Source organism: Patagioenas fasciata, chromosome Z (genome assembly GCF_037038585.1).
Source record: "Patagioenas fasciata isolate bPatFas1 chromosome Z, bPatFas1.hap1, whole genome shotgun sequence".
Taxonomy (NCBI): Eukaryota; Metazoa; Chordata; class Aves; order Columbiformes; family Columbidae; genus Patagioenas; species Patagioenas fasciata.
This window is the reverse complement of record NC_092560.1, coordinates 72,911,288-73,055,466: the sequence shown is the minus strand read 5'-3', so window position 1 is coordinate 73,055,466 and position 144,179 is coordinate 72,911,288. Positions and strand designations below refer to the sequence as shown.

At 36.5% G+C, this 144,179-nt stretch overlaps 1 protein-coding gene across 4 annotated transcripts; it reads left to right on the top strand.

Moving 5' to 3' along the window:
• The first annotated feature begins 23,638 nt into the window (after window positions 1-23,638).
• Window positions 23,639-141,715, top strand: RFX3 (regulatory factor X3). 4 transcript variants are annotated; one of them, XM_065860857.2, is made up of 17 exons: window positions 23,639-24,008; window positions 79,350-79,474; window positions 87,566-87,663; window positions 99,217-99,475; window positions 108,597-108,671; window positions 113,473-113,654; window positions 114,177-114,296; window positions 120,437-120,558; window positions 121,775-121,887; window positions 122,683-122,798; window positions 123,291-123,445; window positions 128,644-128,741; window positions 129,042-129,191; window positions 130,694-130,902; window positions 131,869-132,022; window positions 134,021-134,063; window positions 134,849-141,715. In XM_065860857.2, the coding sequence occupies exons 2-17, from the start codon at window positions 79,358-79,360 to the stop codon at window positions 135,085-135,087; spliced, it is 2,250 nt and encodes a 749-aa protein (XP_065716929.1). In that variant the 5' UTR covers window positions 23,639-24,008; window positions 79,350-79,357; the 3' UTR covers window positions 135,088-141,715. The 4 variants fall into 4 exon arrangements, with proteins under 4 accessions (XP_065716929.1, XP_071658760.1, XP_071658759.1 ...); XM_071802658.1 differs by lacking the exon at window positions 23,639-24,008 and adding an exon at window positions 24,281-24,407; XM_071802660.1 differs by lacking the exon at window positions 23,639-24,008 and adding an exon at window positions 24,318-24,403.
• The last annotated feature ends 2,464 nt before the right edge of the window (window positions 141,716-144,179 follow it).

The following is a 144,179-nucleotide window of genomic DNA, read 5'->3' as shown; positions in this document are numbered from 1 at the left end:
TAAGAGTAGCCCTCTCCCCCCAGAAAAAGCAGAATAAAGGTTGTATAAGTGCATTTTCTATCCACTTGCTCAGTAGAAATCAGGTCAGCCCTATTTACAGCTACATTAGCATTCAGATCAAGTTCATTTAACTCTCATTCCCACCCAAACATCTTATTAGAGCGGTCCATCTAGGATCTTCACAGCACAACAGATTTTCTCATCCTTTCCACATTTGGCCACTCAAGAGGTGTGTCAGCTCCTCTGACTTGCACTATAGCAGCCAGAAGCAGCGCTCGCAAGGTTGTGGACCAAGTTGTGTGAGTCATCTGCATCCAAATCCTGAATCCACCCAAGGAGAGAGTTATCCTCCTCAATGGCATCAAGTATGCATATAGGTATCAGGCCCCCAAAACCCTGATGGACCAAGTGCAGTAATGTTGCATTGGAAATAACTGTGAGAAATTTTGCAGCTTCTGGAAAAAATCCTTTGGAAGACACAGCATGCACTAGGTTCCAAAAATTAATGTTTAAGCACCTGCAACACCAAAAAGTGAACAGATAGACATGTTATTTCAGGACAGAGCATGGTGAAAATCAAATCAGTAGCTCATTTTAAATGCACTAAGGTACTGAGTTTGGTAGATCTCCTACTATTAGACAGTTGTGTTTTAAGAAATTGTGAACCTACAGAATGGCTTAGTCCACCTAAGACAGAAAATGTGGACCTCTAGCTTTAAAGCTTAGGAATGCCTTCTCAGTGTTTTTGGGAACAGTATTTCCATCGGGAAATGACTAGATGCCACCTCTGAGTAATTCCTCCACCCTTTAAAGAGCAGACAGAGAGAAATGTCAGTAGGTGGAGCTGCCTTTCCCGCAGCCGACAGAGAAGTTTCTCTGCAGAAAGAAGTGGCATTTGCAGATGCTCAGTCAGCTCTTCAGAGTTCCTGGCAGATGGTCCTCAAACAAAACATGAACATGCAAGAATGTGGCTTTTACATCATGGTACCGAAGTGCACAAGGCAGGAGAAGACAGAACACAGAACTGACAGTGTTTGTCAGCACAAGCTGTTTGTTTCTTCTTTTTTTTTTCTCTCTTTTTTTTCCCTAGTCGTGAGGAATGGTCTTATTTTAAAGCATTATGCTTAGCTCCAGAGCATTGTGTATGCAACAGTAAAGCACACTATTATTGGTGCATGGACTGGAGGTAGTGCTAATGTAAATATGTCTATTTTCATCATCTTCAGTGCTGAGATGCATGAAGTACATCTTCGCAGATGACAATCAGGCTGACAGTTTTTTCTTTCGTTATTGTTCTGGTGAAATAAATGTGCAGATCGTTTATTTATTACTAAAGAGTACTTCAGCTTAGTCTCTCAACTTGAAGTTGTACAGCATATATAAGAAGGCTGTGATAAATCTATTGTCTTTATTTTAAAAGGGAGATTTATGAATCTGAATAACTGAAAGAATGCATCTGGTATGAAAAATGCTGAGAATCCTTCACATAATGTGAAGAATAACCATGGCAGGAATTTATGTCACATGTCTGAATAGCAGTTTATTTCATAAGAAGAATGTCATGTCTGCTTTATTTCTGAGGTCCTGAATAATTATTGTAAACAAGCTTCTCTGACTACCATGTTCAAGTTTGGCTGAGTGACTACAGTTCAGTTTTTTCACAAGTCAGGCCACATGCCAAAACTTTAATATTAAAATGAGTAATTTTAGCTATGACTAAAGAGGTGATCTGGCTCTGGGAGTCATGAATATCACTGTAAAATCAGCTCCTCTGAGTGTTTACAAGGCACATAGAATATACGTCATCTTCTGATTTTATACATCTCCATATGGCCTTCTTCAGCATCCTAATTTCTGATTGTTTCTCCAATATGCCCGTAAAATTCAGAGCGGTTGATGACCACATATGTGTCCATCTGATATGCTGTAAAAAGTTAGCCAGTCAAAATATTTGAAGATTTTTTATTGCTCCATGCAAAGTGTTTAATTGATGGCTATGGCAAGAAAAAATACACAAAGCATGCTACTTGATTTCGCCATGATGGTTTTGTGTGCAGTTCCTTTGGGCTCAAGTCCTCTGATGCCTTTCTCAATCCACCATTTCCAAAATAACCAAGAAAGACACTTTTAATGAGAACCTGGCATACACACCCATGTGACAGGAGGTGGTGCTTGGAAGCAGCTCTTAGCAGTAAGGCTTTGCGGTGTTCAATAGACTGTGGACACACAGGGTCCTCGGGGTGTCATTCAGCAGTTCATCTGCTTGGTCTTGGGAAATGTGGTAAGCCACCTTCCACGTGTTCGCTGCAAGGAACACTAATGTGCAGCACTCCACAGAGGATGGGAAATAGGAGGTGCCTGTAGTAGGCACTGCAGGGCAGAATTGAACAGCACAACAGCCAGCCAAGGTTCAGCGGTGGAGTGCATGACTGCAAGGCCATCAGATAATACACCGCCCATCCCCAAACTCTGGCCTTGTTAAGATCAGAAGGTGGGGACAACATTGAAAACTCTGCAGCTTTGTTATTTTTTCCTATAGGTAGCCTTGGTGAAAGGAAAACCTGTGCTCCTGATCTACAGTTGCCTTTGCTGTCTCTTTTGATCATACCAGGTTTTGGTTTCTCTTATGAATGCTTCAGAGCTGGGGCACCTGCTTCTTTCAGCCAAGAGTCTCTAACTAGCACTGACTTCACTAAACATCAAGACCAGCAGTTACATAGCTGATCATTTCTTCCAGCCCAGGAGATAAAACTTTTATTTTTGTTTTGGTGGATACACCCAGAGTTGCACACTTCTGAGAAGTAACTTCAGTTCCACATTTAACCTCAATCCAACTAGTAGTTACTAGAAAAGTTTTGAGAGGACAAGGTTACTGGTCAAGGCTACTCTTTGAGGCTTCTGGCTTAACACCTTCAGTTTGTTTGGATGGTTATTTAATTTACATGTATAGCCTGCAGCTAATACTTATTTTCAGTTCCAGATGTTACTTGGCTATTGGTTAAACATATCCCTGTGAACTGGATATCCTGCGATAATGTCCTTGCAGCTATTAATCCAAACACTGGCAGCAATTTAAGAGAAAAACACAGAAGATATTTGTCTTCATCTCTCTCTTCTGCAAGGAAAAGGCTGAACCTGGCCTCACAGCTCACCAGCTGACATTAGGATCTCTGGGGGACGTTGCTCAGTCATCTTTGTTATGCTGTGATAATACAAAGCCAGGGGCTTTATTTAAGTTTCTGCCAAATAGCACCTTATTATTCACAACCAATCTCAAGAAAATAAAATTTGCGGGATGGGATCAGCACTGAGGAAGATTTCAGATAAAGAAATTTTAACAACTCCAAAAACATTTGTTGCAAGGACCAGCATCATACAAAATAACATTTTCATTCCCACTTAGATTTGATATTTTTATTTTAACAATTGGAAAAGCAGATGGGGAAATATGTGGAGCTCTTTATTCATTATTGTTCAATACCCAAGTCTCCTTTGCAGACCTGCTGCTTTGCCAAATGTGTAAATTAAATGTTTCAGTTTTGTAATGATAAATTTCTGAGAAAGAAAAAAAAAAGAGTGAAATTTCTTAATACCATTATTGATTTGCCTTCCTTTTGTGAGAGTTTTAGGTATGATATGAAGATAGGATCAAAATCAGTATACCATCGTACTGGATTGGATATCTTCAGAGTAATTTTATGTTGATATGGCATATTTTTGAGCAGTAAAGATAGACAGAAGGCAATAGTCCCATGAGGTTTCCATTTTGGTTGGCTAGGTTAACTTCATTAACATAGAAGCCTAATTTCTGAACTTATTGTTATCTGTTTATGTTCCATGTTATAACAAAAGCTCTACTACTTCTTAACGTAAAGAGAACAAATCATGACAGAAAATGAAAAAAAAAGAAAAAAGAAAAAAGAAAAGAAAAAGAGAGAGAGCGATAAGGCAGATAGAAAAAATAATGTTTATTCTTAATGAAAAAATGTTTAGCTTGAAGACCTAGAAAGCACAGTTTATTCCAACCTTAGCCATACTTTCCTTCTTTCCTTCTATTTTATTTATTTTTTTTTTTTACTCCCAATTCATTCATTAATATGTGTCAGGAATTTGCTTTGTTCTAATGTGTTTTTACCTTCATTTTCTGAATCTTAATGTCCAACTCAAAAGGCAGATAAAAATATGAATTTCAGCCACTCAGTGTGAATATGATCTGTGAAAGGTTTGAATTATTTCAGTTGCTATGTGTGATACAGTAATTTTCATGAAGGCCTAGGCAGATTTCACCTAACCTGTAGCTGAGGAATAATTTGCACTAATGACAAGCTACTAGTTAATTTCTAAAAACAGTTTTGGCCTGTAGTTTGTTATACATACATCCTCCCAAGCACTAAGGAATTTCCTTAAATTCCTATAATCTATGAATATGTTCTAAGATGCCTTCTTTATTTACTGCATAGAATCTTTGGTAACTTAGGAAAGTGTGAAAAATTTCAATATCCTCATCACTGTTCTTCAGAGGTAAGAATAAAACATGATAAACAGAAATGAAAGAATAGAATTCACCTAAACGGCCAGATTCCAAGTGTACTCAGATTTAAATAATCCTTGTTCTGTAGACTATACTTTAGAAATTATACATGTATCAGTATATTTAATGCACAAGAGACTATCACTTTACTTTTAGGTCCTTTGGAACAAAGCTCAGAAGCATTATAATATCTTACATGTGAACCTAACCCACACAAATTTGATTGGGTCTTAAATACCAATTGTCTATAAACCTGCTGAGGATTTTTGCACTTCATTATATTATCTTTTGCAGGCTTGCCTGTGTTCAGTGTGGTTTACTGTAAAAGGTAACTCTTTCCTGTATGTTAGAGAATAGGTTGCCTTAGCTTATTGAATTATTTGGTACATTGCTTCTTGAAGAACTTGTTCAAAAACTGTTCACATAGAATTTGCTTAGTATAAGTAAGTTTGCATAGCACAACTTCTGCAAGTCATGAACTTCTGATCCTTTCTTCTTTGTTAAATAAAAAAGGCCTCAGAGTCTTCAAGACAGAGGGTAAGGAGAGCTGTGTCCCTGGAGATAAATAAAGGAACAGAATGGCATCTAAAAGAAGACAAAATAGAAGAATGTTTTGATTTGTCAAGAGCTTACTTTTCTCAAGTTGCAGGTGAAAAATAGCAACTAGAAGTCAGGACTTCGACAGCCTGCCTGATGAAAATGAAGAGATCCAATGAAGAATGGGGAGACCCCAGACTCTAATTTTGCTAGTGGCCCAGAGTGATGCATGGAGGGGTGGAGGGTATAATTGTCTACATTTTTTCCTGATGAGGATCCCTCTTCAGGAGGCACTAGCTGAAGCTGTTCTATGCTGTATCTTGCAAATAAATTATTTATTTTTGAAGAATTTCTGAAATCCATGCCTGAGTCTCTGCTGCAGGAAACCTAGAGAACAGGAACTTTCCTGACACATGTTTAGTCTTGTTTGGGGATGGCTGCATGATGTAGGAATAACAACTCTAACAGTGTGCTATACTTCCAACACTGTTGATAAATTTGATACTATATATTTAGAGAATTGAAGATTACTATAAATACTTTGAGGAAAATTCTAAAATCAATTACAGGTGTCCAGGAATGAAAAGAGCTGTACTAGCTATACTTAGTGACTGAGACTAAAATACAATGCTGTGTTAGAAACAAACAAGCAATTCCAAGACAAGGTGAAGATGCTATTGAGCCAAACAAGAAGGTTAGTAAAGATGAAAGGACATACAACTTCATTTAAACTGGTGAAGTTCCCACAGGCTGTAAAAGGGGAAATAAAACCCCACTTTTTAAAAAGAGAAAAAATGGAAGACCCAGGGAACTACAGGCCAGGTGGTCTCACCTCTGTGTTTGGCAAGATCGTGGAGCAGATCCTCCTGGAAACTGTGCTAAGGGAGACATGGCTTCACTAAGGGTAAACTGACAAATTTTGTGGCCTTCTATGATGGAGTTACAGCATTGGTGTAGAAGAGTGTTTGATGTCATCTACCTGGATTTGTGCAAAGCATTTGATACAGTCCCACACAACATCCTGGTTTCTAAAATAGACAGACATAAATTTGGTAGGAAGACCACTTAGTGGATAAGGAATTAGCTGGACAGTCACACTCAGAGCTGTGATCAACAACTCAGTGGTGGAGATCAGTCATGAGTGGGGTCCCTCAGCAGTCTGTGCTGGGACCAGTATTATTTAGCATCTTTGGAAGGGACACGGAAAGTGGGATCAAGTGCACCCTCAACAAGTTCACAGATGATACCATGCTGAGTGGTGTAGTTGATACTCTAGATGGAAGGGATGCCATCCAGAGGAACCTTGACAGGCTTAAGAAGTGGGCCCATTCAAACGTCATGAATTCAACATGGTAAGGTCCCGCATGTCAGTTGTGTCAGTCCCAAATATGGATACATGCATTCAGCTCTAAGGCCCCCTGCATAAGAAGGCCATGAACCTGGTGGAGTAGGTCCAGAGGAGGCCACCAAGATGATCAGGGGCGGATGCACCTCTCCTATGAGGACAGTCTGAGGTAGTTGGGGTTGTTCAGCCTGGAGAATTTTCAGGAAGGCTTTGGTGTGACCTTATTGCAGCCTTTCAGTGTTTAGAAAGGACCTACAGGAAAGACAGGGAGGGACCCCTTATCAGGGAGTGTAGTGGGAGGATGAGAAGTAATGGATTTAAACTGAGAGAGGGCAGACTTAGATTAGATATTAGGAAGAAATTCTTTACTGTGAGCATGGTGAGACACTGCCCAGAGAAGCTGTGATTGCCCCATCCTTTGAAGTGTCCAAGGCCAGATTGGATGGGGCTTTGAGCAACCTGGTCTGCTGGAAGGTGTCTCTGCCCAAGGCAGTGAATTTGGAACTACGTGATCTTTAAGGTCCCTTCCAGCACAAACCATTCTGACCTGACAAGTGTGCAAGGAAAATGAATGGATTTTTGGATCCGTCCTAAGTAAACATTTGTATAATTTTCATTTTTTAAAAAGGAATCAATCACACAGCTGAAAAGATTTGCAGGCTTAGTTCTGAAGCTGTGATTTAAAAAAAAATATTTTTTTTTTTTTATTTTTTACTTTAAACACAACAGTCATTCCACTGGATTTAGTTGAACTGTTCTTGTTCTTTAAAATATGCTTGTCCATGTTTTTTCAGGATTGATGACAGTTTTGTGATGGAGTTCTTCTGCCATGTGAGCTCACCAAGTGTGATGCCAGCTAGCTCACAGGTCTCTGTATAAGACTGCAGAGGTCAGGCTCCCTGGTGACAGCTAGTGCTTAGTTCAACTAGTTTCCCACTCTCCATTTTCATATAAAATCATGGCCTTTACTCTCAAATACTGAACTGACATTCATTTTAATACTGTGAAGGAAATGCAATAATGTCTCTGCTAATTAGTTCATTATTAATTTCACATCTGTGGCCAAACAGTTTCCTGGCACAGTAAATCCAATATTAACTGTAATGCAGAAGTAACTGGGAAAGATCAAACTCACCAGGGCTCAAGGCCTCCTCTTTCACAGCCTCCATGGGAAACAGTAGGAGCCGGCTGAAGAAGGGATTTTAGCTGCCCCTTGGAAGCTTCTCAGCTTCTTCTGTGCACTCAGGGCCAGCATGGACAGACCAGGAAGGCTGTAAATTACAGCTTCATCTGCCCCCTCCTCCGTGGTCTCTCAGGCCCCCACCTGAGTCCCTTGCTATGAAAAACTGAAATGCTCGTGAGAAATCTCATCATTTACTGAACTCTGACATGCTGGTTTTGCTGGTTGTGTTAAGATCTCTTCTACCTCTCTCCACCCTTCCTCATTCCTTCAGTTATTTCCTATCATTATCTCCTCTATTGCCACAGACGGAGAAAAATAACCATGCTCAGTTTAAAATTTAAGGGAAATTTATATCTAATTAAATGTGTGTATCGCAAGGGTAATAAAATGACAGTATTACCAATGTTATCTGTTTTTACTTTGTCTGTCTCCCCTCTCTTCTTTCGGTTATGATTTGCCTTGTTTAGATCTTTGTGCCAAAAGGATTCTTCTAAATGCTGTGAAAAAAAACCTGTGGTTGCATCTTACTGCAGTAGCAGTTACAATCATGGTAGTAGGCTTTGTTCCAGTCACTCCAAAAATTCTTATTTGTTTCTTGGGAGCTAATGGCATTTAAACTAGTTAGGAGTGGATCGTGGGCTCCAGAGCAGTCTGCTGAGCCCCAAGTCAGGCTCAGCTGCTGAGACATTCCTTTTACACATCACAGCTGGTGATGGATGACACAGATCAAGTGCAAAGGTAAACCCTTAGTGAGCTCTAGCAGGGCTTCCTCCAGCGTTAATTTATATAATCTTTCACCATGTAGAAAACTCTTTGTAATTTTTTTTATTTTCTGAACTATTTTCACTATTTCAGTGTTGTCCTTAGGCCTACATAAATGCTCTCATTTGTTTTCTCCCTCAGTCAATTTACATAATCCTCTTTGAAAAGATATGGTTAAATGCTTCTTAGTTCCACCTTGGACTGAATTTAAAGTGCTTTTATTATTATTATAGTGCACCAGGTTTGCACCTGGACAGGCTCCAGCTTTTTTCCAGGGCATCCTAGCTCTTTACCTCCATTCGTTCATTTATTCATTTCAACCCTAATGACAAACCTTGCTGCATGCACTTTGGAATTTAACAGGTAATTATCACCAGTCTCCTTTTCCACCCCGCCCCCACAAATGTCCGCACATTTGCATTACTGGCTGAAGTCAACTGAATGGACATGTTTTCTACACATTTCTCCAAAAGTGAAAACATTTGGTTTTTGATTAAGTCATGCAAGCTAATACCCTTCAGCTGAGAATTCAGACTGCAAAAAAGCATGCAGGCTACATATATGAACTGAAAAATATCCCGAGTCCAGTTGCTGCATTATATCAGCAGCTTTTGAACTTTATGGCCTGATATAGATCTTCTAGCTTAAAAGCAAAGCATTGCTTGTCTTGAATCAGATCATTTTCATATGGACACCTACATGCACTAAATCAGTGCAGAGTTGAATTTTCAGTAAACAGCCCTTCTTAGAAGTTGATCCTAAGATGCTCACTACCATTTCTTGGTTTTAATGAAATGAGAACCCTAATTAGTAGCACGGGATGTGAATTTGTGCACAAGGGAGGGCAAGGGATATGAACTGTGAAATGCTGCTAAGAAATAAGAAGTGTGAGGAGCAAAAGAGATGTTGGAAAGTGTACACTGGAAGCCTAAAGTGAGATGAATAGGTGAGTAAATGATACACAGGAGCATGAAGAAGAAACGACTGCAAAATTGTTAGAGGCAACACCAAGTAAAATGTTGTAAGAGACTAATCGTGTTTAGGAGGCTGGAAAGGCAGCTTAAAATTTTGTCTTAAAAAGGCTGAGAATTAAAAGAGTTGTCCTTCAGCAACATTAGGAATTATCTCACATGTATTTAAGGCTGTATTTCAGTCTTTAAAAGTTACTCCATTTTAGGGAGCATGTGGCTCAGGAAGAATATTTGCAAAGGTAAACTGAAGCTGCACAAGCACGGTCCCTAAAAATCCTAAAGATTTGAAACCCAGTATTTTTCAGGGGTGCTGACAAGTTATTTTCACTCACCGAGGTTGGCAATATTGTTTTTTGAAATCAGTGCCCACTAATGCCATTATAGGGACAAGTAGCATGTAAAAGATCTGAAAAAGCATTTTCTTAGAATCTGTTTCTTTCATGTCACTTTTTCTCTGCTGTTACTTCTGTGAAAGTGGAAATATTACTACTAAATTAATGTTCTCCTGTTGCAGGCACCTTCTGGCTGGTTAACTTCTTAAGAAAAACATGATGATACACCATCATGCTGCTAAATATTTCTTCCTACATTAGCTTTCCAAAGGTAAAAAGAGATAAAATTGTTCTAGCAGCATCAGGACTACTGAAGCTTAATTTCTGTACTGGTTTGACTGAAAGTGAGTTAATTTTCTTCATGCAGTTAGAAACTTTTCTTTTTCATAGCTAGCATGGTCGTTGTTTGGATTTAGTTTGAGAATAATAAGATAGCATCCCTGGACATAATTAATATTTTTCTGCAAGAAACTTTCCAGTGGTTTTGAGGTGGAACAAAGCGAACCTGAGAGCTTGCTAGTATCTTAGTTGTTTGGGAGCTGAAGTCAGTCTGAGTGCTCTGTCTCCAGGTGTGAGGCAGTGAGGAAGGCAGGCATAGATGGCACAGACTTTGACTGCCATCCAGACTGATCAATGAGAATATTCCATGCCATTAGCATCATGCTTCGAGCTTAAAGGGTGTTGGGTTTTCTGGCTGGGAAGACCCATTCCACTTCTGTGGAGGTCTGATTGGGAGTTTCTTTAGTTTGGCCTTTTACCCTGTTGCTCTTTCGCGGAGGCCTCTGGGCCTTTCTGCATCTTTCGGCTTTTTCTGTCTCTCCCTAGAATCAGCTGTTCAGGACCAGGGCGCTCTCTTTCTCTCTCTGTCTTCCTGGGACTGCTCAGTGCAGATGGAGTTCCTGAGGAACTGCACTGAGTATCACTTCTTTGATATTCTGCTCCCATTTTATATATGTTAGTGATAGTAGTAGTGGTAGTATGTTAGTATTTTATTATTTTATTAAACTGTTTTTATTTCAATTCAAGACTTTCTTTCAGTTCTCTCCCCTATTTGAGTTGGGGGGAGGTATGGGGAGTGAGTGAGCCGCTATTGTGGTTTTGATTGCTAGCTGGGGTTAAACCATGACAGTTTCCTACATTGTTTTCCTGGAAGTCTTTTAAAATCTCTGCCACTAGTTATGCTCACCTCATGAGGCTGGCATACATTTTTTTTATGCTGGCTCCTATGAATGCTGCCATTAGGGGCAAACAGGTGGCTGGCTGGCTGTACAAACACTGACCGGCCAGGCAGATGGTGCCTCGTGGCTGCTGGCCTTGCCAAATGGGAATGGTCAGGGCTGAGTTTCCCCCAGTTTCTCCCAGTAAAGGGACACAGTGGAATCTGCACATCCATTTTCTGAAGCTGTAAGACCCTTATTGAGCTACCTGTTTTGATTTGTTCCATCCTCTGTCATTTGATGGCGCTGATCCTGGATACTGTAGCAGTATTTTTTTGTCCAGCTGTAAACCAGGTGTTGATTACAGCTCATATATGTCCCCAGTAGTGTTTTTGCATGAAACTGACACCTTGGCAAAATTGCAATTATGATGACTCAAAATGCTTCCTTACACCCTCTCTGCATTTTCAGCACTAGTTGGTGTTCAGCACTACCATTTCCTTAATGCCTGTATAGTACTGATATTTGCTAGTTACTTACATGTAGCTATACATACAGATGATGAAAATAACAGAAGATAAGATGCATTATTTCCTTCTTAGCCCACACAGAGAAATTATGAGTTTTTGGTGAGGGGCAGAGGGGGAAGCTTTTCAATGTTTTGTAAACAGCAGAGGCAGGACTGGTAGAAACCACCTGTGTCCTCAAGGACAGTTTTCCATGATTGAAGCTTCACATGCTATGGAAGCTTGATGCAGAAGGCTTTAAAGTTTTATGCCTAGCTTGCTTTGGACTGATCTAAGAACTCCCATTTTCTCATATTTGAAAATCAGCTCTCAGATCTCAGAACAACTTTGAGAGAGTATTAGAGCCCCCTGGGGAGGCTTAATGAAAGTGCTGAGCTGGCTGTTCTCCCTTTACTATTCGAACAACTACTGATTAGAGAAGGACTTGTGTGCCAGGTTGCAGTCACTGTCTGTAGAGATTTGCTCACATAAATCCACCTTACAGAAGAAAAAAAAAAATCCAGGCCACTTGCAGCATTATGAATTCAAAATTTCACTGCAAGTTTTTTATTCTCCAGTACTACCAGACAGAAACAATAAGGCAATGGAAGGGGCTAAGAGAATGGCGCTTTCCCTAAAATAGCAGTCTGCAGGGGTAGCAGCATGCTACCATCCACAGTCCAGCTGCTCAGCCCTGCAGCACCACAGGTACACTCCTCTTCTGCTTTCAATTATTTGTGATAGCTCTTAAATGCTACCCAGCCTCTGCCTTCCTGCACTGTAGTCACTCACGCTTTAGTTGCCATTGTCAAAAGGTTTCCTAAGAAGGCATAAACACATGCCAGTAGGACAGAAAGCCAAGGAGCACTGGAGAAAGTCAATGCCTGGCACATTCCCTTCTGCAATGCCTAAATGCACCCGGAGCTGGTCCCAAGCCATTTGCTTCCTCTTGAAACATAAAAACAAGCAAACACTGAAAAACCTCAGGCTCCCCCTTTAATCCTGTTCTTTTCTGGGGCAACAATTGCTGGGCTCTTCTTTCAGTAAAAGGAACTCCTACAGTGCTCACATGCACCTGCGAATGCTAGTTTTATCTCCTCTCTTGTTAAGTTCTCGCTCAGTCTCTGTGCTGCTTATGAGCTCCTCAGGGTTCACACCACATGTGTGTCTTGTCTGTACACAGAGACTTCCTCTCATAAAAAAAGGCTCCATATTATGTAGTCACTTTTCAGATTGGGTTGTACTTTAATTATCAGTATAAACTGGAATTTTATTTGGTCTACAGTGAAAATATCATACTTTGAAATTAACTATGGTGCTAAGTAAACTCATAACTTCATAGATTTTCTAGGAATGAAGCCTTGAGACTTAATCAAAAGGACCAACACTGGAGAAATTACTTTTTACATTTTGATTAAATCTATTTGAATCAATGCAAGGAAAATGAAATATATATTGGGGGAAGAATCCAATAGAATAACATTGCTTTTGCATCATATATTAAAATAAAAAATAGAATATGTGAAAAATTTAGTTTCCACTGAAATTGGCTGAAAAGGAATAATCTTGAGATCTCCAAGGAATTCATCCTACCTACAACCCCCCCAAAAAAGAAGTGAGTGAGAAGGGAAAAATGCAAAGTAATTATAAAGGGAGCACTATTGTGTGAGAACTTGTAAAAATAAAACATTCTAGTATTAAAAACATGAAGCTTTATAAGAAAGTCCATGATAGAACTAATGTATATTTTTACAGTATGTATGTAATGTATATTTTTACACTCTAGAATCCCGCTTTAAGTATTTCCCTCAACTACTGGGAAAGTACACAAACATGTAAACTAATTTTTTTCTGAAATCAGCCTCCCGGCTCTTGGGGTTTGCAGACAAACACAGAAATACATAGGTATCATATATGAGCATTTTAAAAACCAAAGAGTGCCTAACTGTCAATGAATATACATGACAACAGAATTACATCTAATGCTTATTCTTTTGACATTCCCTATGTAAGAAATGCAGTTGTGATTCATGCTAAGATGTTTAATGTTTACACATATAACCAAATGAGGCACGGGCTCTGAACCTGGAAAAAGGAAAAGGTGGTTAAGTTCTATGTAAAAAGTTATGAAACTTGTTTATGAAGTTATATTGATAAAGGGAACTAACATTTTAAGGGTTAAGCAACTACATAATAAGGGTCTACTAACAAGCTAACTCTTTAAGACACTTAATGAATATCTAGTTTAGAGCTGTATGTAACCAATTGTGCTAAGAAAAAAGCAGGACTTCATCGAATGCCGAGATCAGAAGTTTTACAGCACCAGCTGCAACCTTGAGGAGACAAGACAGCCAAGATTTACAGCAAAAAGGGGGCGCCAGTCTGTTTTTGGTCGACTTGGCACCTTGATTTCCAACCAATTCATCATAATGAGCCAAAGGTAAAAAGTTCACTGTGATGAAGCTGAAGGAGCTTTCATCCAAAGACCCTCAAAGACCTCTCCTCAAATTCACCAAGTGACACTGCGCAGGCGCAACAGGGGAAGGTCAGGGAGGAGACTATGGAAATGGTTATCTGAGACTCATTTTAATAAGAAGCGGGGAAAAGTTATGAATATGTATAGGCATTCCTGGGGTTATTATGAATATGTAATACCTTACTGTATTTAAGCACACTTCTTATTGTTAGAAGGTGTGCGTGTTAGGCGGAGCGAATCCCCCGCACACCCAGTGCTGTTTTGCTTATGCTCTAATTAACACGTGTTTAAAGAATACAGTTAAGGAATTGGATTAAATGTTGTTTATCCATAGAAAAAGTGCAAGTTATTTATTTCACCTACCAAAAAAAAAAAAAAAAAAAGTTGAAAGAATATTAAAATAATGAAGTCATGCTTAGAATTCCAGAAATGCCAGAATCAAACTTTGATTTTAAACTTAGATCTGTCTCAGTAGCTCATGTGTTATATCAAAATCTTTATACGCAAAAGGTGGTGTTAGGGATACAGCAACAACCCCACATGAGATCATTTATTGTCACCATAATGACTTCGCTGTTCGCATCAACAGCAACACGCAATGTCGGCATCCTGCAACTAAAGATAACACACAGCAGAGTAGTACCATGTACCAAAAGAGGCAAAGAGTAAGGAGCTTCAGTAAGTAAAACACCTGTCATATGTAACAAAATTTGATTTTTTTTTCTTATTTATTGTCCTTGAAGTTACGCATGCTACAAAATTATCTGCCAAGATCCTCACCATTAGAATGCATTAGACCTGCTGATGATGAGGCAATTTGTTGCTTTAGGGCATATTCTCTCCATCCCCCTACAGGCCTCTTCATTCTGACCTTCAGAAACTCGTATCTTCATGTTCATTTTTCTCCCTTCCCAGGATTTTGCTCTTCAGTGCCCAGTGAGCAACATGAGCAGGGGGAATCAGTCAAGTGCCTCACAGCTCTGCTGATCTCTGTTGTCGCCTTGCAGTGACGAAAGACTTCAGTGCACAGCACTGTGGATTGTGCATAGGCTGGGAGCCGCATGAGTTTCAGCCTTCAGGAGGGACAAGGGAATCCCTCCTGTGGCAACTAAATCTTCCCGTAAACTGTATGGGTGCTCCAAATGCAAGCTAACTCTAGATTCTGCATACTCACTTTTGCAACACCTTTATACCTGTGTGGATTTAACTGCAAATGTCTCTCCTTCCACCACGACTCCCTTTCCATTGCCTAGACATGAGCTACCCACAATTTCGGCCAAATTCCTTCCCTTCTGTCCTCAGTGAGACCATGAATGTCTTGTAAAAGTTGAGGGGTTTTGGACTGCACGCTAAAATTCCTTCTTGTCTCACTGCAGCCACTGAACGCAACTCGCAGATTGTACCGTGTGAATGGCCATAGAGGTGATAACAACGCCTGATCCTTGATATCATGAAATGCAAGAGACGAAGTTTGCCATGAAATGTCTGCTTTTCAGTAGTGCCTTATAAACGGGCGCAACAATTATCCAGTTACAGGAGAAATTAAATATTATTACCAAGGTGCAGAATACAAGAATCCAAATTTCTTTATCTTCTCTTGTCTTAGTGCATGATCCTGGAAAAATCTCTGCACTTCCTCATGCTTCTGTTCTCCTGTTTTCAAAAACTGTGTTTGTTCTTCTTTGGATGATAACATTGTATTTGAATAGACACTGAAGTTGGCAGTGAGCAACTTGCACAGTCTAGATCTTACTGTTGCCCCTACATCTTGTCAAAAATAAAAGATAAAACATGCTACAGTTACTTGAAATAACTTCTAATTCATGATACATGCACTTAATCACGGTCATTTTAAAACGCATTTATCTAAAACCTTTGATTAAATTCTGTAGAAAGGATATCTAAATTCAGAAATTATTCTCTTGTTTTTATTAAAAGTCATGGAAAGTAAGACTGCATTCTTATCACATCTATTGCATTTAATATCTTGTGAAATACGGTCCAAGTACTAAAGTGTAATAGGATTCATGTGATTCACAAAGACGAAAAATATACCTCAGCCATCATGAAAGTGACAGTTACTTAATGCTTAAAAGCACCAATAGGCAGTAAATATAAGGCCTGAAACAAGGACTGGTGTTTGGTGAGAATGTTGGGATAGCTCACACAACCAGAGTGCTGCAATGGGCAGACACAGGGCTTGAAAGAAGGACAGACTGGACAGGTCAGACAGGGACATCACCTCTTATGTGAGAGAGCAGTGGGGATGCATGGATCTCTGCCTTGGGCTGGATGATGAGGTGACTGGGAGCTGATGGGTAAGGACTAGTGGGCAGACTCTAATGTTAGGAAATGTGCTTATGAAGGTTTAGGGAGATTGACACTGATGAGGGATGTGGGGAGGAAAAGAAAGCTTTCTATAGGTAAAGGAAAGAAAAGGAATACTGGGGAAAATGTGGGTCCACTGTTGAATGGGTCAGGGATCTAGAACTAAGGGAGATGGGAATGGCCAAAGTAGTCAATGCTTTCCTCACTTCAGTCCTTAGAGGTAAAGCAATCCCAGGTCACTAAGACCAGTGGGACAGACTAGGGCAAAGAATAATTATCCTTGGTGGAGGAGGTCACAGAACATTTAAACAGACTGGATGTCAATACGTGCACAGGACCTGACCAGTTGCATCCACAAGTGCTGAGGGAGATGACCTGTGTCATTGTGATGCTATTCTTAAGTATCTTTGGAAGGTCACTGCAAATGGGAGAGGTCCCTGAAAACTTGGGAAAAAGCAAATATCTGCCCTATCTTCAAGAAGGGCCCAAAGGAGGATCCAGAAAACTGGCATGGTGGATGAATGGGAAGTGGTAGTTGTTTATCTCCACTTCAGCAAGGATTTTGACAATGTCATCTGTAACATCCTCAGACAACCTGATGAAGCATGAACTTCAAAATGGAGGCTGATCGACAACTGCCTGAACTGCCAAGCACAAAGGGTTGTAGTCACTGGCACAAGGTGCAGCTGGTGTAGGGTCATCACTATGGGTATGCTACAAGGATTGAGACTGAGTCCAATGCTGTTTAATAATGTTATTAATGGCCTAGAGACGGTGGGACAAGAGCGCAACCTCAGCAAATTTGCAGGTAATTCAAAACCGAGATGAGTGCTGATATTCAGAGGGACCTGGACAGGCTAGAGAAATGGGCCAACAGGAACATCATGACGTTGAAGAACAGAAAATGCCAAGTCCTGTACTTCGGGAGAAATAACCTCCCACACCAGCATAGGCTGTGGTCTGACCAGCTGGAAAGAAACTTTGACAAAAAAGGCCTGGAGGTCCTAGAGTTTGAGTATGAGTATGAGCCAGTGACGTGCCCTTGCAGCAAAGGCCAACAGCCTCCTGGGCTGCATTAGGAAGAATGTTGTCACCAAGTGGGGCAATGTCATCGTTCCTCTCTGCTCAGCGCTGGTGAGAGACATCTGGAGAACTGTGTGCACTCCTGGGCTCTCCAGTGCAACAGAGACAGAGACACACAGTAGTGAGTCCAGCAAAGGACCACAAAGATGATTAAAAGACTGAGGCTTCTGTCATACAAGGAAAGGCTGAGCAAGCTGGGAGTCTTCAGCCTGGAAAAGAGAAAGCTCAGGGAGATATTATCACAGTATATAACTACCTTATGGTCAGACTAAAGAAGATGGACCCAGACTACACCCAGTGGTACCCAGTGACAGGAGAAGCAGCAACAACCACAAATCAAAATATAAAAAATTCCGTTGAAACATAAGAAGGAACTCTTTTTTATTGTGAGGGTGGGTGAACACTGAAACAGGATACTCAGAGAAGCTGTGAAGTCTCCATCCCTGGAGATAATCAAACTTGGGTGGATACAGCCGTGAGCAGTCTCCTGTGGCTGTCCTCTTCTGGGCAGGGGTGGGACTGGACACTGTCCAGAGGTGCCAGCCAGCCTTGATGCTTCTGCAGTTCTGTGGCTGGAACCTCAGTGAGATCCAATGGTAGCACAGTGCAGTCTCAGAACAAGAATTGGCTATGCTGTGCTGCTGGGGTCTCAGCAAGGAGGAACAGCATCTGAAATCTGTGTTTAGAAATTATCAGGAGCATGTGGAATAGAGTTCTGTAGTCTTTCACTTTACACATCACGTGCTTTGAGTAAACTCAGACACTACTTGAGGGAAAAAAAAAAAAAGCCTGAAGAGGGATGAAACCAACATTTATTTCTGCCTCTGTTTTCTAATGGCAGTCTGAGACACTTTTCTTAACCATCCATGTTTTGGCTTGAGTTTTGGCTTTTGCCTTTCCTAGATGCTGTGTCAGGGGACACAGTTCTAAGGTCTCCTCTGTGCTGGCTTGGCTGCTGAGCTGCCACCCACAGTTTCTGCCCTGCACTTCTGTGGCCAGCAGCCTGGTGAGAGGACTCCGCACACCCAGGGTACTCCTGCTTACCCTGGCCCACAGGCATCCACGTGGTTGGTCACTTGCTGAGAAATTTCATATGGTGCTCCCAGTGGGGAAGGAGTTCACACCTATGTTTGTCAAAGCACTGGAACCTGCTTCATCCCTAGGAGAATAAGCCAAGCTTGCAGAGCAGGCTGCTCACCTGATTATCAGGCTCTTGGAAATCTTACTTCTTCTTGACTCCTCCTGGTTGAAAGAGACACCAGGTTTGTTGCAGTCCAGCAGCCCAAGTCCCCTGATCAGCCTCTTGGGACAGCCCTTTCGGGCAGTCACAGCCCACCTTGCTTGACCACTGCTACTGCGACAGACGTGTCTGCCCCCATTTTACAGCCCTGCAGCCACCACCAATAAGCACAGCCAGCACCTTCGCCTGCTTCACACTTCCAGGAACAAAGACATGCCTGGTTTGCTGGGATGCAGCTCAGAGCCAGCAAAGAGCTGCAAGGGCTCCACAAAGACTGATGTTGTCATGTCGGGTGCTGTGTGATAACCCAAGTATTTGCACAGCAGCCCACACACCTGTGGTTTGTGCACAAAGCAGTTGTACCAGCTGTGAGTATTGTGTAAGATCATCCTCCATAAGGTTTCCCAGGACAGTGACAATGAGCTGAGGAACCCCATAGAGCCTCAGTCAAGTAAATGGGACTGTGCTTGTGCAGAAGGGGCCACACACTTTTGAGTCTTTTACATGCTTGTAATTTAGGATGCTGCCAAAAAGAAAAAATAAATCCCAAAATAGCCACAGATTTTAAGTTCTAGTATATAACAGGTTTTGACAGATTTGATTGTACCAATTAAGAAATAAATGAAAATACACATAAGAGGCTTGAATAAATGTTTTCTCTAGTCTCACTGTAATGGGGAAAAAAATGTCATGTGAAATCTTACATATTTATACCAAAAGCAGGCCACAATACCCTTTATTGTATATCACAACTCCCACTGAAAATTTGTTTTTCCGTAGCATTGTATGTGTTCTGCTAACTGACTCAATATGCAAAGTATTATATCACAAGCAAAATTGTATACAAATGTCAGGCCTTCTGGGACTCTGGACTGGTCTACTCTAGCCCAGCCTAGTGACGAAGTATCCCCATTTGACTACAGCAAAGAGGCCAAATCTATGTAAACAAGGGGATGATTTTGTTTATGATTGCATGCTGAATTTAAATTAAGATCTACTAGGCATATATTCTTGAGGGTGGATGGTTGTATTAGAGCAGCTTTCTATTAGATTTTTAAAATTCATCTATAAAATTAACCACTCATGGAGTAGGTAGTACATTTCTCACAAAGAGTCCTGTTGTGTGTTGCATTCTCAAAAAATATTCATTTACTACTTCAGCTATCTGAATTTTTTTTTCCTAGGAAGGGCAATGCTTACTTGGTCTTCACAGCTGTTACGAAGTCCAGCCACAATCTGGCGAAGGCAAGGACTTGCACTAACTCAGCAGGACATCAGGGTGCAGAAAGTGACAATTAATTACTTTATCCTTTGTCACTGTCTGGAGTGGATTGATTTAATCAGAACAGATCAAGGGGATAATTCCATCTAACCCACAGACTTTCATGCCATGGCCTTTGAGCACAAGGGAGAAATTTTAAAGCCTCATGTGTGGCCAGACAGCTGAACATCTTCTCCGGCGTCTGTACAAAAGACAGTGCTTAGACTCTGGAACCTCTGGCATTGCCACATCTACAATGGTCATCAATTCGACATTGTTCTCTGACATCAGAAAGCTGGAGCAAAATGATTTTGTAGAAATTGTTTAAATGACTGTCCTAACTCTGGTTAGACAACTACAAACCCTGAGTTCAGTAATAAAAGGGACTTCTTCCAGGATTAGGGCTGGAGATTTCAGACATTTTCCTAAAGAAAAGTGGATTCTCAGTGGCTGGTATAATCTCAGATTTCATATGGCAACAAACAAATCTGTATCTGTTTATTTAAGATGCAATGTGACTTAACAGATGCCTACTCACTGTTTTTTACATTTGTTAAATCGGATACTGAAGAATGATTTATTTCTTTTAGACTGGATTTTTACTCATTATATAGGTAAAACTGTTCTAGGAATATATCTCAGTGTGATTTTTAAAATCATTACTGATACTTCTGGTTTATTACAAACTCAGTGTAACCAAACTGTGAGAGACTTTAAATACCAACTAACACATCCAGCTTCTAAATTATCTATGGATATGCCTACTACAGCATTTTATTTCATATCTGCAGTGCATTGTCAAGGGAAATGTCCTATCACTCCCACTTATCATGTTTGGATTCTCTTCATGATACAGTCTTGGTGCCTGCAGGCATCCTATGCCTTTTCACAGTACCTTTCCAAAGCAACCAAACTGGAAAATGCGTTCCTCTTTTCAAAAGAACCATCACAAGCAGACAGACAGTGTAGCCTCCAGATGTGCACATCAACATCTACATATATCTTTTTTGCCTTTTCCCCCTCACTATGAGCACTCACAAGAATGGAAAAGACAGAAACCAATAGGACTGGAATTCAGAGAAAGTAAAAAGGCTTGGTTCTTTGTGTAACAGTTGCTAGACAGTTGGCTCTTCCTGACAAAAACATGTTGCAAATGCAAAGCTCATACATGAGTTTAAGGGGACACTGGACGAATTCTTGGAAAAGATTCTCTGAAGGTTATAAAAAAGACAGATCGGTCATGCAGGGTTCAGAAAATCCCTGAACTGAAAATGGTCATAAGGTGGCAAAGTTACCAATTGAAATCCATGTACATGCTTGTTCTTGCACTTCTCTAGGCATAAACTCATACTAAATGGGCCAATAAGATGTATTAGATGTACCCGTGGTCTTAATCAGTTTTCCTGTTCTCACACACTTTGTGTATTGCCTTTATACTGTTTCATAAGACATATAGGTATGTGTTCTGTACAACACAGCTGGTAAGAATGCCTTATTGTACATTTCAGATATGCTACAAATGAGAGACTGTATCTGAAAACCATTTGGAAATGTGAACAACCTACGAAGTGGATTTAACAAAAAATGGGCTAAGTTGTGTGAAATTATTAGACAGACTAATTATGACCTTATAAGAAATATACAAACTCTATAACATTCTGTATTTTGGAAAAGTCCTGAGGGATGGTGTGGGAGATTTAAGGGATTTCCTTGAGGCTGAGTTGTGGAGGGGTTGCTGTTAGATGGAGATTTGTTACTGAACAAGCCAGGAATTTCAAGGCTGGGAACAGGACCTGCCGTGGGAGAGAAGCAACTCCGAAATAACAAGGCCCCAACGTGGTGTAAATCAACGGACCTATTAGCAGTGAGACTCGGGCACGTGGAAAACCCGTGAACATGGACAATATCCAATCAGCTAATGCATGCTTGGAGCGTGGACACGTGATCAGGAAATAACTGCATATATAAGGAGGCTTGTCTCTGTAATAAATGGCTTTGCTTGAATTCATATTGAATTGTGTGGAGTCCATGAGTTTTTGCCCTTGCAGGATGGCAGCATAATTTTCTTGAAGATCAAAAACTGAAAGCATTATATATCCAGTATCAGAAAAAAAAAGCTAACAGGAATAGCCTTTCTTCCACTGTCATTCTCAACATCAGAAAATGAAGGATAAATTCCTGCATGTGAAACCAGTTATCTTTCAGAGGTGTTAAATTTTTGATTCTGACAACAAAAAGCAATACTTTTCAAAGCATATGAGCAACTTTCGTCCAACTCCATTTTAGTTCAGTGGTGAAAAACTTTCATTATATTTTGATTAAGAAGAGGGCATACACTACATTCTGCATCTAAGTATGAAATACAAGGCTTTTAACAGTACAACCACTTTTAATCAATAGCTTTTTCTTATTTCAATTCCACAGGTTTTTTAAACACCGCCATTAGTTACAGAAATTCTGTGATGTGATTGAACATTTTTATTGATTATCTTGCAATGGGTAAGTGCTTGCAAGTTTAAAAAATATATAATTTCTTCACAAATTAAGATGAGACATACCTTCATACAGACCAAATTGACAAAATATTGAGAGAAAAAATTGTAGAAACATATTTTAAATTATTTTGTATTCTTATTAAAATTCTTATGTATCATCTTACTGTTTCTGGCTACTGTTGCAGGTGTGAGCTCTTGAAACACTCAGAGGCTGAAGATCCCAGCAGAGCATCTCAAGATTAGGTTCCACAGTAAGACATAGCTTCAGCTTTAGAAGTGCCGAGTTTTATTAATTCAAAATTGTTGCTATAGACTTAAAGCTTCACCAGTTAAGGTATTGTTTTTATATACTTACAGATTTTTCAGCATTTTTTTGTAAGTTGTTGCAGCTAGAATGGTTACATGCAGCCTTGAAAACCACGTAAGTCTATTAATGTTTTGAAAATGCTTCAGTGGTTTTCAAGAACAATTCACGTCTGTTCCTGTAGGGACAGGTGTAGTGCAGTGGTTGTAGCGTATGCAAGGCAAATGTCAGGTGCTTATAGCAACAGGCGTGAGAAAAACATCACCAACCCGTGTGTTGGTAACACTTCTGATACAGACCAGTACACTGGAACAGTCATGAATGAACTATGGGGTTTAGAGATTACAGGCAAGCATTACTGGCAACACATGCAGCAACAGCCAAGCACTGCACCGCAGAGATACTTGGCAGGTTAGTGAAGATCCGCAGGTGCGAATGCAAATGGGCAAGAGATGCACTGTAGTGGCCGTGGGCTGTGTGGGCATTGTACACATCCAGAAAACCACCTGTGCCTCGGAGTCACAGGCCCCGAGCCCACACGTAGAACGAAGACCCAACGCGCCAGGCAGCGAGCAGCCGATTTTCAGCGCTGTCAGCACCGCTCGTCGGACAGGGCAGCCACTGCGCGCCACAGGCCCCTGGCTCAGCCACAGCGTCGCCCAGCGCCTCCCCGCCGGAGGGGCCAGGGTGGACAGGGCCACGCGGAGCCGCAGGCCCGGCTCTGCCGTTTCTCCCCTCTTAAAATGGCGGCAGCCGGACAGTACCACCAGCGCCGCCGGCTCCTCGCTGCCATTTTCCGAGGGAAGGAGGCATGGGGCGCCTGTGACAGGCTACGCTGGAGGGGGGGGGGGGGGGGAGGGGGGAGGCCGCCGCCGGGCCCAACTTCCTGCTCGTCCCGCCCGGCGGCGGAGGCTGCGCGACCCCCGCAGAGACCAGCGCGCTGCAGCCCGGCACCCTCCTCCCGCCCGCCGGAAGTGGCGTCAGGCGGCCGCGGGCACGGCCCAGCCAGCACCCGCGCGGCCACGCCCCTCGCGCGGGCCCCGTGCCGCCCCGTGCCACCTCCCGCTCGCCCCGCCGCCCGTCCCGCCGCCTGCTCGCCGCCCCGCGTGCGCACAGACCCCCCGCGCGGCAGCGGGGCCCGGACGCCGCCCGGTCTGGCTGGAGGAGCAGCCCCGCCCGCCCCGGCCTGTCCGTTAGGGCAGGCCCCGCCTCTTCCGGGCCTCTCAGGCTGGGCCGCCGCCTCCTCCTCCCTCGCTCGCTCTCCCTTTTGTGAGTTATAGCAACCGTTGCCTTGTGAATCAAGCGCCATAGTCACCGTAGTCCTGGCGACTGTTACCCATCAACAACAACCGCTCCTCTCCTGCTCCTCCTCCTCCTCCTGCTGCTGCTGTTCCTCACCCCCTTCCTCATCGTCACCCACAACAACAACAACAACAACAACAGCCACCTCCAGCAGCAACGACAGCGGGAACACCGCCGCAGCCCGCCGCAGCCCAGGTGAATGTCCGTGTCGGGCGCTCGCCAGCCCTCCCTCCGCTCTCCCTCCCCCTCCTCGCAGCATCCGGGCCGCGGTTGCTCCCTGGGGCTGCGCGCTTGGTTGCGGTGCAGCGGGGGGAACGTGGGTCGCCCTCCCGGCTCCCCCGCTTTCTCCCGCGCCTCCCCCACTTCGTCCCCCCCCGGCTCCCCTGCATCCCGGGCCCGCTGCCCGGCCCCCCCCGGGGGTGGTTTGCCGTTGGGTGGGGAGCGGCGTGTGGAGCGGGGCGGTTGGGATGGGGGTGTCTGTTGGGCGGGGAGGGGAGCTGGCCGCGGTACGGAGTGAGGAGAAGAAGAGGCTTGGCGGTGATGGGGACGGCGGCACGCTTCTGGGACCTCCAGGCAATCGCTTGAATGCGGTGGGTATGCATCTTCCTTGGACTCTCGTTTGCACGGATGAAGGAGTGTGGAAATCGGGGAACGAGGCTCTGGCTGCAGTCTAAGGTTACTGACTTTAAACCCCCAAAAAACCGTGGGGGTGGGAGGGAAGATGCGACAGAGACGGGTCCTCTAGCCCACCGGGGAGCAGGGGGTGTTTTTCCCCTTTCACTTGTAGGGGCCTTGTTCTGATTTGATGTGACTGCTGAATGCTGCAGATATTTGTGAACTCACTATGTCTTTTAATGATGCTCTCACGCTGCTGATCATATCAGTCACATTTCTGCGCTTTAGTTTTTTCTTTTATTCATAATTAATGTTGCTGGTTATTTTAGGGCAGGCTGTATTTTCTTTGTACTGTGAAGTGTTTTCTTGTTTACTCAATGCCTCCACCCATACACACACAGAGTATCAGGGCTTTTTTCTTGCACTCCTTCTGCAGGGGGTTATTTTTTAAATGATGCTTTCATACTGCCAGTGTAGTATGGAACAGTGCATGTGTAGATCTAGTTTGTGCACAGTGAGTTATGTTCATGTGGAGAGAATCCATTTCCGTTTCCTTAAACTCTCCACAATGAAGGAAATCCAAGACATGGACTGTCAGTTTGCGTGCTGAACAGCAAAGAAAGAAGAAAAAAAGACATAGTATTAAAAAAAAAAAAAGAGTCTTTGTGATTTTGTTGTTATTACTATATTTTGAGAGTACATTTGGGAAAGAGAGAAGAGGCAGCTTTTTACCTATCAAGGAGCTGTAGTAGCAGTTTTATTATTAATGAGGGTGTTTTGCATTTTTTTCATCGAAAATGCTTGTTTTTTTTTCATCTTTTTCTGATTGCTTATCATGATCTAAAGATGTGTGTTGTCAGCGGTGTCAAATCATACTTTATATACTTCTTAAATTTTTTCAGCCAAAGTGAATTTTTGGCATCTGTTATGGCAATGGAATTCTCTTTTAACTCTCCATATCCAGTTGCACTCTCCCTTTTTGACTTGTCAAACCATGTGTCATTGTGGCAAGTTTTTTTCTTTTTGAAGTGATGACTTATTCACTTTCTTATTGCCTTATTTATTAAAATAGTTAGGAAAAAGGATATTCTTGTTTTTAATCTAAAACCTGCATTTTAATGGTGTATATGTTTTTTATATCTATAGAACCCGGTGTGAAATGCAGGGTTTCTCATTACAGTTTCAGCAACAATATATTTGTCTGTCTCACACTGGAACTACCAATGAGTTTGACAGGGACAATTTTTCCAAGAGGCTGTCAACTACAAAATGTGCTAGGTGCGCACTGTTGATATTAATATTTCTTGAGCTAAGGCATATTGGCTCTGTTTGGGTTTGGTTTTGTTGCTTTTTTTTTTTTTAATGTATATTTCACGGGCCAACAAAAACTTAGAAAATACATTATTTTGAATAATGACCAAAGGTCTCTACATTATAATATTTGAATGATTTTGCTCAAGATGAAACCACTGAGTGCTAATTTTCTAGGTCCTGCTGTCAAATAAGTTCTGAAGACATTAAGAATTTTCAGGGTGAGTTACAGTGCCGTATCACTGATATGGCACATTTAAATCTTAATGTATTTGTTATGAGTTTTATTGAGTAGTTTATGAGATTCACTGGTTATGAAATCGTTGCTGGCATCTTCTGTTGTTGAAAAGAGAAGATGGCAGTTCTGCACCATGCCTTTCTTGAGTAGCCCTCTTACAGCGGGACAGAGTACTGCTCGGGATTGAGTCCTTCCTGCACGTTGAAATCTGTCTTTGCAGAATAGGTATCCTGACCCCTGGTAGCAAAGGAAAGTGTGTCCAGAGGCTATGAGACAAACTTTCTGTTTTAACTCTGTGAGGAGACCTACAGAAGTTTCTTAAAAATTGGATTAAAAGTACATGATTCTGTCCAGAAACAGAGGCTGGTTTAGTACTATTTAGCCACATTTTATTTAGGCAATGACTGCAATTTGGAAAACAATAATGCAGCTGTAATCACCTATTTTAATAATATTGACTGTACTGAGAAAAGTATTGACTCTTTATTCTCTCTGAAATACTGTAATGATCACAGATGAGATCTGCATTATGCATTCTGATTCCCTGATGCCTTCAGCTATCAAGATAGTTGGTGTTTGTGATGGTAACCAGTGTTTGAACGTGAGGTGGCTTGTGATTTTTATTTATTTTCTTTTTGTATTCCTTGGTTTTCGTGACTTGGACTGTGTAAATATCTGATTGTGTTTCAGCATACCCTGACAGACCTTTCAGGATTGTATGCTCTGTTGTGGTGTCTGTGAACTAACCTAAATTGTGCTACTGTGGAGAAACCCATTCCATAATGTAGTGTAGGTGAACGAAATGGGAAAGCCACAGTGCTGTTAAAGAGTTTAAAGTTCGGGTGCTTTATTTGATAATAGGTTCAGGTTTGTTAGCACTAACCCATTTCTTGTTCCTGTCTGATACTGTATGTTAATCAAAAAACTATCTACAGAAATAGATGTTACTGTTTCTTTTTGTTTACTAAACTCTACATTGAGAGGGAAAGCTGTTACTGTTTTCCTCTCTTTTTAGTTAAAATGTAAGCAAGTATCTAAAATGCAACAATCTTTTATCATTGTAGTTCCTTTTGGTGTTCTAGCTAGTATTTCTGGTTTTCATGGTTTACTTTGTCCTCCTATGAAAGGCTTCCTTCCCTCTTAATATATTCCGTATTATTTGTATTTTTACCTGCAGTCTCCAAAAGCTTATGAGCTGCAGGTATTGTCATGTGGAATACTTAAAAAAATGTATAGGTTGTTAAAAATATAAGATACATGACTCCTAAAGCCTTTTAAAAAATTGTTTTCAGTTGAAATGACATGTGAATGCATCACAAATACAGACAGATTAAAAAATCAGCTTTCAGTGATACTGTAGTGTCCTTGTAGTTGGAGTTCCATTTCAAAATCAAACTTTGTCAAATTAACATATTAGGATACCAAAAGCAGTATGTTTTTAAATTATGAATGAAACTACTTACTTTTTTTACTAAAAATGAGGGCTGAAAAATTAATGAGGCTTTTAAAATGAATAGGCTAACATTTAAAATGATGTTTTTCTGTTAGCCACAAGTTTATTATTTATGTATTGCTGGTAAAGTTGGTTGTCAATTGTAACAATATTTCTCTTTTCTCACAGATGCTATTTGTACCTGTATTTTGGAAATTTGAGGAGCAGTACATATACTGATTTGGCTAAATCTAGTTTGTTAGGGACAGATGGCTGATTTAAACAGGTGTCACTTTCATTTCTTGTGCATTGTGTTGCGACTTCCAGAGGTTTACAAAAGAGCTGCCTAAAGCAGGTGGTGAGCTCTGCTTCTGCCATTAGCAAAATGTGCTTTTGTAGGCAATTATTTTCCCAATGACTAGGTGCATTTTAATACTTGTCATATCAGAGTTTGAAGTGTTCTATATAGTACAATCATGTTATTTTTAAATTATTTTCTCATTGGACTTTTAAAAGAGATGTGACCGTTTGGGTGTGAAATTTAGTGCTTTATGACTGTATGGTTAGCTGTAATCCTAATAATTTTCATGCTCACCAAGAGAAGATCCATTGCTTGATGAAATATTTTGTTTCACTAGATTACTTACCTTTATTTTTTCTCTTGAAGAATATTTAACTTAAGAATATTTTAATAAGAATAACCTATTGTTTATAATATGGGATTAATGTTTATTTTTAGTTAGTTTATTTGAAATACAAAGAGGAAAGAAAATCCTAAAAATTCTGTCATTGAAATACATTGATAATGTATATGGGAGTTGTTTAAATCTTACTGAAATATTTCTATTTCTTCTTTTTTTTTTTTTTTTTTTTTTTTTCCTGCTCATTGCAATATAGCAAACTTACTGTTTTGGCAATATTGTGCTAAAAATGTTGAGATAAATGAGCTGCTCCATATCTGAGTATGTGTGTGTCTGTACACACATACAACTTAAAATGTAATCTCTGAACATATAGTTACATGTAAATTGTGTAACTTTTGTCTGTATAGCATATAGCTGAAACAGTTTTTACTGACTGAAATGAATTTTTGCTGATCTGAAAAGCTAGGTGAACTTACCTGAGAGTTGCATGCATTTTGGAGTGGTGTTTATTGTATGTTATACATTCTAGGAGAGAAAAAAATGCACCCCTCAAAATAACCCAAACCATCAAAAAACAAATAAAACCCACCAGTTTTAAAATTGTATCCTCTACATATGTATGAGTACCACTATGTTTAGTTCCAATAATTTCTATATGGCTACATATGAACCCGACAGATTACAAATTCATTCTTGTAACTTCTGTAGATTAATAATATCTATTATTTTGCCATACACTGTGAGATTAATACAGCAATGCTTTTTTTGTGCGTATGGGTGGATAATAGTGTCTTGTTCAGTGTAGTTTCCTTTTGGAAGTATTTGCAAAGGTGGATGCCAGAATTGGAAGAGTACACCTAAACTGCTTAGTTTTGCAAACTTATCTTCAATTGCTGTTTCCTGTTCCATCGTGGTAAGCTGTTTGTCTTTGGTCCCCTAACTATCCAATATAGTGGCACAAAATCAAGAAGTGGTGGACTATATTGTAAGTTGTATTTAATAAAGGATTTTCCTGTTTTTAGAATGTGCATTTTAATGAGACTTGAAAGTTTAAATTCTAGCAATTCAAGCTTCCTTTGTAAATTGCTAACTTAGTTCTAACTCTACTTTTTAAAATTCTTACATGACATCCATAACAATACTATGGGAACACTAAATATTGTATATTAATCACTAAATTTGAGTGTGCTTGCAACATTTGGAACTTTTATTCGTGAATTATAAGAGAAAAAATATCTAACACTATTTTTAAAGGTCATTTCATCCACCCATGGACTCACTACACTGAGTATAGCTTAGCTTCTTAGACATTCTCTGAGTAAATAATTTCTTTAGTTCTTTCATGTTGTTCTTGTTGAAGTCTTATTTCAAATAAGTTTATAAGGTCTTTAAGACAAGAACTGTGTCTTTGGATTGTGTTCAGGCTTTGGATGCTACCACTACAACTTATGACTCAAACCCAAGTAAATGGCTTCTCTCTTCTATTACTTCATAATAATTAATCTGTGTTTACTCTTACATACGACTTCAGGGATATTTTCTAAACACTTGAAGGTGTAATTAAGTCACGTGACGTTGCAAAGCAGAAACAGAAACAACCAAATCTGTAAAAAGGTACAGTATGTCACTTTGCAGGTATCATTGAGTCAGTTTATTCTACTTCAGTAAAGGCGTTCTCTTTTCTTGGCTGATTAATCGTTTTTCTGTGTTGTTAACTATACTATCTTGCAAAGAATGAAAATATTTAGTACTGTTCTGAGCCAGAACTACTTACAACACAGTTCCTAAGGCTATAAATAGTTATTTATTATGTTTCTGTGGAGCTAAAATTAGAAGATACATTTTTATCTCCAACGAGTTAGTTCATGTCTGCTGAATTTTGATGCATTGTATAATGTTTCTGGAGTACCCTTGGTTTGATTTTCTTCCCCCTCCAGGACAGCTAAATTCTGGGAGGGAAGCAAGGGAAAGCAGTCTTGCTTATGTAGCTCCCTTAATCTGATGATGATATTGGATGTTAATAGGCTATCTGAAGGGTTTACTTGCTAGTGGATTAGATGACCAGGATTGTGAATTTGAGGTAATGTCTTTTGGTGTGACCAACATTATCCACAAAACATTTACAGAAGTTACTATTGGTCTGTGTAGCCTCATCTAAGCAAGAAGAGGTACTATCACCTGAGTGTTGTTTTCCTTATCCCTTGGTGGTGTTCTGCACTTCGAGCAGCTGAGAGTGCAATTTGACAGTGCAAGTCTTAGATGACTTGAACTGCAAAAATGAACTGGTATTTACTAAGGAGGACTAAATCTGCTCATTATAGGTAGGTGAAAGCAAAAGTAACAAAATAATTGTAGTTCTCTTACCATTGGAAGAAGTGGTAAGTATCAGGATTTCTGTCTTATGTTAAAAATCTCATAAATTTGAAGATTCACCTTCTATTTAACTGCTGCAAAATGTTTTCAGAATTCTCCACTAACTTCTTTTTTTCTAGTAAGATGTGTGCTGTATTTCTACCTCTGTATTGTTGATGTAAGCAGGAGAGACAACAGAGTTACAGCTTTAGTGAAGGAAGAATGTTTCCCACACCACATTGTTGTTGACAAGATGTCTACTTCCTCCTGTACACTTCCATCCTACACTGATAAGGTGTAGTTTTTCCATAGGAAGGACACGTGGCAAGTACACAAGGGGTTTTTAATTTGTATTTCTATTTAAGTTTTTACACACTATGTTTATTATTAGGATTCAATGTTGATTGCTCTGGGTCTCTTGGAGAATTTGGAAAGATACAGTAATGAAAATTTAGAAGTACTCAGTTTAAAAACCCATGCTTGCTTTTTAAAGTGCATTTTAGGAAAAGAGTTGTTCTAGAATCACCATTGTTAAACTAAATTTACTTAAAATTTCTGATTAAAAAAATAATAATTTAATTATCAGATCATGCATTTTACAGTTATAGAAAGTTAACGTTTAACTAAATATCTATAGCTCTATGGACCACGGTGCTCATTTATAAAATTAATATAGGATTTATGAATACTGTCAAGATTACTTCTGCAGAAATGTCTGGCTGTATTCACAGTTACATTAGCCTTTGCTGGTGAGGAGCAGTTAAACTATCTGCATAGTAGCTGACTTATCAAATAGTTAGCCACAAGGTGGAATTGACATGCTACTTTCTTGAGCATGTTGTAGCTAAGATCACGTCAACAGACAGGTTTCTGTTTAGTGTTTAGTTCACTCCTATTTTATTTGGTCCACTCTTTGTTAAACTACTTCAACTGAGTTGCTGTTTGCAAGGTAGTTGATAAATAACTCTTCTATATGCATTTTATTATTTGATATCAGATTTAGTGATTGGAAGAATGTACAATCCAGGGTGTTTTAAACTCCTCAGAGTTGATGCTGGGAAATATTAGTAGCAGTTCCCTGTAACTTCTAGAAAGATTACTCTTTGGGCTTTCGGAAAGGTGCAAAAGCTCTTCTGTGAACTATACCATCCTTATGGTTGTTTTAGGGACTAGAACATGCTTAGCTTTAGAATGGAGATATGTTGTCCAGAAATGTGGCTCCATTCCCTTAATTTATGGAAATCCTTTTGCATTCAGATTCTGTTTTGAAGTGAGGCAAGTGTAAATGAGCTAACATAAAAGCACAGTTTTTAATGGTATTGCCTCTCCTTAGCTTTCCAGGTGCTTCCTAACTGAAGGTTGTCCTGCATTTCTCTGTTTTTTTTACAACTGCTCTGAAACTTCTTTGTACCATAAGGAGCGTAGTCCTGACCGAGTATTGCAAGGAACAATAGTGAGCAGGTAAATTCATAGAGGTTTTGGTGTACTAGGTCTGTAGCTATGTGGAGATGATAGAGGCTTAGGGTTTTCCCAACCTTGGACTGGTTTACAGAATGCAGGTTTTGTGACTGGAGCTCACTTCACTAGCAAACTTATGTCAAACCCAGGGAAGGTTTAATTGCAATAGACTGAGAATTAGAGCTGGTCCTACAAAGCAATAGCATAATTTATCATGCTGGTTTATGGAACAGAGATTCTCTTGGTGGTTTAAAGGTTGTGTTTTTATGCTGGTTTGGTTGCAGTTGTTTGGTGTGTTTTTTAAATGCTGTTTCAAGTCAATCAAATGGTTCGTAGTGTAAGGGTATAACCTTACGAGCTGGTGCTGTCTGGAATGTTCAGATTTCAGGTGCCATCTCATATCAGTAGTTGTTTGGGGAGGCAGGTCATACTAAGATTTAAATTTCAGATACTAAGATTACCTGCCATGATCCTGATAAAAACCAAGTTTCCTTGACTCAGTTGAGGGATTGTGATGAATTAAGTAACATCTAATACTGGCCTGTATTGTTGATCATGGATGATCCAATTCCAGAAATTTGTGGGGACGGAATTTTCTTATCTTTTACAGTCAAGGCTTGAAGGTGTTCAGGATCTCCACTGATTGTCCTTGCCTTAGTATATATATTCTTCCCAATTTATTTCTGAAGAAACTGAGATTTCTTGACTAAAAGGAAGAACTAGACATGGGATCATGATTTCAGTGCAGTGACCAACTTTCATGATAATGAAGATACATTATTCATGTCATGTGTATGACAAACACATTTCAGGCAACTGAAATGAAGGGGAATTTTAGGATTACTTTGTGTATGGAAGACTGCCTCTTAGGTGTTCCCACTGCTTGATTTCAAGATGACATACTAGGTTGTATGATGGGAATCTGCAAGAACTCAGTGCTGTAAATATTAGCACTCTGTAATGACTTGTGTCCTCAGCACAGTCATAAACTTGGGATACTCAAAAGTTCCTATGTCAGCTTAGTTGTGTTCTTGGTTACAGATTATGATCCAAGGACAGTAACTCTTCAGACACAGCTGAATTTCTTAAAAGCTCAACATCAGCAGGCACACCATCTGTAGCCTACTGAAACAAGGTTAAGCTGTAGCCAGCAGTTCATTTATTTTTTTTTACTGTAATGAAAATAACAAATGTTTTTAATAAAGTGTAAGATTTTCCATTGCACATTCATAATATAGGAAAAGGTATAATGGCAAGGCAGAAAAACACATGTATCTGGTAGATAGGAAATTGGGAGTTATGTTTTGGTCATCTGTGATAAAGTTAGGTCTGTGTGTGGGAAGTTGGGATCAGAAATGCTGAAGGACTTGTTCCAAAGTTTGTTGTACAGGAAGGGCAATGTAGCAGGGTTTCGCCACTAAAAGTGGCTTGAAGATGTAAGTGGATGTTAACAGTGGGGATTGAGGTGTTGATTGATAATATGTTAAGTCCTTTAATAAAATTAGCTGTGTCATCTCCATAAACTAAGCTGCCTGGTCACAAGTATAACTTTGTTTTATAGCTGTGCTTCTGAACTCACAACAGTCTGCTCTCATTGGCTAATATTTATGTTTTGCTTTTAAAAATATGTTTGTTCTGCATGGAATACTTCTGTCTTTCATGTACTGATTCAAAACCTTTTTTACATACTCTACAGCATTCAACCTGCTAGTATGGAAGTGGTTAAGTTTGCCATAAAACCAAAGCAGTGCTTAGGGCACTCAGTGCTGTGTGGTGTCCTGTTCGTTTGTTTTTCCTCAAAGAGTGAAAGAAATGTGGCATATAATTTCATGGGAATAAGAGTCATATAGCAGGGCATTACTTTTTAATCTAGGTGGCCCAACCTTGTCAAATGGAGTTACTTGTGTTACAGCAATGGATAAAACTGTTGATTTTGACATCGCTTACTGCTGTCATGCTGTTTCTGTATTACATATGTTTTCTCAAATATGGTTGACTGTGCTGCACAGAGTGTTAGTGCATCTTTATTGGTTATGAATATGGTATTTTTGTGCTACTTAGTGAAATCTAGTACAAAAGTGATCACTGAAAAAAGGACTCTCTTTTGACCTGCTTCTACAGTAATGTACTGGCCAAAAGGCAGAGAAATACCAGTCCTGTGCAGCTGTCTAGATCTTCAGGCCCTCAGCCAATAATCTGTAGACCATGGGCTGGGAAGAGCATGGCTGGGAAGCAACTCAGTGGAGGAGGCCTTGGGTTCCTGGTGACAGTGAGGTGAACATGAGCCACAGCATGCCTTGGCAGTAGGGAAGATCAACAGCGCCTCATGGACTGAATGAACAAGAGTATAGGCAGGAAATTGAGGAAAATTATTATCTCACCCCTCTCCACACTTACTAGGCAACATCTACATCCATAGTTTTGCCTGCACCTTCATGCCGTTGTGGGAAACTGGAGTAAGTTCAGCAGAGGACCACTGAGATGGCCCTCTGAGGACCAGAGGGCCAGGAGCTGGAGCACACGTCTGTGATGGGACACTGAGGGACCTGGGCTTGTTCAGTCTGGAGAACAGAGAGTTTCAGGGGTCCTATGAGCAGCCTTCCCTAATACCTACAAGGAGATCATCAAGAAGAAGCAGCCGGGATTTTCACAGTAGTCCGTTGTGGGAGCATGAGAGACAATGATCATAATTTGTGACAAGAGAAGTTCAGACTGGAGATACAGAAAATCTTTTTCCCCATGAGGACAGCTCAGCAATGCAGCTTGGGCCAAGTGAGATTTTGCCGTCTCTGTCCTTGGAGATTTTCAAGCCCTGACGGGCTAAATCCCTGAGGAGCTAGTCTGATGCCAAATCTGAGCCTGTTTTGGGAAGGAAGTTGGACTTGAGAGCTCCTGAAATCTGTGGCAGCCTGTACTATGCTATGGTTTTATTTGTGATTCTTGCTCTACAGCAGAAGTTCTAGGCTGTGCTCTGGTTTGTCTTCTTTTTCTTGTTAGCCTGTTCCATTTCTTATGGGCTGCAATTGAATCTTCACCTCTGGAGGTAAACGAGGAGGGATTGTCTCTAGAGTTAAAATCACAAAACAGTTGTCTTGAGGTATATCACAAAGACATACTTTGAATACCCAAGAGACTGTCTGCCTAACAGCACAGAACTCTTGTGTTCCTTTTTCCTTCAGTGCATTACTACAGTTATGTTATTTGGTCCAACACTTTATTGTCTGGATTTCACAGACTTAGGACTGGACATTGGCTGAATTCCATGCATTTATTTATAAAGTATTTTACAATGAAACCTTGAGGGTTTTCACTGGAGCCCTGCAGAGGCAGTAGAGAGAGCTACAATAGAAGGAGAACAAGTTTCTTAGATATCTTCAGGAGGAGACATCTATGAACAAAGAGATTTAAAAAACAAGAAAGGAAGACCTTGAACACTCGGCAAAACTAAATCTCAGTTGTTGATTTCTGTGGACTTTTTTTGTGCGTATTTATTAGAATCTTTGTTTGCAGTTCTTAATGCTTTTGCTACAGTGAAAGAGGAAATTAAAAAAAAATAAGAGGAAAACGAGCAAACTTAAAATTTTTATTGGAAATTATTTAGTTTTTTTTAAATAAATTGGATAATGTCCTTGCTTTATTGAGACAAGTTTATGGGTGTTCTGTATCTGGCTAACTGCCTGGTGATTGGTAAGTGGTATTCAACAAATATAATGGCCAGGAATCTAAAGAGGGTTTTTGCTCTGACGAGAGTATCTCAAATATTTTTCCTATAACTAACCTGTATTCCTATTAATTTTGATAAGAACTGTATTCTGTCCAAAAAAGGATTTGGGAGTCGAGGATGATAGTTTCTGATTGTGGGTAAAGAGATGTTTGTTTAGAAAAATGTTTGGTTTATCATATAGCTACAAATATGAAATGAATGGCAGTGATGGAGATGAAGAGCAATGGTCTAAGGAAGAGGATATGGCAGTAACTGCTATTGGTGAAATCAGAAAAATAGTTTCTATTGATTGAAGTGGTTCTGTTTGGGATTTTTTGTTTATGTGCTTTGGCTGGGGTTCTATCATTGTGGCTATTCAGATACTGAAGTCCATAGCAAAGTTAATGTCTCTTTTATTCTTGTTCAGCACTGCCTGAGGGACAAGCAAAGACTTATGTACAAGTTACTAATTGTGATAAATATAGTCTTGATAATCAAGGCAGTATTAGAAAGTAATGACTTTATTTAAATGCAGGTGTTTCATTGTTAGCTGGATCAAATTCAATGATTAAGGCATAAATAAACAAATACATTATTCAAAACTGCCATTTTCATTTCATTTGTAAGTTGTTAAACCTACGTCCCTCAAATGTGAGGATTTTAAGTGGAAGAGGGACATAAGGTTTCCATAAAGTGTTTGCAGTCCATTTTTTCTTGAGTAAAATCTTTTTCCTTCTTGAACTAAATAACTGCATGCACAGTGAAACTTGAAATGTCCTAAGGGATCTAACACTATAACATAGTCAGTACTTTTTTCAAGTACCTGTATTTTACTGTGCTTGTCTTTAAGAACGTTCCTGTCAAGTCTCTGATTAGAATTAATACCAAGAAAATTAAAGTGATATAAATTCTGGTGAGCAATACAAAGAGTAAGTAGTATTTAGTGTTGGTGGTATATGTGGCATGGTTTAGATTTTTATGTTCCCATATTATAAATGGGATAACTAACGGTATCTATTTAATAATATTATTTTACTGTCACTTGGCAGTTATGAAAAGCCATTAAATGATTTAAGTTACATAGTCTTACCTCCTTATTTTAAGACTTACAAATAAAATCTGGTTTCTGCTGTTCATGGCGTATACCTGCAATACATATTATCACTGAATGTTCTTTATATTTGAATTGTTTTCTGACATGTACAGTAGGATAGACCCTAATAAAACAAATCTTACTAAACAATTATAAGAACTATTTAAAATTACCTTTCTTCAAACAGTCTTTTGACAGTAATAGTCTTTACATTACCTGAGCATCAAGGTTTTTGTCAGATAATATGAAAAATTCTGTTCGGAATGTTCTGTAAACCTAGAAGCCAGGAAAAAGGTGAACAAACATGCTTTGGATCCAGTTGTGCAATTCTCGGTATTCCATTTGTATTGTAAGTACAAAGACTGTAAACATAGAGATTTGTTAAGTATTCACTATTGTACAGTACTAGCTTGATTAATGACATTCTTTTCTTCTTTGTAATTACTGTAATTAGTGGATTTCCTTTTTTTTTTTTTTTTTTAATATATTTCTGCATGCTGATTTGTTGTTCAGTATTTGTTACTTCAGTTCGGTTTTATGCTGGACTTTTTCTCTGAGTTAAGTGCAGTTATAAGTAAGGAGGATTTAATAATTTTAGCATGTTGTTTATAAATATATGCCTGTAATCTAATATAAATGTTGAAGTGATTGGTTTTAAGTCATGCATAGAACAACAATAACGATATTGATATCTGTCCAGGAAATGTAAGCTGAGACTTGTTCAAATCACTGTTTCTAAGGTGCTGATTACTGTCAGGTTGGAAAAGCGGAACAAAACACACTATTTGCAACTCAGTGTGTTTTGCTAAAGGTAGACAAAATACCATGTGGGGGTTTTTTGGAGTGTTTGGCTTATGAAAATTTTTGATTTATTTCTGTGTGTATGATTTTGTTTATATTTTTACAATAAAATTTTTTATAGTTTCTTGAGACAACAGAATTGAATGCTTTTTTTGGAAATATATATGACAGTAACAGTGTCTTGTGAATAAATATTCCTTGTGACAGCCGAGTTACTAGGAAAAGTCACATGAGAAAGCAGACATGGTTAATATAAATATCCTAAATGTTGTCCAGTGTGATACTAAATTTCAGACATGTTTGGCAAAATAATGTTGTTACAGTAGGAGTATTTCTTTGTCATTGCTTCCAACATAACACGTTTCTTGTGTATTTCCTATAGAATTGCTGCTGCTGGATTTGCTCTTGACTTGAATAAGTTTCTTAAAAAAAGAAAGATCATGATAAACTTGGTGAAATTTTAGTTGCCTCCTAAAACTATACCCAGATGTCAAAGGCCATGGATACTTTTATCATTGGTTACCATCTGTCTTTGTGTGTTGTTTTTTTTCCTCCTTTTTTTTTTGTATGCTTTTATTGAAGTTGAATGAGATTGTTTGATTTACTTTTAAGCTAACTTTAATACTGAATTAGGAAAATTATAATTTAATTTTACAATTAGTGTACTTTAAATATGTGGATACAAAGCTAAGTGGTAGATTTTTAAAGAGATACTTAAAATTCTTGTGATAGGGCAGAGTGAAGAGTATTTTTAGGACGTGAAGCAGTATTTTAAAATAAGGTAGCTTTTTCTAAATGTACCCAATTTTGTAATTTCTTGGTGAATACTTGTTTGAAAATTTTATGTATACCTAAAGACTGGTTTTCATTTTATTTTCTTTTTCCCTAGATGGGATATGAAAGTTTATACCACTATTTAAATCTTCCTTGATATCAACATCTTTTTTTCTTTGCAATTCATGATTTAGTCTTTTTTATATTATTATATATTATATTCATACCTTATTATATTATACCTTATTATATTATAATTGATGGCAGTGATATCTCTTTATGTATATTTTGTAATTAAAATGATGTTTCATTATTTTATAACACTTATTTTTAGTTACTATGCTGTGCAGTTCAGTATTTGCTGTTTTTTCCTGTTCCTTCTTGGATGCCTGACTTGCCTGTGGTTTAATATTTAACAGCTTACCTAGATAGTGGGGTGTGACAAGGCTGCTAAGCATCACATATTGCTCACATATATCTGGCTGAGTTTTAGGGGTAGCCTACAGCTACTGATCTTTGCTTCCAGGGGTTTCATGATTCTTTTTTTTGCCAGCAGTCACTTAGCTTTCTTGTTTGGTAGTGTCTAGTTTTCTTTCAGGGTGCTTTAGCCTGCTTCATGTCAAGGTACACAAAATTGACACTTCAAAAATGTATTCTGAGGAATATTCTTTTAGCCAATTTTATATAAATGGAAAGAATATGTATTGAGAAGTTCAGAATCTGTTTCTCTTATGAGCAACTTAAGAATATGTAAGTCTCAAGACTTTGGGGGAAAAAATCATACTGAGGAGCGGGAAGCTCTGAGATTATCTGAAAATCAGATCTGTTGTTTGGTGGTGTTTTGTTTGGTTTTTTTTTTTTTTTTTTAGTTTTTTTTAAGGTGTGCTCATTTCATAGCTACTAAAAATTCTGCAGAGCTTGTTGATAACCTTGTGGAATGACAAAGCCAAGCTACCAGACTGGCTGGCTGAGGAGCTGCTGCTGATACTTGCTTGGGGTTGTCAGAATGTATCCTGGAAAAAAAGATATGTACAATACTCCAAGGCAATTAGAGGCTAACTATTGAAAAACTTGTGTGACTAATCCCAAGGTATCATCATAGTATTTACAACCATAATTTTCTACACTTCTTTCCACACATAGTTGTTTCTTGGTCACAGTTTTGAGCAGGTCATCCACAGTAGTTTTTAAACATTTAAGTGAGTCTAACCATATTGATCAGCTTTAAGGTGCTAGCTCAGTGTTGCTTAGTTCAGGAGAAACTGAGCTCTAGGATTAGAAGTGTTCTGATTGTGTAATTCTGTTTCAGTATGAAACTAATTTTATAATGGGATGAGAAGCTATGTGTATTTAGAGATCCACGTTTCTTTAAGAGTTGTTCTGGATTCTTCCAGTCTTTTGTATTCATATAGTCATATAGATATTCACAACAATTTATATCCTTTATATGTGATAAATATTAATCTATGTTTTCATGTTTGAGTGCATTATCCATACACAGAGGTCTAAAGGTAGTTTTTGTAATTTACAATAATAATTTTTGTTTTATGTCAATTATTTTGATACTGTTACGTTGATAATTTAGACTATGACTTTTATTAGTGTTATGAAAAATTCAAGTTTTCAGAGGAACTATAACAAATTAAAATTAGTTTTCTTTGTTATTGATTGTTTATAGAATATACAAGTCTTATTTAAGGCCATCCTTTAATGTTTGGAGAGGTGAAAAGAATAGTATCTTGTTTCTTATAATGGGTTTTAATATTGAATAACCATTGTAATTTAGTTTTTGCCAAAATTTGTAGTAACAGAAAGACATTACTTTTAAAGCCCCATATATGTTCAAAATGAAAAGGGCAAGTTTTTATTTCACTGTGATCACTGTTCTTGTAGTGCATGGTCTTACATCTAATTCTGTTTTTCTGAATATGAAACTTCTAGCTCTCATGGTCATTAAAATTTAATACCTACTGCAAATGATAACTGATATGACTGAGCACAATAATGTAGTTTTCATAAATGAAGTTATTAAGAATGTATTACATTTCAGTAAAAATTATAAACAATTATTGAAACACATCTAGTCTTATTTATTTTTAAGTAAAATATAGTTGTATTATTGCAAATTTTGGACACTTCTGACCTCTGTCTATGGAAAATCAAACTTGTGCCTACAATGTGCCTGTTTTTTTTCTAGTATACATTACACCAATTTTACAGTCATTCCAAGGGTATATGGACAGTGTCTTTCGAAGTATTTTTCTTTCTTTTTAGCTTTAAAGAAGAAAAGGTGAGATTTTTCAGAAAGCTGAGAACTATTAATGATATGCATTAATTCTCACTGTTTTCCCTGCTTTTCACTGCTAGCTTTCGCTTGCATCTCAGCTAATGACTCTTCCTCTATCCTTCGCTTCTCTTCTCCTTATTGCTCTCCTATGCACTCGGCCTTTTACTGTTACTCATCCCGCCTTTGTTCTTTTGTTTGTCTTCAACTTCTTTATGCTGCTTCTCTATTAGCTGTGGGAGTGTTGGAGGTACAGGAACAACAGTTTCTAAATCTTTGGCTTTAGGGCTAAACACCTTAATAAGTTTGTAGGAAGGCAGTTTGGGAGAAAATCATAGCTTCAGCTAGTAGCGTATTTACTCATCTGAGGGTGTGGTGTCAGTAGTCTGTATGTGGAAGATGATTATTTCAGTGATTTGTACATTGTTAAACGGTATCTCCAGAGAAATTTAGCAGTTTAGTTGAGTCACAGATAAAAGCCTGATATTGCCAGTTTCTGGTAATGAAGTTTCATGGCTATGTCATTTTTAAATTACTGTTGGAATTTCTGCATTTACTAAAACTAAGTATTGAAGTAGCTGGGTTTTAAATATCATAAAATATGTATATGTTTAAATACATACAACTAAATAACTTTTTCTCCGCCTGTACCTTATTCTCAGCATTGCTGAGAATTTTAATCTTCTAAAACTACTTATGTATGAGAGGGACTATGTATGAAAATTACTTTTATTCTTTTAAAGATAAAATTAAATTAAAACAATACTATAATGGAAAATATTCAAAAATGTGAAGTATGAGTAGCAACATATGCCACTTAGTTTGGATGACTGGGTGTATATGTATTATATATGGATGAAGCAGCTGTTTTGTATGTATAGACGTGTATGTTTACGTATGTATATTTGCATGTAAAATATATGTGTATGCAGAGTGACAGTGTCTATGTACATGTCTCTTGTTTGTGTTTATAGAGAGCGTGTAAAACCAAATGTAGTCCATCTGCATTACATGATTTGACATCTGGAAGGAACTAGTAGAAAAGACTTCTACGGGATTGCTACGCCTGTACACTCTTTCTGAAGTTTGAAATAACCTTTCTAAGCACCTAGCACCTTAAACGATACAGGGTTGGTTTGGTGTTGTGTATTGTTTGTTTGTTTGTTGTTTTTTTGTTGGTTTGGTTTGGTTTTGTGTGGTGTTTTTTGATTGGTTTGTTTTGGTTTTGGTTTTTTGTTTTGTTTTTTTTCGGTTTTGTTTTTTTTGGGTTTTTTTTTGGGTGTTTTTTTTTGCTTGTTTGTTTGTTTGTTTTTTTAGTAGTTTTGTTTGTTTGGGTTTTTTGCTTGTAGCAATAGCCACAGCTTACCGATTTCGTGTCATTCATTACAATTTTTTTCTTCTGAACAGAAAACATAAGGAAGCAGTTCTGTGTGCATTTTCTCTGGTATGACTGTGGTGATAGTGAATTATGTAGGAGTTCTAGAGTTAAGGGAGACAGTAATTAACTTCTTAAATCAGCTTGGTAATGTGAACTTGTCTCCGGGAGCTTATTTGCTACTTGCCAAGTGAAGATTCAGCTTGCACAGCTTCCTTGAATGGTCAGTCCTACAGATGGGTGATCTTCTGTGATAAAAGGATGGAGGAATACTGGGCTAGGCCTTAAGCTCATTATGTCCAGATTCTGGTCGAATTTTTTTTTATTGAGCTGTCAATAAAGACAACCAGGGTGCCACAACCAGATTTAATTAATCAAGACCCTATTCTGTTTTGTGGTGTCTGCAAGCTTCACTTGCTTCAGTGACATTGAACAGAATATCATACTTAGGAAGGGTCCTTCAAGGAGCAGTGGTACATGGATCTCTGCTCTCTTTGTCAAAGTCTTTCCTGTCTCTAATAAATCCTTAAGCAACACAGAAGCACTTAACAAGCTTTAACAAAATGGTGGGTATAAAACTTAGTTCGGATAACCAAAATCTAGTTTGTAATTACAAACCAGGAGATAGTTTTACAGTAAAACATGTTTAGACTGTTCTAGCTATACTTCAGTTCATGTTTTCCAAGCTGCCTGTCATCTTTTAGGTCACGATCACTGTGGTAACCTAATATTTCAGTGATATTTGCTTTATAAAATTATAGAAAGTAAATTAGGAATGGTGATCATACTCAGTAAGTCTTTAGATTTATGGTTTTGGCTGTACAAATTGATGGAACGTGCTTGAATGCAGTATTTGGTTGTGGGCTCTACTATAGCAGTAAGTGTCAACTTTACCAGGCTAAATCCCTCAAGTGTAGGGATTGAGTCTTATCCTAACATAGGTGAGAAGTTTGGCTTTGCTTTAGAAAGGGATTCTGCAAATTTACAAGTTCTGGAAAAGCAGTGAAGTTCTAGTCAGGAGAGTTTGTATTCATTAATGCATTCTGATGAAGTTTGCTGTCTTATCCCCAACCCTCTGAGATTTTTGTCCTCAGAATAGTCTTCATATTTTTTACCCTAGCATTTCCTTGTCTGACTTCTGGAATCCATTTTGTGGCTCTGGCTATTATAGCTATTGTATAGACAATCTTAGTATTTCCAACAACTTCTGTGACAGTGTGTTTCTTTCTTAGCTTTGTACTTTTTTCTGTTATGGCTGTCCATCTTATTCAAGAGGGGGATAGCTGTTTCAGAAAAACAGAAAATAATTAGTTTGGAAAGGTAAGCAAAACTGTGTGCTACCACTGAAGAAAAGACAGTTATGACTCGTTTTATTCTCCGAACAGCATCCTGTTGAGTCAATCAGCAAACACAACCTGTGCTAGTGTGTTGTAGTATGGATCCATTTAAAGGACCAAGCTGGAGGAAACACAGCTTTCTTAATTCTGGTGCTGTATAACAACTTTTTATTTGATGCAGGCTTGAACAGCCTCAGATTGGCAGAGTGGAGAAAAGCCATAATATTAAGATTTTCTGCATATCATTTTTTAGCCATTCTCCAGCTGATTTGCAAAAATCTTGCCAAGAGAAATGCATCTGCAGACGTGTATGTAGATGTCAAATTTTACTTGCATAATCTGTAAGATGACAAAGATGTGCAAAGGCAGAACTTAGTTTGGTTGCAAAGTCTTAAAACCAAGTCACAGGCCATCATCTGATATAGAGAATAAATACTTAATATTATTCTGCCATTTAAAAGTTACTTTAATATATTTTTTTAAGTACTGCTTTGTGATCCAGAGTATGAAGCTCAATGTATTTTTCTGTCAAAGTTTATTATAAAATACCTGTGTGGACCATGTTGTGCAACTCCATTATACTAGCTAGTTGAAGGTTAAACATTGAAGGATTTTGAAGTTTACAGGTTTTAACTTTCCTAACTTAAATGATGAATTAGAGGAAATATTGCTGTTTACTTTGCTGTAGCATGCAATAGAGGTCAGATATATTGGTTTTGTGTAATTTTTCTGTTTTTTATGTTGTTCAAATCTGTCACTAACTTTTTTTAAGGGTATGCCCGGAGTTGGGAATTGACTGAGGAGAGTGTTAATCTATTTAAATAAACTGGTTAGAGCATAGGATGAGGCCTGCCGTGTTTTCAACGCTTCTCAGCCTGAAAGTGCTGCATAACCTTTTTAGGTTGCATAGCAACCGGCTCCTAGCAACAATAATAGATTGAATTTCCAATAGTGACCAGGCCGGATGTAATAATAAAGCAAGAGTACAAACAGTTGTCATGGTTTTCTTTTCATAATAAACTAGTCTGAATTTAGGGAGATTCTCTTTCTCAAAGCAGGAAACCTCTTTGCAAAATGAAGGTACTTTTGAAAAGTTGTGGTACTGAAACCCGGACAAAGCTGCTTAGAATTAGTGACTTCAAAGCCTAATAGTCTGAAACATAGGAGAAAACAAAGAAACATTGAATGAGTTATCAAAGAAAGAAGGTATTTAATACCCATGTTAAATGGCTTGTAAATCTTAACTTATTTTATAAATTAATCTGTCCTGGGACTTCATCAAAAGCCCCAGCTGTACAGGTAGGTGCATATTATGGAAGGAATATGGTCAGTCACACCTGAAATAATGAAGTTGAAAAGAGGCTTCCCTGGAGGAGGTTATTCTGTAGCTGCCTACTATTTGGATTCTCAGTGTGTACCTTTGGAGCATATGGTATCAGCTACTGCTGGAGAGTGGTTGCTAGTCATAGTTGGGCTTTTCCAAACTTAGTATTAGCTTTTGGATACTATGCAAAGATCTTGTTTTGTAAGATGCACAATAAAAAAGGTAATTTTAAATCATTAAAATTCTAACATGTTATGTGGAAAAGTTTGCAGATGTCTAGTAAAGAAACTGTAAAAAGGGATATTGAAGTAGCTGTCAGACAAGTTTATCTTAGATCATGCCGATGTGTCAGTATTTCATGTTTTCAAGACTTACTATGTGTAAAAGGTAGAAATATGTAGGCAAATGGGTGATTTGGGCTGAGAGACAGAAAATTTCTCTCAAAATAGTAATAAATGTAATTCTGGATAGTTATATTTGCGTTTAAATGTTTGGACCTGGCTAACTGGTTTGAAAATTGGAACACTGTTTTTTCGGTAAAGATGTAGATCAACACTAGATAAGCAGTCATCTTCTCTTCCTGTGCCTGCTTTTGGAATGGTGGTTGAAGTGTCGCTACAGTAAAGGACAATTACTTCAACAGAAAGGCCAAGTAGGTTAATTGTGAGCTGTTATATTCCATTCAGATGGCACAGTGTTTTTTTCTGAGGAGATGAAAGCTGTTCTAAGAACATAAAACTTAAATTTTTAGTTGCTGATAAAAGGGGCAACTCTAGTGGCTATACAGTGTAGAAGAAGAAAATTGTAAAATGTAAACAACTAGATGTTACAGACTTGTCTAGGGATGTTTCACTGGATTCAACTGTTTCAGGAGGTTCTGTTGTTGATCAAGAATGTTTTCTTTTATCACAGGAATCTTAAAAATTGAATTCTGAAAAAAAAAAATTTTAAATTGGCATCTTAGGTCCGACTCTGCAGATAGTATCTTGCAGCTTAACTGTTCATCTGGAAATGTTTTTCCTCAATATCATTTAGCACTGGAATCCTCACTGCAAAGGATATTAGTATGGTAACAGAGAGGTATTTTGGATATCTTCAATGGAACAAGATGGTTTTATACAATTATATTTGAAAACTATATTAAAATGTAGCATATCACATCTAAAAGAATATCTTTAAATGTAGTTTGGTTCATCTGAGCCATCTTTAGGCAAACTGCTCAGCTGATGGTAAGTTTCAGGCATGTGAGGTCTGTTAGTTTAAATTGGAGTTAAGTGCTAGTCTGAACAGCATTCTGAATTCATATGAAGTTTGTAACTAATTTAAACCCTGGAGTTTAAAAAAAAGTTAGCAGTATGATCTAGTCTGAGTATATAATCTACTACAGCATTTAAGTAGCATTTGTAGATTGCCAGCTAATTTTGTGCATTACAAGGGTATTTATATGGTAAAGTAACTGATTCTGCCACAGCTGCAGAACTGGGAGAGTTTGAAAGATTTAGGAAAAGTAGAGGTTTATAATTTAGAAAGAGGCTAAAATCTGATAATGAAATTTTAGCTAGTATATAGAAAGGAGAAATTGAAACAAAACAACACCCACCTCCAAACAAACAAATAAACTGCAGGCAAAACAAAACAAAAAACCACCACCACCAACCAAACAAAAACATCGCCTTTTATAGATTCATAGATTATACCCTTTTAAGGGTTTTTTACTAAGAATTGTTTTATATAGTACAGTTGTGACATTTTCAGAGGAGACTGAAACATTTTAATCTTACAGTGTAAGAAATAGTGTCCAGTATTATGACAAACACATATTCCCAAATCATGTAGACTACTTTCAGAATTTCTCTAAGGATGTAGTTTACTTTCTAGAACTGCAGTAATTATCTTTGTTCAACTCCCCATGCCTCTTCTCCTAAATAGCTGGATTTCTGTATTTTTTATTGGTACTTATATTTGTTTCTAGACCAGATGATGTTGCTTAGAATAGCATCTGAAAGGATACTTTGCATTTCTTAGAACTTTACTGTTTTTATAAAAATAGAAAAACACCACAGTATTTAAAATAACTAAAAACTGAGAGGTCAGAAAAACAATTGTGTGTAGAGTGTTGTAGCATGTAACAATGGAAAATCTTGGAGACTGGGGAACAAAAGGAAGAAAATAAAATAGGCTTATTCCTGATTTTATTTAATTGATTATTTTAAAATATAGCTTTGTACATGTAGGAAATTTACTTAAGTGTTTGGGAATGTAAAAAAAAATAGGCTAGGAGGAAGTAGACCAGTGAAGTTTGAGAGAAAATAGAAAATAAGAAGTATGGCAAAAAAATCGTTGCAGTCTGTTTGCCTGTTTATCTATCCCTCTAACTGAATTTCCATACTGTTTAATGTTGTTGTGGCATTGCATTATGTGCTCACACCTTATTTTTTTTTGAATTACTGCTGTTCATATGCAAATTTATTTCCACAATTTTCCATTTAATGTAAACATGTTGTATTCTTATATTGATTTAGTCTAAGAACAGTTGTGTTTAAGTTGAAGCAATTATTTCTCTCTTTTTTAATTTTATATCTGTATATTGAAAAGCATAGCTTGAATAAACAGACCAGGCACCAGTTATGAAATGAACTTTTCATCTGCTTTCTGTTTAATTTTTGTAGAGATGTCTTCCTTGCTTTAATACGCTTAGCATTACTAAAATAACAAATACAAACAATGTTAGTTTGTGTGTTGTTAGTGTAATGCTGTGTAAAATTGCAAGGCGTTTAAAAATACAGGGGTTTTAATGAGTAAAGAAAGAGTTTTAAGTAGTGAACATTTTTCAAGCAAAAGCCTATATTGGCATTAAATGTACTTGTTATATGAAGGACTACAAGATGTAATTAATTTTCTGGGACCCGGCTGCTATTTATATGCTACTAGAGCATGTATGCTATTCTTCTTGAATGAATTTACCGATATACAATATTCACTGTGGGATCATATACTGTATGTATGGCACAATTATCTGCCAAGAAGGGCAAAGAACGTAAATGAGCTCTTTTTCTGCTTAATTAAATACTTAAGACCAAACTTAATGAGCCTACATCACATAAACATAGCATTTAATCAGATGTAAGTACAGAATGCTGTTTGCATTTAAGCTATATTTGTGTATGTCTCTCTTCTCGATATGCCCTTGAAGATTTTAAAATGACTTGTGTGGGAAATGCAGGCGTAGGAAGCTACAATGAAGTATTGTTGTGAATCAGCCCTGCTTTTATCTAGAGAGGACAGAGGTGCACAAAAATGTTTGCTGATGACGCTTTGCAGAAGTAGCTGGAATTCTCAAGTTGGTAGATTTATGTCTGTTAGTTCAGAAACAATAATATTTTAAGAAATGGGCAAAACAAAATGAGTTTCCTTGTGAACCTGGGAGACATAACAGAAAGATTGCAGAATTTTCAGAACACTGTTGGACATTTGTGCAATTAGAGAACTATTTGAAAAAATATTTCTGAAATTATTTTAGTTTAACTTTTTAAACTTCAAAGGAGAAACCTTTCCATTAGATGGGGGTATCTCTCTTGGCTTAATGGAATGTGAGCATTGTGTGAGCACTTTTGTTTTCTCTACTATGTGTGAAGACAGGTCATTGTTAGGTTCAAGTTCAGGACAGCACTTGCATTTAATTGCTAGAAATGTGTGTTTATGTATGCCTGCTTTCTAATTGTTCGGAAAACAATTTTCTTATTGTTTCTAGCTTTTCAATTGCTAAGAAATGACCACATATTTCAAAGGCTAATGAAGCAAAAAAATTCTGTTGGATTATGATATTAATAAAAAAGTATGAAGAACCTTCAAGTATAATGTGGGTTAATTTTTAGTATTCTGTATTTATAGTACTGACCTTAGAAGGGCATCTGGCAGTTTTGTATGTCAGTTGTATTCTCTGAAAGAGAAACAGTGATGACAACAGTGGTCTCACCAGGCTTTATCTGTGCAGAAGCAGAAATTAGAGGTGGATGAGAGTTCAAAGGTGTAAGTGAAGACTGACACACACCCAAAAGTTGTAGGGTTTCCTTTGACTTTCATTTAGGTTGAGCAACCTATGTCCAAGTTCGAGTAAGTGTTGTGAAGTTTGATTGTGAATGGTATTTATTCAGTCCTTTTTGAAAACAGTGCTAGGTGTGTATGTTTTACTGGAAGCCAACAAAAACTTAATGCTTCACCGGGTTTTTTCTCAGCACCAAAAATTTTGTGGCCCATTGTGCAATGCCTTATTGGATATACTAACCACCCCAGTGTGAACTGCAGTTGCAGAAAGGAGTCGTGACTTTTGTCAGATGCACAGTCCTTTGACAGTGTAAATCTAAAGTAGAGAAGATCAGCTGCTTTAAAGCAGTAGTTGCCATCTTAATCCAACTGTTTCCTTGAGTTTTGTGCTGAGAAGGGCTATCTGTGGTTATGTGCCCATATGTTTGTTCTCATTGTTTCCTGCTATCTGCTCACTCATCATTCATGAACTTTTGGCAGTGCTCACCAATGAGCTAGTATATTATCTACTGTTCATATTAAATCATTGTTGTTGGATTCCCTTCCCTTAAATTCCTGTGTTTTGAAAGGCATCACCGTGAGTTTTCTGGAAAGTATTTCTTCAGAATGCTCATGTTTTACTTTTATTACAAGGGTTTTCAGAACTGGAAAATTCTGAGGTGCCCAATCTTTAAAGATTTTCTTAGGTACTTTCCTGTATTGCTGACAATTGAGAATCTCTAAGATTCCTTTAAGCTGAATGGAATGAAAATATTAGACATTCAGAAGCCAAATGATGAAAGAACACTGTAATAAATAGGAGGATATCCAAATAATACTAAGTATTTTGTATAACTTCCCTTTCATACTTGTACTAATTAATTGCATTTCATTTTGTTCATGTTTACTAACAGAATTCTTGATTATGCTGAAAATGCTAACTGTGATGAGACAATGTTAAATGTAACTCTTATGGAAAAATAATATTTGCTGCTACCTATTTTGCATTAGTTTATCAATGAGAAAGTCTCTTTCAGACTTTTTCCAGATACAGAGTTTGAGTTGCTGTCTTTCAGGATTTGATTTTTCAAACTTACTAGACCAAAAGTCCTGTGTTTGGAAATTGGGTAATTGGTAGATCTCTTTAGAAGCACAGGAATTTCCTGTTTTAGTGATCGAAGGTACTGACCTATAAGGCAACCTTTACTCAGTTTTCTCTTAGTTCGTCATGGAATGTAACATCCATGCCAAAATCAGAGTCAGTTATTCATGCCTTATGAAAAATATGTCATTCAACTATTTTAGATGTATGAGAACAGCAGTGATACCACCTTACAGTCATGTACATTGTTGAAATTTAAAAAAAAAAAAAAAAGCAATCATTAGAGAAATAATATTGTAGTTAATTGAAATGTCAGCAGCTGGGACTATTTTTTCCTTTCCTATAGAAGACGCAATTGCATTTGAACTAGAAGGTTGCATTGATGTGACAAACATGACATTAAGTGTAGTTCCTTTTAATAATAAGTTGGCATGCCACTGCTCTTATGAAAATGGGTGAACGTAGCAAGTATCTGCCATTATTATTTTAAAACAATGTTATTTTGTAACTGGTAATGCTCAGTAAAAATGTTAGTGTTGGAGATTTGTCCATACATCAGTCCTTTTAAACAACATCCTCTTCTATAGATTGTTTGACTATTTCATTACAGTTTATTGTGAATTATGCCATGTGTTTGAGGATTTTTTCTCCAAACAAGTTCCAGTACTGTTCCAGCTTTCCTTGTTATTGCTGATTTTAATATCTGAAATTAAACCGTTGTAGTGTTGAAAAAGAAATCTTAGGCCAGGTACTGATGCCCTGAATGTTTAGTGTTTGTCTCCAAAGTTTCAGTTACTTCTGGCTGCACACTACAGTTCTTTCCTACATTTGTCTCATTCTGCATTTTTTCTTCAATATGTGAGACAGGTGTGTAATGGATAAAGTGCATTGTTTAGTTTTGAGTTGAATAAGCAAAATATCATCCAAACTGTGATTGTATGACTAAAATTATTGCCATATCACAATCCTACATACCCTGCAATGAGTTTGATAACAAGAGAACAGCAGATCATGATACAAAATAAGTAGCTTTAAACACTCTCTTCAGGGAGTACTTTAATATTGAAGTCTGTGGAAGGGCGAAGGGGGAATGAAATGTCCAGACAATAATTGAAGATAAATTCTGAGGGTGCAATTTGGGGCAGATGTGGTGGAAAGGAACATGGTAAAGACCGAGGTATCCAATGCATTCTTCACCTTGGTTGTTATGGGTAAGACCTGCCTTCAGGAGTTGCAGATTCATGAGACCAGTGGGAAAGCCTGGATCAAAGAAGGCTTACCCTCTGTATTGGAGAATCAGGTTATGACCATTTAAACAAATAGAATATACTTAAGTCTGTTGGACCTGGTAGCATGCACACAGAAATGCTGAGGGAGCTGGCCAATGTCGCTGGAAGTTCGCTCGTGATTATTTTTGAGAGGTCATGGTGATCAGAGGAGGTTCCTGAGGACTGAATGGAAGTAAAAGTCACATGACTTCAAGAGGAAGATCCAGGGAGCTACGAGCAAAACATCTTCACCTTAATGGCAGAGAAGGTGGAGCAAATAATCCTGGAACCAATTTCCGAACTGTATAAAGGAAGAGAGTGTTACTGGGAAGTAATCATATTTGACCAACCCAACAGACTTCTACAATGGGATTACTGACTTGATGGATTAGGATAGAGAGAGCAGAGGATCTTGTTTGTTGTGACTTTAGCATGGCTTTTGACACTGTCCCGTAACATCCTTATTGACAAGCTGATGAAGTATGAGTTAGATAAATGAACGCTGAGGAGAACTGGAAGCTGACTGAACTGCCAGGCTCACAGGGTTGTGATCAGTGGCACAAAGGCCAGCTTTGAATCCAGTCATCAGCAGTGTGCCCCAGATATTGATACTGAGTCCAGTACTTTCATCCATCTTCATTAGTGATGTAGAGATGGTGTGGCAGAATGCATACTCAGCAAGTTTTTGGGCAATACAAAACTGAGAGGAATGGTTGGTAGATGAGATGGTTTTGTTGCCATTCACAGGGATCTTGGCCAACTGGAGAAATGGGCTGACAGGAACGTCATGATGTTCAACAAAAAGAAATGCCACGTCCTTTCCTGGAAAGGAATACCCCTATGCAGCAGGACGTGGTGAGGGCTGATGGCTGGAAGGCAGCTTTGTTACAAAGGACCTGGAGGTCCTGATGGACAGTGGGTTGACCACAAGACAGCAATGTGCTTTTCTAGAAAAGCAGTCCAGTGGCCTTCTAGGCTGCATGAGGAAAAGCATTGCCAGGGAATAGAGGGAGGTGATCCTTCTTTTCTTCTTGGCTCCACAGTACAAAAGACACATGGACATACTCAAGTGACTCCAGCAAGTGACCACAAAGATGGTGAAGGGTCTGGAGCATCTCTCCTACAATAGGCTGGGAATGCTGGGACTGCTCAACCTGGAGGAGAGAAGGCTCAGGATTGTTCATAAATAACTGGTAGGAGTGTGTAAAGAAGGGGAAACCAGACTCTTTTCAATGGTGTCTGGTGACACAGAGTTGGCCATAAAAATTTGAAATACAAGAAGTACCATCTGAACATAAGAAAATGTGCCATACTGTGAAGGTGGTAGAACACAGGAACAGGTTGCACAGAGAGATTGTGGAGTCTCCATCGTTGGAGGTATATTCAAAGCCTGTATGGATGTGATCACAGGCAATCTGCTCTGGTTGACTACTATTTGCGGAGGGGTTGGACTGGAGAAACTTGAGATCTTTGTGGCTCTCTGAGTTGTTCTTTTGAAGAGAGAGGAAGAGCATATAGAGATTGAAATCTGCTGGTATCTCTTGTATTTGTTCCCATGACGTATCTTTTGGTTTTCTGATTTTGTTCGCAGTTATATCCAGAGCTGATGTTTGCATCAGCTGTTTTCTTTTTGGACTGTAGAGAGAAAGAAAGAATTATAATAGGACAGCCATCTATCTCTGTTCTTCTTAAATTTCACTCTAGGCAGAAATGAAGGAAGACATAGCCTTAAGAAGGATGTGACTTTCCTGCAGTTAATTACCCATAGTTCATTGTTGTATAAGGATAAACCATCTTTTTTCTACTTGACAGTTAGAAACTTTTGAGGAATTTTAGGCCTTTTTATGCAGATAGTTATGTGTAATATACGTATATGTGTATATAAAATAATTTGTCTTTAAAATATTTCCATTTCCTCTGAAGGTGTCGTAGGCTGATCAGGTCCACTGTCATTTGGCAGACAGTACTGATTCCTGGACCTGCAAAAGGGATGAGACTTCTTACTGCTTCATTAAAGAGAAGAGAGTGAAAGCCTTTTTTTTTTTTTGTGATAAGTATAGAATAGAATAAATTTATTTTTCTTAGAACAATCCAGTTGACTCGTTACGTGAAATGCATGAGGCTACATGTGAGGGCATTTACAGCAATCCAAAGGCATAATTTACCCATCAGTTGCATGCAAGTCAACATTATGTTTTGGAGATTTGTTCAATGAGATGTAGGTGCAGTCTAGTTCTTTCATTTCTACCAGTTGTACAGATCTCCAGACAAACCTGTCTCATTGGTGAAAATACATAGTAACAAAGTATTGATCCTTAGTTGTTTTTAGTAGTCTATTTTGAATACTGTTTCCCCTCTCTGTTTTCTCATGGTTGCTTCCACGCTGAAAGTGGTGTTGTAGGTAGCTCAGTGTGTCTGTTCTGACTGATTCGTGAGTCAGTCATCAACAAAAATCTGGTTTTTATGCACTTGCTTCCTGGCAGTAAGTTTTAATGTACTGGTTTTGTTGCAGTCCAGGCTTGTCTGATGTCTGGACAATTTAACAGCACAACACAACCCACTACCATCCAATGGGAGGGCATGAGGCATTTCAAAGAAGTCTTGGTGTGGCCTGAAGACGGGAGAGTGGAGTGGGATGTGAAGACAGGCATGCAGTCACAGCAAAATGATGGATTCTTCTGGGAAACTGTTGAACTCTGTGCTAACATTTCAAATCTGTGTCAGACTCTGAGTGTCATCTCTGTGATTAATTTACAGTTTTTCACATTGCAAAATTACCTTAATAATATCAAAAACTGGAAGATATTTTTATAAATGAAAACTGTAGTTTTGGAGCATACTCTCTAGTGAATCTAAGAGTCATGCCTAGGTGATTGATTTAGTTATATAATGTCAAACAGCTGCAGTTGGTATAAAGAACTGACTTACGATTTTGTCTGTATCTTCAGGTTAGTCAGTTCACAAAACATGCAGTGTGTGGATAGGGATATGGGTGTTCACTGCATTTTTGGTCCATGCTGCTGTTCTTGATCATTTATCACAGAAACATAACTGATTTGTGTATATTCTCATTAAAAATAACTACATCTTCTTCCACGTCTTAGTCTATTTTATTAAACTTCCCACTCATTCCCTTATCCCTCTCTCCCAGTTAATTGAGGTCTATCTAGTGTTCACTTTTGCTTAGGATCATATTTACTTTCCTGGTATGACACTGACTACAGAGGGGTGCTGGTAATCTTGACTGTTTCTCTGTTTAATTTTCTTTCATGATGGCTTAGCACTGGATAATTGAGCTATTCAGTTATCACAGTTTGAGAAAACTGAGGTTCATTCTGGATGCAATAAGATATGTTTTATTTAGAATGTTTTCAAAACTGTTTTGAGATTTGATTCTGATTTATAAAAACTGCTTTATGATAGTTTAGACTCTGCTAGTAAAAGACTAATATAAGGAAGTAAACAAAGTACTAGGGTTTTCCGCAGTGAGTTGGATTTCATTAATTTAGTCATTAAATAACTTAATCAATTGTAAAACCTATTGAGATAAATCTGGTTAAATGCCAGAGCCAAAGCAGAGTACAGTGATAGTATAGATAAAAGTAAGTTTTGCAGGAACGTTCTGTGCTTTTCTGCTGCTTTAATGAAAAGGTCCCTGAACTTGTCAACATACTTGAGGTTTTGTCACTGTAAATCTTACCAAATGATCTACTGTTCAGCGATGAGCTTATTCCTTTTGCTGATGACAGGGCACGTGGAAATTGATTTATCAGTCATAAGCATTACTAGAGAATATCTTGATAGGAAATATCTGTTAGAACTCAGTTGTTCCTGTCAGCAGTTTCAGTCCTGGAAATCTAAGAATGATCTACTTTGTGCTGTGTACTGCCATTTCTTTACTACTGGATCTCAATGGATCAGAGATGTCACTATATTTCCTCTTTGGACATTTCTGTGAGGCAGAGAAACACATTTCTCTCCATTTCAGAGATTGACATACTGAAAACCATGAAAAAGAATGTGAGAAAGCAGGGTACTGCATTTAAAGATCCCTACTCTTAGTCAAGAATCTTCACTGTATGGAGCAGGACTCTTATGAGAGTTATTTTGGTCTTTGTAACCTAGAGGTTCCATAGAGAATGAAATATTTTGTACTGGATATATTTCAAATTCCTTTTCTAACCTTTAGTCAGTGAAATATGTAGCATAATGTAAACCGTTACATGATTTATGGAGATAGATATTGATCAGTGTTGTATATATTACTAGAGTGTAGAGCTGAAGAGACTCTTTTGCTGTTATTTCAGAATTCAACCCTCTAATAAGATGCATATAATCTTTTTTGTGCCACCCATTAGAGAGTTGAATTCTAAACTTTCTAAAAAGTGACTTTCTAAAAATTGATGAGAAAAACAAGTGCGTTAGTACACCCATTACATACAAAATAAATTGGTTAAAATAATTTAAGTCTTTGTTAATTATTTAGGTATTTATTTTTATCATGTTGTACAGTGCACCCCTTCTGTAATGATCTTGCAGTTGTCTAAATTAGCAAAACTACTGAAACAGCATTATAACCAACCACAGTTTCTCCTAAAATGAAGTCAGTAAACAGCCAAAATACAGTTTCCATGGACTAGAACTTCCAGGATTAGCTGCAGCTTAGCTACATTCTTAGTGTATTTAGGTCTGTGTATTTCACATGTTCATAATTAAATTTCAGAAGTGAACGTAATTAATTACATTTTTGAAACTTATCTTTGTCTGTGGTCATAACATAATATAGGAAAAGTTAATCAGTTTATCAGCTTGTCTTCAGTGATATTGGAGTTGACCTATTAACATCTTCACTACCTGAATTTTAAGAAATAAGCTTTACATGCTTATTCACTGTAGGGGAACACTTAATGTCATAGTTTTTCTTGATGGTCAGATAAGTGATATATCAGTGTGACTTAGTGAGAGGTATACCTAATCAAAAGCATTTAAAATTATATGTAGGTAAGAATGAGCCTAGCAATGCTCATTAAAAAAAAAAAAAAAACAAAACCCTCTATCATATTTCATTAATATAAACTATTTCATGTTTTAAAGAAATTTCTGCATACTACCCCAAGGAAAATCAATGAAACAATCCAAGTTAAATATTTGTCATATGGCTTCGAATTCTGTGTAGGTATCAACCTATCTCCATCAGTAATCATGAGAAAGTGGGAACAAAATGAGATGCTTGGTAGATGTCATACAGTCATGGATATGGAATTAAAATCTGCTGTGTGTGTGTAATTTCCCTAACAGATGCTAGCCTGTAATGTTTTTGTGTACTTCATGTTTAAGGTTTCAGGAAGTTTAAAGACTTCTTTTGAACTTTTCTGCCATAATCTGTTCAGGGATGCTTGTCTGAACAACTGTTTTCCTTTCTTTGTGCTGCTTCTGTAGCTGTATCACTTAGATACTATGAGGGTAGTGATGATGGGGATTTTGGTTAAGAAATGTTAAGTTCCTTTTTGTGTGTGTGTGTGTGTTCGTTCATTTGTTGTGGGTTTTTTGTTTGGGTTTTTGTTTGGTTTTGTCTATGTTTTTTACTTTGCTTGAAAACATTCAGACTCAGTCCTGATTATTTTTAGGCTGAACTGGAATACCACTATACCAATGCAAAACTAGAACTAAAAGTAAAACTCTGCAGCATTCACTGTAACAAAATATTATCAAAAAACCCTAGCATTTAGGAAAAAGTGTTCTTATTTTAAGGGGAAGACAGAACACACTTCTGGAAACAGATGGGCTTACTAAACTGCATGTCTAGATACTACTCTATGTAGAAAATATATAGGAAGTATACAGAAATTGTGCGGTAACTGCATTATAATATACTACCTGTCTAGTTATCCACACTATAGTGAGTCTGTAAGTAAGCTATATGAATACATTGGTACCTTACCTCATTGTTATTCCTAACCATCTTGGTTTTTTTGTCTGTTTGTTTGGTTTTTGTCAGGCTACTAGGTAAAGTTCTACTAAAGCTAGATGATTTTTCATCAAATAGGATTCAGGAATTTCTCTTGCATATTTTTTATATTGTGTATGTGCGCCTCTTTGCTGCCACCCTGTGGGCCAATTCATTTTATTTCTAGAATGGATTTCCTCGGTTTCCTGGAAAAAAATAGTTTGTTGTTTTTTTTTTCTTACAAGGTTTTTTCTGCAGTTGTCTTTTACTCTTTTCTGTTTTCAGAGCTGAAGTTTAATAAAACTCCTAGTATTTTAAATCTTGGATTAGCTGTCTTGGGAAGGTGATCAATTCAACTTCTGTTAATGGCCTCATGTCTATCTTTCTTTTCCCCAAAAATTTTGTAAGCAAATTAATGAGAGGAAAAAACATAATTTGTAATTACTGTTCTTAAAATATATACTTCAAGATAGCAGAATATATGCAGTTCAGTTCTTTTATAATAATAATGTTACTTTAACTTCTTCTCATAAAGCAAAAGAAGCAGAAATCTTTGAATAAGATACAAGTTTTACCAGGAAGATACGTAGGCATAATATAGGAATGAATTTCAACTTTTGACTGGAAATATTCTGTACTCATAAAATTCTTTAATAACAAAAAAACCTTACAATCTGCTTATACCATTTGCCTCCCCTTAATCCACTACAGAAGTAAACATTTTAGTATTTGTTCCTGTTGATTCCCATGAAGACTTGAGTGTTCTGGCAGGAGTTGATCTGGTCAGTTTAAATTATGTGTGTAATTTTAGAAGGTGAAAAAGCATGGGTGTTTATTTTCAGCTGTCTGTTCTGGAATCAAGTTATTGTCCTGCAAAAACATTGAAATTTTATTTCAGCATGTGCTCCAGTGGGACTCCTGACTCTATCACACTTGCATTTGATGCAAGTTAACCTACTCTCTAGCTACTCATGTAAACTAGTCTACAATACATTCAATAATCATTTAGATGTGAATTTTAGATCCTCCTCATATTTTTTTCCTCTGGATACGTTAAGATTTTAATTAATTTTTTCCATTATGGAATTCAAATTTAGTGTTTAAAATTGCTTTGAATGTGATGTCTGAATGTGTATGCCATTAGATTGCAGCTTACTGTAATCTCACTGTGAGGTTTCTGGACTGTTGCTGATGAGCTGACTGAAAGACAAGAAATGTATGGAAGTAAATGATTAATATTTTAGCAGAAAAGTGTCAAGTGGAAGGCCTTTAGTCAACATTCCTTGACTGTGGTAAGACACATGATTGCTGGAAGAGGTCATTTTAATGACAGAATTGAGGAAGTTTGCTGTTTTTTTTGTTCCTGCTATTTTTGCCTTTATTGGAAATAAAATGCTAGTAGTAATGGCTGGAATTTCATAGGATTCTAGCAACATGTTTTTTCTTCAAATAACTTAGTAGCAAGTGGTGTCAATTTAAGAATGAATGTTTGAAAGTAGCCAAGTGTTTGAATTCTCAGATTATCTGACGAAGTGGTCTGTTCACTTGTTGTCTCATACTTGGAGATTTTCCTCTTTAGATAGATGATTGACTGTGGTGGCAGTTCGAAAATATAATATCTTGTTGGAAAATCAATTTTGGTACAGGGGAATCAAAGAGTTTGTGGAAGCAGACATGAGGGAAGGTGGGGCCAATTCATCAGACTTATAAAACAGGGTGGAGAATTGAGAAAGCATGTTTTAATAAGTACATGCTATAGTTCAAAGTCGGAAAGGATCAATACATTCAGTGTAAGACTAGGGAAGGAAAAATTGAGAACTGCTGTAACATAAGTAGATTCTTAAAAGTTGAGTAATTCTTTGGTTTTGACAAATATGTAGGAAAAAATAAATAATGTTTCCTGAAAGCTCTAGATGCACCAACTTCTGTAGTTTAACTGGTTAGAAAAGTGTGGACAGAAAATGTCCTTTTTTGTCCTTTTCTCTTCCCCCTTTCTTTCCTCCTCCCATTCTTCTCTGTCCTGCTTTCTGCCCTTTCTTATATTTTGCTGGATGAGGAATTGTTCTAGAAGAGGACAGGAGAAGAGAATTTTCAAAGCTTACACCATGGGAGAGTGTCCATAAAACTTTGTAGAGGGAATATTCTACATACATTTCATAGCTCAACAAGATTTTAGTTTTCTCTTTGAAGTTTGAATTGAAATATAAATTTTAATATTTTCCTTGTTGTGAGATACCCAGCCTTTTTAGTCTAAAAATTGAACAGTTCCACATAAAGTTTAAATTTACAACCACAACCCTTCCTGTGATTATTAGACTATATTTTAATGTATATTCTTCACAACTGTCAAAATTCTAGATGTGATAATGAAAAATGAATATTCTCATTCTATATGGCATATATTTTTAAAATAATATAGGGAATTGTTTATGAAAATAAAATCCTTAGAAGTTTTATGCCTTGTATGTCTTTGTTCACTTTTGTTTAGATACTTAGTGTTTTACAATAAAATCCTGCTTTCCAGAAGGAGGGAGAAAAAAATGGAGTTTAAATGTGAAAAATACTTTAGCTTGTCCAAGGTTTATATTGACTTAAATAGGTCTAGGTCTTCTTTGTTAATAACTGCAGATAATTAGCTTTTTCTTCCTTAGTAAAGAAAGCAAATGGAACTGCAAGACATTCCTTGGCTTCCTGTCATCATCATAATAATGTATGTATTCAACTTCTGCAGTTCCTTAAATTGTTTTGGTGCTAGACTGCCTACATTACATATAATGAGAGTGACAAGTAAAAGCTGCAAAGCATATTTGTGTTGCCAGAGAATAAATGATTGACAGCTACATTCCTCTCTGCAAGAAAAAGCTGTGTTGCAGAGCCTAAAAAATATCCTAGATGTATAATCCTTAATATTTCAGACCTCAGAAGTTAATTTTGAAAAGTGATTACCACTCTTGTCACTTCTAGTGTGGAAACAACAATGGTTAAAATATTACTTTGAAAATAAGCTCAGCATTACCAGTAATGGAAATTACAGAGTAAATGTATTTTATACTCTGAAATAGCATTTTTGCCCATTTGAAAGAAACACAACAGCAATATCAAAACTAATCCAAATATGTACTCTGGAAGGCACAGGGGCATACACTGATATATTAAAAACATACTGTTTTGATATGAAAGAATTTAAGATTTATGATTTTATTTTGTGAGAGGTAGTTATGATTTGCACTAATGTATTTTTGTAAATTGTAAGCTTAGCTCTATTATATGTCAATTCTAGTTGAAGATGAAAGAAGATCTAGAAATAAAGGTGCTAGTCTAGAAACCTGCAAACTGTTCCCTGTGTTGTTGATTCTCTGTATGTTGTCCAGAACAAATTCTCTAGGTCTGTGTACCCATAAGTATTTAGGAATCTGATTCCTCTTAGCTAATCCTTAGTCAGAGTTTTTAAGTATTAGTTTGTGGGGTGGGTTGTTTATTTGTTTGTTTCCAAAAGTGTGGTGTTTTTTGAGTTTGTCAATACACTTGACATAATTTCATACCCTGATTTTGCATTTCATGTATGTTGCTGAATTTAGAAGGAAATTACTAGAATTTAAGATATATCGGTCTTGGCTCACCATCTTTCTTTCCTTATTCCATGGATTTTTCTGATTGGATTGAAGAGCTTCCATTTGAGGAAAATAATTTATTGTTACAAAATTGACAGTATCCTAATCAACAGAGAAGGCATGAGGCTAAATTGAGGGTTGAAATTGTTTATCATATATCAGTCTCTAAAAAATGTTTTGAAACTTGAGTATCAGTGTGCTGTTGTTTTTGTTTTCTTTTTTTTTTTTAAATCTTATCAATTTATTTCGTAAAGACTGATCCTTATCATTGTGTGTCAAGGCAAGTAAGTGAATTTTAAAAGTAATTAAAAAATCAAATTGATTGTATTTTGGCATTGCATCACCTACATGCTTAGTAAGGTGCACTCTGTTCCACTATTGAAGTCATTAATTAAAATGTTAAACAGCACTGTACCCAGTATCAATCCTCACATGTACTCAACTAAAGACTGGGGTCCAACTGGACTTTGTGCCACTGATGACAACCCTTTCTTGCTAAAACCCAGAACTCTTATTTTGAAAAACATATACCACTAAATCCATCTTTCCGAACTTTGCAGACATGAACATGCACGCTTTCTGGTCATAAGAGGTCATTAGTGGTGCAGGATTCTCTCTCAGGTCTTACTGTAGAACCTGTGTGCTTATTCAAAATGCCTGTCACTCACAGGGGATACCTGAAGGTGTGTATACCTGGTTCTGTGTTTAGTTGATAAGGATTGCATGACAGGTCTCTATCAAATTTATACAACATGTATAGCCTGATCCTACGAAGAAAATCCTTTTAGCCTCCAGTGGCATAAAAACAGTACACTGCACAACCATTAAGGATTGTAGCATGAGATGCTTCAAATACATTTAGGACTACTTAGTAAAGAAACATGGCAGTTATTATATTTGTGCCTGCAATTTGTAACAGAAGTTTCTGAGCTACCACTCAAAAATTAGTCTCCTCTTATCATAAACTTCTCCAGTAATATTTGTCTCTCTTAAATACCAGAGAGATGTTTATTCATACCAGTTCTTAACCTGTTATGCTTTTAATAACAGACACATTTTATCTATGCAACACAATTGTTGAAACAGCTTTATAATCTTCATTGCTCTCTTTTTGCAAATCTCATATTTTAGCTTATTTTTGTTTTCCTGTAATGATGGCTATGGTACTGTGTTTCTGATGACATGGTGGGACCAAGTTTCAGATGTTTCTCCAAGTAATTCTATTTCTTTTTTGGGCAGGAAATGAGGGGAGGGTCCGAAATCTTTGATATTTTTGACACATGAGATTGTAATTATCCGAAGCCATTTCCTAATCATATTAGACCTAATCCTTTCATTAACTTTCACTTCCCTTGCTTGTGCTCTCATCAGTAATAGTAGTATTTTTCTCTTTGCTGCTTTTTATTGCTTTATTAATTTATTAGCTAAATTTCTCATTTACTTAAAAATAATGAATGGAATTAAATATATCTTTCTCAACCTTCTTTCCTCATTTCTTATTTTGAAGCTCTCACTACATCACGTTGAAGTGAATCGCAAATTCAAATGGGATCTAAGCTTTGAGAAGAACACAGTCTCAATGAATTGCTGGTGTGACTGGACATCCTAGAAACTTGATGATAAAATCAGCCCTTGAGCTATTATATTTTGTTGTGCATTTGTTCTTCCTGTATGAGCTGGAAGAATCTGAGTAAAGCTTAATTTTTTTTCTCAAATACATGAGACATACTGCAGAGGATACCATTTGTCCTTGCCAGTATCAGACTCTGTGTTTGTTGTTAGTTATTTACCTTCTCCTCCATTCTCTCAGTCTACTTTCTGGCTCCAATACAGTAATGCTTCAAATAATGTACTGCTTATCATAAACTAATAAAAAACCGAAGTTTTAAATAATTTGATTATCATAAAGATACATCAATCCTCATACAAAAGTTAGACAACTCTCAAAAAATGGAATGATAAAGTATAAATACATTGTGACTTCAACGTAATATATTAACTCCTGAATGTGTTTATGATGTTTATTGCATTGTATGCTAACAGTAACCATTGAATTTATGATAGCTCACTAAAGGAAGTGTAGCCCTGTTTCTTGATGTCAGATTCTGCTTTTGCATTTCGTATACTACTTGTGTAGTAAATGCTTTACAAAGACATAAAAATATTTATTTTTCCTGTATTTTGATATATGTTATATATAGTTTTATGTTAATATTATATACAGTATAGATATACATACTTTATATAGTATGAAGGTATATAAATTAAATATATATATATGTAGAAGTGTATGCGTCAAATATGTAAAAACATTTGTTAGAAAGAACTAGCGAAATGAATTAAAATTTAAATGTGAGTGGAAAGTAATTAAATAACAATACAAAGTATGTTGGGACCCCCCACACTTCACAAGTCCAGTGAAAAAATCCTGAAATGTTTGGGGTGGAGGGAGGTACCAGAGGACAAGTAGAGGGCATGAGAAGTGCAGGGTGGGGAGAGGGGCACAACCAGGTAAGAACACGCCCAGGGGCTACTGGCCTGACCTCAGAGATGGCCCAGCCAGGGGCCTCAGAGCTTCCTCTGCCATGTGCAAAGAGGAGCCCAATTCTGGAGCCCCACCTCTGGCACCAAGCTGCCTGCCAGGATAGCCGTGCACTGTTTATTACTAGGGCAGCTTTGAGGCTCCCTACAAAGGTGGAAATCCAGAACAAAAGACCGACTTCAGAAGAACATAGATGTGGAGACAATAAGGATGAGCCTCAGCAGGACTTCTGAGAAAAGACCACATGGAGAGGAGCCATCTGACAGGCCTACAAATCAGGAAGACCATTTCTAGGTAGGTTTCACAGAGAAATGGCAAGTGCTGTTGGGAGCTGCCTTTGCCTGCTGTTTTGGTGGAACCTTGCAGTTCCTTTTAACACCACTGTGAGGTACAGGCTTGTGCTATGTCTGTTTCCTTATCCTTAGGCCGATGTCCTTACAGAACATTTTAAAAAGCTCCAGCTGACTGACTAGCTGAGGAAGCAGAAGACAGAAGTGTTCCTGTCTGGGCCTGCAGCAATCAAAGAATGAGTGAAGAAAAGACAGTGGCTTTCACAGAAGAGCAGAAAAACCTGCAACAAGAGCTTGGAAAGGCCTGACCAATGACTGGCATCCATCATAACCAGTTAATAAAATATCTCTGTGCATGAATTAAATCGTGGTAAAGTGTTTTATTTCTCATATGTGTGTAGTAATGGCATGTCAATAGAAATGTTCATGCTGCCACTTCTCTTTAAAGGCATCTGCTGTGCTCCTGGGGAGATGGAAGGCTTGGAGGACATAAATCTCTTTTTAGAAGCTGCTAAAGGGCCTGACTTGATATGAACTGGAGCCAAGTGACGACTTGCAAACAAGGATACCTGGACCTTATGCAAGCCACCAAGAAAGCCCATAAAGAGAAACAAGGTGGTTGTGGCAGTGATGGATGCTCGGTATCAGCAGACTTGGTGGATGTGCAGTAGTTTTCCAAACATGACACTGCTGCTAAGTACAGCTTAAGTGTGGTGCTAGACTTACTATGCAAGCATGTCTCTGCTGTTGATCTGCCACTCTGAGCCAAATTGCTTTCATGGGTCATTACAGTAACTAATTTCACTGATAAAATCTGTGTATTTGTAAACCTGGTTAAACTTATGTAACTGCTTTGTTGTAAACTTCTCATTCAGAATAGACAAATATAAGGAATAGAGTGTATGGAGTTGGCACAGTGTAGTATATCTCAGCAGGTTGCTGTGTTACAAGCACAAGGACTGTTACATGTGTTGATTTAGCTCTTTATGGCTCATTTTAAAAGGTGCAACAGAGTTACACTGCATAGGGCGATTTTATTTTTTTATACAGTCTCTCTTGGCATAGTAAATGAAAGCTTTTTTATGTAATGATTTGTGTAGTGCAAATTGAAATGTTATCTTTAGAGAAGGAGGTAAAATTACACCTACCCCCACAACCAGTTTAGCATATTCACATGAAGTGTACCAAATGATTTTGAAAGACACACGCTCTGAAAAGCTTCTGGATCCTTACTTAGTGTCCACAAAGCAAATAAGCTGAGCTTGCAGCACCAGGACGTTGAAGTGTGAAATAGGTCCATGGACAGGGCTGGCTGGGTGCTCCCTGCAGCTGCCAGGGCAGAGGTATTAGAGGTCTTTGGAGCTGTGTCCCCCCAGACCCCACGGTCCCTCCTCGCAGGCCTCCTTCTACCAGCAGTTACGGGCTCCTTGTTGATGGGCCTTGGGCGCAGTGGTAGCGCCACTGCGGGGACCTGGTGGGCACCCTCTGCCTGGCCACGGTCCTCTGCCAGCAGGGCGATGGTCCAACCACATATTCCAGGTAGTTGCCGTCCAGCCTCACCCTGTGCAGGATGCGGCTGAAGCACAGCGGGGTCAGCAGCTCTCTGGGCAGCCCACTGCCAGAGGCAGCTGAAGCAGAAGGCATAGGGGCAGGAATCAGCATAGGCTGTGTTGTCCATGTAGTCCAGGCAGGAGGGTCAAGGGCTGGCTGCTGCTGTCTTCCACCACCCTGCCTGCTGCAGCTGGTTCATGCTGGCTGTCATGGCGGAGCAGCTGTGCTGCAGAGCCTCCTTGATGCCCGACACCATGTCCTGCCACAAGATATGCAAAGCTGTTCTGGCACCAGGAGCAGAACAGCAAAGAAAGCCCCACAACGTGGTGCGAGAGGGCAGGCAAGGGCCTCCCGAAGGGCCTCCTTGCGGGCTGGAAAGTGGCCAGCCAGCCCCACGGGCTGCCTTCCACATATGCCTGCCCCTTTTATCTGCCCCAAGCATGCTGCCTCCGAGCCTGGGACCCTGCACCCCCTGCACTGCCATCAGCCAGCTAGCATGACTTGAACCGGCACAGGGCACCTGCAGGAGATGACCAGGAAAGGCTAAGGAGCTGGGAACCTTCAGTGGTACCTCAGGGCCACCACTCTGGAACAGCTGCCACGTAGGACCTGTCACAGCACCTGTACCAGCCAAGTCTCTGCACTGGAAATGGAGAAGGGCTGCAGTCCGGCTGAGGTTGTGCGGTGTACATGTGCATTTGCAGGAAGCCTAAACCAAATGCACCAGGATACAGCAGAGAGGTTGCGTCCATCACAATTGACCCCTGGTGACAGCACAGGAATTTCTGGGGCTGTGCCCCAGCCATTGCCCATCAAGAATATGGATATTTGATCTACCATGGACCTGCAGTGGGAGGACAATTTGCATCACCATGGTCTTCACCACAGGCTGCAATGGAATCTCTGCTCTGGCACCTGAAGCACTTGCTCCCCTTGTCTTCTTCACTGACTTTGGTGCTTGCATAGTTGTTTCATATTTTCTCAGTCTTCTCTGTCAGCTGCTATTGCATAGCTTTTTTTGCCCTTTCTTGATTATGTTATTACAGTGATGCTACCACCATTACTGATTGTCTCAGCTTTGGCCAGTGATGGCTTCACCGTGGAGCCAGCTGGAAATGGCTCTGTCTGACATGGGGGCAGCTTCTATTATCTTCTCCCAGAAGCAACCTCTGTAGGCCCCTGCTACCAAAACCTTTCCATGCAAACCCAATATAGGAGCTTAGAACTGAAAAGAGCGCTCCAGGTGTGGCCTCACCAGTGCTGATGAGAGGGCAAAGATCATGATGTCCCTCAACTTGTATTCAATACTTTGTGTAATGCAGCTGAGGATCTTTGCTACAAGATAGTTTCTTTCAAGAGAGCTTGTACCAGGAGTGTTTCATAAATTCAGGGTTGAATCTGTGGTGCGTATACATGTACATGTCAATAGTTTAAACATGGAAGTATTTCCTTTGCATGGTAAGAGTCTAGGTTATGTGACATCCAACTCTGCCAATGTTAAGTTTAAATATTTAGTGTTATATAGGTGAAGATGGTTCTGTTGTGAATATCTGAATTATCTTAGAAATGGTTTTGGCTTAGTTGGAGGAGCCAACTTTTAAATGACTTTATAAATTTTTGGAGGGGTTACATGGTGTCGTGTATATAAATGTTCCTGTTAATTCTTTCTGTCCTGTCATTCAGAAACATATTTTTGTTATTTCTGCACAGAACTTCTTGTCTGTTGTTGTTTTGTATGTTTTATTTTATATTATATTGTTTTATTTTTTATTTTATTTTTAGTAGTTAACTTTCTATGCAACAACTAGTTATGTTTATGATATATAAAATAAATGAAATTTATTTATATTTTAAAGCAAATTCCTGCTCCTAGAGCAAAGGCTGAGAGAAGGATTTTAACTTTGTCACACACAACTTGCAGTGAATACTGTAGACACCTCCTTTCATCCTAATGTGCTGTATCTGGTTAGGTGATAATTGCGTAGTAGTTTCTTTGTATGCACCATCTCTAAATGGAGACCAGAGAAAGAGTGAATTATCTCTGTTGATATAAGATGTGTCACATTTCAGACACGTTTCAGATACCAAGAGGGAAAATATACAATGGATTGTTTTTCAAAGTGCAGAACTACTGGATTTTAGAGGTTTGAGTTGGGAGCAACATGCAGGTAGTTTTCTGCAGAGTAGAGAACTTTGATCCAGGAGCCTGAGAATCTTGGGAGGGTGTGCAGAGAGATGGGAAGGGAAAGAAGAGAAAAACACTGATTCTTGTAGATATCATAGAACTTGGATAAGGATATGATTGTAGCATACTCTTGTTATAGAAGATGCACTGTGTCCCTCCTAAACAAGGAAGGGAAGGGAATTTCATCAGTGTTTTTTTAGTGTATTTTCTTGTACTGTGTGGTAAGTGTGCAGTTCATCCTGGTGTTCTAGATTCATGTAATTTTCACTTTGAAAGAAAATTTCTGTTTTGTTTGAAGTGCTTAAATACAGTAATTTAAAAAGTAGCAGATATGACTGGCTGCTTCTTTGATTAAGAAGCAACCCTGACATTTCAAGTGTGAATAAACCGTTTAGATTTGACTTCTTTGCAAACATGTTCATAATGAAAATAAAATTAACAGGAACCAGAGCATGAATCTGCCCATATGTTAAACTCTTTCAAGTACTGTCGCTTAGCTTATTTTATATATTGTATCACTTGAACTACACTTATTTCTCCTGCTTTCTCAAAGCAGTTGAGGTAGTTTTGTCATTATCTTGTTTTACGAAAAATGGAGAATCATTTGGGAACATACTAGGTTCTGATATTTGAATTGATTTTAAGTATCTTAATCATGGTTGCAGAGTTCTGTGTGGGTTTTTGTTTGGTTGGTTTGGTTTTGTTTTGTTTTGTTTTTCATAGACTAGAAAAGGGAATTCTGTTTGGTTGACATTATCATAATACAGGAAACTGTTAAGTATTTCACTTGGAGAATTAGAACAAAGACAAAATAAGTATTTGGTCTGGGGTTAGTGTTGCTTACTTTGGAATAACACAATGCAACACAGCAAATCACTATTGACTCTCTTAAGCTGAAAATAGATCTTGCAGTAGCTCAGCACTTTTTTCTGCATTGCAGAAGAAACTTGAGTCACACTCCACAGTGTGGTACCTGTCAATTGATCTCAGATATGAAAATGTAAACATAATAGCCATATTGCCGTATATGCTGTGAGCAGTAACACTTCAGCAAACTTGTTTAAAACACACACCTAATCATGTGGCGTCTGACAGGCAAGTTCTGTTTTGCTGTCAAAGAACTCCTCAAATAATGATTGATAGTTTTTGCATACTTCATTGAACCTTAGTAGAACGGGCTGTAGTGTTTATCCCTCTCTATGCTAAATAAGGGTACTGTTGAGAGCAGTTGGAGCATCATTTTTGTGCACCATGTTCTTCTGTGTACAGCACAGTGCATCTGATGCAGACAAACTGTTTTAATTCTTAAAGTGCAGTAGAATCTGGAACCGAAGTGTCAGTAACTTCTTTTAGTTTTATTTTGAGTGCATTCTATCCTTAAACAATTTTGTTGGCTGCTGCAGCCCAACAGTATTTTTCACTTTCTATGTATGAACTTCTTAAACCTAAATGAAACTATCTATAAGAAACAAAAACATTCCAGATTTTCTGATTAAATCTCCACTCTTTTGATGCCTAGAAAATTGCAGTGGCTAAGCATTAGAGTGGCTAGTTAACCTGAATATAGGTTCATGTATTATTCAGTATTTACTGATATATTTGTTTGTCCACCAAGATATTAGATGAGTTAAGAGATAAATGAGCTATGGAAAGAACGTCATTAGCATTCTTTATGTTGGATAAGAAATCTAGGCAGTCTGCTTAAGTGCTTCTGCTTTTTTTTTTTTTTTTTTTAATTGAAGTCTAGGTTATCTGAGCACAAATACTGGATTACTGGTGTACTTGAGAATTAGAGTCACTGTGCCACAACATAAGTATAATATTACCTTTTAGAATACACCTCATCTGGAAATTGGTGCCTTTTAAGACTGAGTGTGTGGGGAGTCTATCTCAGAGAAATTCTGGTAACCGTACAATAATCTTATTTACCGCTAAAAGTAGTTTGATGCATTTTTTTGAAGTTATAAAGGTATGTCAAGAAATTTATGAGGCAAACAATTCACCTGTGCATCTTTTCTTCAAGAAATTGTGCATTATGTAGACTTCTCAAGGCTGAAAATCCAGTTTGGTCAACCTTTCCTCCCACATCGAATGTTTTTGGCCCCTTACTATCTTGGTGACCCTCGTCTAGACTTAATTTTGTGATTTATTTTTATTACTGGGGGTCCAAAACTGGACAGAGTATTCCAGATGGGGTGTCAAGTGCGGAACTGTGGCACTTGCAGGCTACACCTTTCATAATACAGTCAAGTCTGCCATTGGTCTTCTTTGCTGCAAAGATATATCTATTTTTTAACTTCCCATTTTCTTTACAGAGTGCTGGTTGTATCTAAATACCTAGTAGTTTTTAACATCACAGCACTTAATACATTTTACAACGAGGTTGTTTAGGGAGATCAGAAAGACTTCAATGTGTATGTGTTTCAGTGAAGCAAGTTAATGTCATGCATAATTACAGCTACGAGCACAAATAAAGCATATGTGAATCTTTTTATCTATAATTTTTTTAATCTATGATTTACATTAGAATAGTACCTTTTAAATTGTATAGAAACAAAGTAACACATATTTCACTGTCAATCCATTAAACAGTTCAGTCCTTTCAAAGCATCTTGAGAGACAAATGCTCTACTGCAGTAAATGCTCTCAAGCCAGGGACAATTTTTCTACTATAGCAAATGCTGTCAAGCCAGGAACAGTCTTAAGTAGTCTTAAAAAGAGAGAAGGATGCTGTCCATTGATAAATGGCTTAAAAACCTACATGCCACCTGATAAGTAAGAAGTCCTGAGCCACCAGTTTGCTGTTGGTTTAGGACCTGAAATTATTCAAAATACCAATTTTAAAAAATTCTTCTGTTTTGAGTTCCAAACTTTTGGGTTCCAGAGGTTCTTATGAATTATTTGGTCAGCTCTTTACACCAAAGACTTCTTTTTTTTTTTTTTCCCCATGAGATGGTTAAAAAAAATGCTTTTCATTTATGGTGATTCGGAGGATATGTTTACATGATAGAGCACAGAGATCAGGAAGCTATGCCAGTTTTCAGGGCTAATCGAAGCTCCAGGTCTGAGTTAACTGCTCTGGTACGAAAGAGGAGTCCACATACTCTGTCCAGAGCATTCCAGATAATTTGTGTCTGATTGTGATTGGTAAAGAAGATTGCACTGAAGTAATTTCAATTCACAGAACTTTTGCTCATTCTGTACCTAATCCAATATAATTTTTACCTTTTTTTTCCAGTGCTTTTTCTTCTTTTTAGTTAGTGTGTCTGAGCAGAACACATTTCTATGCTTTGGAATGCTTTTAATTTCAAGTATTAGGTTGGTGCAAAAGTAATTGTGGTTTTGAACCGTAAATTTTAAATCGTTATGACTGGTTAAAACACATCTTTATTAATTAAAGTAGGAACTATTACGGTCAACACATTTTTCCACTGAGAAATGAGTTTTATTCCTGTAGTGTAAAAATCCATGATTTGGAATTCGATTAACTCTTTGAAAGCATTTCCTGCATCCTGCGGCTTGTGGAATTGTTTTCTCTGAAAAATGTTGTCAAGATGCTTGAAGAAGTGGCAGTTGGTTGGTGAGAGTTCAGGTGAATATGGCAGATGAGGGAAAACTTTGTAGCCCAATTTGTTCAACTTTTAAAGCACTGGTTGTGTGACATGTGCTTGGGCATTGTTGTGGAGAAGAATTTGGCCCTTTCTGTTGACCAGTGCCGGCTGCTGGCATTGCAGCTTTCAGTCCATCTCCTTGGTTTGCTGAGCAGATTCTCAGATGGAATGGTTTTGCTGGGATTCAGAAAGCTGTAGTGGATGAGAACAGCAGCAGACCACCGAACAGTGACCATGACCTTTTCTTGGTGCCCGTTTGGCTTTGGGAAGTGCTTTGGAGGTTCTTCCCGGTCCAACCACTGAGCTGGTCATCACCAGTTGTCATATAAAATCCACTTTTCATCGTTTGAGAAATTGTTTGTTGTTGTTGTGTAGAGTAAGAGGAGACAACACTTCAGAGCAACAATTTTTTTTATTTTTGGTCAACTCCTGAGACAGCCACCTCTTGAGCTTTTTCACCTTTCCAATTCACTTCAAATGCCGAACGACTGTGGAACAGTGAATGTTCAGTTCTTTGGCAACCTCTCATGTAGTTGTAAGAGGATCATCTTCAATGATAATTCTCCATTGGTCATTGTCAGCTTCTGATACCCGGCCACTACACTCCTCTTCTTCAGGGCTCTTGTCTCCTTTATGAAACTTTTTGCACTGCACTGCACTGTGTGTTCATCAACAGATCCTGGGCCAAAGGCATTGTTGGTGTTACAAGTTATCTCCCCTGCTTTAGGGCCCATTTTGAACTTGAGTAAGAAAATCACTCTAATTCAATTTTTGTCTAACATCATTCCGGTAGTTGAAAATAAATATAAAATAAACAGTGAGTAATAAGTCAGTAGCAAAAAAACATAAAGCGAGAAAGGCACATTAAAATGATGTACAACATAACCACATTTATTTAAGAATATATTCCAATACCAGACAGCAAATTTCAACAATGTAAAAACTGCAGTTCCTTTTTGCACTAACATAATAATGCATAACTTTTACCTTCTTTTTTTTTTTTTTTTTTTTGTTCAGATGCTCTTTCAGCAGAAACACAAGCAAGGGTAAGGGTAATCTAGAATAGAAGGGTAAGTTAGGAGGAAGATATAAGGAGAAGCAAGGTTTATTTGGCAAGACAGCTGTCAGGTGCAGAATGACAATATATAGGCTGGAATGATGAAGTTACATCTGGGCACAACTAACTATGTGTCCTTGTCCACTTGATATTCCCTGTGTGTTGACATCTTAAGTCTGTTTAGTTGCGTTGTAGTTCAGAGTTATCTTGCATTCGAGGTGTTTTCCTCTCCATTTTGCGGTGAGTTGGCACCATACCAAGCAGATTTCCTGGTACAGCTGTGATGTAAATTGTTGCAGCTATTATCGCTGGGTAATTGGGAACTGCTGTAAAGGGAATATTCTGAGAGGCACCAACCAAATCTCCAAATTTCAGGCAAGCATTTATATATGCTCAACTACTAGCCAATTAGTCTGTTAAAATCTAAGAATCAAGCATTAATCGAATACATTAACTAAGCTCTAGGCTTACAGTACTATAAATCTGATGGTTATTGTTGACTCTGATGGCCATGGTCTTTGATGGTTCCTAGTCTCTGAGATCAAGATGACCAGGCTTATGAGCTCTTTGAAACAGAAAACTAGAATGAAACTGGGCATTTTTTATCTTTCCCCAGGCTCCACTGGTTGTCACTGGCATTTGAACATTTCTATGTGGGCCAACATAAATTCCATGGGCTGGGATAAGAGTGTACTTGATCTCCCAGAAATCATTCTATGCATAATTATAGTTACAATACCTGTAATTATTTTTCATTTGTTTGTCAAAACTTGTTTCTGACTAAACACAACAAAATACCCATCCCAACAACGACGTTCCCGTGTTGTGTTGTCACAACAAAAACTCTTCAGAAGTTTTGTTTTGTCCTTTCGTTATGAATGTAGTCCTGTTGCTGGTGTGTACTGATGTGTAGGGCTGATGTGTAATATTGATATATTGTCCACCAAGACTAAATACAATTTTGAAGTTTTTGCAGGTAAAATTAGTAGGTAGGTCACAGTGAGAGAGTCATAAAGTAGTCATTAGGCCTAACCATCCATGTTCTGTCTATGATCTGCTGGAGATACAAAATGTAATTATGACAATTGTTGACTAGTACTGTTCTTAGGTACTTAATAATATGATTGTCAAGACATTGTTTTTTGATGTTATGAGCTTTCTCTGAAGGAGTTACCAAGAGTTGCCACTTACATTGGTCCCTTTCAGTGTATCTCTCTTTACTTCCCCTTCTTGTTCTGCTATTGTAGGTTTTGTACTGGAAATGATATGTGAATCCAGAGAATCAACTTCTATACTTCATTTTGTGCCATTCAGTTAACTATTATTCCTTCCATAAATCCATTAAAAGCTGGACAAAACAATGAAATTCACGTTGCTAACTAGAATATTTAGCAACTAGTCCTTTTATCAGTAGAGTCCAGCTGCCTACAGTGGTACACCTAAGAACCTTGGTAGAGGACAAACAATCAAATAGTGTTCAATAAGAAACTGATGTTCTGACATGAAAATACATTAGTATCTAAAAATTACCTACAGTATATATTTTTTTTCTGTGAATAGCATGTATAAACTGCCTTCTGCTTTACTGCTAACACACATCAATTATTTCTTCAAATTCGTAACATCACTTGTTTGAAGGCAATTGTTCATAAAATTTTTGTTTACACAGAAGTTGAAAATGAATTCTTATCTAAAACTCTAGTGTATTACTGAAACTTGTTTCCATTTATACTATTGTTCAGGAACCAAGCATTCTGCATTACTTGTTGAAACTTTATGTTCTGAGTAGTTTTCCTTTATTGTGAAACAAATTATGTTGCCCGAAATTCTTGATGAGTGTATTGGTGATACACCATTATAAGTAGATAAAAATCTTAAGATTAGCCTTTTACTCTGACCATTAAAAACCTGCTATTACTGCATGTTATTATGAGATCTAGTTCACTTTACCTTCTGTGATGTTTTATTTAGCCTTCTAGAGGAGAAAAAAGAAATTTCCTGCTGCACTTGAAAGTAAATTACAGGCTTTCATTTTCTGCATTGAATTAAAGCTTGCTACATTATTTGATCTAGACAATAAAGCATATGAGCTGAACTAAACTTTGCAAACACTGGTAGCTTAAAATAAGTAAATTAGTTCGGGATGAAGTAGTCTAGGAGCAAAATAAGCAGTAATCATAAATCTGACACATTTGGTAAGTAATGGATCAAGTTAGACTCTTTTACCATTCAGTCTTGATATTTCACATCTAGAAGACAGAAGGATTCCAACTCAGAATCTGAGTGTATTAAAATATCTTTAGGGAACTTAGCAGACAACATGAAATTACACAGAATATACAGGAAAGGGGTAATTTTCAGCGTAGTAGCTTTGCCTGTGTTCTTCCCATTAGACTAAAGAATTACTAATCTTGTCACATTCAGCAGCTGGTCTTGGGCAGTATCTTTTTCCCACTTGGAGGGGTTAATTAGCCTTCTTTCAGAGTGTGGCCTGTTTAGCTTACATTCACATACAAAGCAAAACCATTAACAGATGGGGGTGTCCAACCGCTTAATTAGCCAGAGTAAAAAGAATCTTTGTCAAACATTTATCTGTTGCTAGTCATACACCTGACAGTCCCATTAGGCAAGGATGATGTCTTTTCTGTTGTAATATGCATGTTCCTTTACTTACATGCAGTATCAGTGAAAGAGACTTCGTTTAGATTATAAAAATATATTAATGTAACTGCTCAGTATTGATACAATGTAAAAGAAATACACTGACTGCTTCACTAACATGATGCTAGGAAAACTTCCAGTGAACAGGAAGATGAAAAAGCTTGACTATTAAACATATTGTAAGGCATCTACAAGGAAAAATCTATACTGTGTATTGAGCTATAGTGAAGAACTGCACTTAGGATAGAGACTTAGGCAGAACAATGGAAGCAACCTAAACACTTTTGAATAAATTCATATTAAGTCAGTTAACCTGTCTATCAGATTATTAATAAAAGTGTATTACAGTTCCGAGTTAAAGAAGCACATCAGATTGTATACTTAAATATAGGGTGTCACCAAATTGATAGTGTGGAGATAAAATGCACTCAGTCACCAAAAAACTTTAATGAAAAATGTACGTGCATTTTACAAGTTGCATGGCTCCCCCATCCTGTGGATGGGATGACGTAGTCTGAATTTTGGTAGGTCAGTGTAGCAGTACCAGCTGTACTGTGGATAGTCCCAGCCTGTGCTGTGGGGTCCTCTGGGGTCTCTCCATTTCTTTCTGGGTGTTCTCTCACCTAACTCTGGTTTATCTGTCATGTGTCCTGATGTGTCTCGGGACATGGTGACTTCCTGGACTGGGCAGAGAATATCTGACTCCTGGCTATTCCTGTTCAGCATCCCTCAGTTCCTAACAGCAGACTGCTGGCTGGCACTGGCACTTGCAGTCTGCTCATCCCAGAGCTTCTCCACAGTTTCTCTGACTGACAGCTGGTTTACAGCCAAAATGAAGCTGCTCCCTTTCCCTAAAGGGCTGATGCAAATGTCAGCCAGGCACAATCCATGACAACTGCCACAAGGAAGTGAACACATTATGTTCCTCACTTCAGTGAGAGTACCTGGCTCTGGTTTCTTGAGCATCTTGAACTGCAGCTGTAGTGATCCCGTGCTGCCTGAGATGTAACAGCAATTAGCAGATAAATGGCAATACAGAACGGTCTTTCACCAGTCAAAACTCTGTTTGACTGTAGTGGCATTCCTGGTCCCTTCCAGTGATTGACATGTTTGTAAACTGTTACCACAAAAACAACATATAGCCAAGTAAAGCTAAGGGCTGGTATCAAATAATGTCTTTCAATTCTATTCAACTGTTCACTTTTGTTTCCCATTAGAGCTGCAGTATCTTAAATGATTGTTCAACCTGGTGGCTTAAACTGACCCATTTAATTGTGCTCAGAAACTGACTCGAAGTACTTTTACCGCAGGGAGGTGATTTAGGAAGCTGCTCAGCATTTAGCTTTTGATTTCCACTATTCTGCCAGCTTCTCGGTGTTTTTGCCTGGGTTACGTGTGACAGCGAGTGCAGGCTTGCTCAGACAACCTGGCTCTATTTTTTTACTTCACTTTTGAAGAAATTTTCCAAGTCAAAGGTAACAGGTTGAGGACTAAGTACAAATGATTAATACCTTAAGGTGAAGGTACATCCCTAAATGAGTAGACATGTCCATAGGATTATTCTGATGCTTTTGAAAAATTTTAAATTCTGAATTGGAAGAACTTGTTTTGACCAAACAGCATCATGTGTATGCTACACATTTTTTTTTTCCTTCTTTTTATTTTTCAGTACTTATGCATAAAACATTTCCCCAATGACCTTTATTTCTGATTGTGGAAAACAGCGACTACAAAAATAAATTGTTTTCTAAATAATTTCAATATATAGGAAGTGGCCTTTGTTAAATAACAGTTGGCTTTGATTTCTAATTAGGAGGAATACTTATTTATTAAAAATTGTGACTTCATTAAGTGAAAGATCATTTACAAGTCAGTTAAATGTAGTTTGAAGTTCATATGTTTCCTTAAAAGCCAGTTTCATTACGTTTCTTCCTTACTGGATGTTGATCTTTTTATGACTTAGGTTCTTTTTTGTTAGCAGTGATATTTTGCTCTTCAAGGAATGAGTAAGACATGATTTGCTCAAATTTGGAAAATGCTTACAGTGATTAAGTATAAAACTGAAATACTCCACTCACTAGTATTCCATTAGGAATGTTGCCATTGTCTATTGCATTTGTTACATTTCGGAAACCCTAGAAAGTACTTGGTATCCCATTGTACTATGATGTGACTCTTTTCAAAAAGTATAATCATCACTGCTATGGTTGTAATTTATACATACATGTTTATGCGTATGTATATAAAATATAAGTCCCCTTTTTTGCCTTTGCAAAAAATAGTTTTCTAAATCTCTGACTCAGTTTATTTATGCTCACAGATTACATAGTGCATGATTTTGGTCTAGTGCACTTAAGGATGTCTTATGTGGCACAATATTGCATTAATTTATCTGCAGGAACTTTAAGATGGTTGCATATTGAAAAGTAAAAAAAAAAAGTTTCTGGATATTATTATTGGAAATTAAATGTTCTCATTAATATTGAAATTAAGGGAAAAACTGTTTGCTGTCTGTTAGGATGGATTGATATTGGAACTGTAGCACGATTTTAGCGTTAAGTAAGTATTCTGGATTTTGTACAGCATTTTCTGTAGGCAAAAATATTATGAAATTTACTAATTTACAGCAAACATAGAATCATAGAATAGTTGGGATTGTAAGGGATCTTTAGAGTTCATCTAGTCCAACTTCCCTGCAATAAGCAGTGACATCTTCCACTAGATCAGGTTGCTCAGACGCTGTCCATCCTGGTTTTGAATGTCTCCAGGGATGCGGCATCGACCACCTCTATGGGCAACCTGGGCCAGTATTTTACCACCATCATCGTAAAAGATTTATTTCTCGTGTCCAGCCTGAATCTCCCCTATTTTAGTTTAAAACCATTACCCCTTGTCCTTTCACAACAGGCCCTGCTAGAAAGTCTTTCCTCATATTTAAGTGTTGAAAAGCTGCAATAAGGTCTCTGTGGAGCCTTCTCTTCTACAGGCTCTCTCAGCCTGTCCTCACAGCAGAGCTGTTCCAGCCCTTGGATCAATTCTGTGGCTCCTCTGGCCCCTCTCCAACAGGTCCATGTCTGTCCTGTGCTGAGGGCTCCAGAGCTGGACACAGGACTCCAGGTGGGGTCTGATCAGAGTAGAGGGGCAGAATCACCTCTCCTGACCTGCTGGCTACACTTTTTTCATATGCAGTCCAGGATACAACTGGCCTTCGAGGCTGCAAGCGCACATTGCCAGGTCCTGTCTGTCTTTTCATCCACCAGCACCCCCAAGTCCTTCTCGGCATGGCTGCCCTCAACCCCTTCATCCCCCAGCTTGAACTGGTACCAGAGTTTGCCCTGGCCCAGGTGCAGGACATTGCATTTTTGCCTTGTTGAACCTCACAAGGTTCATGTGGGCCCACTTCTCAACCTTGTCCAGTCCAACAAAGTGATTCAGAGATAGCTGGAGGGAGTGACTGCAGAACCCCAGCTTTAAATCAGATTAAACTGCTGTGGATCCTAGTCTTGAAAGGAAGGTCTGTTGTTGCAGCTGGTTCAGTTTTCAAGCAAGGAGAATGTTGTATATTCTGAGAGGCTCTGAGGTTTTTTTGATACAGTGATGAATTCCTCCTACTCTATGTTGTTATGCCCGTGAATAGACAAATTTTTTGTTTGTCTCAAAAAATATTGTAAGGGTTTTTCTGAGGAGAGGTTGTTATTTCCTCAGAGGAGTGTGTGAAAGTGGAATTAAACTCTAGTTTCTTCTCTGTCAGCCATATGGGTTTGTAGAGTTAAAGTGAAAAATCACTCGATAGTTCATTCAGTATGTACAGATTTTTTTTTTTTCACATAAACCTCTTTTATTATGCATGTTAATGCTATTCATTTTTAGTGATGTAAGTCCTCAGGTTGCCAAAGCATTCTGTAGCCAATATACATTAAGGGCAGTAGAATTCTTAGGTCCCAGAACATTTGATTTACAGACTAGTAATTTGTATTTGCTGTAGTTCTTCACAGAAGCATACAACCTTCTGTTTTGAAGGTACCAGGTGAACCTTCCTTATCTGGTTATTATTTTCGCATGTTAATCATCCATTCCTTAAACTTTTTTTTTTTTTTTAATTCCTGATTTTGAATTAATTTTGCTTTTGGTTGGTCACCCAGTCAATTGTATTGTTATTTCTGCTGTGCAAAACTGAGGAATTTTGTAGTTCCCAGTCTATGTTTCCTGTGAAGGTAAGGTATAAGTCATCCTTGGTTGTCTTTCTGATTAAGTTTTCTTTGTAAGGCATTTTGCTTAATTCTCAAACCATTTCTGTATTCTGTGCACATTTCCATTGTTCCCTTTAAATGTTAGCGCTCCGATCCAAGGCACTTTTCCACTGCGTGTGTATTTCTGTATGGTTTTGGTGCCAAAACATTTATTCTTCTCAGATTTTAAGTACAGAGGTTGCTTTAATACTTTCTACTGAAAAAGGTTATTAGAGTTCCTTTGTCACTGTGACTCATTAAATGCTTTTCAGAGTTTGCTGTCCAGATTACAGGCCTTCATTCTGTGGCCTGTGAGAAGTTTGACTTCGAATTTGAATGTTTAGAGTTTTTGGTGTAATTCAGTAAGCCAGAGAAAAAGGAGTTTTGAATGATGACCAGGTATTTTCAAGCTGAGAGAAGATTTGCTGCTGAATTTTCTGAGTTACTCCTGAAGTGACAAAACTCAAGAGAAGTGATATATATTTCTGAACATGTAAAGAAAATGTATTTTGAATATAGGTAAAATAAAAGTAAAAACCCACTTGTACTAACTCATACGCTAGTAAGGGGAAAAACCTTTTGGCTCGTACCGAGATTAGTATTAGCTAATTTTAAGATCCAAATAGAAATGTGTCAAATTAGTGTACTAATAGAAGTGACAAAGAAAAAGAAAAAGTAATGCACTAACCTTTTTATTTTATTTCTTAATTTTATTCAGAGATCACAATGCAGACATCAGAGACTGGGTCGGATACAAGTTCAACTGTGACTTTACAGACATCTGTGGCTGGCCAGGCAGCAGTGCCCACACAGGTAGTACAGCAAGTACCGGTTCAGCAACAGGTACGTGACCTTAAGTTTTGGGAAGATTAAAAAAAAAAATCAGAAAGGCTAGTTCTTCACAATGTAGTGGAGAACTTGATTTTGTACATGACTGCTAAATGAACTCTTTTGCTCTGCTTTTATCAATTCTATTTTTCTGGAATCAAAATAGCTGGAGAAAGGCAAGCTGTTTTCAGGATCTGTTCCTTAACTACAGCATGTGACAAGCACCAGTAGTACACATACATGTTTCTAACTGAAGGTTATTATGGAATTCATGTAATAGCTTGTAGAAATATAATTTATGTTACTGAATGTTTACAATTTTTCGCTTTAAATAATGAATATATTTTTACATTATTTGCTATATAATTTCTCCTTTCATTTGGACATCCAAGTACAAATGTAAAAATGAAAAGTACTGTTCTTTGCATCTCTCAGCTTGACTCCCTGCAGATCTTTGCACAATGTCATGAAAATATTTTTGATATGACAATAGGTAATTAGTGATGTGCATTTGCCTGGTAAGTAAGAAGACTTTTGTAGCAGCCGGCACTGTGCACATCTCTGTTACATTAGACAGTCACTCACCGATGCAGCACACACAAGCTTTGGAAGGAGTGATGGCTGAATAAAGTAGGGAGGAAGAAGGGAAAAGCATGGGGGTAACAGACTGCATGTGAAAGCCATGGCAGCTGTACAAGACTTTTTCGGAATGCACAAATGAGCTGTCCATGTGACAGGTACTCTGGGTGACACCTGATGCTATTTTTCACCTACAACTGACTTCACAGTTTCAGAATCGATAATATGAGAACTGACCGTAGTTTACTAAATAGCATAATTTGTGCCAGTGGAGAACATTTCCCTCAATTAAATTCTCCAGCATTCATTTAGTTCTAAAATACCAGGTGGTGCATTTTTATATATGTATTCCACAGTCATGTACATTTCGCTAATATTTGTTTCCAGATGTACAGACTCAATTTATAGTGCCTCATAGTTCCATTACTATTATTTCTGCTTGTATCTTCATGTATCTTTTAGGATTCATGCTTGTTTAAAAAAAAAAAAAAAAAAAAAAGATTCAGAAAAGCATTGAATTTGGACTAGTAAAATTGTATATAAATGTTTTTGTGTGTTTGCTTAGAATTCACCACTTGTGAAACAAGAATTTTTTGAAGTATTTTCTTCTGAGTTCAGACTGTTAAATAATTCTCTCTCTTTTTACTTGAATGTTGATTAGGATAGAGGCTTCTGAATACCGTGTTAGTTTTTAATTGAAGCTTCCATGATACCTGAACATAGCTAACCTTTGTAGATTTTGGCTCTTTAACTCTTTTATAAGGTTTGTGAAGTGCAAGACTATTCTTCTTTGTGAAATAAGATCTGGATAATTTGTGTGATTTTTATATTATTTCATGGTGACAGATGTTTAATAGATGTAGTTCATGTGATCTCTTCTTTGTTATGCCTTTATTTAATCTTTTCAGCTAAAATATGGTAATTTGTTAGTGCTACACAGTTGCTTATTTTAAGCAAACAGGATATACATACTATGATCTAATATTACATGCTGAATGTAATGAAGTACTTGAGCAGTATGAGCGTTTGAAGATTGTGGAGCAATTAGTGGCATATAGAATACTTTATAGTATTGCAGTTCTAACCATTGGATTGATTGAATTGTAAAGGTAGGATCTCCCATGCATTTCTGCTCTCATTTTGTTGTAAGCAAATGAAGAATGAGCATGGCTTTGGTGTTCATACACTTTGCTTCTGCAAAGTTTCTACCTTTCTGAAAACTTCTAGAATACAATTGGCTCCTTATTTTCCCACATAAATAATACATTAATCTTTGGCATTGACTGTATCTTTTCTGAAGTTATTCCAGTTATCCTCCATCAAGGTAATACTCATCTCAAAACACAGAAGTCCAGGAGTAGTTTGTGGTTTATTTCTTGCTTGATTATACCTTAATGAGAAAAGGAAACTGATTTTTTTTTTTAAATTGTTGCACTGTATATGTAGAACTGTCCCTGATCAACTTTACATACATCTGCTGCTTTTGAGTATTCACTTATATTGAATACTTCATCATTGTTTTGGATTTTTTTTCTCTGTGGATATATTAGATTATGTTTTTCCACTTGACTCTTAACAGTCGCTGTAAGAATTGGCACAATGTTTCAGAAAGGAAAGCTAAGGGATCAATCCAGTCAAGGAAGAGGATTCTCTCAAAAATTTTGCAGGGATTGGAGATGTAACAAGGGTGTTTGGAAATCCAGTACAGACAGTATTGCAGTGATTGAAACATGATATGGATGGAAGATTTGTGTAGAGAGAAGCTACATTATGGAAGTGGATGTGAGGTGAGGAGAAAGGGAAGAGAAAAGATGTAAATGTGGTATGTCAGCAGGAAATGCGATGAAGAATGTAGGTGGGATAGGTAATTTCAACTGTAGGGTTAAAAAAAGGAGAGTATCAAAAGAGAGTATCAAATGTGGAAACAATCACTGTGTTGAAGAAATTTTAGGTGTGCTCTGCCCTGAGGAATTATTTGTCTACAGATAGCATTTGCTTAAAGTTAATTTTACCTTTATGTACATTTGATAGGAAAATCATAGAAAGAGTTTGAATTTCATAAAGTCATACTTTCATTGGCAGAGTGAGTGCTTATTATTTCTGCAGATTTGAAGTTACCAGTGTTGAAATTTGGAAGACAGGTTTTAGGTGCATAGTATATGAGATATCATTTGGGTTTTTTCCTGTGGTTTTTAAGAACATACTTAATACTGTCAGCTTAATACTGTCAGCTGTATCCAAAATAAGTGTTAATATTCACATTTGAATTATAGGTTCTTGTGAGTATACTTTACTAAAACAATAGGGCACTTGACTGTTGTTAAATTCAAAGATGCTGTAACGTAAGTGTCTATATATGCAACAATTTGGTGTAGATGAAATGTCTGTATTATGTTTACAGTAATGTATTAGTACTTGTAGTGAATAACTCTGAGTAAGTGGAAGGATGGACTAAGAGCCTTTTTCATACAGCTGTTTGTACTGAAGCATCCTGTCTTTTGAGCAAACAGCGAAATAGTAACTTTTGATATTTTCAGCTAAAACAATTCCCTAATTTGCATATAACTAGTATAAATATTGAGCTCATGAAAGTCTGCTGTGATACTCGAGAAATAGGAAAAAAAAAATAACCTTTGGTGGAAACTTCAGCTTCCCATCTGGTAAAAGCGGCACTGTGGCAGCTGGTTTCATGCAGCTGTCACTGTTGAGATGGGATAGAGGGGAATGGTAAGGGAACAAACATGTCCACATGTAAGCAAAAAGCAACAAAAGTAAAGCTGAAAAGGTTGGAGTTTAATCAAATTCAGTTTTAATAGCCTGAGGAATTTTCTTAGTCTTTTGCTTCCCTCGATACAGGAATTTTTCACTGATGTAGCATCGTTTTTTCAACAGGCGGTTTTTATCACAGTGCAGTAAGCTTCTGAGGATCCAAAATTAACTTCATTTTGCAGTTTATACCAGGCAGTGTGGAAGGATTGGAGAAATAAAACTGCAAATATAATCTATTTTATGAAAGTATATCCATGCATCAGAAGTTGAACAAAGCATTTCTGCATATTTACCATACATCACGGCCATTGCATTCACAAAGCATTGTATCATTAACTGGAGATACAGACTTCTGCTGATCAAAATTGCTCTTAATGCAAAATCATGTTTAGCATATGAAAAGCATAATCATGAACTGACATTAGCCTTTATATGAATATGAATGTGCTTAGAATATTACAGCATGTGCTATTTATATGTTGGTTGCCGAAAGTAATCCAGACTAATGAACATACAAAAATTATTTTTATCTCTGAGAACAGAAAACTATGCACATTCAAGTTGTTTGCTTAGGCACTGTGGATAATTACATGTTCTTTTTTAAATGGCATTTAAAAATCCTTACATATTTTGTCCTATTGTTCTACTCTTTGCTTAGTAGTACTTTAAGCATAAGCAGTTTTTATTGGAAATCAAAATTGTCTCTTAAATTTTGTTTTTATTCTTCAATGTAATTTCTCTATTTCAGTGTGCTTTTATGGACTTCTGTTGACAAACTCATAGATACAATGTAACTTAGTCCCTCATTTGTTCCTTTGAGGTAGTGTAACTAAAGATATAATTTGTTTTCCTTTCTTTCCCCCTTGAACTAGTAGTTATAATTACATATGTATTTTGAAATAAGTTTTCATTAGCCTCTTGTTGTCCTGGAACATTTCAGTTGCTTACTTCTTAGTCCAGTTACTTATTTCAGGCTAGAATCACTGATGCAAAAGGAGTGAAAGATCTTCTGTCTGACCCTACTTAACTTATTATTTCCTATAGAAGTCAGTTAATTTTCTGCTTTATAGCCAGACAATAGTAACAGTTACCATGACTAGCTCACCAGTCCACCCTGATGGACCATGACATTTCTGAACTTGCCTGTTGTCACTTTTTAATAAATATTTAATTGTGTTCTCTGTTTTCCACTGAACTATTTGATTCTTGGAGTATTTTTAAATACAAGAATGCCATTTAGGTTTAGATCTCTATTGAATATTCTTTCTGTGATCTCTAATTTCTGTTCTGCCACAGAAACTGAAGAACATAGCTGATACAATTCCTTTAACAGCTTAAGAAAAAGTACAATAAAAAGATAAATAGAAAAGAGGAATTTTTTGTTCCACAAAAGCTATGTTTGGTGGTCTTTTGGTTTCTCATAAACAACCTATTCACAAATAATTTTGTGCTTTTAGAAAGTAGATATATGCATTTCATTTCTTCCTGTTGTTGAAGATTAAAAAGATAATCCAGAAGCACTAGCTTTAATTCTCTTCACTTTTTCCCAAAGTGAAGTAAAATAGGGAATAAAATTAGTATTTGAGATATATAACAAAGATTTTCAGCAGGATTTTTGTTAACAAGTCCATCTTAAAGGCTACTCACTTATTTTATCATTCTTTGACACGAGAAATACCTCTAAGTTTCTCTACTTTAAGGTTGCTATGTACATTGCAATATGATGTAGTGACTAAAGCAGTCTTGGTCCCATAATCAATTTAACCATAGCAGTACTGAGTGTCTGAGAAGCTGAAGCAAAATAACTTTTTAAATAAACTGTCTTTTTTATTACTGTATTAGGGAAAAATAAACCTAATACAGTGACCCTTTTGTATTGAACTTCATTGTAAAAGTTTAAAGGAAAAACATTTTGATCTACAGAAGTAGAAAAGATGTTTTAATAGCAGTATAGTGTACCCATTCTTAAATGTTTATTTAAAAAATAAGTTTCTTCGTTTACTGAAACAGTAATGACTTACCTATTAGTACTACATAGTAGGCTACCAAGGAGTTTTTATAAAATTTGTTGAAAATTTGAAATTAATCCATGAAAAATTGAATTTTACCAATTTTTGATATTTTGTTTTATGGTTAATTAATTTTTGTTGTTGTTCCAAGTCAGAATATAAATGCATTTTGGAATTTTTTGGTTTCTGGTCAAATAGACACTGAGCTTTGATATACTATGTACCACTTTGTTACTGCAGTATCCTCTCAGTTCTATGGTAAAGGTGTTGCACTGTGCTCATCTGTTGTTATTGAAATGATAGCCGCTTGTATGGAAGAATAATGGGAGAATATAATACCTTGTATAGAGTGGGAATGTGACCTGCATTTACTGATAGGAATTTTTTAATGTTGTGTTTGTACATACTGTAGAGTTCCATTTTATCAGTATGCAGGTTACAGGAACAAAAATCACATTTCCTTTATTAATATAAAAATGGTGTGGGGTTTTATATAGGCATTAAGACATATCTAGTGTGTGTGAAAGGAACAAAGTGCATGTTGTGAGAGGCTGGACAAGAACATGGAATTCATACTGACAGTGGTATCATTTCCACAATATTTCCCCAGCTATGCTACTAGATCAGAAAAATGGAGCATATCCATCACATGGCAGGTGACAGATGACTGGTTTTAAGAACAAAGCCTGCTTTCAAAATGTTTTCTCACTGTATATCAGTTTGGTGTCCTGTAATATACTTATCAACAATGATTCCCCTTCTCCTGTTGGTTAAAGGTCATAGAACTTGGGTCACTCAAGAAGAATAAATACTTCTAGAGTCAAACTTAAAAACCTATCATAATATGTTGAATATGTGCTTTACTGTGAAGCATATATGCATTTTAGCCAATAATTGCGTGAGTACATCATTTTGTCACAGATTGGCAAATGTGAATATTGAGAGACACTAATTAATTGCAAGCTTGCAGACATAACTTTATTACAGTGGATTTGGGTCAAGCTCATTCCATCAAATTATGATTTTAATTAGTTTAAGTTATGAAGTCAAAGGTGATAGAAATAGAAGTAGTTTAATTCTTTGAAAGGAAGTTTGCTCAGTACAGCTCTTTATGGTTTTAATTCAAAAAAATGTTCTAAAGCCTAGTAACATGCATAATTTGGATCAGAGTGTTTTGTGTTGAGAACTGAATCTTTAAGTTAAATATCTAAACATTATTAGGAGAGGAAATGTACACAGCTATACCTTACCTTATTAATTGGAAAACTTCTTTGATTTTTTTTTGAAGTTGAGAAATAGTATTTGAGGTGTATTTGTCAATTTATATAATGATTCATGTAGGAAATCAGCAAACCTTGGATTTTAATAGATAATTTAACCATCATGTTGTGTCTTATTGCTGTTAATAGGCAGAAACATTTGATTTTCTAACATGGTAGTATAGCTGCACTCAAAACCTTGAGTATTTTGTGCTTTTCAGAATTCATGTTTTCATGTCAACCTAAGGTAAGGTTTCTGTGAAAATGTAGGTTTTCTTTTTACAGTCTCAGACAGTGGTATGAAAGACTGGCAAAACTGTGCTTATTTACAGATCTTTTAAAAATAAAGCAGAGCTGAATGTATTAGGGTATTCTCTAAGAGCTCTTGGAGATGATCCATCAAATACAGGAAACCCAGATTCACCTGGGATTATGTTGTTTGCAGTACTTAGGACCAACTGGATCAGACTGAATTTGCCTCATAATAAAATATCTGAGAAGAATACGTTACTTAAAAGTAATTTATATTAAATCTATTTACTAAATATGTACACTTTCTTTATCCAGTCCCTTGGGTAAAATTGTGCCAGTCTGTGAAGTCTCGAAGTCCTTTTGCATCTTTTAGATTCTGGATAACTCTTGAACCAAAATATGGCTTTTCTAAGTGATTACAGGCGTAAAATATGGAATTCTGAATCCTTAATGTGGTAGAAGACAAAAAATTAAAACTGGAGAGGAACTTTGCATACTAAGGAGCTTCCCTACATAGTATGTGACTCGTGGGAATTGATTTGTGTTGATGTGATTTTACAAAACAGGCACTCCATCTCAGCAATATCTGTGAATAAAATCCATGCCTTACTGCCCGTTGCTTAGCTCATTGACGTAAAACCCGGTTCTGTCAGAGTTTCTCATAGCAGATGAAATTCTGGAACAGGAATGCTCTGATGGCTTTGATGTGTAATTCTACATTGGGTCAAACCATTACTGGGAAAAAAGCTAGTATCGCTGTAGTTTAACGCCAGTTAAATGAAAGCTAAACCATCTTAATGTGAACCTTTATTTCTAAACTTACTACAACACACTTGATCTGTGATTTTAAGGTTTGTACTTTTCAGGGCTGAAATGGAATAAGAAAAGGCGTACCTGTGGCCAAACACTACTTTCTTCCATAGTAAATGTAATTCTTCAGCTTGGTGCAAAGCATAGTTACACTTCATTTCATCTTTATTACCCTTTCCCTTTATTTCTGTCTTTGGCACTGAAGGTATGCATGCTCCATGAGCATGCATCTTCAATGTTAGGGCTCCGTTTAACAGACCAACAGCACAAATATTGTGTAAGAATAGTAACTATCTTTGCTGTTGTTATGACATACCTTTAGTAATCATGAGAACAAAGATATCCCATGTTGTTTAGAAGCCATTAGGTGCACTGAAGCATGGGTCCTTCTTTACAATATCCCGAATTTCTGGTGTTCTTGTTTTCAGGTTCAGCAAGTGCAGACTGTGCAACAGGTACAGCATGTCTACCCAGCCCAGGTTCAGTATGTGGAGGGAAGTGACACAGTCTACACAAATGGAGCTATGTAAGTTGGCAAATGATTGAAATTTGAATGTTTGTTAAAATGTGAAGTCAAATATATATTTTCACTTAGAAATGAAAACTATTCAATTGGAGTTCTGTTTTTTTTAGAATTTTTTTTCTTTTTATGAGAAGCTGAACTCATGCTATTTTTATTAAGGCACAATTTTGTGTGAATAAAATTTTTGTGATTGTTTTAGTTGAATTTACATGAAATTACATATACAGTGTAATGTTGTTTGAAAAAGTGCTTTTCAGTTTATGTGTAGGTTCTGTGAATAGGACATACTGTGTAACTTCTGTCCTCAGGATAGAAGGCAGGGCTTCTGTCTTCCTGGCTGCAGTCCTAGTGGCAAATGCATAGAAAGGTGCAACAGCAGTCATTATTTAAAGAAAGTAGTAATGTAATTTCATGCCTGTGTTTAGTGAAATAAGTATTTTTTTCCAAAGGAATGAGGAGAGGCAGAAGAGAGTAACATTGTCTCCTTCTGCTGCTTCTTTAGAGTCTTTTCTACATATTATTGTGTATTTCATGCTTCCTTGAGCATGCTTTTCCATCTTCAAGTTCCTTTCTCCAATACACAAGCTGAAAAACTTAGAATAACCTAGGTTTGATGGGACCCCTGGAAGTTACCTCGTCTAATCCCTGGTTTGGAGAAGCATCAAACATCAAAGTAGGATCATGTTGCTTGGGAAGGAGCTTCTCTGCCTGTTTTTTCATTCACCTACCTTTTGCCATTTTTTCTGTGTTACTGGCTTTGGCAAGAAATAGGATTTTGAAAACTTCTCCATTGTCTGAAGGTACTTATTTGTTGATGGTAGTCTGAAAGTGAACCAGAAGAGCAGTATTATTTAGATCAGAGACTTCTGATGTTAGAACTGGCAGCATTCTTTGGTTATCACTACTAGCATATTGTGCTTAATTCTTTTTTTCACATACTGTCTTCTCTGTTTTCTTCTCACTTGTAAATCCTAAACAATTGGTCTTAAATATGCATTAGATTTTCCTGTTGTACTGGTTTTGGCTGGGATACAGTTAATTTTCTTCATAGTACATGTTCTGGTGCTATGTTTTGGAATTGTGCTGCAAACAGTGCTGTTGACACAGGGATGTTTAGTTACTGCTGAGCAGAGTTTACACAGGGCCAAGGCCTTTTCTGCTTCTCAGACTGCCCCGCTACTGAGTAGGCTGGAGTTGCACAAGAAATTTGGAGGGGACACAGCCAGGACAGCTGACCCCAACTGACGAAAAATATCCCAGACCATATGACATTGTGCTCATCAATGAAAGCAGGGGGAAGAAGAAGGAAGGGGTGAAATTTGGAGACATGGTGATTGTCTTCCCAAGTTACTGTTATGCATGATGAAGCCCTGCTGTGTTCATATGCACAGCTTTTGCTTTACTTACTAAACTGTCTTTATATCAATGCATGAGTTTTCTCACTTTTACCTTCTGATTCTTCCCCTGTCCCATCATGGGAACAAAGCAAGTGGCTGTGAGGGACTTCATTGCTGACTGAAGTTAAACCATGACAGTCCTTTTTGGCACCCAGCATGGGACTATAGTCCCTGGCTGTGGTGTAAAGCTTATTTTTTTGCGTTGTCCTCTCCAGACTGACCCAGGTACAATGGCATGAGCTATCTTCCAGGAGACTAATGTGCCAGGCCATCTCACCCACCCAATCCAGTAAACCCAGTTGTGCCTTTCCTCCTCCTGGCCAAAAGGCAGGGCCCGTTTATTCTTGGTCAGAGTATTCATTACTTGATTTTTGTAACTGCAAAAAAAGCCAAACCTGGTCTTTAACGTGTACAGCAAAAAAAAAAAGGAGTATGGCAAATATTAGGGCTGTGTTTCCACCCCTGCAGCAGTCAATTCCAGGTGCACTAGATACCCCTACAGGTGAAAGCAAACCATGACCTGCACTCTGCTGTCAAAGGGATCAGGAAGAACATATTATGGATATCAGTTATAGCAGACCGCTTGGCTGTCTTTGACTCCAGTTCATACTGGAGCTCTAGCATGTGCTGTACAGCAGTGTGCAGCAACAGTATGACATCTTTGCAACCATGAGAGTCCACTGTTAGCCTCCAAAATAAATGATTCTTAAATAGGCTATTATTCAAGTTTCTCTTTTCATTTATCACGTGTAAATTCTTATGTGAGCTGTTGGCACATGCACTTTTGGCAGTGTATGAGTCGTCTAATAGATGGCTGCGTAGAGTCCTTCGAAAAAACAGAACCAGATGTTACTGACTGCTTAGTACAAACCTTTACATTTCCATGATTTTATTCTGTTTCTGTATCTGAATCCCTCTGTCAGTTTCTGCAAAATCAGTCAATGGCATATAAAAGACTTCCTTAACACAACCACAAAGCTCTCCTTAGGAAGTAAGCCCAATCCAGATGGTCTTTCCCTCCTATAGAAGAAAAATTAAACCTATGTTGTTGTGAAAAACAGCACTGTGAACAGCCAGTTTGTTATTCAATACTTTTAGGAACATTAACCTTTCTAAAGATTTTTATTTCATTCATGGAGAACAGGACCAGTCTGGTTCTGCTCAGAATTTTAAAAGATTTTATATTGTGAAACACCTTTTCACACATGCACTTATACTCCAGATTAAGAATGGAAGAATGTAGTATTTGTAAATTAGAGTTATTGAATATATGTATGACATGTTATAATGCCATTTATTTGATAGGTGAAGAAGAATGGGATGCTGATGGCTAGCTTCCTTCGGAGATTAAAGATTTGTTTCTCTGTTTGCTGATTTTATGATTACCTAGGATCTGTGTTTTTTAAAAATATTTGTTTCTCCTCTTCGTGTTTTGCCACTGGCTTAGCTTGGTCAGAGCTGCATCAATGTGGGAGTGACATTTCAGAGTATTTGGAATTGAATAAAAAGCTTATCATATCCCTAAACGAAGCTGGCATAGACTGTGTCAAGTTCTGCTGTGACAGAAAACACAGAGATGAGCCTCTCTTGTTCTGAAATATTTATGCAAGTGTTCAGATTGCAGGGCTTTTTTATTCTTCATACTGTAATCTGTGAAAGATGAGCCTTGTGGATCCTGACAGATTCACAGGAGTGTATTATGGCCAGTTTGACCACTTACTCCCACTCCAGAAATTGTTTCAGAAAATCACCTGTTTCAGAAAATAGGACTAGGTTTGTAAAGCATGCAACTTATTAGAGTGATTGATCACTGGTTTGTCTTTTGGGTTGTCTTCCTCTGGTTATATGTTTTATTTATTTTACGACCATGCTAAATCAAAATCTTAATTCTAACTCAAAATGAGATATAGGATGATTTCATAGTCTATCAAGTAGCAGTACTGCTCTAGCAATGGAATAAGAAATTTGCAACCCATAGTTAGGGTAGAGACATTAAATCTGTGTACAGGCATCTGGAATAGATGTTACAGCATGTCTGATGAAAGAATTATTCTTTGTTTCAAAATAAAGCTCTTGCAAACTAGCATAGATGTTAGTCCATATATGATAGCAACAAAAGATGCAGCTAGAATATATAGGAGGAAAGAGTTACCTGATTCTTTTGATTCTAAAGAAAAGAAGCAAGTAAGTGCTTCCCACGCATTTTATATCATTATTTGTCTATGCTTAAATGTTATTTGGTTTTATTATAATTGAAGGCATAATGATTATACAATGGGTGTAACCTACAACTTGTCACATACATTGTATAATATGAGAATATTTGAATTATATTATCTACAATTTGTCTGCTTAATAACAATTTTGCTTGTCAAGCATATCACTCTATTGTGAAACAAAAATGCTTTGTTGTTGTGATGACATGTACAGACTTACCTGGCAGCTTAGAATAGATAAAGAATGTCATGGCTGCACCTGTATTAAGAAGCCATGTGTGTCCACTATACTGGACATGACCTTTCTTCTTACCATTTGCCTGATAATTCTGGTTTGGCAAAGAGGATTTTAATTGCTGGGATTGTCCAAGAATTGCTGCTGTGTCCAAACCTAATTCTTCACCAGTTTGTTGTACTGCAAAAGGTGTGTTTTACATGGGCAAAACACACCTTCTATGCAAAACTAAGAATTTATTATTACTCTAATTGAAATCTTAACGGTCAAACTGAAGAAATATTATCAATACACTTAAAGTTATTTTCCTCATACTTCCCTTTTTCCCTGGTGTTATGCTTACCCTTTTACCTGCTGCATACAAGGTCAACAGCTTCCATCTGAGAAAGTGTTACAGTGAGTTACCATCGCCATAGGTCTTATGCTTGGAGAAGTATAATGGGTGGTGCGGGGCTCTCTGCTCACACTGGGTCCACTTGCAGTGATTTTTAATATGTTTTCTAGCCCAGTCTACAAATCATTCATTCTTCATTGGTTTCCATTTCAGTATTACAGCTGAATTTACTATATATGGTGTGTTTTACAATTGCTGGATGCTTCTTGAATACTGGCATCCCATACCCGCGATCCTCTTTGCTACATTTTTAATCTACGGTCATGGATTGTTTATCCTATTGCAATTGTAGCAAGCCAAGCTGAAATGGAAACATATTGTTCAACAATTACTGTTAGAGATAAGCTAGAACAAAGCTTTAGGCTAGCACAGACAAGTCTAGACAAAGGAAGCCTGACAAGCCGAAGTCTTGAGGTCTTGCAGATTTAGTACAACCCTTGTGACATGTTCCTAACAGTGGCAATAGCATATTTCTTGGAATATAGGTGTGGAGTACTTCATGTGAATTTTTACAAGTCTGTGGCTAGGGTTTCCTTATCTGTCTAACTTACAGGTCCTGAGAATATTATTTTTAAGATTTCTCCTCTGTTTTAATTTACTTTGTTCCCTGGTTCATGGGATTTTCCTGCAGTTGTGCACTATGTGTGTGTGGCAGGATGCAAACCCCCCCTCTCTCCCCCTCCCTCCTTCAGTATGGAAGGAGTAGGCACATCTCCCTCTCTCTCTGCTGTTTGAGGCTGACAGCTTCTTTTGTTTGGCCCCAGAGCCCCCTGGCCAGGGCCATTGGGAGAAGGGAGTGCCGAGGCGCCAGGGAGCCGCTGGGTGCCTGCGGGCAGTGTGGGGGATGTTTAGAAGCTTCAGGGGCACCCCACAGCCAGGGTGGGGGTGCAGAGAAGCTTCTGGAATGCTTACAGTCAGGTCTGATCAGCCAATAGAAAACGGGACTCTCGTCGAGACTCCGCCCATTGTTGCGGGTCTTTTGGACAGCAGGATCGAGATGCTGCTGCCGAGAGCCCCCGCCGGGAGGGAGACTCCGCTTCGCTTGAAGCCACCTGTGTGAGTAAAATTTCTCCTCGCAGGATTGTGAGTGTATTTATACTTTCCGTGCTCGTTTTCACGCGTACTTTCTGTGCACATTTGCACGTGTAACTTTCCATGCTCAATACGAGCACATGCATAAATTATTTCCTCGCACAATCGCGAGTATATTTTCCTCCCGTGCTCCCACATAAGCACGTGTAATATTCCGTGCACACTTGAACGTGTATTAACCCTCGCAGGATTGAAAGTGTATTATAAATTTACACTCGCAGAATCGCGTATCTCTTTAAAATAATCCCACACCGTGTACAGGCAAGTGTGTACTCCTCCCGGACTCAGAGATGGCTCCGGCATTGTTTTGGTGAAGCCACGTGCATGCACTCTGTGGACCACCTGTTGTATTAGTTGCTGCCCCTTAATAATTTTCCTCAACTGATATCCGAACCTGTATTTAAGTCACTTTTTGAGTGCTAAAACCCTGTTTCTCACCTGTTTAATAAAAGTTGTTTTGGACCCTGTTGTCCCTTAAATTAACCTCGGGGTGCCTCCGTGACAGTGTGCTTTTATTGCTTTATTTCCATGTGGAAAAATTTTTGGGCTGAGTGTTGAGGATCTTTTTTATTGATAATGAATGTCTGCCATAAACATTTACTTTAATTTTTGAATGTGGCAAGTAGGATTTCTTTATGTGGAAAATTCTCTGGTAAATTTTACAAGGCTTTTTCTAGATTGTATAAGTTGTGTGTATAGATAAACGTATATGTATACAGCAGGGCAATTATTCACTATTACAGTGGAAACCTTACTTTGAATTTTTGCTCTCTGGTTATAGATGCGTTAATTACCCCTTCATAGTGTCGGTGTTGATCTTTGGTTTTAGCAGTTCCGTTTGATAAAGGGAGACTGGTGAAATGTAACGATGACTTACTGTCTTATCAGGTCTTCCACCTATACCTATCTTTAGATCAATTGAGAAGGCTTTTGTGAAATAAGGTTATGGCTTCTTTGGGATTTGATCTGTAATTAAAAAGCGCTGAATTAATATTCTGCTTACAGGAGTAGATTTCTTTGTGGAGAGACGGGAGATTGTATGAGACAAAGTGAGACAGGTGATTCAGCCCTCTCCATTGTCATGTGTTCTGTTGGTCGTTGTCAGGGTATATGGCAGTTCTCCTTCCTCCTGTTGCTCATGAGGCACCACCTCCAGAGGCTGCAGCGCTGCACTGGCTGAGGTCAGGCCTTCCCTCCATGTCAGACAAAGGATTCCATTCTCTAGTTTCTGTGAAGCTCACTATCAGTCTTAGGACTGGAGGATTATACTGAAATCTTACAGGAGCTTGAGGATATTTTTTGGACATGAAAGACTTTCCTGGCTTTCATGCACAGAGGTTTTCTACCATATTGCAATACCATAGCATTGTCATGAGCATTAGCTATTTTACGTATAAATGAAATTAAATATTTTTTTTCATCTAGTTTTTTCATCTAATATTTATATCCCAGAAAATAAACTTTGTTAATTAAGTACTGTAGAAGATGAACTTTCATTACAGTGAAAAATACATACATGCCCGCCTGCTAAGCTATGTGGGTAATATATACCAAAACAGAGAAGACTAATTCTGAAGTTATTACTTGATGAGTAAGAAAATAGCTATTTTGTTACCTGTTTGTTTGAATTAGAATTACAGAAAAATTAAGAAAAAATTAAAAAAATCAGTTGTTTTCTTGTTTGAATTAAGATGCTCTTCTTCTGTAGCCACTGTGAAGGAATGCTGGTATTTCAAGTTACCGTATAAATGGTGTACATCTTCAAGTAAAAAAAAAAAGGAGATTTGTGTGCATTTTAGCCAAGATTTGAGTTTTCCAAGTGAGTGCATACAGAGAGTGATAGGAACTCAATAGTTAATTACTTTTTTTGCAAGACACAGAAGTTACTGGAATATAATTTCAACCTAAAACCTGATTTGAGAATTTTTATTTAGAGACACTCTAAATTTCTCAGTTTCCAGAAAAGGAAATAAATATGTTTGGATTTTTTACTAAAACACAGAGTGGTGGAAAAATCTTTCAGCAAGGCACACATTTCTAAGAAATTCATAAAACCAGTGTAATTCTGTAGATGATGTTTTCTGGGCAAATATAATTATGGGAAAGGTAAGTCAGTCCCATCAGCTATTTGCTCCCAAAAAATATGGGGCCGTGATCAGTCTATGTAAATCACTAAGACATGATGGCATAGCAGGAACACTGGTTTATAGTAGTCAATAGAGCAGATTGTTGAGATTTACATAGAAGCAAATCATAGATGCAGGTGGGAATAAATGATATCCCATGTGTGCATGTGTGCACTGAAAACTAAGGGGGGACAACAGCATGTTTTACTCTTTCTGTACCACTGCTTTTATTTGTCTTCTTTCTTCAAACTGTCGGTGTCTTTGAAGGGACAAAAGTGTCTTTCAAAGTGAAGCTTGGTAACATTATGTCAGTGTCTGTAATGTATTGCAAGGCATTACACTTAATTTGTGTGGTAATGCTGACGCTTACTGAACTTAGATATTTTCTGTTTTCATGTGCCAAAAATACTTTATTAACAACTTTATAGCACAACTCCATGTGTTACATTCCTAGCATTATATTTTGCAGATCATTGCAAATGTATGTAAACAGTAAGGCATAATAGACAATGCCTTGAACTATTGCACTCTGCATTCCTAGCCCAACTCATGCTGGTCCCATAAATTCCCAGTTGGAAACTTAATCTGGGTTTGCCTAATCTAAATTGAATTCATGCAGTGTCTTACTGTGTGTGACTTGCTCTCAGGGCAAACGTCATCTAGTTTGCACAGCCTTCTGGAAACTAGGGTTCTGCAGCCTAACTACTTAGACTTCAAACTTATTAGTAACTGTGCTGAGCTTTGTAATGCCACATTCTAGTAAATATTGCATTGCCAGTGTTTTGATAGGAGGAACTGTTAGATTCTGTTGCCTCACTTGTATCTCAAGTCACGGTATATCACCAAGGTGTTCTCATAAAGAGCCAGAAGACCTCAAGTTACACTGAGGTTAGTCCCTAGAACATCTTTATCTTCAGCTGTTAAAGAAAAGAAGAGCTAGGACTTCTTTTACAGCCTTTGCAATGGTAAAGAACTGACTATATGATATATGTCAGACTATTTGAGAAAGTATGGCATGTTTGTGCTACAAATCCTATGCAGAGATCACTTCCATATTTCAGGTTATCCCTTCTGTGTGTCTGAAAGATATAATGTCATATTTTCCTCTTTGCTACAGCTTTATGTAGAGGGGTCATGTTATTGTATGCAGTGACCTTAAAACCTTTGAGTCACTGCTGTCCAAAACATCAACTCATCCTGCTGCTTTTTTAATTTCCAGATGAATATGTTCATATTAAGGCTAAGTTAAAAGACTCTTTGCTAAGGCGCAGTTATTATTGCGTGTAGTAATAACAGTGGATTTATCTCACTTTTAATTATCCTGTTGATCTCTACTGCTGAAGGTTTGCTTAATAATCTTCAATAATCAGGTGTTCTATCAGAACTTGCTGGTTATTAGAACAAAGGGAAGAGTGTGTTTATCTTGGAATGTGACCCATTGGTGTACCCCAATGATCACTCTTGACCCATTGGTATGAAGTACTGTTACAAGTAAATGTAGGTGTTCTGACACAATCAGTCCTTGCTTAGAGACTATACATGATATACAGATCTAAACAAGGTAAAAGCAAACAAACATTTCCTATTTTCTCCTTATTCCACACCTAGCCTGTGACTTAATTTTCTTGTGAAATTTTGAGTGTTCTCTAGGGTTTGCATAGCTTCAAAATCTGCCTCTTGAATTCCACTTCGAGTGAGATTTGTTCTCCTCACATCTTTTGGACAGTCTTTTTCCTCTAGCCATGTTCATTTTTACTGTCAACAATGGCTTTGTCCTTTTGTTCCTTTCCTTACCGATACCTGATACTGATACCAAGTTTCTCTTTTGGGAAAAATTACCGTGTTCAGTCCCTTGGCAGTCTTTTGCATGAACTGTTTCCCCTGAGCTTCCATCACTACATTTTCCTAAATTGTCCTGTGACATTCTGTAAATAGTGTGATTCTGAGAGCAACACCGGCTCTGCTAGTGGTTATCTTGCTTATCACAAGATAAACAATATCGCAGTGGTATCACAACATGTCACAGTGGTATCTTGGCTTGATAAAACAAATCAGTTGGGACCTGTATGGTACGCAAACACATGTGCAGGTTACTATTAATAATACAATGCAAAGATCAACTGATTTTAGCACTCCCAAAGAAATGTTAATAGATCAACTGTCTGCTTGAACATTAATATCTAAAAGAACTATTTTGCTTTGTTTTCAGTAGACCACAAGGCATTTATTTTATATTAAATTCAAGTTTCTTGCAGCTAATCTTGAGGCTTTTGAAATATTCAAAATAAAAAGGAAAATGTTTAAGTAGCTTAAGGAGGGATGAGAGCAAATAATGTAGTATGAGCCATATAAAACATTTACGATTTTAAAAGTAAAGTTTTAGAGTTTCTAAAGTCTCTGAAGAGGACAGGGTAACCAGTTCTGTCCATAATTAATATGACAGAAGTTCTGACTTCGGTTGTTGATAAGGTGCCATAGGTTCTTCACTTATACAAAAGTAATTATTTTCTGAGGCTAAGTCATTCTTACTCTTCTTACTATTTTCTGACTCTGTTGTTTACCAATTAATTAATCTTGTGTAAGTTTTCATAATTAAAAAATGACAACAACAAGCAGTAAATTGCCACAACCTTTTCTATACATTGATAAGAAACTAATCCCTGCCTTGATAAAAGGAAAAAAGCCTGACTTCAGGTTCCTGGATAGGTGTATTAATCACCAGCTCACTGCACAAAAACGTGGATGCTGCTTCCTCCTCTTGTGTTTTTGGACAAAAATGTTTTTGCTGAACTTACTTAGTTGCATGGTGTGTTGCATGATTTTGTATTTTGGTTGATTACAGTAAATGAATTGGAGACTTACGTGAAGATTGGGCACCTCTCTGTTTTCTCTGAATCATTATACTTTTACAATATATTTACTTGGACAAAGTACATCCTAGCATATGAAACTCCAAGTTAACGGAGAACTTTGAATTTCAAAATGATGTTGCCTGTTGATTACAAGCAATATTACATATTTTTTGCTTAAATAAGAAGATTAATTGTTGAGTAAACTGAGTAGGTTTTATCTTTTCACCTTTCTGTTTGCTTGCCAAGGTGCAAAGCTTAGCATTCACAAAACACAGTAAAATTTCCAAACAGACTTTTCCAAAATGAGGAATCCGGCCTCTGAATCAATGAATTCTGTTTACTTAATGATTTTGAAGATCAAATTTAGTACATGGGCACAAATACGTATTCAAAAACTGTAAATAAACTATGAAGAGTAATGATTCAAGATAAGTGACTAAGAATGTGAAACATATGATACAAAGTTTCAGTAACTGAATAGTTTGTTAGAGTGAACTGTCTGGTTACTGAGGCATGAATGGTTCAAAGATGAAAGTAATGTTTAAAATGTTACTGTTGCATACCTTCTTTCATCTTTGTGACCTTTTTACAAGTCATAGTTCTGTTTTGGTGTTATTCCTTAAATATTTTTTTTTTAATTGTAACATCAATTTGTGCCAAATATTGAATTCATTCTGTAAAAATAACTGCACTTTGCAAAATATCCATGAATTCAGAATTTCGAGCTTTAACCAAAAGGTTTAATGGTTTAAGAACAGTGGATAGCATTGGTTCTTGAACTTAGGACTCTCTTGGCTGACATTTGTATGAGTTGTTTGGAATTTTGCAACATGCTCAATATGTAAAATATACAACATCAGACAAATTCAAAATTTTACTGTCAGATTAAAAAAAAAAAAGTGAAAGCAGATAGAGCTGTATAAATTGCTTTGCAATAGATTAGCAATTGGATGAGCTCTTCTACCTGTCTGCACAATTCTTTGTCATATTTGCCTTCTCTCCTTTTCAGGTAAGACTAATTATTTTTTCTGTAAGGTTTGGCGCATACGTGGTTTGCCGCCGTCACTGAATTAGTTATTTAGTGCTTTGACTTGATTAACTGTTATTTTCTGTGGAGGCAGGGATTGTTTCCCAGTCTCATTTGATTATAGCTATTGTACACACACTTTTAGAATTGTAGCATTTCCCTCAGCTAAATGAACAATACCAATAATTTTTTTCCTTTTTGTTTTCTTTTCTTGAAGCCGATCAACAACTTATCCTTACACAGAAACCCAGATGTACAGCCAAAACACTGGGGGAAATTATTTTGATACTCAAGGAAGTTCTGCACAGGTGACAACAGTGGTCTCATCTCATAGCATGGTGGGCACTGGAGGGATTCAGATGGGTGTCACAGGCGGACAACTCATTAGCAGCTCAGGAGGGACCTATCTGATTGGCAATTCTATGGAAAATTCTGGTCATTCAGTGACTCATACAACGCGGGCCTCCCCAGCGACAGTAAGTATTTCAGACTGATGCAAAATCTTTGAGACTAGTTTCTTAGTCACTTAGATGTTCCTGCAGACTGACACTTTTTTTCTGACAGAATGTATATCAATATTATGCTGTCAGGCTAAGTACTTTTTATAAAATAAGTAATAAATATATATAGATATGTAAGATACAGAAATAAGAATATTGTAAAAACAAACTTGAAGGCAAACTTTCCCTTGACAGATTGCAAATATTTACATTTCATAGGTTAAATTTTTGCATTCAGGTAATATCAGTGAATGTTTTGGGAATGCTCACATAGTAGTTTGTCTGAGCTGTATATTTGTCAGGTTGGGAAGTAAACCAGCCTCTTTTAACATTTTGTATTTTTTCTGAAAACATAAGAAAAACTCAGTGTTGTCAAGTGTAACTATGTTAGATGTAAATGTTAAATAATGTCAGTTACAGAAAGGTATCTGTTTCTCAATATTAGTGTAGCTTTGTTCACTTATTTAAAAATATTTGAAGTTGTTCAGCATATTGAGATACTACCTTTTAAGATGTTGTTCTTACTCATCTCTAATATATCTCCAAAGTCTGCTCCAGATTAAAAAGCTGATTGTGGAACTGTCTTATGGGAAGATACATTCTGTTACAACTGTGATAGATAATATTGTGGACACGGAACTTTCCCTTAAGAGCTTATTCAATAAGGGTTTATACCTTATCTAGCTTTGCTGCATAGCCCTCATTAATACTTTTACCTAATTCTTCTGTGTATTCTGGTCTGAATGCAGAGATTTGGAAGTAATGGGGAAAAGAAATGTGAAACATAGAGTAGGAAGAGTCGAAAAATATCGTGAAGGAGATAATGTATCATTAAGAATACACATTCATCGGTACTCAAAAGGGCAATGAAATTAGGGGGCTTCATTTTTAGGAACTAATATAATGAGTAAAAAATCTAATATTATTCTATTTGAAATCGTGATGAACATTTATGATAACATTGGATAATTTAGGTGATCTGATAGAATCTCGTTATTTTTGGTATATATATATGTTTGGTACATATATATATATGTTTGGTTGGTATAGGTAAACACAAATATTTTTGTACAATGGAAAAAATAGTTAATCTAAAAACGGTAGTTTTATTTTTTGAGGATAAAAATTGTAAAGAATCGTAATTAATGGATAGTATAAATATCAGTAACATGTACAAGCTTTCAGCCAGCAACAGAGAATTTTATGTTTTAGTTGCAAAATGAAAAAAAGGTGTATATTAACATTTGCCTGTATTTTATTTGACTTTAATAGAATAACAGAGTTTCTGAAAAGATCAGCATTCCTCTTTTGATTCTTTCAATTAAATAAGTTAACCGTTTTGTTTTCTCCTTTAAAGTACTCTTTCATTTTACTTATCTGGAAGATATTTCTTGGAAATTTTCACCTGATTTTATGATTGCCAAGTACAGGCAAAACAAAGAGTTTATGATAGGCATAAATAAGGAATAGGTCTTCTAGACAGAATGGAATTTGAAAAGTGATGTTTCTTTAAATACTTAAATGGTGATGATATTCATGTGTTTTCTTAGTTGTTTTAAATTGTTCTGCCATTGAACCCAAGTATTGCCTGTTTTAGAGATCATGCTGGCTTTCTCCTTAATCAAATGTGAACAAATGCTTTTTTATGTTTTGCATATTGTGCTGTAAGTTTTGTTTTATTCACTGAAAATAGAATTCAGTTGGTAGATATGCTTAATTGAATGTGAAATCAAGTGAGGCTTAAATACATCCAGTAAATACAAACGAAAAGTAGCAGCCTTACATTGAAGTTGCATATCCTAGAATTATTTGAATGATATCAAAACTACATGCTATATTTTGCAAATTAATGTTTTTTTTAATTATTTCCCCAAATTGGAAGTAAAATTTGCCAAAATTTAAGGGTCATACGTTCAGCAACCTCTTTCTCTTGCTTCATGTGTCATAAAATAGCCTGTTTTAGTTGCTGCAAGTGACTGCTATACTCTGCTATATCAACTTGCCTTTAGAAAGAAGTTTAAAAAAAGATACTTCCAATTAGATTGCAGTTATTAAATCAAATTTTTAACACTACAATAGTTTCCTCTGTATTTTTAAGGTGCTGTTTATTATGTGTAGTGTAGTTCTTTAAGTATGAGACTTCAGAATATACTAGCACTACATTCCCTACTGAGGAAGTGGGACACAACATGATTTTTGATTTTGTAATTTTAGACTCTTGGTATGCATGGTACAGCTGAAATATTCAAGAGTCTATTGAAACACAAAAGGTTCAGCTTATACTGTAATTTTTAAAGCACTAGCTCTGTGTTAGTTTTACTGAGGGCATAATTAAACTATGCAAAATAGAGCAATGTAGTATTTTATTAGATTGCTCGTTACATAGGTAGAGCTTGTTTCACTTGTGATCCTCATTTAATCTTTACCATCATTACTTTTTTCATTCTTGTGTAGAGAATTTATTTGAGATATCAAAATAATATGTGTCCAGGCTAGTTTGCTAGTATAATTACTCAGAAAATATTTCTGAATTTTGAATTGGTTTGGAGAAGTTTCATATGGAGACAAAGGATATAGAAAAGAATAAGAACTTATACTAACACATGTGGTTGTCACAAGCTCTCTTTGCTTTTGCCATAGAGGTACAAGTTCTGTTTATTCTTTTCAACTGATAATGTCATTTGTTTTGTTGTTATTCATCCTCACTGATGAAATCACTACCTTCTGTAACAAATCAATTAATTGTATTACTGATGTTGTCTACTTCTGATAGATCTAGCTTAAGTTAAAAGAAACAAAAAAACCAACCAGTTTCAGGTTAAAAGTAAAAAGTATAAATTAAGTCTATTATATTAACTATATTTTAGATAAACAAAACTTTAAAATCTATTTTACTTTTCACCAGATATGTTATTTGGTTTATAAAAAAATCATTAAAAGAGGCTTAAATGCTTGTTACTTTTAAGTCTGTCTTCACTTTATTATCTTTATGGTTTAATGCAATTCTGAATTCTGCTTTGGGTTTAATGAAGAGCTAATATTTCATTTGTAACATTTCATTCATTTTAATTTCTGTTGAACATTGATTCAGGAACGGTATCCTGCAGCCATAGCAGGCAATAGCAGTCTTTTAATAGCCAAAATATTAAGAATTGTGCATTGTGAAAACTAGTCCAGTGTATCTATAGTAGTGGTTTATGTTAGTATGCATGAAGAACATTTGTTAGCATGGTCTGTACTATTTTCATTTCCATCAATTTCATTGCTTCCTCCCATTATATTCTTTGCTGACCTATTAAACTACTCTCCTACCTGCTAAAAAGGATTTTTTTTTCTCTGAAACAGAAGGGGATTAGGATTATAAGACCTTGTATATAAGATACTAGGTACATAAACAGCTTTCTAAAGTAACCATTTTCGTGTGAATATATGTGGATTAGTCAAGAATAAATTGTGATTGCATTGAAAAGGAAGTGATTTAACCTAAATAGATGTGTATTTGAAATGAATTTGCATGTTGAAACCTGTATGAAAGAGTTGTCTGGTTGGTTTATTGGCAGCTATCATTAAAAAAGGGGAAGCTATAATTAAGAGACTAACTAGAAAATTGGATTGCCCTGTTAATACTGAACTCTAAATCGCCTTCCATGTTTTTTTCCATACGTAACTGTCTGAGGACTTACCTTGTGATAAAACAGGATTATCTAATCATCATATTTCATAACATCACAAGGTTAAAAAAAACATATGGTTTCTTGTCATAAGTCTGTTTTTCTGCTTGTCAGACAGTGAGAGGCTCTCATCTATTAGTCTTGGTTTTTAACAAGTTTTATGACTGATCTGCAATTATAGTTGTCCTTCATCAGTCATTTACAATGATAAGACCTATGCTGTTGCATAATTTTGTCCTGTTTCAGTGCAAATCTAACTGTCCATGAAAATAAAAGTAAAATTAATATGGATATAATGTATCACTACAAATTATTATTTCTGGTAGTAAGCACAGTGTGCAAAATTTGCTATTAACTCTAAAGGAAAGATGGTACCTATGCAAAATATGTCATAATTGATGGAGGAAGAACAAGAAGAAGAAAGAAGGCCCAGTGTAAATATCATATCCTGTTAATATGGTTTCAGTGGAAGTATAATTATTTAAAGAACAAAAAATAACAGATATTTCAATAATCCATTAAAGGTGGAGGGGTTAGCATGTGGAAAACAGTTTGAGATGAGATTTTATTCATTAATATCTTTCTTGGTAGAGGAACTTTTTCCTCTTCCATTCCCCAACTTTTCTCGTGAGTTTTATTTAGCTGGATCCATCTTAGTGTAACACAAACAGTATCCAATCCAACCAAAGATGTACAGATTTTTATGTTACAAGGGATTATTAGATTATTTGATCTGAACTCTTATACTAGCAAGACATTTACTTCAATTGAGCACGGTGACATCTTTAGTGAAAAAAGCCATCCATTTCTGGATACAAGTAAGGAGATATGGGATTTTTTAGCTCTTGTTTTTTTGGTTTTTTTTTTTCTGCTTTTAAATGAGCCATGAGAGTGGTTAATCACTACTGCTGCTAAAGAAAAACCAAAACCAAAAAACCTGCATTTCTGTGATATGAACTGGAGAGGTGGGAAGTTTATAAATCTCTGCCTCCAAGACTTTTCCTCCTGCTTCGGTTTACCATCCAGACCTGTGGAGCATCATAGCTTCTCCCTTTCTCTTCCAGTCCAACAGAGGGGTTTCAGTCTAGCCATGTGTGGCCAGAACGATTTATGTGTTTCTTCACTGCTTTGAGTGCCTTGCTGCTCCACTGTGATGTCTTAAGTGGAGACTGTGCCCTTTTCACAAGACAAAGATTGTGGAGAAAAGGGAGAATGACCCTAGAAAGGTCAGGCACACCTACCCTGTCTGCATTCTGGCTTCACCTGCCTATGTTTCTCTTCTGATACAGTCTGATTTCACCTTTCAATCATGGGCCTGTGGTGTGTTTTCTGCATAAAAAGCTCTGTAGCATCTCATAGGTTGTTTCCAGTTTTGGCAATTGAATATTTTTTTCTGGTATTTGTGTATCAAAAATGAAGATGTAGTGTTGTTGGAAACCCAGTTTATTCCATTGTAGCATTCCCATTACTAATTAAAAAATAATATAAGAAACACATTTTTTTTCAAATCATAAGATACTAAAATAGGCATAGCTGAATTTGTGAGAAGGATTTCTATTAATTCCTTTTATTTAAAAATGTGTAGGCTGGATGCAAGGTGACTTGCCACTGATGTTCTTGTAACAGTTTGATTATCAATGGCTTAGAGGCATCACATTTCTAAAGGATTGGAGTTTTTTGTTTCTGATTAAATACACTTTTGTTCTTAAATGGCTACTCTGCATCTCTCTAAGGCTGTCTTGCCATGAATTTCAAATTTGGTTTTAATAATAATCTGAACTAAACTTTCCTTTTAACTTGTCAACTTCAATTTTCTGGTGTAACTCGAGTGCATTTCCATGTGTTCTTCAGTGGTAGGTGAAACGTTTATGTTCTAGAAGTCCATACAATCAGCTTAACAAGAGTCCTTTAAGTGTTTGTACCAAATATGGGGAGAATAACTATGGAGAAAGGAAGTTTAGAATCCGTTTGAATATGTGTATAATAGAGATGAGGTATACAAATAATCCAGGAGAGAGAGGGTGATTTGACCATATGTTTGAAAATGTTCAGCAAGGAAGATAAACACAAGCAGCAATATTTCATTTGAAAATTTGGGAAGGAGAAAATAATCTCACCTAAACTACAAACACTTTTTATTTTGCCAGCCTATGGCTGTTAGGTGCGCTATTTCCCCCAACATTGACTTAGTATATACTTTTGTAATAACTAGAAAACATTGTATTCATTGGTCAGTATGTGTGCTTTTTGTGCATGCAGACTGCTGGAGGTGTGCATTTGTAGCAGAGATGTTGACCAACATCTATTATGTATATTAAACTTGGATGTTGTAACTAGAAAATAATCAATTTTAGGAGGAAAAAAAGCTTTTTTTCTAAGTTTTTAATGTTTATCAGCATTCTTTTAAGTCAGCGTACCACTCCTATTTTACATCTTCTTGTATTCTTTTCTATGTATTTACGTTTCTTTCATTCTGGAAGGCTTAAAAATGTATCCTGCCTTTTTTATAGTACTGTTTCATTCTCTTGAGCAAAATTTCATAGAACCTTTTTAAAAGTGTTGCTACAGATTTGTTGTGAGGCATGCAAATATTTTAGATATAATTCTTCCAGCTGTAGACCTGAGTTCTCCTGATGTGGTCAATACTATTTCATTTTTCAAGCTTCTTTTTCTTGGCTAAGCTTCTCTGCCTAACACAGCCCTGTGGCATAAGTTTCAGAAAACTGTATGACATACATGAATACTCTGTCCTGAAACAGAGTTAAAAGCCACTGTAAATAATAAGTGTTTGTGCCATCCTAAAAGAGAGTGTCACATTTTCAAAAGCCCTGAGTCCATTTATCCTGTAGCTTCAGGTGGCTTCATGATGTATATACACCTTATGTAGGTAAGCACAGTTGTCACAAATACCTAGGACTGAGCTAGCTGCACCAAATTAATCTTTCTTGTACATGTATGATGAATTAGTAGTTCCTTCATAATTGAGCATGTGATGTAAGCTCGCTTAGAATTTCACATCCTTTAAAGCCTAAAGGGCAAAGCTTTGAAAGCGAATGAAAGGCATTTTGAATGGGAGGTGCCTGTGGAGATAGACAGGAGCTGTCTTTTTGAACATGATGCAACGATGTATTGAATTTTAAGATACCACCTAAAATTGTCTGCTTTGCTGCTGGTAGAGGGTGGTTTACAGATGCAAACAGGGAAAGACAATAAATTGTGGTATATCCAGGTTAATAGCAAAACCTTAGAGTTTAAACTTCTGTAGATTGTTTTCTTTATATCCTGACATCCTCAGAACAACTTACTATAAATAATCTGTCATTAAAGAGATAGGTATATGTTAGATAAAGCTGAAAGTTCATTTTATCAAAATTTAGACTAGAAATACTGAACAAGATACTTAGTAGCAAAAGTAATTTCTCTTGAGAAGATTGTCATAGTAGAATATGATGAAGACTCATTTTAAACAGATCACATGTCTTTCTGAGCTTGATTAATTAATTTAACATGTTTTAGTGGTTACCAGCACTGCTTGGCTTATGCTGTTCAGTAAAAGTGAACACAGATTCGTTGTCTTCAGTGGCCGTACTGGTGAAATCTACTTAAAGAAACCCCAGGAACAAAAATCCCCCAAATAGCAAAAATGAAACAAAAGGCATTGAAAAAATATGGCATTGAATAATATGTGTCATTTTTTTTGCCACTTTTTCAAGTACAGTTATGACTACTGAGCAAACAATGCCACCAGTTGCGGTGACAAAATGACAGCACTGCAGTAGGGGAAGGAGCAGCAGGAGTTGTAACTTCAATGCAAACGTACTGCTGTGGGCTGGGCATTTTGGAACAATAACCTAAGATCCAGAATTAGGATTTAAATGTGTATGTGGTCTTTGTTGTTTGATTGTACCATTATGTTAAGAAGGGAGATTCTATGGCTACAGTGTATAGGAAGTTGACCATACTATGATGATGTTTAAAGCTTATAGTTTTTAGTATACTTCATGCTTTTAAAATTTGATCTTTCATGTGTGGTTGAATACTTTTACCACACAGTATTTTCCACTGAAGCAAGAAGAAAACAGAATATTAAAAGAAAACATTATTGTCATGTAAAAATGTTTTCTTACATAGTAATTGCCTATTTTCAATAGCATACTTTTTATAAACAGGCTTGTATAGCTAATATTAAACAGTTGTAAGAGAGAGACAGAAGTGATCCCTCACAATTATTACAATAAGATACTTGGCAGTTGCCCCATAAAAAAAGGAGAAACTAATTTGATGTGTACAGTAAATTCAAATATTAAGTGCAGTATTTTTCAGTTTCTACTATACAGAATGTGAATTTAGCCAATATTGATAAATTATGCCAGTGAAATTATGGGTAATATTGTGATATATGGAGTAGGATAGGGAGAGGTCATTAAAATATCTATGTGGAGCATGATGAGTGTTTTGAAACGTACAGGTGGTAGTTTCCATTGCTTTCATTTTGGCCATTTAATGTAGTTAATTAATTGCATGCCTTTTCTTACTGTGCATCCCGTTGTCATTTTCATTGTTGTTTTTGCTTGTCTAGCTCTGCAGTTAAATTACAGCTAGGTTCTATTTTTTTTCTTTAATGCTGTTATTATCAAACTGATCAAAATATCCATTGATATTAAAAAGGAAAAGAATGGGAAAGGATGTAAGAGTATTTGCACGTTTTAATTTGAAGAAATGAAATACTACTTTGTATTTTAGTAGTGATGTTTTTTCCTTTTAAAAGGCAAAATTATTATGAAGAAATCTTCTTTTCCGAAGGCTGGATCATGAAGTCTGTATAACTTCTGACTTTCTGTTTACTTTAACAGCTGGGGATATTCAAAGAGTGCTGCCAGGAGTAAGGGTGATGTCCTATCTCAGTGAAGCTAATGGTGGAAAAGCTGTTGAATTATTTTGGTTTGGGATTTGATTCCAGAGTGCTGAAGTTTTGTTTCTAATTCAATTCTTATTGCAATCTGTACACGTCTCTTTATGATATAGTTGGAGGGAAAACATTTGGAGGCTTTTCTTAAAATTCTCTTTAGGGATGCATTTAGTTTTCTATTTTATTAATGACATTTTTGTTAAATCAGGGTTATTTCTGTTACAGTGCAGCTCACCAGTTAATCCACTTATTTAGTTTCCTGAGCAGGTTGGAAGGTAAAACAGACTTTGAGACGGTGATCTGGCAGTGTATATGCAAGCTAAATGCCTTTCTGTCCTCATTGGGGAGGTTTGTGTCCACTGTGACTCTGGAATGAGGCCTTTTAGTAGAACATATACCATAGCCAGGAATAAAGAAGGCATTTCTATTGATCTGTAAGCAACCTGTCAAAACTTCTCTGATCAGGCTTTTTTACTATCTTGTCTTGAGTCCTTTTTTTAATGACATCTATTATCAGATTGAAATGGCGATTGAGACACTGCAAAAGTCTGATGGTCTGTCCACTCACAGAAGCTCTCTTCTCAACAGCCATGTAAGTTGTCTCTTCTTCACATACACTCTCTCTTGCTTGTTCTGCATGCTTAGCCTGCCTCTAAATGTTTGGTTTTTTTTTTTACTACTTTTTGCTCTTATTCTTCTCATCTTAGTTGCTTGTAACCTTCTACTACATCTCCCATGGCATAATTTTGTCAGATGAAATGTCTTTATGGTATATTGCAGAGTGTTACTTGTTTGCAATGCTCTACACCTGTCTTAACACATTTGACTGTTTTGCGGATTGCAGTGTAAATTTCAAGATAAAGTTCAAACAATTCTTAAATATCTGGCTTGTGACATTTTAAATAAAGTTGTCTACAAAGCAAAGTCAGTGTACTCTGTATTAGTTTTGAGGCATGTGAAGAGGAAGAGAAGAAATAAACAGCATGCATAAGCAATATATTTAGATTATTTTTTGTTGTTTCTTCATATATTCTGAATAACTTAATTTTATTATGTTTATTATGAAATTACTTAAGAATCCTAAAGATCCTTCTGATGACCTGGAAAAAAATGAAAACAGTTTCTTAACTTGAAGTACACAAATATGTCTTACTCAGCTGCCTTTTCCTTTGTTCTTGCTCTGCAAATCTTACAATTAAGAACTTTCCATATGTGAAACTAAAAGATATTTGGGTAAAAACTTGATCTCAAAATGTATTGAAAAATCCATCATATGTAACTTTAACGGAAAAAGCCCAAAAGTTAATTTTAAACTTATTACATAAATAATAATATTGCTTTGTAAGTTACTAGATTACTACCCTTTCTTGAAATGTTTGTTTGGTTGTTGTTTTGTTTTTTCCCCTGTCTACATTTGTGGCTTTGTATTTTGTATTTTTGCCATGTTGATTAGTTTGTATTCATCTTTCTTTTTTTTACTTTCTCAGCCTTATTATATTAATTCAAATTTGTTTATTGTTTTGGAGAAGAAATTTAAGTTTGGTTTGTGATCCTAATGTAAGAATATGTCAGTAGAAGCTGTCCGTCAGAAATCAAATTAAAAATGTATGTTTTAGGAGGTTTGGTGTTTGGATTTTTTCTCTATGGCTCTGATTATGTCCAAGGCAAAACTAGAATTATTTTGTGGAAATTTTAAGCAACCTTTTATTCTTTCATTTGGAAAATGCCAATATTGAAAGAGGAAAATTCTATTACAGAAATTATACAAAATGTTTTACAGAAGGACTTGAAGATTCCACCTTGGATGTTTACAAAATAATTGTCCTGAATAATAGAAAGTACCAAAATGATTACTTAACTAATAGTAGATAGTACTAGATAATATCAAAACTATCATTTAAATGTCGTTTATTAAAGGCACTGTAACTGTTTTTTGTAAAGTGTCAGAAATATGTTAAGAGTTGGAACACTTGAACTATTTATAAGTTTGCAATTAATCTCATTTTGAAGTGCAGAATCTTCGTAAAAAAACCAAGAAAAATTACAAGATAAGCTGCTGTGCCCCAGTGAACTATGTTCCACTCATTCCTGGTTCTTTGTACTATTCACAAGTTGTCCTAATAATGAGATTCACATCCAACCACTAAGTCTTGTTGTGATATTTATTTCTTGACTGTGAAGGCATTTTCAAAATTTTTCTGGTATTTTTAACTCTGTGGGAAGAAAATATCCACATATTTTTGTGGCGATCAGTCTTTCCTAGCCTTGGTCATTTTGAAAGAACTTAATCTAGCTCAAATGTAATTGATGTTTTACCTGTTTTTAGAGCAATGCTAATTGCCTTTGAATTCAAGGGCAGTATGAAGAAAGTTCAAACTTAGTCTTAATCTGTTCTTCATTCTGACTTCTAATGGTGTAGCATTTATTTAAATAATTTGGTTTAATAAGTTTTGAAATATAATTCTAAATTATGTGTTTAATGAACTTTCACTTTACAGATGTTACATCAAGTAGGGGGAAAATACCAGTTTTGGGATTGTGATTTTCCCTTTTGATACTTCCATGAGGTTTTTAGAATTTTTTCTTTGCCTAAATTCATGTGTGCTTATTTTAAGGAGTTTGTAATTTCTCCTCTGTTTTCTGTTATTTCCTGATTTATTTCTGCATGAGATTGACTTGTTTAGTTAATTGATAGTTGAATGCTTTATAAACATTGCAGCTTAATTGCAGTCACAATCAATTTAACAGGTCCAACTCTGTAAATATTTCGTATGTTTCTCCACCTTAACCCATACAGTATGGTCAATACTACAAACTACAAAGCCAGGATTCAAACCTGAACAACTCAGTTTTAGAATTATATTTCATCTTGGTAGAAAAACAGGGGGGCGGTTAAGTTGTTTACAATAGTTTTCTAATGTTTGGAGATCATTTTTCTTTTAAAATCATGTATTAACTGCACTTTTTCTTTCAGGCTATAATCTAGCAAGTAATTACTTGAAGCCTTTGCTACTCAGTAACTCCACCCAGGGCCAAAATTATTGTATTCCCCTTATCTTTTGATTTGTTTTGTTTTGTAGGGGGGGTTTGTTGGTTGATTGGTTGGTTGGTTTTGTTGTTTTGGTTTGGGTTTATTTTTGAAGTTATGGTTGAAGTAACATCTGTTAGAAATTCATATCATTAATGAAGTGCACTTAAAGTGATTCATAATAGGCTAGAAACCATCTGGAGGAAAATGTCTTTAATGCTACACACAGAACTTAATTGGAAAGTAATTATTTTTTGTTTGTTAGTCTTTTGGGATTGACAAAGCTTTTCCATTTAGGGAAAACAGAAATACTTCACATTCCATGTCTGTTCTGATTAAATTAGAGATTTAACAATCTATGACAAATGTTATATAAATATGTATTATGTAAATATAGATGTAATAATAGACTTTAAATATACGTATAATACAACAGTTGAAAGACATAATTACCTTTGTTTCTAAGCCTAGACAGGCTTACATCAGGTCATTAGTGAAATGAGTTTATTGCATTCAGATAAAATTTGATGTGTACAATTATGCTTTTTCTTCAACTTTATTTCAAAATGGCAGATACTAAATTTGAAAGCAGTTGTGAATGTTAAGGCTTTAAAAATAATGATATGATAAATGATACATAGAGGACAAACTGTATTTTTTCATTTTGATTATTTGAAATGAAAAATTACCTGCAAAATGAGCTAAATATTATATGTCTTGGAAGCATTTGCATCTTATACATGTGTGATTTTCTAGAGCTTATGTTTGAGAACCAAAAGTTACGGGCATATTTTTAGTAACAACCAAATATAGAAATGATGTTTGAATTGTCTAGACCAAAAATTGTAGTAAAGTTTTTTGAGTTTGCATTGGTGAATTTCTCACTGTGACTATAAATTCAATATACTTGTTATCATCTGTACTTTAGTACGTAACAGTTTAGTAATAAAGAAAAAGTCCAGACCGAAACATTTCATGACTGTTGCTCACAGAAATATTCATGTTCTCTGCATGATAAGTTACACTGAACATGGATGGAACAGAATTTGTTCACTGTTCTAACACAAAATAATTCTGCAAAGGAATTAACACATAGGCCATGTGTATCTTTTATTGTCGCCTAATGATTTGTGTTTTAGTTATACTAGTTGGTGCTTTGCTGGACCAAATTGAAAATTATTGTGCATTTCTGTGAATATCTAGCTCAGCAAAGTTTGTAGGAAATCTTGAAAGGCAACGTCCTCAGTTTGCATTTTCACTGGATAATTGAATTAAACCCAGAGTTTTGGTAAGATCTCTGATCTTAGCAAGCTTGAGTATTCACATTGTAATTTTTCGGTAGAAATACTTAGGAAAACAGGGAAATAAAATTTAAACAGAAGATAAAATTTGTGAATCATTCAAGCTGTACCTAAAGGAAAATTTGAAGGAACTGAAGCCATGGCAAATACTGGGGAAAGACAAGGAAAATAGTAGCATATCCAGAACAGTGGAATTTAAATGTGTCATCAACCTATATTATTTTTAATCTATTTTGTCATTCCCATGTAATGTTAAAGCTAAAATATTAAACTGTCCTTTGTATCTTTTTGTGTATCAGTGACAGCTAGAGGTGTTTCGTGAGTGTGCACTACTTGGGGAGTCCAATGATCTTACATAAAAGGTCTTTCCTTGCATGTGTCTAGAATTAACTGCCACAATTAGATGAAAAAGTTAATATTTTTTCAAGATTCTCTCCCTCCTGGAAGTCAAAGGCAAGCAGGCTACAGCTGAACAGGATTGTACCCCTAATGCTTGTAAATGTGCCAGTTATTTTCAATATTATATAAGATGCTTTTCGACTTACATGCATTAGCTTTTTTTGTGTGTGTATTTGAGAGTATAAAATATTCTATTCAGATAAGTGTCGTAATATCTTTTTAACATCAGGCAAAGAAAACCAGCAACATAATCAAGGTCTACAAATATGTTAACTAATTATTGTTAGTCCAAGTAGTTTGTTTTCTGCAACTGATTTAAATTACACTCACAATTACTTTATTTCTTTGCGGTACTAACAGTTTGTCTCCAAAGCGTAGATATCTTTATCAAGTATTGGTGTGTGGTACTGAATCAAAAATATTTTGAGAAGTGGACACTTATCTGAGGTCACAAGTGCAATGAGTTCTGCTGTTTCCTGGTAATTCTGAAGATCCTAAAGCGCTATGGTATACCTAGCATTTAAGGAATGTCTGAAGAAGAAAGTAATTGTTTAATAGATCTGAAAAATGGTTTTAGAGCTGTCATAAGTTAATGCTGTATGGCTAAGAGATTTTTAATGAAGTAATAATGGGGTTTTTTTGTCGTTGTTTTGTGTGTGATATAGCTTCAGTGGCTTTTAGACAACTATGAAACTGCAGAAGGAGTGAGCCTTCCAAGAAGTACCCTTTACAACCATTACTTGCGACATTGTCAGGAACACAAGTTGGATCCAGTCAACGCTGCCTCCTTTGGAAAACTCATACGGTCAATCTTCATGGGGTTACGGACCAGAAGGCTTGGAACTAGGTTTGTGTTAAGGAAATCCTGAACTATAATAGAAAATATAACTAATAGTTATGAGTAAGAAATTTGTGTGCTAGTCAAAAAATCAATAAAACCTGTATTTAAATACTACAGTGGTTTTCTGTCAGTTTTGTCTGTTGAACAGTTTTTTGCTTTTCCAGATGTTGTTATACTTCTCCTGGTTTTGACTGTTTACGTGTTTACATTTTGATAAATACACTGGAGATCTTAATCAACACAAATGTAGCTTCTTGTTTGGAAATTACTAAGAATTGTGTTTCTCCATGACTAGATAAGTCATATTTATTTGTACTCAAGTGGATTATAAGTTAAAATTTTGGATAATATTTGTTTAAGACAGTGAATTAATTTTGCAAAGGTGGTAAAATGACACCCATGTAAAACAGGTAGCAGAATCATGCTTGATTTGTGGGTTCTATTTTGCAGTCAATAGAAATCATAAAGTCAATGTAATGTAGTAGCATAAAACTAGTATGACCTTTTCTTTCTTGTTCTTTCATAAAGGGGAAACTCCAAATACCATTACTATGGGATTCGTGTCAAGCCAGATTCTCCTCTTAATCGACTACAAGAGGACATGCAATATATGGCTATGAGACAGCAGCCCATGCAGCAGAAACAGAGGTAAAGTCTGGAATGAACATTATAAGTCATTAATATTTCTGGTCCATAAAGCCTTAATTTTCTTTTTGTGGAAAACGTGAAATCCTGATGCAACTTCTGTTCAGCTTCTCTGTTGTGAAAAAATAAAATTTTGCATAGATATTCAGTTAACGTCACTGAAGTTAGGTCAACATGAAAGAGTGTTTGCCTGGAACTTGTCATAATTTGTGAAAAGTAATAATAGTTGAGATATGGGATAAACAGACTCTCCTTATCTATCTTGTGTTCTAATCCTATGAGCTGAAGAAAAGTAACAAGAGTGTGAATTTCAAATTTATCTTTTTTTTTATTACATTTTATTTACAAGCTGCTTATAAGAAAGCATATGATCAAGTTAGATTTGATCTTTTTTCCTCTCCCTGCGAAGAATGAATGTGACCATAATGGTTTATCTTGTAAGTTGACTGAAGTGTTCTCCCTCAGCATCTGTTTTTCCTGAGGATCCTGTGAAATCTCAGCAGTATTTGAAAGCACTGGCACAGTGACCACAAAGGGATATAGTGGTGAAAGAACATGTGAATATGCATATGAAAACTATCTTGAATAGAACATTTTAGAAAAAAACCAAACAAACAAAAACCAGTAGCTTTCTTTGAAATTAATTTTTATTTGACTGATCTCACTAACCTTCCATGTTATCCTAAAGTCAGATATCTAAGATGTGTGATTTCATGAAACTCAAAGGTAGAACAGCACCCTGTCAAGCAAGGCATCTTCAGAGCTATTACCTCCCAAATAAACAGTTTACTAAGCATATTTTGTGGTCTGAGACACAACTGGGACATGGAAAACACCTGTAACTTCAAAGACAGATATCACTTTAATTTGAAATTATTTTACTGTCTCTTCCAGAAGTAGTAACAGCACTAAGTATGTATTAATGGTAAGACACATGGTCTTAACTGTCTTGTTCTGGGCATAATACAGAAGCGTGAGATGTCTGCCAATACAATCATGTAGGAAATTTTTGTTACAAAAATCATCGCAGGATTGCATGGTAAGAAAGGGTGGCAGATATTTACAAAATCACCAAGCAAGTTGATTTTACCCACTCAAGCTCACTCACTAACACGTTCATTGCACTCATAATCACATGTATACACCAAGACATATGCCACATTGTTCTAACTGGAACTGTTTCTGTGAAAAATATTGTGCTGTAGTAGAAAAGTTGGTTATGCATTGTCTTCAGTTGAGGCTACCAGTAAGACAGAGGTGAATAGGAAAAGGAGAGAAGTGGAAGCCTCCATCACCTGTCTGCAATACTGATTGCAGGGAAGACAACCGTATTGTTATATCTTAATAGTGATGATATTGTTATTAAATCCTTAAAAGTAGCTGTCCCAATATACCTTCCTAGGTGAAGCTTTATGTCTTTGCTTAGGAACTTGCATTACTTACCTTCTTGTCTCTGAGGACAAAATACAGGCTCCTCTCTTTACATCCTTGAAATCTTGTGATGTCTAGTTAGGTACCCTAGAAACAGAAGTATTGTTCACGTAGTTCTGCTGGTGTACTGTTCATATGAACTAGTTCTGAGGGGTTTTTTTTCCTCTCTTACTATAGGGTGCACAGATCTCAGTAAAATATTTTCTGTCTTTCTAGAATCACAGCATCCTAAATAAATAAAATGCAGAGATCAAGGAGCTAGCCAGACTTTGACAACTGCACTGTGAAAAATGTATATTGTCTCTGTTCTGCATACCATCAAATATACTAGCACTGCTGAACAGGATATAGAAATTTCCAGAGTGAAGATGTTTATCCAACAAACTATAGTAAATTTTCATTGAAACTCATGAGCCACTATTACTTTAACTTATTTATTCATACTTATCTAAACCGGAAAACTGCAAAATTTTCTAACAGAGACAGGCACTTCTCAAGTCAAGTGTGATGATTCCAGAACATTTTTGTCTCGTAGCGTGCTAATTATATATACGTACAAAATTATTCTGTTATCTAGCCTGCTTACTTCATTACAGACACTCTCTAGCATGTGACAATCATGAGCTTTAGTCTATTCTTTTCTATTTGTAGCCTTTTTAATTTTAGGGTAGTATTTTGTCCTACAATGTCAAGCTTTATTCCACATTCTTGAAATAGAAATGTGTGTATATTTTGCTTCATTAGTTTTAAGTGAAATTGAGATATGCTTGTCTTTAGGGCATTTATAACAATGTATGTTTTAAATAGTATTTCCAGAAGTAAACCTCCATCTTTCCAAGATAACTTCAAATATGTATTTCAGTTCTCACACACAATGATTATAACTTTTTGCTTTCATTTATGGGAGCTGAATGTTCAGCTTTAAAAAAAAAAACAACTAAATTGTTATCTACTGTACACTCTAACATACATACTATAACATACATATATTGTTGTTCAAACCAGGAATTGTTGATCACTACTTCCTATAGATGTTTAGATATTAATTTTATGTAGAAAATAATATGTATTTTTCTACTGTTCTCTTTTCTGTATTCTCATGTTTCCTGGATATACTTTTCAGTGAAACATGACCTTTAAACCAAGCCACTGAGAGTCCAAAGCATCAGGTAGATAGAGATCTTTTTAAAAGGGGTTTGGGTCTATGGACAACAAAGAAGTTATGCATTTTTATAGTGGTATTATTTTTGAAGATACAGAGCAAGGTGTCATAGTCCAACAAATACTGACATCTGTAAAACTGGGCTACAAGTTTGTTAAGATATAATATCTTAAAATGATAATAATTGAACTTATGTAATAAACTACCAAACAACTTTCTACTGGAGTAGTTCAGAAAAAAATCATGGTGTTTTTGTGGAACTAGCACAGATATTTTGTGTATAGTGTGGTTATGATGCTGAGGTGATTGTGGCTTAAACTAGGAATTTCTGCTTAGCCTTCTAGATAAGTCATATCTCAGCAGTGCTTTTTGGACCAAGGAGAGATGTTTTGAAAGCACACACATGAAATCTACATTCCTTAAATTTCTTTACAGTTTTACCTTATTTGATTTCAGATATCCATGCTTCTATTGAAATATAGTCTCCACATTACTTTTGAGGCTTAATGATGTATGCACAACAGTATACTTGGAAGTATTTTTATTTTTTTCAAATATTTCATCTACACGCAAAAACTTTCTGGTAGCATACAAATGCTTCTCGGGTATTTCTTTGTTACATACAGGTTTTGTGTCCTCAACAGTTTTTTAAAGCATGTGAGATTCTTCGACTTTCCTGTAGTTAGGAGCTTTAGTATGTATTGCCTGGGGTATTGCAAGCTGTTTGAAACAACTCTTGCTTTTTGCTAATTTTAAAAGCTGATTTTTTCCCTAGTAACACCAATGGCAACATTTTATTTGCAGGTAGTAGTAAAATGTTTTGACATACTTCACACATTGTTATGCATAAGGTCACCATTCTTTTATGTAGTTTGGTACATTAACTCACTTCTCATGTGAGTCAGTGAACTTCTAGTGATAAAATCACAATATAAAGTATAAATCAAATTGAAGTGAATCCTTAGAGTGAATAGCTTAGAGCCAGTTTCTTTCTAGGACTTCTATAGTTTGTTTTCTAGCAAACCTGAAGAATAGAAACCTTAGTTTTCAAGAAAAAGGGAGTATATTGACATGAGTTAGGTCTTTCAGAAAAATACTATTTTCTGAGACTTAGAGTAAAATCCAAATAGTTTCTAACAATTTCCTATGTGCATTTCAAAGCAAGCAGGCATTTTATTATAATTCTCCTTCCTGCTTTATCTTATTAATCAATATTGATTGTTTGCTGCACATGAATTTTAGTCAGGAAGTTATTAATCTGTTCTGCAGTGAGAAACTTCCTGTTTCTGTTAATGAACATGTGTCACAGTTGGACTATAGAAGTCAGTGAAGTTGTCTTCTAAATTAACTGCAAAGTGAGACCAGCATATCATTCAGTGCTGTTTCTGAATTACTCAATTCCGTGTTCTAATTTCAGTGGCTCAGTGTTTTGGTGGGTTTGGTTTTTTTTGTTTGGTTTTGGGTTGTTCTTTGCTTGGTTGGTTGTTCTTTTGTTTTTGCTGTTTGTTGTTGTTTGGTTTTGTTTGTTTGTTTTACTTCCATAGATTTGTACAAACTGAGAAAATGTCTGTTGTTAACTTAAGGCTTCACAACCTTTTACTGTGTTTGTGCTAACCTATATATTCTAAAATCTAGAGAATTTTAGAAAATTTAACTCTTACCAGTTAGGAAATGGTAACTATTTTTTGCATACACCAAAAGTGGCTCAAATTCAATTAAAGAGTTGTGGAGAGCTGTTCAATATCTAAACTGACAAAGCTCTACTTCTACATAAAAGACAGCAGATTTAAAATTGTTAACCACTGTCTGCTAGTGCTTCACCTGAAGCTCCTGAAAAATATATTTTTCTTCTTTTTCTTCGTTCTTTGGTTTCATTTTGCAAGTGATTTTCTAATGCTGTTGAAGGTAGCTAATTCTTGTGATGATTTACCTGTCACAGTGCCAGAATTAAGAATTTTGCCTGGTGTATTTTGTATAAAGCACAGTGGAGTAAGTAGGTGGATAATCATGGTTCCTAGCACCAAAGGATTAAGTTGGTTTTTATACTTTAATTAAAAAGTTTTTTGCATAACTGAAAAGCTCTTAGAGGACTGTTGTTTTATGTTTTCAAATTATTTTGAATCCTATTTCAGGAGCTGAAGCATCTGTAAGGTAATACATTTTGCAGAAAATATGGGTCTAGATTTATGAATATTTCTAGAAGTTTATCTTCTGCCTGGTATTTTTAATTACAATGTATAATGAGAGAGAAGTTAAGAACTCTTCCCAGATGAACTGCCTGGATTGCAGGTAGATTTATCAAGTAATAACAAGTGCATCCAGAAGAGTTCAGTGATGATACCAGATGAGAAATTTTATTCTTTATTAAGAAGTTGATTACAGTTTCACTATTGACTTAAATAGGAATACAGTTTTACAGTGGACCATTACAGAAAGTGAAACCTGATGCAAATGTGCTAGAGATAGGATAGGCATAGGTGTCTTCTTTATTCTCAAGCACTGAAATTCTTAAAGTTATAAAACTATTTGTTATTTAGGACGGGAGTCTTTCTGTTAAGAAGTGTACTTTCTGATGGTCTTTCCTCATTATATATTCAGGTTCATATCTGGAATGCCCAGAATATTGAAGGGATGTTTTTCATGGGAACTTTCTTTTCAAGTGAAACCTAAGTAATTACATGAGACAAAGTTGGTTTGTGTTTACTGGGGGGAAAAAAAAGTGAAGAAAAAGTGAAATGTCTTGTCACATTTCCGAAGTTAGCATGGAGTTTTGCAGTCTGCACAACAATACCAGTTCGAGTGTCATTGAAACACACTTCAGTGAGCTTTGAGTTTTCTCTTATTTTCTTTGCCAGTGGCTACAATTACTTTTCAAAAGCGCAAAATGTCCAAGATGTTACCATTAAGACCCAGCACAGAGTAAATTCTCGGTTGTGTTGGAAGTGACAGGCATGAGCTTTAACCTGTTAGACTGATGGTCAAGACAACACCTGACCATCCAAACCAGCATTCCTATTTGTAAAATTGTGTGATTTTTGTCCTTTATAAAAGGCTCTGAGAATTGACTAGTGAAGAGCTTAGATTTCCAGGTAGCTTTCTCAGGCCTTCTAAGTTTATGAGAGTTTGTTGGATTGCAGCAGTCTTTCACTATCCTCAGACAGTATCGTTGTTTTTTATTAAGGTAATGAAACATTATTCTGTAATTACGTAACTATTGGGAAGTCAGTCTGTTTGAAAAGGGAAAGATTTGATTCTTTTTGGTGTAAATTAGCTGGTCTTATGGTATGCTGTTCCTAAGCTAAATTCCACAAGAAATTGGTAGTGATGCTACTAGTATCACCTTTATGAATTCTGTAATTCATTGTTAATGTTCTAACTCCCCTTAGTAATTGTTTCTTCTGTTATTTACAAAACAAAAATGTGTAAATTCTTTTATTTCATTTCCACAAATTTTTATTTTGAGGTGGAGAAATCAGTGAACATAGGTTATGTGATCTTATTTATGAGGAAGTGAACAGAAATGATAATTTTGTGCTTGATATTTTTGTAGGTATAAGCCTATGCAGAAAGTGGATGGAGTTGCAGATGGCTTCGCAGGAAGTGGTCAACAGACAGGCACATCTGTTGAACAAACTGTAATTGCCCAAAGTCAACATCATCAACAGTTTTTAGGTATGAAAGCAGGTTCTATACTGCTCTATAAATAAGATGAACTTCATTATCACTGTGAATAGTAAGTCACACAAGGACATTAGCTGCTTATAAAGTTGTCATGCCTTCTTTAAAATTTTTACAAAAGAACAAAAAGACTTAAATTACATGTTCTGTGTTGTAAGCTTTATGGAATATTTACTATGCATCATGTAAGTGTAAAGGGAAAAATATGAAAATTCTGTATTTGTGTGATGTATTTAATATTATATTAATCACAATGCAATTGCTGTGCAAAGTTATATCAGACATGCATATTTAAATTACTGCCATGAAAGTTGTTCCCTGTATGTGCATAACAGTGCGTTTTATTTAATAAGAAGGGAACAGTGCTGTTGGATTACCATTGCAAGTAAGTCATCCAGTGGGCTGATCTGAAAGTGAGCTGTAGTGTTACAGGTGGAAAGAGCGAAATAGTTTCAGCTAGTACACCAAAGTTCATGTTTAAAAATGTCCAACTTGTGGATTAATTGATCCAGCTAAGTATATATTCTCAGAAACAAATGGTGATTCAGTTATTTGTTTATGTTTATGTATTATAGAAAGACTGTGTTACTGCAGAAGATGTAGGCTTACTCGGTTGGGATTTTCAACCACCAAATCCTTTGGCCTAATTTTGCTGTTATTGACATTATTGCAAACATAAGCGTAGCACTGAAATGTTTTGAATCTTCCTTTCCATATACATTTCAGTTCAGCATTTTTATCAAAACTTTTGTGCCAAATAGTAAAAGCACACATTGGCTCTACTTGAAAGACTAGTCAATTGCAAAAAAAGAAGTGTGTTGAGTCTACTAACCCACATCATACCTGGCTACAGAGAAACTCTTCAGTTGAACAAGAAAAAAAACATTTTCAAGGATTCATCTTTCATACACTGACATAGAAGTTTTCCCTCTTCCTGTAGTATTCTGAATATATGTGTGTTTGCTTTTCTGAATAGGTATAGTATGTACACAACATCTTTTTAATGTCTTCAAGAATAATGTTTTGTTTTGGTTAAAAAATACTGACTGAATTTGTTTACAAATTTAACATGCAACAGGTGTTAAAGACTTTTCTTTGAACATGATGACCTTTTGGAATTTATTTCATTGTATCATCCTTAAATTTATTCTTAATCTGTAACTTGCACTGTTCACAATAGCCCTCTTTCATTATGTTGTCATGGAAACAGATGCATCTCGAGTACTTCCAGAGTTTGGAGAAGTTGAAATATCTTCTCTACCAGATGGTACTACCTTTGAGGACATCAAATCGCTGCAGAGTCTTTATCGAGAGCACTGTGAGGTATTTCCTAGAAAACATTTATTTTTTAAAGTTCATGATTTCAAGTGAAGGTCAACGGTAGTGCCAAATATATTACCACCATCTTAGTGGTATGGGACTTTCCCCCAGGATATTTTACTTACTTCATTGGAAAAAACGTTAGTAAAAAGGTTTTTCTGGAGAGTCCCCTTTACAGTGAAAAGAAGTAATATATAATAGACACTGAAAATGAAATGTAGTTACGTACATGTTTTCAGGATGTTAGAGAAACTAGACTTCAGGTTGTACATGCAGGTCTTTGGTTTAGTCAATAAGAAATGTAAATCAGGTTAAATTATGTTTTCTTTTTCTTACAATAAAAGCAGTAACTTTTTCACATTTTAAAGAAACATTGAGATGTTTTGGCAACATTTGATATTGAATAATATGTCTTTTAAAATTATTTTTGAGTGCACTTTCAAACTTACACTGAATTATGAAAATGAACAAAATGGCAGGTTTACTTTGTGTTTGCAGTAGCATTAAATATTTTCTTTCGGTGAATTCCTCTGCTAGGTTTACATAGGCCATGCACATTTCTGGAGGCTTCCATGCATGTGCACTTAGCCTTACTCAAGTCTCTGTGCATACCCATTTACAGTGTTGGATTATTTATAGATATCAAACGTATTTAAACAGATATTGTTTATAACTTGAGAAATGTGTAGTTGCCTTTGCTCCACTCCACGATGGAGGGAAAAAAGCTATAGATTTAGTTCAGTCAGGAGTGGGGGGAACTGGGTAGAAGGTGATCTGTACTTGTGTTTTATTTCTCAGGCAATACTGGATGTGGTTGTGAATCTTCAGTTCAGCCTGATAGAAAAATTGTGGCAAACTTTCTGGCGCTATTCTCCCTCTGCTCCACCTGATGGCACTACTATTACTGAACCAAGGTCAGTACACGTTTCTCTTTGTTCACTGCTTCTCATGATAATATAAGTGTCAAATAAAAAAAAAAAAAAAAAATTTGGTTTTACTTGCAGGTAGTTTTTTTTCCATTTGCCAGTTTTTCAAATTAAATTAATGTTATCTGGAATTTTTGTATAGCCTGGGTGTATGCCAAAATGCAGTCTTGAAAGGATTGTGTCATCCATTTTATCTTTGCTTGGATGACTACAGTGAAGTGTCTTTTCCCAGTATACAATCCAGTTCTTCTAAGCCAAAAAGGTCATTCATACCTCTGCATAATTTGTGAGAGGTAGCAGAGATATGGAGGCATTTTGTAAATCCATTTCCATGTAACAGAACATGTAAAGAAGTTCTGTTGCATGTAGTTGAGACGTCTATGATATCTTCATAAAACAGTACATTTAACACTCATTGCAGGTTTTTGTATGCTGTAAATGCATTATCACTTATTTACTTGCTGTGTTTTTTCACACTAGCAATCTCAGTGAAATAGAAAGTCGACTTCCAAAAGCAAAGCTGATTACTCTGTGCAAGAATGAGTCTATTCTGAAATGGATGTGTAACTGTGACCATGTGATGTACCAGGCTTTGGTGGAGATTCTCATTCCTGACGTCCTTAGACCTATTCCTAGTAAGTTGAATACCTGAAACATTTTGTAAAGATTTTTGTGCATACATGTGTGGTGGTAGTCCTGCACCGCACAGGGCAGCTTTAAGAATAGGTTTGTAAGTCAGGAAACTGCTGTGTGTAATTTAACTTTAATTTTGTTGTGTAGGTAGTTGTGCTGAGAGTTGATGTATGCTTTGTATCTTAAAAGTAACTGACGATTTTAGCGCAGTTGGAAAATCTGGTTTTCAAGGGACAGTTTCATGTTAAAGGTACTTCTTTCTCTGTGCGTTATGTTTTCGGATAAAGATGTTTTCTTTTTATCCTGGCTCTAGACTGCCTGATAGACTTAAGACATCTAAGTCCTGTGGCCGTGGGCCAATATGCACTAGTGTCAGTCAGTCTTTCCACTAAATTTGGTAGTTTTTAGTTTCAACATTACATATTAATCTTCAATCAGTCTGAAAAAAAAGCGTATCATCCTTGTGATTCCATTTTTGGACAGTTAGTCTTTTGTTCCTTATCAGTGGCTGCTGAAATCAGTTTTAATGACTCTTAGGGCAATAAAAAATAGACTCAGAAATTCTTAGTCCAGGTTATTGTTCCGATCTACTGGTTTTTCTGTCATACATCCTGCATGAAAGACTCAGTAACTGTTTGGCCATTCAACCATTACTCTGGTACAGCTTTCTTTTCAAAGTTAATTTTACTAGAATCCACTGTTGTTCCAGCAGCATGTTTTTTTGTGTATTTTTGGTAGAATATGAGTTTATGTGAAGAAAGTTGAACTCTTTTATAAAGCATTTGTTGACTCACATATGTAGTATTAAATATTATAAAGAAATCATGTCACCAACCCAATATAAATCGTGTAACTCCTCTATACTGTGTCCATTCTGTGAAGAAAACTGTATTCACTTTATAAAGTTGTATTAATATTTTTTAAAAATTTGGGCCTTAAGTAGCTTTTCAGCTAACAAAAGCTGTTCATGCTGTGAACACTTCTTCTGCTATAGTGACTCCAGCAGTATTAAGCACTCCATAACAGCATTTGCAGGTACTGTCTTGCAGAAAAGTTTTATTGACTCTCTGCTTGTCAGTGACATAAAATTAGATTTTAGTAAATTATGCGTGATAACAAAGAAATTTGGAACTGGAAGCCTATAAAACCTGAAGATCATCCATTTACAAAGGCAGTTTCTTTTTTTTTTTTTTTTAAGGAAAGAGCAAGTTCTTGGTAGAGATTAATGTAATTTATCTTTTCACCTATGTAGCAGAATAAAGGAAAAATGTTTTCTCAGATACATGCAATAATTGACAACCATTACTTTTGGAAATTATTTTGCATTAGCTTACATTTGATGTCTTACTTTTCTATCTAATGGCAATGCAAGTAGGTAGGATAATATTTTTAGAGTATTAAAGTCTATCACAAGCAAATCGTAATGATTAAAATAAAAACCAGAAATTAAATTACAAAGTTTAATATGTTGAATTAAAGCTGTTTCTTCCAAAACCACATTATTTTCTGAATAACGAGGTGATACAGGTATGATTTTTCATGAAACCTGCTTTTTCCTTGTTTTTCATTTGCTTATCCTGCAATGCCTAGCAGTCTCTAAAGAAATTTTTTTATAAGATAGGTCTTTAGCTTGTGTTGTCTTCCTGCCTTATTTCATAAGATGCATTGGGCATTGGCAGTACAAGGCTTAAAGAAAATCAGACACAATCACTTAGTATTAATACCTACAGGCATCAGGTCATTTTCATGCTATTTCTTTCTTTCTAGTATTACCTGTAATATTTGAATAATGGATACCTGCTGTGTTTGAAATTCGTGTTTTGGGGATAATTATCCAGCTTCTTGATGCAAACACATCGTCTAGTTCCAGGACCAATAAATCCCAAGAGACTGCTCTCTCTATTTCGTAAACATTCCAGTGGTTTTCTGCTCAGAAGTCCATTCAGTGAGCTACCTTTGGAACACAGCTAATGTATTTTCATAGAATCATAGAACAGTTTGGGTTGGAATGGACATTTAAAGGTTGAGTCCACCTCCCCTGCAGTGAGCAGGGACATCTTCAACTAGATCAGGTTGCTCAGAGCACCGTCCAGCCTGGCCATGTCTTCAGGGATGGGGCATCAACCACCTCTCTGAGCAACATGTTCAGTGTTTCACCACCCTCACTGTAAAAAAATTTCTTCTTCATGTCTGGCCTGAACCTCCCCTCCTTTAATTTAGAACAATTACCCCTTGTCCTGTAGCAACAGGCCCTGCTAAAAAGTCTGTGCCCATCCTGCTTATAGGCCCTTTTTAAGTACTGAGAGGCCACTATAAGGTCTACCCAGGGCCTTCTCCAGGCTGAAGAACCCCAACTGTCTCAGCCTGTCCTCATAGGAGAGCTGTTCCAGTCCTCTGGTTATTTTTTTGTGGCCTCCTCTGGACCTGCTCCAACATGTCTCTGTCTTTTTTATTTTTATCTTTAGGACCAGCTAACTAAATGGCTTTTTTTGAGTCAGCTTTCCTGTAATGATGGTCCATACAAGTTCTCTCTTCACTGTTAAATAATTGAAATACTATTAATGTTTAAACTCCTGATTTTCAATGAAAATACCTCCAACCATTACATGAGACCAAGAGGAAGGCTTAAGGTTGTGCTTCGTGGTTGACTATGACAATAATGGAGCTGGTTCAAATTGACATATTCATCATGTTCTGCTGGAAAACAGTAGTTTATATGGAAGTTTGGATGTTGTAGACAGAAGGGGACTATAAATGCTTCCTTAAAGCATATTTATGCCTTTTTTTCCTGAATAAATGAAAAGATACCACAGTAGCTGCTCAAAATAGGAATACAGATTAATTTGGAGAGTACTGAGGAAAAAATTGTTTTATTTTTAACCTCTATGTTAAACTTGTCATCTGACATGTTTAGCACTCACAGAATTAATGAAGAATTGCTGTGTATAAAACAGAAAAAATCATCTTCCCAAGAAACCTGAAATGCTGTCCATTTGAGTCAGGAGTAAATACCACAATTATCTAATGTCTTTGACAATGGACCAAAAGTATTATGTTTTAGAACTAACTTTCTGCGGCTTCACAAGTGGCAGAATGGATAGTAGCAAACTTGCCTGTGATTTAGGATCATAGGTGGAGAATTTGTGCTAAACAAGTTTCCACACAGTATTACGTGATTTCAGGCAGACAAAAAGTTGAAGTACTGGAAAGAATGTAAAGCCTTGATTTTATGAGATTTGCATGTCAGAGGCTTTTCAGCCGAGAGGCTTTTCAGGTCCTTATCCAAATGAAACTCTCTATCAGTAACTGGCATTGCAACACCATTTAGGGTGTGTTGGGTGCATCTAGTAACACTGAACTAACTCAGGATGTTTACTTTGCAACGTACTCATGATTCTTTGAAAGGGTTTTCTTGTTTCTAGGCAGATGAACTTAAAAGGTGGCTTTGCGGATGCAGGTACTTAAACTTTTGGTAATGGCTGGATGTGTACTTAGCAATGGAGTATGAGAAAAATTCTGTATTTAAAATTATGTCCCCAAAGCTCATTAGAAATGCATGGCTATTCTGTACAATGCTGATGCCTGATTATATACTTCAGTTAATTTCTTCAGAACTTAGAATTCCTTTTATTTGCTTCTCTGCCTATTTAAATGCCTTTCTTAACAAGAATATGCTTGTCCATATTTATTTTTAAAGGAGATCAGCAGTACAGTGATGTAAATAATTTTGTGATACATAGTTGGGTGAAAAAGAGTAATAAGCAAATTAAAGGTGAAAAAGCAATAATATTTTCCTTTAATATCTAAGTTTCATTCATACAATATTTACATTATTCATCCCATTTTGCATTTTCTTGTTCGATAGGTAAGAAAATATGAGTAAATAGTTAATTAGTAAGTGCACATAAACAATTTATAAAGCAGCACATGAGCTAGGTGATTGACAGGATTGAAGAAAAAACCTTGTTCTTTGTCTGGAAACCTCAAGGAAAAAATAACTGTTACCATAGAGTTGTCAGCTAATACACATACTTTGTAAGATCAAATTGTGCTCAGCTAAGCATCCAAATGTGTGGTCAGTTATATAAATCACTGATATGCATTCTATTTCTTATCTCTGCAAATTTGAAGATGTAAAAAAGATGTCATGAAGATACAATTTTTTCTTTCATTCAAATGGTAGAAGAGCATTTCTCAGAGACAGGTTCTATCAGCATTAATTTCTCACTCTACCAAAGTATTCAGCCTTTACTTGGACTGTTTCTTCTCACATGTAGCTAAAATAGTTTGAAAAGAAACTGTCTAGAATTTTCCTCATCACTTTTGTAGTCGCATTCATTCTCTACTAGTCTTAAGAACCCTGTAGTTTTTAATATTTGCCTCTTCTTTGCAGTAATTTCAGTGTATGCTGTTATGACAACGAACAAGTGATAGGTACGGGAAAGTGAGGTTTCTGCTACTCAGGAGATAGAATTTTCTATTTTCCAGACACAGGTTCTTGGGAAAATACTTCCTCTTCTCCAGCTTTTAGAAATTAAACCGTATTTTGAGTAGTGCAGATTGCTGTAAGGGCTTCTTCAGTTTCCCTCAAAATCTCTTGTCAGTCACTCAGCAGTTCCGTGAGTGCTATAGTAAACAAAAAATGCACATAGATTATACAGCCGTTTGAATAATATCACTTTTTGTCAGTGAAACACACTCCTATATCTTGCTTACTGATGATATCCTTAAGGACTGCATGTTGGATTTTGTTCTTTAAAACTGAAGTAAGCAGCACCATGGCTAAGGTTACTTCTTATTTGAGGAAAGTGCAGTACTCCCATGATTGGAATTTTTTCCAGAGATTTGCTTTTGAAAAGAGGTGTTTACCTGAAATGTGAAGCTGAAAGTTTGTGATGGAAATTTCCATCACAACAACGGCTGCAATTACTGATGCCCTTCTGTAGGAGTGCCCAAAAGAACACTGCTGGTCACAGACTTCTTGAAAGATTGTCAGGTGAGGAGGTCAGAACTGTTTATTAAGCCAAAACTTAAATAATTATTGTTCAATCTATATCTGAATGAGGCATTTTGAGCCTGGGCTGGATTTGTCTTTTAGTCAGTAAAAGCAGCAGACCTGAATGTTGAGTACGTAAGTAGTGAGGATGCGAAACGTTTCAAGATAGGTACTTTACTTCTGTTTTTATTCTTTAATGCACAGGTGCCTTGACCCAAGCCATTCGCAATTTTGCAAAAAGCCTTGAAGGTTGGCTTTCAAATGCCATGAACAATATTCCACAGAGGATGATACAAACCAAGGTAGACAAAACTGTTGCAGTATTATTCTTGCAATGGTAAACCAGGTGGGCAATAGCATCTAAAAGCAGTAGCGTTTTAACTTTAATACTAAATTTCATGTCTAACATCAAGCATTGAATATTGGGAGAGGAAAAAACTTAGTTTTTCCAGAAATTATACTGAAAACATGGTTTGTTCTGCTACGTGGACGTATGAGGGCTCATTAATGCAGAATATTAACATGAAGGTAAAGACTCAATCTGTAGAATTAAGCTACAGATAAAGAGTAAAATATTTTAAAATAAATTGATTTCTTCATAGGTTGCCGCTGTAAGTGCCTTTGCCCAGACTCTGCGAAGATACACATCTCTTAATCACCTGGCTCAAGCAGCTCGTGCTGTGCTTCAAAATACTTCTCAAATCAACCAGATGCTCAGTGATCTCAACCGTGTTGATTTTGCCAATGTTCAGGTAAAGCGTAGCTTTAAATAACAGTTTTTTTAAAAAAACAAAACCAAACCAACCTAACAAACAAGAACAGCCACCAAAACTGTTATTTCTTCTTTCCTCAATGATTTTGAACTTTACTGTTGGATGTAAAAAAAAAAGTGAAGCGAGAACATATATGCGGTGATTCAGACAGTTTATACTTTAGGAATGTAAGAGCTCAGAACCATTATCCTTTTCCATTCACTGTCTTAAAGTGCACATATTCTTCCAACTTCTATGCAAATGTAAAGCAATACATTCTTAGGATGGCTACCATGAATGATGTCTTAATAATAGCATGAACTATATCTTATAATTAGATCTCAGATAGTAGCTAGCTTCTGAATGTCTCTAAAAGCTATGAAATGCATGTTGTTTTTATTAGATTATTCAATTATTGGAAACACAAAACCATCACTATACTTTATCTAAGTGCATATGCTTAAATTTACAAGATCTCCTGAGTAATTGATTGTGTTCATACAGATTAGAATTAGTTTCCAGTTAGCTGTAGCATTTAAGTTTATGTTTTCACTAAGCTTGATTTCTCCACATGTTTCTGCTCCTCCAAGGCAAGGTATTTTTTCTTCCTTTTGCCCAGCAACGTGAAATGTTCCAGACTACTGGTAGTTCAATGTTTCTCTCTTCTCATTGTGAATGGGTGTTCCAATGTACCTGTTAATAAGCTTAACACAAGTCAGTTGAGAGTACTTGACTGAAGATACCATATATTAAGTATTGTAGTAGATTAATATGGATACAGAGTCTGTGAATGTTGAGGTGTTAACCTGGCATATGGTAACTATAGTTTAAGCACATAGCTTGCAGTTAGTTAAGTATTCATTTTTGTCTCTTACTCTCTGAATTGACTACTAGTCTTATTGAAACTTGGTAACACTGACTAAACTGCTTATTCTATGCAGAGCGTGGTTCTCCATTTTCATGTAGTTTATATTTTGCTTTAAGTAATGTGTATCTATTACTGCCTATAGTCAGCAGACAAAACAATATTCGTTTACATACAAAGCTTTCTTTTATGATGCAACAGAAATTGTCTTTAAGCTTAAACTTCTTCAGAATAAAAGGAACCTTGCACTTTATTTCTTGCTACTTCTTTTATTACTTTAGCCCCCTGATTAACTCTTCTTTCTCCCTGTGCTGTCTGTAGTCCCAGAAAAGGTGACAAATCCTGAATATTACAGTAGAAAAATGATGAATGAGTAAAGTAGAAGCCTTCTTGAAAGTGAATGTGGAAAACTGCAAGATACTTGTGTCATTTCCATTGTTTGTTACGTGTTATGCTTTTCTCACCCATTTGCTTTCAAAAAAATTATGCTAGACATAAAATTAAAAACTACTTGGTTTGTCTAGTAAGTGGGTTATGTCCATTTCATCATTTGAATTGCTTAATATTTGAGAAAGATTTACATTCTGTGCTTTGGCTTATGTATTGTTAATTCAAGAGCTGCCGTGTGCTCTAACAGGAGCAGGCTTCCTGGGTGTGCCAGTGTGACGACAACATGGTTCAGAGACTAGAAACAGATTTCAAGATGACTCTTCAACAGCAGAGCACGCTGGAGCAGTGGGCTGCCTGGCTTGATAATGTAATGATGCAAGCGTTGAAACCATATGAAGGAAGACCTAGCTTTCCTAAAGCAGCACGGCAATTTCTGTTAAAATGGTCTTTCTACAGGTAGTATTTAATAGACTTCTAAAGCATTCTAACTATTCTATTATCTACTGAATTGTTCACTGTAGTAAAGCTGACAGATGTAACATGAAGCAGTGGCTTGTTAGGTCATGAAAAATGGGGTTTTTTTTTCAGAAAGTTATTGTCATTAACCTTGAACTAAGGGCAACTTGCAAATCACCATGGACTTAAATGATCCTCATTTATTTTTTAATGGCCATGTGCAAATGAGTGTATGTGGAATTTAGTCCTGAGTTAGAAACATAATATAAAATTTTTGAGTTGAATAACTGCAAAAATATTAAGCCACTGTTTTTAACAGTATTTATTAAAACACTGGCTTATCTATTAGATGAGGAAGACAAAACCTGTTTTTAATGTGTAAATGAACATTAAGACAAGCATTCCATGTTAGCTGCTTATTGACACAGTTATCAGAGTAAACCTTGTTCTTTGAAAATGACTGTAGTAACTGCTTGCTGAAGATACCAGTATTTGTCAATACAGTATGTAATTTTAATTGTCAGAGTTTTAAAATTGTGGCAATCAGAACTTTTATACTGTGAAGGTGGACACAACAGAGTCTAATTTAAGCATTAGTTAATTTAAAATCGAATAGTTTTCTTGCCATTTTAGTTGTTTATGTTTTCAACACAGTTTTCTTTCAAGTTAGGTTTTTAATATACGTCAAGTACTGGTAGTTATGCATATATCAAAACAAAGAAAGTTTAAACAGTCTTGTTATTTCTTATGTAATGTGGTGTCCACAATACCTTCAGAGAAAGGAGAGAAGCAAATAATGGCCTTTCCTGGACATTTCTTTCCAAAGACATCATAAATCAGACATTTTGCATAGCATTACTTTTGAGAACATGGGTTTTGAGGTGAAATGTCTACATGGATAAGTGTTAAAGTGACTATGACATATAATACATAAATATATATATATATTTTTCTATTTTTGAATAGCTCAATGGTGATTCGAGATTTAACCTTGCGCAGTGCTGCTAGCTTTGGCTCTTTTCATCTGATCCGCTTGCTTTACGATGAATACATGTTTTACTTAGTAGAACATCGTGTTGCTCAGGCAACAGGAGAGACACCTATTGCAGTTATGGGAGAGGTAAGATAATGTGTAAGAGATGAGTTTGATAGATTTAGTGATGAATTTGAGTATGTGCCTGAAATTTTTTTAAATATTTCTTGGGAACTGCAGGATATTCTGCAACATAACAGTAGATTGGCTTACAAATACATACAACAGTTTCAAACTTGCTTCATTTGTTGCTTGTCAGAGTACTAAAACCACATTGAATTCTAAGAACCAATTATTTTGAAATGAGCTTGCTCCTTTACAAATCTGCATGCAGATTCATGTGCACAATTTGGAAAAGGAGAGTGCTGCTTACACGATTCTGTTTATGAGTATTTGCACAAGTTTTTAATTCCCACACAAATGTTAACACGAGTGAGCTGAATACCCTCACTGACTTGGGAGTAATGGCTTACATGCCAAATTTTGGCTTATACAGTACTGTTCACGTGCATGTAATAAAAATAAATACACAGAGGTTTGCAACACAATCGACTTTAGTACATGTTTTTCAAAGATTATTTGTTTAAAAAACAGAACAAGAGTCTCAATTTGTAAGCAGTTTTTTATACTCATCCATGGCATCTGCAAGACAAAGTTTATCTTTTCCGTCTTCTCTCCAGTAGTTCATCTAACTTTTTAGTGAGATGGTGAGGCATGCATGAATTGTCGTCAAAGAACGAAAGTGCTGGAAAACTGATATGTTTGAAAATATACTAGATAGTTAATGGGACAGGTTTGTTACATTTTTACATTTGAGAGTCACTCTATCATATTCTATGGTACTGAGAAATTGCAAGTCATTTTGCAAGTTGATTTGGCATCAGATATCTTTCTTGCCTCAAGATATATTGATAGGTTCATTAAATACTATAAGTAGATGCTATACTTTCAAGAGAAATTGGAAATGCCTAAGGTTTATTTGTCAAATTATTTTATATCATATGGCATGGCATGTTTCAGAAAAACTAAGTGTCTGCTTAGTGACCTATCAACAGTTTATTTTCTTAATCTCTGCCTTATATCTGCAGTAATGTACAAGTATACAGTTCCTACATTCTTGTCTTTTTAACAGACATTATATATGTTAGACAGAAATGTAGTGTAGGGCCTTCTAAAATTTTATGTAAACTGAAGATGGACATACTATCAGGAAGTAAGTAACCCAAAACTTTTGGAGGTGAGAGGGGCAGAAGTACTAAATACTTACGAAATGCATGTCTTTTTATGTTTCTGTGTATTTAATGATTGTGACTGATATATAGTGAGGAAGTCTAAGACTATGGTCTGACAAGCACCTTAAAACCAGTATAAACTGGTTTTGGAGCTGAGAAAGCATTCTCATTTTCTCCCTCTTCTCCCAGCTTTGGACATAGGTGTTGGCAAAATTCTTATGAAAAAGACTGGTATCATCATTTATGTTTAAAAATTCATTTATCTAAATAAGGTACTGCTTTAATTTGAGATTCACCGATGCCATTTTGCTCTGCCAATTCTTATTTAAGAGAAATTTACAGGATTCAGGGAAGGACTTTTTTTGGTGTAAGTAAATGAGTTAGCAGATAGCACATGCTTTCTTAGCAGTTCCTTTCATCTGCCTTCAGGTAGATTTGCAGCACTGACACATCTTCATTTCTGTTCCAGCACAACTGAAGTTGTCTCTGGGAAATTTTAAAAAGAGCTCTTTGCTAAAATATTTGCAGTTTAGAACATATTCCATCATAATTTATGGCTTTATACAACACAGACATGGCTCACTTCAAGCAACAAAGGCCCAGATGAAGTAATCTTAAAAAAAGTTTATACTTCCTCATTTTATTTTTTTAGGGTTTACTTAGTGATAATTGTCTTAATAAGCACAAAACTAGGATGGAATGGAAAATGAATTGGTGTACTGTGGATGTGGCTGCAGCCAAAGTCATGCACTTGACTGTTAAATCAGTGGAGCACAGATCTGCTCTGTCACAGATAGCCCAAGTTCACATTTGCTTAAGACTGTGTCCAGTTTTTTTATTGTTTATTTTGCAGTTTGGTGATTTAAATGCTGTGTCCCCTGGAAATATAGATAAAGGTAAGCATTTTAATCTCTCCAGTGGATAATTCTGTATAGACCTAATGTGTCTCTTTAAGCAAAATAAGTCCTTAGGTTTTAAAAATACGGTGAAACAGGATTTAGAGCTGCCTCATGCATTAAAGCGCATGTGTATGTTATATGAATACATATTCCAGTTTTTACACAGAGTTTAGTTGTATCTGATAGGATAGAGGAGGGTAACAGCTGTGAGAAGAAAAACAGGAGTATGCTTGAGTACGTTTATCTGTAGTAAATGTTCTGCTGAGTGAAGAAGGATGAATTGCATGCAAGTAGTTGTGAGATAACTTGTCAGTGGAGAGGACAGAAAGAAATTAGTTCCTTATAACCTCTTCATGCCATATTTTGACATACATTCTTATACTGACTAGTTGAGTAATTTGGGGTCAAGTAACCTCAAATCTCTTCACCTCAGTTTCCCTATGTGTAACTAAGAGTTAAAACTTTGCTGTTCATTGTATCTTAGAGAAGAGAAGTATTTTGCAATATGAAGTGAACATTGCTTGAGATGGTTTTTGAGGTTGCAATTTTTTTTCGAGGTACAGTAAGTATGTAGCTCAAGTGATTAAAGCTGAGAGTCTGTTAATTTATTTGAGATAATCATTGACATTTTCCATTAAAGTTTTAAATTTCCAGTTTGTGCATTACCAGATTGCTAGTTTTCCCTGTATTTTTTGTATTTCAACTATTATTTGCAAAATAAAATCACCTGTATTAGATTTGTTTTCCCTTCATGCTAGTTTCATGGTGATTTGTTTGTGCAGATGAGGGCAGTGAAGTTGAAAGTGAAATAGATGAAGAGCTGGATGAAAATGGAGAGCCACAAGCCAAGAGGGAGAAAACTGAGCTAAACCAGGCGTTCCAGGTGGGCTGCATGCAGCCAGTGCTTGAGAGCGGAGTGCAGCAGAACATCCTGAACCCAATTCATAATGAGCACATTGTTGCAACTACTCAGACTATCAGACAGTGCAGTGCTACTGGAAATACATATACTGCAGTCTAATATGAAACCTCCTCCCTTGCCCCTGACACACCCCATTACATTAGCCCTTTTGATTTAATATGAAAAAAAAATAAAGATAATAAGTTTGAAGGTTGACTGTTGTCAAATTTTAGCTGTGCTGAACATTATTTTATTGGATTTGTTAAACGGAATGGGTGTATGTATCTTGCCAGATCTGTTTAAAAAAATGAGAATTTTTTTTTTTTTGTAAACAGAATAATTTCACATTGGCCGCTCAATATGAAGAGTTTTCTTAGTATCAAGTGCAAGTAAGATATTTGCAAAGCTTAATGTTAATGTTTTGTCCTCTTATAATAATTTAATTTTTTTTCACAGTTTAAAAAAATATTTTACTGTTAATTATTAGTTATGGTGATGATTTCATATAAATAGGTTTGTATGTAGGTGCACTTCTGTGAAATATCAAAAGAAGTATTTTCTTTGATTTACACTGGAGGCATACTTGTTTGACAGCAGATGTATCAAATTTGTTATAAAAGGTGCTTTTCATTGGACAACTAGAAGACACTATTTTGATAAAATTGTGAGCATTCAAGGGGATTTTTATAATAATTCTGGAGGGTTGTGAAGATCTAGTTTCTTTCTGTGAGAAAGAAACGAGTTTAACTGACAGAATAGTAAAGGAATGTGGTAATGTGTACATCATAAACATACCTTATTATCTGACCATCATGAAACAATGCAAGCTTCCTATAAAATCAACAATTCCAGGTATTATTTGCATACCAGTTCCTCTGTTTTGAAGACTACTGATTTTATATGTTGGGCCACTGAACAGGTGCTTTAGGCTGTTGAGTGGTACTGTAGTTGTTAGAAACTGAAGCTAAAAAAGAAGTGACTTGATTATTATTATTATTAATTTTACATGTACGTGCTACTTATGCTGAACTGGACATACAGGAAAACATTCCATTTGGATGACTTTCTTCTATTCCAGGTCTTTTCCTACTAGTGGTTCAATCTGCTGCTCTTAGAAAAGATGATTTATAGAATGCAAGGAATGTAGCAACCCTGCATCATTTTCCTTTCAAAAATATTTCCTTGTTGTTAAAGTGGATTTAAATTTTTACAGAAATTAGATAAGGCAGTGTAACTGGCACACCTCACTTGTACTTATTCCCAATTGTGTAGAATTTGAATAGGTGGCTAGATGGACCATTGCCATTTAAGAATGTACATCAGGGATCATTGTACCTCGGCTATTACATGGTGCCTTAAACAGAACTGAAGCTAAGACTTAGTACTTTTTGTTATTCTTAACTCTTAAATTAATTCAACAGGTGTGCCTGTCATTTTCAAATTCCCTAAGAAGTAAGGACAGGTTACATAGCCTTCAAAAGAATAAAAGGATTTTTTTATTATTAAATGATTTTAATATCCCTCTTAGAATGACAATAAACCTATTTTTTCTCATTTCTAGCTGGATTTCACTTTATTACAAATAAAATTTGCTTGGGAATTTGGAAAGCAAAACTAGCTTTAATACCAACTTCAAATGTCAAAATAGATTGACCATAGTCCTAAGCATGGTTATGTATTTTCTAAACCCTTGCCTACTTTTAATTTTAAAAACTAAAAAGAAATAAATGAACAGGTACATAACGCAGTGCATGTTTTCAATTTCTATATTTTGTGAGGTATCAGCCAGATTTGCATTTTGATTATTAAGTAATGACAGTTTATAGAGACCATATTAATTGACATTAAACAACTCAATTTTTTCTTCTTAAACATTTCATTATGCAGACACATGAATTTGCTACACTGAAGTAGTGGAATTAAATAAGATAAAAAGCCAAAAAGTGAAGGAGAGCACAAAAAGATCAACTTTCTAGAAAAGACTGTGTAAGAAAATTAGGGCTTCTTTTATTTTGGTTTATCTAGTGTGTCTGAAAATGACTTTACAGTCATATATACCAAATGGGAGAAAAGCATGTAAAACGAACAGCATATTTATAGCAAACAAGTCTGTTGCTAGAGTTTACATATGCTCAAAATACAGCTGCACATTAACTAAAATGTCCTAACATTATTGGTGTACAAAATTAAATTTTCATTCCTTTGCAGAATTAAGAGGTGAACCCATTCTGCTCATTCTATGTAGGCTTAATTCCTACTGATGTCAGTAGATGGCTTTTGCCCCAGTTAAAAGTGAAAGTGAGGTTTATATTCATTATTTCTAAACTCATAAATGCACTGAATCTCATTATAGGTTTTGTTCTCACATATATTGCTCAATATGTCCTGATTTTTCCTTGGAAATCAGCACATCTGTACCCTTCACCAAAAATGCTAAAACTAAGCTGTGATAAATATTTACTCCCCTTCATTGTGCATTATAAGATGTTTACAAGTAAAATAAAGTGAAATAATTCAACATTTTTTTCATTTTCAGCTTTTTTTAATACTGTAGTACTTGTTTAATTTTTGTGTTGATGGAACTATAATGTTTTCTTATTATTGTCCTTTCTTGGTTTAATGTTGGATTTGCTGTTGCTGAGAACGATTGTAATAGGCAAATCTAGATTGCCAAAAGAGGTGGGACCTGAGTATCTTTCATTATTTAGCTCCTCACTCCACTCAGTTGTTCACTGCTTACAAAGTGCAAAACAAAACTGAACAAAAATCTGAATACAAAAATGGAATGTATTTCATAACTTCTAATAAAATAAGTTATCAAAACAAGTTGAAACTATCACAGGTTCAGAAAACTGAATGGAGTTTGTATTCCTATACTTAAATTCTAAAGATTTTACCAGATTTTTTTAGAACAACTATGTTACTGTAAGCTGTGTTGTATACTTACAGTTTTTGGGGGTCTTCTGTTTTGGTTTTACATTTACTGAAATATTAATCAAACACTTAGATAAAATATTTTGCACACTCTTGCTACTTAATAGTTGGGTTCTAGTAATCATTGAACTACAGAGATACAAATACCTCAGACCATATTCTATAATGTGTAGCATGTGGTTGCATTGCCGCACCAGCTCTGAAGTCTATTTATTGTTAGTGCTCTGGAGAGGTGTAGTGTGTAACCACAGGGTAGACATTAGGAGAGTTGATATGGTTTATGTGTTTCATCTGATCTTGACACAGAATCTGAAACAATGGTTTTAGAGGCATTTTCCCCATTAGCACAAATAGCACAGTGAACAGCGTGGGGAAATGGGTGTTGTTGAACTACCTTTTCAGAACACAGGGCCCAATTTTCGAAAGTTATATGTTTATTAAAATTTTTTTATAGATTTTCATCTTTCTCATGGTAAATCAGTTTTAAAACTTCTATTAATTCTGTGTTTTGCTTTTGTACTATAGCATGCTCTAAGCACCTTGTCTAAGAAAAAAAAAGTTCCATACAAATTTGGAAAATAGGTTTTAAATTATTTTCCTATAAATACATGATTCACAGCATTACTGCCTTTAGTTAAAAAATAAGAAAATAGATAATATTCTGTCGTTCAGGAATGTATAGGTCTGTATACAAGTTTAATTTAAAACGAGGTATTTTTAAACATCTAAACCACTTCTTTTTCTCACCTTTGTTTTTGTTCTTGTATCTTTGTCATTCACACCAGTTGACATCTGCACTGTCTAGAAAAAATTTGTAATAGAGATGCACTACACTCCAATTTAATTCAGAATTTTTGACAAGATAGAAACAACTATTAATAGCCATAAAAGAGCTGATGAAAAATAGATTTATTAGTAATACATACTTAACATACAACAATAATTTTAGAGTTTAAGACATTAATTTGAGAGAGCAGTATGAATTTCTGAAAATTGGGCCCTTGTCTCTCTAACAGGACATCCTCTTTGTATATGGTTTAAAACAAATCAATAATGGAATTCTAGTATCTCTGATAATTCATTTGGTGATTTAAGACAAATAATAAAAACTGGAATAGAAGCATAAACACACAGTGCTTAGTTCTAGTATTAGAAAATTAATTTGATATAATGCCTTGCATTAACCCTTTGAGCATTGTAAGTAACATAATGGGAACAAAGCTTTTTAGATAATTTAATTAGTCCATTGAGGATATACTTTGAAATAGCTGATAGTGTTGTAGATTTTTAAAAAATTATTTCTAAAGTAAATGCTTGCATACTATACGGGAATGGTTTTGTTATAGGAGGCTCAATAGATGTAGGCAAAATATTCACTGCCATTGATGTAGTACTGTCCCATAGAAAATGGTACTTCAGCTTCCTTGTTTTGTTAATTTCATAAATACATGAAGAAAAACAAGCATATGTTTCTACAGATATGAGGTTGTCTACTTTAATATGCCTTTAGAAGATAAAGGTTTAGAAAATATATTCAGACTATTTTGAAAATCTGAGGTAGGTTAGTATAGGAATACTGTGGTACTGTAAAAGAGAATCTTAAGACTTGGAAGAAGGCTTAGTGAAAAAAAAAAAATTTTGCAGAATATTTGGTACGTTTGCATTGAAATTTTTGGCAATGTTTTTGATAAGAACAAAATTGCATTATTATATTGATATTCATTTTAAAACTCCATCACTGCAATAATAACTAGCTAAAAGATGAAAGTATTTTATTCATCTACAGGGGCACAGTTTGGATGGCCCTATTGAATGTCAGAATTTTAAAAGCAACTTAAAAATTGCACAAGCCTTTTGCCATTTTAAAAAGCCCCTTTGTTCTTACAAACACTGCTTACAAGAACAAGGGGACAAGTGTAGTAGCAAGTAGATATTCTTTGAACTGAAAGATAGAAATTCCACCTTACTAAATGAGAGTACAATACATTTTCTACTGATTTCTTGCAATATCAATCAGTCAGCAAACACTAAGTGCAGCTGTACTTACTTAAGTCTAGCTGAGGACAAAAAAAAAAGGGTCTCATTTTAAGTTATTTAATGGAATTACATCAGTAGTATAGTGCAAGTAAGTTGTAAACATTTTCAGTCAGTTAATGCAAATTCATGCATAACTAATTAACATAAATGCAATACTCAAAGGGTTTTAATTTAACAACTTTTTTTATTCATAATTTATTGTAAATGCTTCTGAGTTTGCATGCCTTGATCATTGCTGCTAGTGATTTTATGTGCCAGTAGACCTGAGTTTAATTTACCAGTTTACCTAAGAAATAGTAAAAGCCACTTACAAAGTGACTGCCTAGTGTTTCTTTGAAGTAAAATATGCCTTAGTTTGAAAATGATCATTTTAACTCTTGTTTTATTCTGATTTTTTTTTCCCTTTTCCTGTTGAAAAACTAAATTAGCATTTTGGGATTGGAAGCCCTGAGTAGTTAAATATTTGGTAAGAATTGTTCTTGTAAATTGCTCATTAAGGCTGAAATTCGCTGTAGGGACGAAGGCCCAGAACAAGCCTGTGAACGTCAAATGAGCCTCACTTAAATCTAAATCAGGAGAACGTTCTTTGGTTGTTCTTAAGCACTTTCTTGGTTATTGTGCAAAACATCTTGCAGCAGTTTTCAGTTCTGGATGGATTTTACTCTGAAATAATGAATGTCTTTGTAAGAGGAATTTAGACTTCAGAGAAACAACCTTGTGTGGATTGATACTTACCAGGAACTCAGTTCAATTCTTTTTGACTCACTGATACCAGCAAGAGCTTTTTACACAAAGAATACTTAAATGGTTCCCCAAGTTTCCTTCAGTACAATATTTGAAGTTATTGCCTTGTATTTAAACGTCAAATATCCATCTTAAAGTAACCCAATTAAAAAATTTAAAATATGCTAGGAAAATATCACTTTGTACCAAAGCAAGTTGCCCATCTCCACTCATCTTCACTAAAAATTTGGATTTACAGTTAATAACCAATGAGGCTGTTAAAGAAACTTTGAGTGCCTTTCAAAAACTTGGAAAGTTGTGCCTAAGGTGGTAAACTTTAATTAGGTTAATTCTAGAGCTACCAATCAGTGATTTTGTCATCACTCAGGGCTTTCTTACCTTCTAGGAAACTTCCTTTGTTGCGTTTGTTTTATACTGTATTTTTTTTAGGTGCCATCATTTAAATTTCACTTAGTAAGTGGCAGATTACATTATTCAGTCCCACAGCACAGAAATATCATAACACTAGGACATATTCAAACTTTTATTTTCCAGTTGACTGAATATATTATGTAAATGAGATAAGCAACTTTTTGTAGATTGTATGTGTGAGATAATGTAATGTTCTTTTCCAGTTTTTGGACTACAGTTGAATATACTTTTTAATTATTTAAAGAAGACATCTTTACAGAATAACGTGATGGTTTTTTTGTATAATGTATTTGATTTTGTAAATACGTATTTCCTGATGTGATTTTTGTGAGAAATGCTAAATCTTTTAGTATATCATGTCCTCTCAAAACTGCAGGAGCGAAATAATAGTTTGTGGGCAATTTGTATTGTGTACTGTACAATAACTGGGGAACTTTTATAATTATAAAAATATATATTAACTTTTAGTGTGTTGTTTAAAAAAATGACTGGAACATACTAAAGACAGTAGGATTTTTCTGAATATTTCAGACTTGAACTCAGGCTAGCTTTCTTGTGTTTTTCAAAACAAAATTGTGTCTTGTCTTTTAAAATCAATAAATTTGTTTTCTTGTTACAAACATATCTGAATTGCTTAATTTTTTTTATAGCTAGATATTTTGGAATGTGGTACTATTGATTTTGCAAGAAAAAATATTTCAACTTAGGCCTTTTAAATAATTTTGTATTTAGCATCAACAGAAGTAAGTAAGAAGAGTGTTTCAGACTGCAAAATAAACTAATATTTTGAAGTGTCAGCTCAGTTAAGTAGCTGTGACATTCCCAGTAAATACAGATCATAATATACTTATTAATTTAATCACTAACAATAATCTCCCATTACAGATTTAGGTAGTTAACAGCTATGAGTGAGGGGCATGCAGACTTTGGCCTCCAAGAGTTAGTGGTGTCAGTTCATTACCAGCAGAACCTACTTCTGCAAGTTTTGCTTTAAGTATTCTGCAGTATGATAATGCATTGGATGTTTTGGCATTTTTAGAGGCCTAATCTGATCAGGTCATTGTCACCGTTTACTGCAGGGCAACAATAAACCATGGCAGATGCTCTCTGTTAATCCCCTGCTCACCCAACTAAGGAAAGGGAATAGGAGGAAAAGGGAGGGAGACTTGCAAGTTGGAAAAGTGAAAAATGCTTTACTAATGCTACTAATAAATAGAGAAAATAATACAAAATACAGAAAACCAATCTTGAATTTCCTGGGTAGAGCCGTGTTGCCGCGGCGGAGCTGATGTTGCTCTGGCAACTGCAGGGCAGGCACCCGGAAATCCTGGGCTGGACTCTGGGATGCAGGGTCTGGAACCAGGCCTAGGATCGCAGGGATGATAGGCAGGGTCCTCTTCAGATGCCGACCATGGTTGAAGAGAGCGAGACCCTCATGATCTCCCACTTTCATAGGGTGTGTGATGTGGATGGGTTGGAATACTCGGTCAGTTTTAGTCACCTGTTCTGTTCGCCCCTCTTTGCAAATACGCCCCTCTCACTCATGCAAAATTTATCAATAGCCTTGGCTGCCCTAGCAATAAGTCTAAGCCCGGGTCTCTTCTGCATACCACTGCTACCGTTATCAGCTCTAGAGCTAACAGTGTCTGAAAACATGCAGCCAAATTCAGAAAAGTAGTTACTTAGAAGAACTTAGCTGAAAAAAAATCACTAAAAGAGAAACAGGTCTTGTTTTTAACAAAACCAGGACATTCCACCCTTTATTCCATACCTTTTATGGCATGCTTGGGCCTTATCAATACATTCTAGTTAATTACTATTATATATATATACACACACATATGTACATATGTATACACATATATACACAGATGTAATTCATCATTCTTTTAGTCCATGGATCATCCTTTTGAAAAGCTCATGAAGTACATTTAGTTAATGACTTCAAGCTTCATTTATCACAACAGTCTCCCAGGGCAGGAAAAATGGTACATCTAGTGCATCTCATGCCCACGGTTTGTCTGTTAAAGACTATCAACTTTTGAGAAGTTGTCAGGCGCCACTTACTGAAGCCAGCTCTGATTTCATCACCACTGCGTTGATCTGAAAGACACTTACTGAACACTGTTAGTATGGCATAGAACATCATGTAGCAATTAACATAATGCAGTTCAATATTGAATATTCTCACCTAAAATCAAATCCCCTTGAGGTACACATTGAACTTCTCCATCCTTCTGCATTACCCACCAAATGCTTCCAGCTCCTGGGGCAAAAACAGTCCCACGAATGGGCTTGCTTTTGTCTGAGGCAGGAGTAACCCAGACTGCCTTTCCTAACATATTTTTCACGTGTACTACAGGGACTTTACTTCCTTCTACAACACGTAAAATTTCTGATTGGGCAGACCCGGTTCAATTGGTTGATCCTCTAGTGTTGACCAAGTGGCTTTTGCTAAATGTGAATCCCAGTTTTTAAAGGTTCCTCCACCCACTGCCTTTGGTGTAGTTTTTAACAAACCATTGTACCTTTCAATTTTCCCAGAGGCTTGTGCGTGATATGGAATGTGATATACCCACTCAATACCATGTTCTTTGGCCCAATTGTCTATAAGACTGTTTTTGAAATGAGGCCCATTGTCTGACTCAATTCTTTCTGGCGTGCTGTGTTGCCAAAGGACTTGCTTTTCAAGGCCCAAGATAGTATTCCAGGCTGTAGCATGGGGTATGGCATATGTTTCCAACCATCCGCTGGTTGCTTCCACCATTGTAAGTACATAGCACTTACCTTGGCAGGCTTGTGGAAGTATAATATAATCATATAATCATATATCTTAGGGGTCTCTAGTACATGTTGCAGGCACTGTTTCATATAAAGAAAGGCAGAATGTTGTTTTAACTGGGAAGGACCCACCAAGTAATACGTGCTAGGATATCAAAATGAGTATTGGATACCAAGATTAAAACAGGTATTTCACACAGAGCTGTGGTAAAGACAGAAAAGCCGCATCCTAAATTTTATTTTCTCAGGAAGTTTCTCAGGAAGTCCAACCATTGCCTATCCTTTAATTTCAAATAAAGACCAAC

Excerpts from the sequence above, each read along its gene's own strand:
- RFX3 (XM_071802658.1), top strand. The coding sequence starts at position 24,281 with ATGGGGGTGTCTGTTGGGCGGGGAGGGGAGCTGGCCGCGGTACGGAGT. Across the intron at positions 99,476-108,596 it reads CGCGGGCCTCCCCAGCGACA|ATTGAAATGGCGATTGAGAC; the intron begins GTAAGTATTTCA and ends ATCTATTATCAG. Across the intron at positions 108,672-113,472 it reads GCTCTCTTCTCAACAGCCAT|CTTCAGTGGCTTTTAGACAA; the intron begins GTAAGTTGTCTC and ends TGTGTGATATAG.